This window comes from Paroedura picta, chromosome 4 (assembly GCF_049243985.1).
Source record: "Paroedura picta isolate Pp20150507F chromosome 4, Ppicta_v3.0, whole genome shotgun sequence".
Taxonomy (NCBI): domain Eukaryota; kingdom Metazoa; phylum Chordata; class Lepidosauria; order Squamata; family Gekkonidae; genus Paroedura; species Paroedura picta.
Genome location: NC_135372.1, coordinates 110,097,464 through 110,241,642, shown reverse-complemented (window position 1 = coordinate 110,241,642; position 144,179 = coordinate 110,097,464). Strand labels below are relative to the sequence as shown.

The following is a 144,179-nucleotide window of genomic DNA, read 5'->3' as shown; positions in this document are numbered from 1 at the left end:
AAATGAACAGAGTACTCCAAGTGAGGCCAAACCAGAGTAAAGCGGTACCATCACCTCTTGTGATCTGGACACGATACTCCGTTTGATACAGCCCAAATTCCCATTTGCATTTTTAACCACCGAGTCACACTGCTGACCCATGTTCAATGTATGGCCTATTAAGACTCCTAAATCCTTTTCACACATACTACTGCCATGATAAGTCTCCCCTATCCTATATTGGTGTATTTGGTTTTTCCTACCTAAATGCTGAACTTTACATTTATCCCTATTGAATTTCATTTTATTCAGTTTAGCCCACTTCTCGAGCCTATCAAAATCATCCTGTATTCTGATTTTGACTTCTGTTGTGTTTGCTGCAAATTTAATAAGTACCCCTTCTAATCCTGCATCCAAATCATTTATAATTATGTTGAACAACACAAGCCCCAGGACAGATCCCTGGGGCACTCCACTTGTCACGCTTCTCCAAGAGGATGCTGAACCATTAACAAGTACCCTTTGGGTACAATCTGCCAGCCAGTTATCCATCTACCTGACAGAATTAGGATCCATACCACATTTTACTAACTTGTCAACAAGAATATCATGTAGAATCTTATCAAAAGCTTTAGTGAAATCCAGGTAAATGTCCACAGCATTCCCCTGATCCAGCAAGGTAGTCACTTTCTTGAATAAAGAGATAAGGGTGGTCTGACATGACTTGTTCTTGCGAAACCTGTGCAGATGGCCTTGTCTGTCCTGTCACACACCCACTTGGCATTTGCACTACCATATTAAGTGAAATTCAAGACTGTAAATACAAGTATTCATGCTCACACCAGTGACTGAGAAAACCACAGAGGGAATCCTAAGCAGGTCTACTTACATGTTCAATGGCCTTCCTTGCAGGAAAGTGTTCCTAGGATTGTGACATATACTGTTGCAGTGCAATCCTAAACTCATATATTTTAGAAGAGTGTAGCTCTGTTTAGGATTGCACTCTTACTGTCTTATTAGGTCTTCCAACATGCAGCTTCTCTTTGGCACAGGAAGACGATTATATTAATCCCAGGCCACTGTATTAACATCTGCTGTGAATTTAAGAGAATGGTAGGTCAAAAGAGTGTAACAATGTACGTTACTGTCCTGGTCAAACAGTACAAGTACTTTTCCTTCTCAAACATTTCCTAGCCCCTATCCATATGGAAGTTTCCTTTTTATTGCGCTGCTGCTTTTAAGCTCAATGAGAAGCACAGGAAAGTATTTTCTGCTTATATAGCGAAAGCACTCCTGTGAAGACTGGCACAGTCTTTCTCCCCGTGCTTTAAGGTAACTACTCTGATCCCTTAAATTCTCTGATCTGTTGTGTGAATTTGCAGAAACCAATATCAGGATGGAGATTATTGCCATATGGATTGTGAGACGGGATATGCTAAACCAACACATATGATTCCTGACCAAAGAAAGCCACTTTCAAATGTGCCATTATAAGCTTCACATCCAAATTCCATCTTACAGGTCATGGAATGGCATGAAAGTGATGCATGCAATTAAAGGAACAAATGCAAAAGAAACTCAAAACATCTCAATGCATTTTGAAAATATTTGGAAAGAGGTTATGTGGATGATTTGGAAAGTACTCCACCTATTTGTAAGGGTACTTTCAAGTATCACAATGGTATCTATGCCAGTGAGAAAGACATTTCTGTAGCAAGGTTTGAATTTATGGCAATATGTAGAATTAATAAGCTGAGGTAGGTAGCTGATGTCAAAGAATTGATACAACAAATTGATTACACCACTGAACCAGGTATCTGTTTAGGCACTGAAAGAAGAATTCATAATCATAATTCCTTTGCTTGTGTAGATCCTATCCAAAAGGACAGAATAAGGATGAAGGATTTTTACCTCACTACAGTTGCTAGTTTTCTACCCTCCACCATATCCCCTCTGTTCTAATGAAAATGGTTACGATGTACATTCAATCTTTGCATGCTTCCTAAGCATTCTTTACAGCACCACTCCTTCCTTCTGACTAGGATAAAAGGACTCAGAACTCTGCTTCTACTATACCTTGTCTGAAGAAGGGAACTTTGGCTCGCAGAAGGCTATATTCTGAAACGCTTGTTGGACATTAAGGTGCTAATGGACTAAAATCTGTGACTGTTATTATTATTAAATTTATATCCCATCACTCCCACAAGTAGTTTGTGGTGGGTAACAATATAACCCATGTAAAACCCCATAAAATTATAGTAACAACCCCCTTCGGTGGCATAAAAACTATCACCCCCAACTCTGCTCTCTGTGTTCTTGCTCCAGAGGGGGTTGATGGTGAGGGAATTCCAATGTACTGACAACCCAGGGAGGGACCCTAAATTTTAAATGCACTGGCCTCAACCATAGACTCCTACTGCACAGCAACATGGCTACTCTCTGAAACAGATGTGATGAAGTGGAACAGGGGGGCTGTGAATTGGTGGAATACATCTCGTGAAAACACATATTGAAAACACATATACTGTGGTTGTTCATCCTGCTTTAACTGAATTTGCAGTTTTGTGCTCCCAGAGAGTCCACTAAGTAGAACAGCAACAAAAAATGTTAAAGTAATGGGAAATATCAGATTCTTGAGTGGTGTCCAGCTGGAACTGGACAAAAATAGACAGAAAGATTCTCACTGCAAATTTGCCACTGGAATGAAGGGCTTGTTTTTGCAATGTCTTCACTAAAGTCCTCTTCATAGGAAGGGGGATGTGGAAGAGTAACTACTGGGAAACAGAGATTTTCTTGTTCCCAGCCACAAGGTTAACGCTAAGTAGGGTGGTTGGTATAGAACAACATGCAGCAGCTCACATGTGATAAAGCCCCAGAAGAACACGGTCAATTTTTTTTACACATGGCAGACATCAAGGATTCTCTCCCCCTTCAATAATGTGATTGCTCCCAGACTTCAGTATTTTGAAAATAAGTATACAAGAATTTATCATGGGATCCTGTTTCTGAGAATAGACACATGAACACAGGAAGCAACCTGATACTGAATAAAACTATCAGAGTCAGTATTGTCTACCTGGTGCAGTGGTTAAGAGTGGCAACCCCACTCTTCCACATGCAATTAGCTGGTGACCTTGGGATAGTTACAGTTCTCTAAGTGCTGTACTCACAGAACACTTCTGTCAGAGCTTTCTCACAGGGTATCTGTTATGGGGAAGAGGAGGGGAAGGTGATTGTAAGCTGCTTTGAGACTCCTTCAGGTAGTGAAAAGCAGGGTATAAAAACCAATTCTTTTCTACTCAGACTGGCAGGAGCTCTCTAAGGTCTCTAGCAGAGATTTTTCATAACACCTGATACCAGATCCTTCTAACTATGGTGTAGTGGTTAAGAGCAGCGGCTTCTAATCTGGTGAGCCAGGTTTGATTCCCCACTCCTCCTCATGCAGCCAGCTGGGTGACCTTGTGCTTGTCATAGCCCTGATAGTGCTATTCTGATGAAGCAGTTCTGTCAGAACTCTCTCAGCCTCACTTAACTCACATGATGTCTGTTGTGCAAAGAGAAAGGGAAGGCGGTAGTAAGCCACTTTGAGTGGCTTTTGTCACTTTTCAGTGGCAATGAAAAGCGGGGTATAAAAACCAAATCTTCTTCTTCTAACTGTAGATGCCATGGTTTAAACCTGGGTGATGTTCTGCCACTGAGCCATGGCACCTTCCCAATCAGTACCCCATGATTCAGATACAATATACTATAAGGCACAAATATTGTTCTTTTTTATTTTGTTCTATTTCATTTATACCCTACTTTTCTCCTCAATGGGGACCTGAAGTTGTTTGCAGTATCTTACAGGTCCATTTTATCCTCACAATAACCTTGGGAGGTAGGTTAGGCTAGGGGCTTTTCTGCACATTGGGCATTATAATGTGAAGCCTGCTGTATGGCAAAGTGCTAGAATTAATTGTGACTCATAGAATCATAGAATAATAGAGTTGGAAGGGACCTCATGGGTCATCTAGTCCAACCCCCTGCACTATGCAGGACATTCACATCTCTATCACTCATCCATGTAACCTGCCACCCCCTTAAGCCTTCATAGAATCAGCCTCTCCATCAGATGGTTATCTGTGGGCAACCAATCCCCTTTCGGTACTTCCGGAGATTGCCGATTTTTCTTTAAATATACTTATTAGTTTAAATGCCTATTCACATATTCATAGAGGCACAGACAATCTTTTTTTGGGGGGGGGAGTTCCTGGGCACACAATGAGAATCTTGTGTTGGCAAGGCTGTGTTAAATTGTAACCTGTGTGAAATGGGAACCTGATTATAACGTGCTTCTGTGTATCTGCAGGCTCGCCGAGGCTCATGTCCACCTATTAGTTGCTCCAGGCAGTTTGCCTTAAAAAAAAGAAAGAAGAAATTCCTGTCCCCAAGAAGAAGGGAGAGGGAGGGACATTGGAGGCAAGATGTAGTGCTTCTTCACCTCCATACATTTCTCGTGCTGGTTGCCTGCTGGTTGTGGATTCCCTTTTGGGATTCACCAACTCATGCTTTAAGATGGCAAATGTAGCAAGCAGTTTGCTGCCCAGATGCAGGAGGTTGTCGACGTCATGCGGAGTGGACAGAATATAATGTCTTCACAGGGTAAGCATGACGCTACATTTATGGCATACCGAGAAGCCCTAAGAGTGTGTGACTCGCCCAAGGTCACCCAGCAAGCTTCCCTGGTAGCATGAGGGTTTGAACGCAAGTCTCTCAAATTCCACTCTGATACTCTAACCATAGTAGCCAGTTGGCTTTATTCAGCATTTAGGAATTTTACCCTCTGTGGATGTTTATCTTTGTTAGAAACACATGCTATTTTCTTTTATTAAAGGTAAAAGGTAAAGGTATCCCCAGTGCAAGCACCGAGTCATGTCTGACCCTTGGGGTGACGCCCTCCAGCGTTTTCATGGCAGACTCAATACGGGGTGGTTTGCCAGTGCCTTCCCCAGTCATTACTGTTTACCCCCCAGCAAGCTGGGTACTCATTTTACCGACCTCGGAAGGATGGAAGGCTGAGTCGACCTTGAGCCGGCTGCTGGGATTGAACTCCCAGCCTATGGGCAAAGCTTTCAGATGGCAACAATATTTTCATCCCTAGATTGAGAACTGAAATTGGCATGGGTGTGTGAGTGTTAAATCTGGTAATATTGGGGGGTTGGAAATACTGGTACATATCAGTTTTCACACAGACATGAATACCGGTCTGTTAAGATGAATCCCTCCTCTGTTCTGAAATAAATTCATCTAAAAAAGAAAACGCTTGGGACTCATGAGTGTACTGGAACTATGGTGCCAAGATAAGAAGCAAAGAACAGGATGTGCATATTGTTCTCCTGGGAGTTCTTACACAGTAGGTGTAGTATTCCTAGCCCTTCTGGACCATTTCTGCAACAGGAATTTGCCCCCACCTTACTGGGTCCAGTGGTGGGGCAAATTCCCAGTTCCACTTGATGTTGACACCAGGCTGGGGTCATCCCAGGTGTAGCCTGACTCAGGCCCTTCGTTGCCCCATGGCAAGGGAACATGGATATATCTGTGTTCCCTTTTTTGCTCTGGAGGGCAATGGGGCCTATGTCGGTGCAGGCCCGTGAGGTAGGGGAAGAGTTGGGTCACCCTGGCTTGGCTCCTCCTCCAAATATAGCATCCTAGAAGAGACAAAAAATGCCCCAGGTGACACTGTGGCATTTTTTAATTTTTAAGAATGCAGTATTGTGGTGGACCACAGTATCACGATCTTAAAATAATTATTAAAAACAGGCCAACACCATCCCAGCTCCCATGCAAGAGTACAAAGCCAGGGCAGATGAGGTGCTCCAGGCAAATTGCTCTCCCATGCAGGAGCAGGAAAAGGCAGGGCAACCTGCCCCAGCTCAATTAGCAGGCTGCAATCAGGAGCAACGGCGACCATGTGGTAAATGGTGGACCTTCTGACAGAACCTGGGGTTTGGTCACTGTGTGACATAGCGTTGTACTAGGGCCACTGGCCTGATCCAACGTGCCTTCTCTTATATTCTTCCATTCTTCTTTATAGTCCCACTCTATGCTATTTTAAGAATATCTTTAACATAGTTGAATTTGGTCCAGAATGAATAAAAAACTCAATCCGTTAACAGTTATGAATATCAAACTACTATTCAGTCCCACCTCTGCACTTTCTGCCTGTATGAGTTCTTGAAGATACTCTCATACACATGTGTCATGGTGGAACATACAGCCAAGGTCACAGCATGGGAGGTTGATAAGATCCAATGGAATCATTCATTTGGAGGTTTAAAGTAAGCTTATTAGTTTGAACAACACAAATGGCAAGGTTGAGCTGCTAACCTCCAAGTGGTGGGATTCCCCAGAATTACAACTGATTTCCAGACAACAAAGATCAGTTACCCTGGAAAAAATGGCTACTGAATACTGTGGTATTATGCCAGTGAAATCCCTCTCCTTTAAACCTGCATTCCACGGGCTTCACACCTCAAATCTTCAGTGATTTTCTAAGCAGGACTTGGCCACCCTCTGGCAATGAGGTGTCTTACCATGTGTGCTGTGTATGTGGGTAATACTCATTGTGGATAATGTGTGTAGTGAATGTCAGAATTCATGTATGAAGGCTAACAGTCCCCAAACAGTCCCCTATGAGTTTCCATTTTGCAGGGGGAGGGGTCATTCACAAATTAATTATGACCATCCCATTCAGGTGACTGTCAAAATTCACAGATATGTCTGTTTATGGAGAACCACAAAAGTTCTTTGAGATTACCAACACTCACATAAGCATATTAAAATTCACCAAATTTTGGGCATTCCCTTTGACAGACCAACACACTGATTTGTGAAACCCTAGAGCATTTTTAATAGTGTACCCCACACAGTTCTTTCTGCCGATGGGCATGTTTTGCGTTGATTCCAGACTTTATTGCATTCTATAAAATCTTCTGACGGCACCTTCTAGCATGGCAAAAACATTTCCATTGTGCAGATTCTCAAAGCAAAGTATGTGACTGTTCTACCATAGTGACATGCCTTGAAGATCTGATTAAATGTAGCACTTTATGAAGAGCAGAAAAGATATTCTATTTTTTCCCTCTGAGTTAAAGCAGTGATTTTTGGCTCTATATAAATACTATCTGCTCCTGGTTTACTTCAACATCACAGACTATGGAAAAATATGTTCCTGTTGTTATTAAAATAGATAATAGTAAACTCCTCAGAAATCTCAGCACATTTCAACTTCAGAACTTACTAGCACTGTGACAAATAACACGCATAGCTGATTGTACTCTAAAAAAAAAACACAAGACAACCGCTACTGCATTTATAACAAAATTAAAGCTCCTCCATGTCCTTTATAGGGAGAATTGAAGCCCGTTTAGTGGATAAACAATGTATAAATCTGAAATCTTCTCTTAATATAGCAACTATTATAATTCTCAGATTAATTTCCAGGCTGGATGACTACCCATTTGACAGTTTGAATATGAGGACCAGACTAAATTACAGAATCATAAATGCAATGAAAAAATCCTTATAAATTTCCGTGTGCATGCTGAGGAGGAGATGAACACAAAGGCGGTTTCTCTGCTTAGAGAGATGTGTGTAGGCACACACGTTTGTGCGTGCGAGAGAGAGAGAGAGGGAGAGAGAGAGAGAGAGGGAGAGAGAGAGAGATGCTGGCAAGTCACTTCTGACTTATGTCTACCCTATGAATTAATAACCTCTGAAACATCCTACAGTTCAGCCTTGCTCAGGTCCTGGCTTCCTTTATTGAGTCGACCCATCTCATGCTGGGTGGTCTTCTTTTCCTGCAGCCTTCAGCTTTTTCTAGGATTAAGAGGTAGACAATGGGCAAAAAGAGATCCATTGGAACAGGTAGAATTCAGGAGTAGAACAAATACTTTGCATGTGAAATGGCCTAGATTCAATTCCTACTATCTCCAATCACAGGATCTCAGTTAGCAGGTACTGCCAAAGGCATTTCTCTACCTGAGAACTTGGAAACCAGTCAGAACCACCTTCCGTGATCTTACCACAAGGCATTTCTATGTATTCATATAAGAAACCATCCAGCAGAAGATTGGAATTAGTACTGACTCAAGATTTCTTTGGTTAATAAACAGGATGTCAAACAACCACATCTGCCTTTCCCTCTCTATAGAGCTAGCTCCAAAGCAAATTAAGAATTTTGTTCCTTGTTGCTTTTTTAATTTCATTCTTTTTATGTTTTAGTTTTCCAAATTCACCTGTCTTTTGGATATAAAAGAGCCCAACAACTAACTCCTCTAATCTGGTTCTGACTGGTTCTGGTTCTGATGGGATTGAACTCCCAGCCTCATGGGCAGAGCTTTCAGACTGCATGTCTGCTGCCTTACCACTCTACACCACAAGAGGTTCTTGTGTACATGATTAGGCACCCACAATTTGGAGTTTATATATTTGCTAAACTAAAAAATATATGTGTTGCCTGTTTATTCAAAAATGCGCCTCTCAGGAGGGTTGTGGATAAAGTGCTTTCCAGGGTTGGCAGAGCCAGGTTGGACCTCCAAAATTCTAACCATGGAACAGGGCTATTGTGTGTGCAAAAACACTGTTACCTATATAAATTTCTATGGTAAAGATGTTGCTTCATTTTGTGAGCCAAAGTGATGTCTAAATACATGATTAAATACATGATTAAAGGACTGGAAGAGATCCCGCAGGTTATTCACTCCAAGCCAGAAGGATCTGATCGACCGAAAAGTGAACTAACTATATAGCACTCAAACTTTCAGTCTGCAAACAGTGCCATTTGGCTAGAAAATGCACAGTCTCATATTTTTGTAAGCACCATGCTTGGCTTCTTGCCACAACACCCAGAATGTATGTTGCTTCACAGCAAACCTGCACAGAATATTCTAGCCCCCTGGTGTTCTGATTCTATCTTATCAATGAATGACATAGAAGTTTAGATATTTAATTATTTTTCTTATACATTCCCCTAAGGCTTGGTCTGCTCTCTCTTGACTTAAAATGCCATAAAAGAGGTCACAGCATAAAAAAGGTCTCTACTTGGATTCATTTCCCAGCTATCTCCTTGCCAACTTAAACAAACTGTCTAGCTCAGTTTTTGATCTAAGCTAGCTCCATCTAGGGCTCTGCCCACATGGGAGCTTGCTGAGCAGCAATTCATTGCTAAATTGTAATTGTGGGAAACACTACCATAAATAGGAAGTACCAGGTTGCACAGAGTTGTGTGAGATATATCCATGAGAACTGTATTACCTGTGTGATCCTCCTAAATTGTCCTGCTCTATGAAGCCCAGACCCTGGGAGAGGAATGTTGTAGGTTTACAAATAACAGGTGTGCTGCATAATGCAATTCATCACTAATAAAATCATGTGCACATTCTACAGAGATACAAAAAGATTCTCCAAATAAAAGTTCAATTGCCTTTTGAGATGCAAACGCCTTTGGGAAAAGCAAACTATCCAAGTTGTTAACTGAAAACCAGAGTTGCTATGTGGAGGAAGGCAAAAGCAAACCACCTCTCCTCATCTGTTGCCTTGAAAGCCCCATAAAGTAGAACTTTGTGGGTTTCCATGAGTCAGTTATGACCCACGGCACACTTCACCTTTACTGAATTGGAGGGGGTACAGAATATCAGATACAAATAGGGATGTGATTCTATGACTTCTGAGTTGACTCAAATGTCCAGGATTCTTTTGTAATGCTTGTATGCTCAAAACAGAAGTCTAGAATCAGTTTCCGGATCACCTTATCAAAATTTGATAGTAAAATTGCCATCAGAATTGACATTTGTTCTTCAGAGAGTTGGCATTAAAAGTCTTTGTTCCCAACTAACTCTTCGTTCCCAACTAATACACCTTCAATTGTGATGAGATATTCCATTGATCTTTTTACCAGTGAAGATGTGAAAGCATGGAGGGGAGGTCCTTTCCTATCTAAGGGGAGGAGGTAAGTGCATCTCTGTGTAAGGTAGGCATGATTTAGAAAAGAAAGAGGAAAACAAACATTTCTGTGAGTTATGTTGTCTATTCATACAGCACACCTAAGGGAACCAATCCCATTCCTGGTTTTCAAAAAAGCCACACAAAAAGCAAAATATTTTTAAATATTGAACTGATGCTCTTGAAACAAGTTAACAGCTGAGATGAATCTGAGGTTTATCAAAAGGGGATAAGAACTACTTCATTTGTCACAGAAAGGGTGATCAAATAAACCTCTGCTATTTAGATGGAACCTTACATGAGCACCGGGCAATCTCTTTCCCACATGCATGTAATACAAGATGTTACACCAGATGTTAAACATTCATAAAAGTAACACAAGAAATCACCCAACTTTGGGGGAAACGTAAAAGAAGATAGACAGAAAGAATATGAATTTCTCAAATATCAGGGAGACTTTTAGAAAACAAATACTTGTTTATTAATATAAAAACACAATATAAAAGAGATTTCCTGCATGCAGCATCACGTGTCCTATGTAGACCACTGGCCCAGCAAGATCACAACAACCAAAGAAAGCACCTCTGTTGCAAACTAAGGTCCATTCCGCATGACTTTAATGTAGCAGAAGGCTTGCAAATTGTAAACGCTACTAATTTGCAGTTCCGCAAAACGTCACATACAATCTGCAACACTCCTGCAACAGTTCCGTGAAAAGCGATTCGTTGTAGCGCTTCAAGGGAAATCGGGAAAAGTGGATTCACCCTCCGAAAAGCACTACATTCTTGTGAACAATCTGCAACACTAGCGAAAAAAACTTGTGTGTTCCCATTGTTGTGGTTCCAACAAAGTCCCTCCCCCTGGCTCTCTCCTCCGAACTTCCAGTGAAGCGATCGCCATTTTTTTCCCTCGGAACGAGCGGAAAGCAATGAACCAGCGAGGCTTCATTCACTCAGCGAGGCTTCTCCGGCTACAGTCCCTCCACAGAAGTGCTTAAAGCTCCCCTAAGTCCCCAAGCACAACACAGTCCTGTTTACAAGTTCCCTTTATTTTCGGCCGAAAATCGAGCCCATGCGAGGGGGGGGATTTTTTTCACTCGGGGGAGCATGGCAACGATGACTCGCCAGCTCACATGCCAGCTAGATGGGTCTCTACGTTAGGAAGAATCAAGGCATATTTGTTGCAACGTGTGTTTTTCTTTTCTTTTTTTTAAACTGTGCTTAAAAGGAAAGGGGCTTTTCCGGAGCATGATAACAACCGCCCATTGGCTGTTCGTTTGATTGACAGCCAATGGCGGGACCAAGCACAGAAAAAATCGCTTCCTTTCTAGCGATTTTTGCTAGACCGGAAACCCGTGGGGAATGATTGAAACATTACTGGATTCCACTACAAATGCAGGTATGTGTAACGCCGAGATTGCACTTTTTAAAATAGTGTTTCCACTTTGTGGAACCAATTGGCAACATTGGTCCTTGTGCGGAAACACCTTAAATTTTGCTTCTTTTTAATGGGTTGGGCTCTCGGAGGAAAGGGCTGGAGCTAGAATGCACATACATAAATCATTTCAATGTAATTTAGACAATTTTTGAGTATTTTATGTGACACTCCTGTTTGAGTATTTTATGTGACACTCCTGAATATTTTCTGGTTTTATCATGCACCCGACGAAACATACCTAAAGCTCCGTCTTGCTGGGAGATCAGAATGACCAGGTGTAATGCTGAACTTTTTTTCAGAGCTAGTGGCAGCATACCCCAAAGCTGGGTAGCTGCTGAGGCGCAGGTTTACTGGTGGGACCCACTGTCCCTCTCACTTGCTCCCCCACCTTCTCCTATCCATTCACTTCCACAAGCCATGGAAGCAGCAGCCCCAATTGCCATGACTGTTGTGTACTACCCAGGCACCCTTCCCCCGGCAGCACTAGAAGCACTGCTAGAAGCAGCTAGGAGTGCACTGAAGCATGTGTGCTGGCAATGGGAGGGCTTGTGAGCAAATAGATTGGGGAGGGGTGTGTGGGTAGAGGGGGGAGCATAAATGCATGGGCAGGAAGACAGCACAGGTAGGGCATGGCAACTGGCAATGGCTACAGCACTTCCAGCTTTGGGGCCCTGAAACCAGCCCTGATTATTTTAATAACAGTTCCTACAATAATCAATTTTCAGAATGTTACACAATTCGTATATAGGATAATCTCAAGATGATCAGAAGATACAAATAATTTATTGTGACTTTTTCATTACTTTGCTCTTTCAGTTATTTTGGTTGTGATTGCAAAAGAGAGCGTATCAATTTTCATATGAAACAGGACAGGATCCATTGAGCCCTGTTAACTGGCCTAAACTACTTCTGCCCACACACTGGGCTTCTGACAGTTTTAAAATTTCTTCTACATCTGTGCGTTGGATGCAGGTTCAAAGATCTCTGAACCTTCACAAGAAGTTTGAGGAAGGAAAACACTGGTGCACCCATAGAAGGCCATGTGTAGCTTTGATCCCGTGATATTATCAGTGAGTGAGCTCAAGTATTTATGATATTGTCATAAATATTGACACCCTGTGAAGATTTCTATATTAAAATCCACTGCTCTTAATCACTACACTATGCTGACTCTTAAAGGTATAGGAGAAGCTGTGTCCTGGAAGTAGGTTTTTCAGGTCCCTCCTGGCAACTGGCAGAGGAGGGGCTTACAGGGAGCAGCAGGGAGGACCAGCCTTCATACAATGATGTATCCACGTGCCATCATTACTTCCAGGAGGTCAGGGTGTAACTCTTGTATTCAGACAAGATTCTATGGTAAACTTGGCTGGGTTAATCCTGGGTTAATATACATAAATTGTTGGAAGAAATGTGTTGTAAATTTCTGATGTGTCCTGATAATATGTTATTGAGTGTAATACTAGAAGGAATCACTGTGAAAGCAAAAGAATTTTTCCCATGCCAATACTGTTGTGAGACTTTTAATTGAACCAAGGCTGAAAAAACTGGAACGTATTGGTCATGTCTGACTGGATGGATAAAATTGGAGAACATGATCGCTGACAGGGGCAGAGTATCAGCAGCAGGCACTTGAGCTCCCATTGGTAGATAAGGGACTGCTAGCAGAAAAGGGGAGGAGACCAAAAACATGCCAACATTTATGAATCAAAAAAAGACCATCCTCAGTGCCATCATAAAGGAAAAGTCGCCATAAAACTAGTTACAGAAGCCTCACTAAAAAAAACATTGCCGGAACTGTGGGGAGTGTCTGCAATGCAAAAATGAAAATAATATGATGAGTTTCATGCAAAAGTGATGCCACGTGAGGAATTTAAAATTAAGATGTTGTTTTTGGCACTCTTATTGCGAGTTTTCCATACACCCAGATCACATTGATAATGATGCTGGATCTTTCTCTTTTTCTGGGTGCATTCCCCCCCACCCACCGGCAAGCTGACTGGTGGCAGGGAGGTGGTGTCAGGGAAAAGGGGACCCTCACCGTCACCAGGGAATCTGGCAACCCTACTTGGAAGTGACACTTGTGCTTTGACCTAGAAGTTATGTTATAGAAAGTGCCATCTTAACAACATATCCTTGCTAAGGATTGCCCCCAAATCTCCAAATATTTCCCAAGTCAGACAAGACAACCTGAGAAGGAAGATAGAAGTCTGCTCAAGGAGGGAATTATAGTTTGAGTAAAAACTAATGTTCTTAATTGGTTTTGCCTGTGTCCTTTATAAAGTTTATATCTCTGGTAACCAGCATTACATTTTATGGCACACACAGCCCAGCCCAGCCCAGCAAAGTAACAATTATGTCAAATCTGGACCTTGTAACAAATGAGTTTGACTAGGTCTTTTAACGTATGGTTTTTAACTTGAAATTATAAACTGCTTTGAGCCACAAGGTAACGGCAGGCTATGAATATTTTAATGAAACACACTTAATAGGTATTTGATAGAAATTGACAATGAAGAAAAGGAATGTCGTCGAACTGAAACCTCCAAATGATACTACCCTGTCATAAACATGTTCAGTCCTCAGCTGTCGGTACCAGGCTGCGGCTCCTCCCCCTCCCCGGCTGCTGCCTCAGGGGCTGCCGTGCCACTCTGCCACTAGCTCACCTTTGGTGCTGTCCGGCGGCTGCTATGGCTGGGGCTCCCCTTTGGCATGGCACTGCATAGCCGCTGCTGGCAGCGCCTCCCAGTGGGCGGCAGGAGCTCAGGGGCACCAGCAGGAAAGCAAGTGGAACAGGGGCTCAGGTGATGGCAGTGACATCCCTCGGCAAAAGACTTCCCCCCCCCCAGGCCTCAGTAAAATTGTCAAGCATTGACCGGTCCCCAGTGATAAAAAGGTTGGGGACCACAGCTTGAGCTATTTATCTATGAATAAGAGAGCAGAAATTGAACCCAGCTGCCTCAAGTTCCTTTTCCTGTATTCCAGGAAGAAAAGTACAAATCTGGGTTTTTACAAAGCAATGCTGTAATTAATTTGATTATCACTCTTTAAATTTGTAATCTTATGCTTTTTATTGGATGGTTTATGACCGTAAATAAATTGATTGATTTGATTATCATTCCTAACTGGATGATCACAATCACTTAAAAAATGACAACATAGCAACAAATAACAGAGAAAAACATTTTTTGTCCTAGACATAGCTTATACTTACCGTATTTGCCGGCATATAAGACGACTGGGTGTATAAGACGACCCCCCAACATTTTCACTCAAAATATAGAGTTTGTTATATACTTGATGTATAAGACTACCCCCTCTTCCGCACACCTTCCACACACCAAATAAAACATAAAAGAGCATCAGAAGGGGGGGGGGGAGGAGAGGGAGAGAAAGAGAGACAGCAATAAAAAACGAAAAGAAAGCAAGAAAGTATGCTTGGATTGGTGATTACCTCCCTTCCCGCAAAAAAGGCGAGAGGAGAAGGGTAATTCTCTCTCTCTCTCTCTCTCTCTCTCTCTCTCTCTCTCTCTCTCTCTCTCTCTCTCTCTCTCTCTCTCTCTCAAGTTGAGGCTGCTTTTGTGCACGGCGGCACCTCTGTATTGAACTGAAACAGCTTCCTCTGCTTATTTAACTGCAAACAAAGAGGGAGTGAGCAAGCGAGCACAGGGCAGAGCAAGGAGTCGCATTCCCTGAGCGCCAAGCTTTCAGGCCCCAGCACCAGGCTGGCCGCGTTTGGTCTCTTCCTGAATGGGGGTGTCTTCAAAACACCAGAAACCACGAAAGGGAGGGGAGCAGAGGCTGGCACCTCCCTCCCCCCCCCCCACAGCATCCTCCTCCTTCTCCACTCCTTCTCCACTTGCCTGGCCTGCCCTTCGGGAGCTCTCTCTCTCCCCCTCCCGCTTCAGAGTCTTATGTGGGGGGGAGGGCCCATTGCTGCCATGGCGAGGTGGGGCGTGCACGCAGGCACAAGTTTGGCGGGCCCAGCGAGTTCCGAGCCGGGAGGAGTTCACAAGACAGCAGCAGAGTTGGTGAGCCCAGTCGGGGGGGGGGGGGCGCTGCCACCTCCTCCATTTCAACATTCCTTAATTCTGGTCACACACTATGGGCACCAGGCAAGCATCGAGAGGACACTATGGGCAGCTATATCTATCCCAACTGAAGTGCACCCGGTGTATAAAACAACCCCCCCCCCACTTGGAGGCATGTTTTTCAGGGGGGGGAATCATCTTATGCGCTGGCAAATATGGTAGGCAAAATGATGTCCTCCATGTCTATGTTTCAAGGATGTTTGAGCTGGAGACGCCAAGGATTGAACCTGAGCCACAGCCTCTCCTCAAACCAAACTCAACATGGTGTACCTGTCCCAGGAATACTAATCATGTGGTGCTGATATTCAGGAGCCTTCAATCACACACCCATCATAGTTGCAACTGAACTGGAAAGGATAGTGATTCTACATAACCAGTGGGAGCAGTAAAGCAGTTGTGCAAAGGCACACCCACTCCAGTACACTCCTTGCCTCGTGAGTGCCATGTGTATGCCTTTCCTAGCCAATATCCTCCCCCCTCAGTGATGGCCAAGGACATTTGAATGGATATTTAAATAACACCTTCAAGCACATTAGTGGCAGAAAGGAGCTAGTCACCCATCACATTAGGAATTGCAGGTACTCTCCAGACTAAAGAGATTAATTCCCCTGGAGAAAATAGCTTCTTTGTAGGGTGAAGAAATTACAAAATTTCTGTGTGATATTATCAGTGTAGAACAATGAACCATGGAGATCAATAGGCTTTGAAAGGCAACTAGCTTTATAAGGTTCTAATAATGTGATCCTAAGAAGTACCTCTTGTGGCGCAGAGTGGTAAGGCAGCAGACATGGAGTCTGAAGCTCTGCCCATAAGGCTGGGAGTTCAACCCCAGCTGCCGGCTCAAGGTTGACTCAGCCTTCCATCCTTCCGAGGTCGGTAAAATGAGTACCCAGCTTGCTGGGGGGTAAACGGTAATGACTGGGGAAGGCACTGGCAAACCACCCTGTATTGAGTCTGCCATGAAAACACTAGAGAGCGTCACCCCAAGGGTCAGACATGACTCGGTGCTTGCACAGGGGATACCTTTACCTTTAAGTAGTACCTAGAAACCGTCCATTTACCAGAGACTTGTCTTGCACAGCTGAACTACAGATGGACATATTCTGGTGCTGATTTTGCATGCCAGAAGTACAGTCAGATTTTTCACGTGGAATTCATATGGATAGTAATAATTGGTTAAAATAGGGTGTACATACAAATGATTTGGGCAGTTTGTTTTCATGGTTTATTGTTCTGCATTGTTAATGTCATGCAGAAACTTTGCAATTTCTTCTCCTTTTCTTCATATTTTTGGGTGCTCCTTTTGTAATATTGTTTTGGAGGGTGGACTCCCTGCCCATTCCCAGCTCCACCCACAAAAGTCTCAAGATACTTCCCAACCCAGCGCTGGCAACCCTACATCACACATTCCCAGTGGGGTGCTGATTGTGTGGGGCAAACCCACTTGATCAGTCAGGCTCATTGTGCCATGCAGTTCTGGGCCTGCTGGGTAACTACACAGAAGAGGCCTCGCACAGCTGCAGATCTTTGCAGGGCAATAGTATGCTACATGTACTGAGGAAATGAGACGCAATCATAAACATTTAGATCTGTCTCCCTTGTTCTTAACATTCTTTGTACAACAATACTTTCCAAAAATTCTCCAAATGTCCAGGGCTCTTGCACACCAGCCAGGTTTTTTACACAGTTGTGCGAAGGAGAACACACAGTATGTTATAGCTAACAAAAGCACAGCAGACATGTGGGACTCCATCTTTAACTGTACCCACACCCTATGAAGTAATCAGTTTTGTAAATTCATTAACCTGAACTGTAGTGTGCCAGGGGCCTAGCTATCTGGACACAGCAGAGGTGTATATAGAATCCAATGCTACTGTTATTTACTGTTGCGTAGCTGCATTATGTAAAATGCCTGCTAGAAATACAAAAACTTATTTAAAGTTTTAACTAAGACAATGTGTTTCAAAAGAATTTGCTTTCTCTGGAACAGGAATGTCCCCATAAAAAGGCATGTACTCTGTTATGCAGAGCTGTCCAATGATCTTCAAACACTGTAATACGTGTCCTGGAGTAAACCCTGTTTTCCTCCAAACCAAATTGGTTTGGATACATCTGAAGCAAGCAGAGTAGATTTTGGCAACATTATTGTAGCTAGGTGTAATTAACCAGTGCTTTGATTCCCTCCCTCCCCCCCTTACAGAGCAATTCTGAGGGAGATGCAATCAGAACAGGGAGGTGACTGACCCCTACACTGGCGTAATGCAGATTTATGCTAGTGTAAGGAGCATTTAGTGAGCCTCTTGTGGTGCAGAGTGGTAAGGCAGCAGACATGCAGTCTGAAGCTCTGCCCATGGGGCTGGGAGTTCGATCCCAGCAGCCGGCTCAAAGTTGACTCAGCCTTCCATCCTTCCGAGGTCGGTAAAATGAGTACCCATCTTGCTGGGGGGTAAACAGTAATGACTGGGGAAGGCACTGGCAAACCACCCCGTATTGAGTCTGCCATGAAAACGCTAGAGGGCATCACCCCAAGGATCAGACATGACCCAATGCTTGCACAGGGGATACGTTTATCTTTTATATATATTTGCTAGGAGGAGCCACTAAATGAATCTAGTTTATGAAATCTTTTTCTATAACACTAACTGGTTTGTCTTCATGATGCTTGGAGTCCTGTTTATTTTTGTTGCAGAAGACTAACACAACTCCACCTGTACAATCAACAAAAAGCTTCCCTAAATGCTCCTTCCTTTTGTATTTACTAAGAGTTTAGATCATCTCATCAGCATTCCATTATGCAAGTCCCTGGCAGGCTAATCATGACAGCTGTTGTTCTGCTGCCTATTCTCTTTGCAGAACAATTTTGTTATCAAAAATGTTATTTTACTTAAAAGGGGAAATTCACAAGGACAAATGAAGACTCTTCTTCCAAGATGATCAAACAGACAGGTGAGCTCAACTCAGACATTGGATGATGAAGTGAGTTGACCTTTCATGTTGCATCAAGGATTTTTAATAATCAGGACTAAGACATATTTTTGGTTATGCTGTTCAAGTACCATAATCTACTCATTCCCATTCCCATATTTTTGATTATGACACTTCTTCATGACATAAAGCTATATAATTTATTTCTAAATTTCTTTTGAGCATCAAAAGAAAAAGCATTTGGTGTTATTCCCAAGTGCAAAAATTTTTTAAAAGTAGACATAAAAAGACAGTTGTACAGAGACTCCTCAAAATGTCAATATATTTTTATTTATTTATGTTATAGTCTACCTTTCTCATTTAGATTTAAGGTGGATTAAATAAGGTGGATTAAATTTAAGGAGCCTCCCTGAGCCTCCGGGGAGGGCGGTATAGAAGTATGATAAATAAATAAATTATATGGAGTGGGTTGGTATAATCAACAAGAAGGGGCATTCAGTATACAATGCAATAGGTTTTGGGTTTCAGAATCAACCAGAAATCTAAAAAACAGATCTGAAGTATAGTATAATTATTAACATTAACAGTGACCATAATGCTATTAAATTGAGCATTTATGTAAATGGGGAGTTGTCTAAAAATACCAACACAACCACATTTAACTTCAGATCAGGTAACTTCTCTCAAATGAGGAGAATTGTGGTGAAGAAACTGAAGGGTAAGGGGGGTCAAATCCTTTGGGGAAGTTTGGTGATTATTGTCCTGCAAACTATTGTCCTGCAAACTATTGTCCTGCAAACTCCTATACAGTATATTGCAGGTAAGGTATAAATGGTTATTTTAAAAGGCCTGCATGGTTAATGAACAAAGTAATGGAAACAGGAAAAGGTAAGAAGCATTCCCGGAAGTGGTGGAAGGCTCGTCTGAGGGAGGTAGATAAAAGGCAGCACAGTTTGGACAAATAAAATGCAAGTCAATGATCAGACAGGCAAAAAGGGACTATGAAGACCATATTGCAATAAGACCAACAAATAAAAAATTCAATGACCTTATAAGCAGAAAACCAGGCAGGGAGGCAGTGGGACCCTTGGATGATGAAGTGAAAACATTACCAAAGATGAATGGGAAACAATAGAGAGGCTGAATCCATGTTTTGTCTCTGTCTTCACTGTTGAATGGGAGGTGCTTGTCCAGAACATCTGATTTCAGGAGTGGTGTTGAAAGATGTGAGAACTGAGGTGATGAGAGAGGAGGCCCTACGACTGATGGACAAATGAAAAATTGATACATCACCAGGCCCAGATGATATACATCCAAGAGTTCTGAAAGAACTCAGATATGATGTACTGACAAAAAATATGCAATCTGTCACTAAAATCTGCCTTCCTTCCTGAGGACTGGAAGGTAGCTAATGTAACCCCCATCTTTATTAAAGGTTCCAGAGGAGATCCAGGAAATTACAGGCTGGGGCCTTAGGGTGGAAGACTGAGGGTCCCTTGGCATGGCATGCATTTTGGTGCAGTGGGAAGGGCTGGCTGAGTACAGTGCTGCACCCCAAGAGGGCTAGCAAAGCAGACTGAGCACAGGGGGAGGTGGGACTAACCAAACCCAGAGGTCTTCCTGTTGAATCGTCACCTGCAGGATAGCAAAACATGCCATGCTCAATCACGGATGTGTTGGCTTATCAGGCTTTGAAAATTCAGCTGTGGGGGGGGGAGAGAGAGACTGCAATGAACTTCCCATTGAAGCACATGATGGGACCATTGGAATTACAGTCACCTGTCCTGTGTTGAAGTGCTCAGGGACTGGTAATGATTCACCCACAGCAGTACCTGTAGCTGCTGCTCAAGGCTCTGATCCTGCACAGAAATGAGTCAAAGGGTCTCCTGGGAAGCTGTTCCACCACACAGAGTGGAGCAGCTGTCAGAACCTCCCAAACCACTGACAAGCCCTGTCCTTTGCTCAAAGGGGGGGAGCAGGCACAAGCCTGAACTTACACCCTAGTATAGGGCTGAAAACATCCCTCCTTCCAGCAGTTCTTCCACAAAATTGTCTTGGGTTGGAAGTGCATGGTGCAGTCCCACTTGTGCTCTGCATCAGTGTAAATGCCCCTTAAAGGTAAAGGTATCCCCTGTGTAAGCACTGGGTCATGTCTGAACATTGGGGTGACGCCCCCTAGTGTTTAGCAAATATATATACAGCAAATATATATACAGAAGTGGAAAACAAAGACTTGGGGGGGTCTCATTTCCCCTCTCCCACCCACTATGTCATTACTCCATTCCCTTAAAACCCCCATAGCCTCTCTTTTACCTGCTTCCCATCCACCAGCCAACTTATCTTGATCTGCCCCACCATTTTAACTCTTTTTTCTCCCTGGGAAAAACTCTAGCCAAGTTGTCCAGTGCCAGTTGCCAGGCTTGGCCCAACTGCATGGTGCCAACAAGGTTAGGCCTAATGGAGAAACTGGAAGGACTTGCATAAGGCGCTTCACTTTCCTTTGCATCCCCCTTCACATTTCTTCTTCCTCTCCTCATAGCAGCCTGCACATCCTTTCTACTTCCTTCATTCCTTCCCAACCACTAACAAACCTAACTTGTATCTGTCCTACTGCCTTGCGCTATATCTATTTACTTTATACTTCACCTTTCTCACAATGGGGATCCAAAGCAACTTACACCATTCCCCTGTCCTCTATTTTATCCTCACATCAACCCTATGATGTAGGTTAGGTTGACTGGGTGACAGTCCCAAAAACCATCTAATAAGCATCCATACAAGGCTATGGATTTGAACCTGGGTCTTTCAGATTCTAATTTAAAACTGCAAACATTATATTACAGTGGCTATTGTGGAGGGGCAGCTGCTAAAGAATAGAAAGCTGCAGTGTCTGGGTGAGTGATGCAAATTAAATGGTAGCAAGTTACCTGGTGGTTGCTGCAAACCTGGCCAGAAGCCACAACAGTCCTGGAAAGGGGCCCTATGCCCCCCCCCCCAAATGCCTTTTACTGACAGAAGCTTTGGCTTGATGAGTGGCAATAGGGGCCACAGGGGGCTTTAGCCTCCCCCTGACAGTTTTCCAGATATAAAACAACCCCACTGGGAAGCTGTGTATATATACCCATGGGCTACAGTGAGGAAAATGCTGGCCCTATAAATTTTGCAGGACACACACTAGATCTAATCTATTATACTGATGGGGAGGGTGATCTGGAGGTTGGGGAGTTAAAGTTTACCCCCATGTTATTGCCAGATTATTATGTGACTAGATTTCAAGCCCATTTTAAATTTAAATAAAATGGGCGCTAGATGGGCTGGGGGGGAGAGCCCGTCCCCCGCAGAAGCCGGAGGGAAAAGGGGGGCTGGGAAAGGAGGCTTCTGTCAGGGCGGAGATCTCCCTCGCGGGTGCGAGGGAGAGCTCAGCCCCGGCAGAAGCCGGAGGGAAAAGGGGGGCTGGGAAAGGGGGCTTCTGTCGGGGCGGAGATCTCCCTCGCGGGTGCGAGGGAGAGCTCAGCCCCGGCAGAAGCCGGAGGGAAAAGGGGGGCTGTGAAAGGGGGCTTCTGCCGGGGCGGAGATCTCCCTCGCACCCGCCGGGCGAGGCCGCAGCCGGGGCCGACAGAAGGCCGGCTCCCACCACCCCGACCCTCCCACAGCGGCGAACGGCGTTCTCTGGGCCTCCGGAGCACCCTCGCTACCGCGAGGGCGCTCCGGACGCCCAGAGAAGGCCGGCTCCCACCACCCCGACCCTCCCCCAGCGGCGAACGGCGTTCTCTGGGCCTCCGGAGCGCCCTCGCTACCGCGAGGGCGCTCCGGACGCCCAGAGAAGGCCGGCTCCCACCACCCCGACCCTCCCCCAGCGGCGAACGGCGTTCTCTGGGCCTCCGGAGCGCCCTCGCTACCGCGAGGGCGCTCCGGACGCCCAGAGAAGGCCGGCTCCCACCACCCCGACCCTCCCCCAGCGGCGAACGGCGTTCTCTCGGCCTCCGGAGCGCCCTCGCTACCGCGAGGGCGCTCCGGACGCCCAGAGAAGGCCGGCTACCACCACCCCGACCCTCCCCCAGCGGCGAACGGCGTTCTCTCGGCCTCCGGAGCGCCCTCGCTACCGCGAGGGCGCTCCAGACGCCGAGAGAAGGCCGGCTCCCACCACCCCGACCCTCCCCCAGCGGCGAGCGGCCCCCGAAGCGCTTACCTGTCGCTGTGCGGGTGAAGCAGGGAATGGGGAGCCGCGCTTCGCGCGGCTCCCCATTGCCTGCTTCGGGCGGGATGGACACTTGGAGGGGCCAATCAGGAGCCGCTTCGCGGCTCCTGATTGGCCCCTCCGAGTTTTTATCCCGGACCGGTCCCGCCCTAACTCCTCCCCACTACCCCTTACTCCTTTATACAGTCCGTGGCGCCCGTGGCGCCACGGGCTGTGTACAGATAGGGTTTATACTTACTGCTTCTTGGGCAGTGCAGGAGTAGTCAACCTGTGGTCCTCCAGAAGACCATGGACTACAATTCCCATGAGCCCAGTAGTGGACACACGATACCACCCCAGGTGCCTGATGAAGCCTGATGATTTCCTATAAGTGCTTGGACATTTTCCCCCCTCAGCTGCCGATGATTCTGTCAAAGGCCTGACCACACTCTGGAATAGGGAAATGGCCTGGCTATTGACACAATTGCCCCTAAGTGCCTTTTCCCCCTGTACAGAGCCAAGCAATCTCCCTAGTGTATCTGAGAACTGATGGTGATGAAACAGGAGGGATGATCACTAATGTGCTGCTAGCAGAAAAAGTTAGAGAGAATTTGATCAAACTTGGCACAGAGCCTATGTATCAAAGCCATTCCATGATGATGAAAAGGCAATATTTCTCTGCTACTATTGCATCTGCAAGTAATCATGAGATCTGGGGGCTTCTACATCATACCTTCATGCAATTGGATTTTGAACACACAGCAGGCCTCTGTGACCAATTTGCTACTAACTTTGCTGACAATATTCTACTCGGATTTAGTATGGATGCATGTTCAGAAGATGTACCTTTGGGCACATGCTTGACCAATTTATTTGAATACCTCCCAGCTTGTGGTGCTCAAAGATGTGGACAAGATCCTTGGAGAAGTGATACTTACCATTTGTTCTTGACCCTTGCTTTCCTGGGTGATCAAAACTGCCCAAAGAGGGCTGGCTGAATGGGTAAGGGGTGTGGAAAATGCTTCCCCCATTAGGGTGTGGGGGTTGTACCAGCTGTGCTCAAGGAGGCAGTGATAGACATATTTGTTTTAAAAACCTCCCCTAAACTCTACAATGTCCAGACAGTGTCCCATTCTTGGGCAAGGTGTTTGAGCAGGTAATTCTTCTCAGTTCCACGGGAGCCAGTTTGGTGTAGTGGATAGGAGTGCGGACTTCTAATCTGGCATGCCAGGTTCGATTCTGCGTTCCTCCACATGCAACCAGCTGGGTGACCTTGGGCTCGCCACGGCACTGATAAAACTGTTCTGACCAGGCAGTGATATCAGGGCTCTCTCAGCCTCACCCACCCCACAGGGTGTCTGTTGTGGGGAGAGGAATGGGAAGGCGACTGTAAGCCACTTTGAGCCTCCTTTGGGTAGGGTAAAGTGGCAGATAAGAACCAACTCTTCTTCTTCTCTTAGAAGCGACTGATTTTCTGGACCCATTTCAATCCAGCATTAGACCAGAGTTTGGAACAGAAAATGCCTTGGTCAATTTGATTGAGAACTAGACAGGGGGAATGTAACTCTGCTAGTTCTGCTGTTTTATTTCAGCAGCCCTTGATACTATGGACCATAGTATTTTACTGGGCTGCCTGTAGGCACTGGAACTGGGGGACATCATGTCATAATGGTCTGAATCCAACCTGGACCCAGGGGTAGTCTCAATGGGATTCCTGCTCTTCCCCAAAGCTAGGGGTCTCATGGTGTTTGATCTTATCCCATATGCTACCTAACATCTATATAAAGTAGCTGATTGAGGTCATCAGAGGTTTGGGCTGTAGAGTAACCAGTATAGGGAGGACACCCAGTTCTACATGTCTTTCCCATCTAATTCCAAAGAAGCTATTGATGTTTTGAACCAGTGGAGTCTGTAATGGGCTGGATGTGGGTAAATACTCTTGACAAGACAGGGCTTCTTTGGGTAGTATAGATATCTCCTTCTTGGACAGGGTTATACTCACCTTGATAAGCAGAGTTTCCAGCTTAGGAGTAATAGTCAACACCGCAGTCATCTTAGAAAACCAGGTGCTTTTGCCCAGATTTGACTGGTGAGTCAACTGCAGCCAGGAGGGAGGCACAAATATATTTAGTGTTATGCCATTTGGCTGGCATAACACTATTTTTATGGATGTGTGGAAATGCCCTGTGACTCACAGTCTAGGACCAGCCCAGGATGTGTTTGTTTCCTTTTGTTTAACTTGTGGGGGGAGGCAGTTTATAATGGTGCTAAATTGCATTTAAGTAGCTTTGGGTTGCTTTGAGAGAAAAGCAGCATATAGATATATACCATAAATAAATATATACCTACATATGCCAACATATTAGAGTTTCCGGCATTCTGCAGGGCCTGCAAAATGGAGCTCTTCCGCCAAGTCTATGGTTAAGGCTGGCACGCTAAGGAAGATCTATATGACCCCCCTTTCAGGATAGAGCTATTTGTGTGGCAGCGACAGGTTTCATCTGCTCCCTCTTCCCTCCTCCCTCTATGAGATTGTATCAGGGGGGAATGGGATTGAGTTAGTATGGAATTTGTTTTTTTCCCCCCACCATATCTTATTTCACTTATTTCATTTTTTTAAATTGTATTTTATGTCTGGGGTTTCAAGGTAAGTTTTATTGGGGGTTTTATACAGATTTTGAAACCCACCACGAGCCATTCGGGAGTGGCGGGTAAGAAACTGAATGAATGAATGAATGAATACGCTTTCATAAGTCAAAGCTCATAGAAAATGCTTATGCTAGAATAAATGTTGTTAGTCTTTAAGGTGCCACTGGACTCCTGTGCTAATTTCGTTGCTACAGACTAACAGTTCTCCCATTGCTCTTACAATAGCCCTCGTTTTGTTAAGTTGGTTGGTTACCTGTAAAGACTAAGGGCTGTGCTGTTATGTCCTTGTTAAGTTCTTGGAACATGGTATCAAATTTCTTGATGAATTATAATGCATTAGTTTCATGCTGGAACTTCCCTCTGAAGTTTTTGAGTCAGAGATTGGCAACATTTAGATTATCAGCAATGTGTTTTTGGAACCATAAATGTTCTCCTGCTGAATCTGAGGGCCATTCTGCATGACTTCAATGTAGCAGAAGGCTTGCAAATTGTAAATGCTACTAATTTGCAGTTCCGCAAAATGTCGCACACAATCTGCCACACTCCTGAAACAATCCCGCAAAAAGCGATTCGTTGTAGTGCTTAAAGGGAACTCGGGAAAAGTGGATTCACCCTCCGAAAGGCGCTACACTCTTGCAAACAATCTGCAACAGTAGTGAAAAAGACCTGTGCGTTCCCATTGTTGCAGTTCCAAAAAGTCCCTCCCCCTGGCTCTCTCCTCCGAACGTCCGGTGAAGCGATCGCCTTTTTTTTTTTCTCGGAGTGAGCAGAAAGCAACGAACCAGCGAGCCTTCATTTACTCAGCGAGGCTTCTCTGGCTACAGTCCCTCCACAGAAGTGCTTTAAAGCTCCCCTAAGTCCCCAAGCACAACACAGCCCCGTTTGAAAGTTACCTTTATTTTTGGCTGAAAATCGCACCCGTGCAGAGGGATTTTTCTTTTCACTCAGGGGGAGTGTGGTAACGATGAATTACCAGCTCACCCACCAGCTGCAAGCTAGATGGGTCTCTACATTAGGAAGAATCAAGGCATATTCGTTGCAATGTGTGTGTGTGTTTTAAACCTGTTCTTAAAGGGAAAGGGGCTTTCCTGGGGCATGATAACAACCACCCATTGGCTGTACGTTTGATTGAAGGCCAGGGGAGGGACAAAGCACAGAAAAAATCGCTTCCTGTCTAGCAATTTTTGCGAGACCGGAAACCTGTGGGAAACGAATGAAATGCTACTGAATTCCACTAAAAAAGCAGGTATGCGTAACGCCAAGATTGTACTTTTAAAAATAGCGTTTCCGCTTTGCGGGACCAATTGGCAACATTGGTCCTTGTGCGGAAAGGCCCTGAATATTGCCATTTTATAATACTAATATGTATCCTTGTATTCTTTTATCCTGTACAAATATTTAAATGGGCCAGGGCCAGTTTATACATGTAGCACATGTTACAAGACCCGTACTTCCAGGGGCTCAGCATGATGCTCCCTCCATTGATCAGGGCTGTAGCCTCTCCCCTTCCCCCTTTTACCTCTTTAAAAACTTTTGAAGTGATGCCCCCTTTCCATTGTGCTGGGCCCCTCTGCCTGGTCTGGCTGCTCTTGCTGAAATTGTACTCTGCTAGGGCCCCACAAATCCATCAACCACTCCTGAAATGGGCACAAACTAGCCATAGAAAATGACAAGATGTACAATTGTTGAAAGGATCTTTGGTTACTTGCTACAAAGGTGGTCACAGGCAGGGAATTTTAAATGTCCAGTTTTGGACTTAAACATTCTACAGACTGAAAGTTACTTTATATCAGAATACTTTTAACTGTCTCTGGGATGTAACACCATCACAGTGAAAGCATAAGGTCATCTGTCTATCTTTGCCAGCATCATGCTGCTTTGTTTCCAGTTTCACAGCATGGTTCATGTTTTGAAATAGATTGTGTACTCTGCTCTGGGCTGCTACTGCTAGCTAATAGCCAGCAGCTGAGTGATAAACTATTGTTACTGACAGGGACCTATAGAGCTCCAGGCTTTGTGTGTGTTTCAGAAGTACAATTATCATGCATCAGGTCAGCAAATACATTGCCTGTTAATTATTTTGAGACTGTTGCAATTAAGTACAGTAGCCCCCACTGCCAGCACAGTTCATCATGAATGCTATCAAGATCAGAGGTTGGCTTTTATGATACCAGTACTCTACAAATAATGTAACTTCTTGTAACTTCAGTTCCATTTGCCTTTACTGTGGGGGTTATGTTCTCTTATTCACAATAACTGTGCATATTTGTCATACTTTTTACTCCAAACGGAGTCCAAATGTGAGTGCCTGGTTAATCCATCCTAGGTATTTTTGAGCATCACTTCATCTGGGTATCACATGGTGGATCGATTTTTTGATTGTGCCCCAGTTCTACTGTGCACAAATTGATTTCGATGGAATTCATATGGCAGAAACAGTTAAGACAAGACAGTAGACTTTCTACAGCAATAGTATAATGAGCTGGCTTATAATGACCTATTTATTGGCAACCAGGGAATGAGTACTAGGATCTTTATTTATCCATTGCAACATTGTAACAGAGAGAACAAAAAAACCCTGACTACATAACTAAATTTTTTTTAGTTACTGTAGAGTATATAAAAAGTGATATAGTATGGAGTTGTTGCATAGATTCAAGCTATTAAAACGGAATGCAAGATATATCGTATCTTATTATGACAGTTGTCCTCTCTGCAGCAAAAAAGAACCCACGGTCCTCCCCTCTTACTAAAATAGGAATAACTAGCATTTGTAACAGTAATACTTATAGCTAACATTAAAAAGGAATTTGCAGCATACAGTGTGCTACAAAAATGTAAGCAATAATATGGCTTGGATTCAATCAAGTGATACCGGGGTGTAGTCTGCATGGGGCTTTTTACCCAGACCCAGGTTGATTCAGTCCCTGCTGTCTACACTAAATTCGATTTGCATTTAGATTTTGAGTGCTTTAAATTTTCCCTCCGCAACATGGATGATTGATTCATGGTGACCTTTCCCCCATGATATCCTGGAGTGGATATAAACCTTGATATGTCAAAAACTGCCATGAGTAAAAGTGCATCTCTCTGCTCTTTGTGAATTAATTTGCTGCCTTGTGCCTCCAGTGCTGTAGCAAAGCCCTGACTGGCCAGGACATCAGTTCAAAGTCTTCCTGGTTCCCAGTTGTAAGGCTTGTCTTCAAGTGACTGAACTCCAGGAGCCCAAAATTTTATCAACAGAGATTTGCCTCTTGGTTTCCCCCCCCCTCCTCTGCTGTCTCCAATCCTCCCCCCCCCCCATTCAAGAAAAGAAAGAGGTTCCTGCTGTGCTTGGCTCCCCCCCCCCATAAGGTTCTCTAATCAAGTTCAGAACACTTTCTGTTTCAATGGGGGGGAGGGGATAGAGGAAAACCCGAGTTCAAATTGATCTGAATTCAGCAGGATCCACAATGATATAAACAAAATTAGTGCAGAATCAGCCCAGGCATGGAAGGCACTTGTACTCGCCCAAGGAAGGGAAAGGTCTCCAACTGATATTGGATTTCCCCTCCGTGTTGCAGAGACCAGTGAAGAATCCCCATGTATTCCTGAGCAGGTTCTTAGGCAGTATGCAGGGCTGCATCAAAAAGTGAGAAGAAATCCCTCCTTCCATGAAAAGAACTCCCATCCATGAAAAGAACTCTGTTTACAGTTTGTTGGATCCAGGCCATGGTCTTGGATGATTAGTCAGAAATAGGCATAAGCACCTAATTCCTTTCTCAGTCAGGGTTTTAGGTCTTTGAACTGGCCAAAGTATGTAAAAAGGAAATCAATACGATATAAGAAGAAATCAGTCTAAATGGAAGAACTTTTCAGCAGTGCTTAGGAAATCAATGTTCATGTTTTTAGGAGAATAAGGACAAAACTCCTTCTTTTATCTTTGTGCAAGTCTGCACATTAATCTTGTGTGGTATTCACTGTTATTCCAGTGATTCACACTATAGGTATGAACAGTAGATAAATTATTTTGAGTTTTCCATAGCTTGGTAGAACCCAACAAAAATTATAACTGCTGTCTTTTAATATGAGTGTGCTGCCTGCATGCCCATTTTCTGAGTAGATTTTTCAGTAAGTCTCCAAATGAGAGTTTTATCACCCTCTTTTTTTGCAAATGTAACTCAGGTTTTATTATACTGAAGTTCAACTAGTAAAAATGTTCCACCTCTACATGGAACAATGTCCTGCATCACTGGAGAACTGGAGATAAATGGGGGAAACAATGAACTCTGATTCTCAAGTGACTGCTGAGAAACGCAGAAGCCCATTTGGAAATCTGCTGAAATCCTACAATAATTGTCTGTTGCTGTGATTATTTTCATCTCAGCACTGTGGGATAAAAGTCTTTAACATCATTTGGTCTTGTTTTACTAGTTAAATCTTGGCTCTGCTCTGTAGCTCATAGTTTTGGATCCTGATTTTTAAGGTTTTGGTTCTTTCAGTTTTGAATTTGAACTAGGACATGATGCTCCCTTTACCTGAAGGTATGCATTCGATGCGGTGAGAAAATCCATCATTCTACCACTTGTTTAGGGGTAACTAATACATGCCAAATATCAAATGTGTACCTTAAATTGATTTTTGGCACCAAGACCGTAATTAATTCTCTTCACTTCTTATTAGTTCTTTCCCTTATGGAAGTTCGTAATAATAAAAATTATGAGTCTATCTAGAACTGAGGGAAGAAATAGCTGATACCTATCATTTGTTTAAGGAATTGCTTTGTTATAAAAATAAGTCAGGCATATTCAAACACAGTAGAAGACAATTCACATCTAACTAACCCAGTAATAGTCACTGTAATTCATGTTTATTACAGTATAGTCCTATGCCAAACTCTACTAGACTCTAAACCAATTGAAATCAAGAATTTGGACTGGAGTAACACTATGTAGGGTTGCACTGTTAGACAACTACATTGACAAAAATACACTTTTATGAGGTAGGGTAACAAATTTCCGCAAATCCATATGATGCTGCTTTCACAAATAGCAGGAAGTTAATGCATTATTTTGATGTCATCTACCTTTCTATAAATGAGCATCTTGTGGTGCAGGGTGGTAAAGCAGCCGACATGCTGTCTGGAGCTCTGTCTGTGAGGCTGGGAGTTCAATCCCAGCAGCCGGCTCAAGGTTGACTCAGCCTTCCATCCTTCCAAGATTGGTAAAATTAGTATCCAGATTGCGGTGGGGTAAAACAGTAATGACTGGGAAAGGGAATGGCAAACCACCCTGTATTGAGTCTGCCAAGAAAACACTAGAGGGCTACACCCCAAGAGTCAGATATGACCCAGTGCTTGCACAAGGGAAACCTTTACCTATACCTTTACCTTTACCTTTCTATAAAGTTAGGAATTAGGGAAAGCTGATTCTTGACTTCTTGTGACTTTTGAGGACCAGCTGTCTCCACTGACCAATTATTTAATGCATAAGTTGATTACAGTTCTATGATACAAGAGAGAAAGTTGTGTTTCATTTGTTCCTTCAGCGCTAAGGCCATCTAATTTCGTATCATGTCATGTTACCCTAGAGGGTAACCTATAATGGAAGGGCGCCTCACACAGAGACACCGTCATGCACAGAAGCCCATGACTGGACTCTGAGCAGGTTGATACATGCAGAACTAGCCTGGCAGAGACTGACTATGGAGTCATTAGGGTCCCTCAACAAACCTAGGAAGCCAGGCCAGGTCTCCATCTTGTTTGGCTTCACTAGATTTCTTCCCTTGTCTAGAAAAGCCAGGCCAGATTTCTATCTAGTTTGAGCTGGACTAGAACCTTATTTTCCATTTCCTCCTTGCCCAACTGACTGAGCTAAATGTGCACATTATCTAAATCACCCCCCCCCCCCGCCAAAGACCATTAGACTATCTACAGGAAAGGAATATCCCTTCCAGGTACTAACTGCAACTTCTTTTGTCCAGTGCAATTTCTGCCTAGCAGCATCTCTTATCCCTAAATGTCTTCCCTCTGTCCTTCCTGATTAAACAAGATCGGGCCATTAGTGACACATTATACCTAGCCAAGGTATTGTTCCACTGATGAGATTACTCCATACCTCCCACTCTAGTGACCTCACAGTTCAAACTCACCTATCAGGTACTCATAATACCAGAGATCAGTCATCAGTCATGGACCTCCTAGTGGGTAGTCACTGGGGCTGGCCCGGGAATTTCAAACATTATACCAAGCCTTGCGCACACTCCAAGTGTGCGTGTGTGTTGCTGTTCCCTCCACACCCGGCATCCTGTCCACCCCTGATGTTGTCAACCCTGTGTCTTGGCTGCTTGGATCCAAGAAAGGTGCAGTATCTTGAACTTGTCCCCCCTGTAGAACTGAGTATACGTATGTTTTTGCTTCTATGTGTGTTTTGAGTGTACTCCAATATTTCCCCCAAATAAACCCCCTGAATGTAAGCTTAATTGTCTTCTTCATTTAAGAAGGGTTTCTTCCAGAGAACGGACCCCGTAAACACTGGTAGTAAAGATCCTGTGTTACCCAGTCACTCTAGCTATATTTATGATTCCCCAGCAATTTGGGTAACAGTCGCAGCAGGTATCTTGATGATATGGATAGGCCAACTATTTTCAGAATAATCACAAATCATGTGTCAAGGAAGCAGAGAACTGGTGCTGGTGCTGTGGCAGTGAATTGAAGCTGCAACTGAACCAACAGAATTACCCATCTGCTCTAATCAAGCTGATTGTAATATGCATTGTACCTTTTCACACTCACAACTTACCTGTTCCTCCAGTGGTGGCAGTTTTGAGGTAGAAGCCACCTGCCAACCAGAAGCCCCACTGGGTGAGGTCCTTGCTCACTTTCCTGAAACACAAGGCAGGTGCCACATTGGGGAATGGTATTCAGATCAGCCACACTCCTGAACCACTTAGAAGAAAAGCTGGTTTTTATACCCTGCTTTTCATGGCTGAAGGAGGCTCAAAGCTTCTTACAATTGCCTTCCCTTCATGTCCCCACACACACCCTGTGAGGTGGGTGAGGCTGAGAGAACCCTGATATTACTGCTCAGTCATAACAGCTTTATCAGCGCCATGGTGAGCCCAAGGTCACCCAGCTGGCTGCATGTGGAGGAGTGGGGGAAAAAACCTGGCTCGCCAGATTAGAAGTCACCGCTCTTAGTGGCACTGGTATACAATCTAAAAAGTCTCTTGTTTTTGTGGTCTTCATAAATCAACATGAACATATTCTTTATTCCTTAAAAGTATATTTAATCCAGGTTGGTGATACAGAATCCACACTATAAACAACACATTGTTCAGTGATGATATTGCAGCCCTCAATGTAATATTTAAACGAGAACAAGACAGAGCTTTGATATTACAATAACAAAATACCTGTTAATAACATCTGGTGTATGGTTATGAAACTATTTCTAGTCATATGACATTATTGCCTTATAAAGGCTGAAGCACAGAAATGCAGAAAGAGTCCATATTAGTGAGAGGCATACTTTTGTCTCCCACAATTCATTAGGAAAGAGATCAGACTTTACTTATTAAGAACCATACTACTTCTTTTAAATGAAAGTTAATTCACAATAGGATGTTTTCTCGGAGCTCCGATCTATTTAAATCACTCATTTGAATCTTGCTATAGTTAAGACAAGGTACGCATCTCCCAGCACTTCCCTCTGCTGGATGGAATTAGAAATGTTAGACTGTTTTAAATTTTATCTTGAGATCAAAGGCTTTAAGGGCTATCCATCCTAAATTAAGAAGAGCCAGTTCTCTTGCCCATTTCATCTTCTGAGATGTGTGGTTGTTGCCCATTTGCATTTTTTATTAGTGATTGCACAGTGCCTTTGACTTGCTGTGTAATTAGCATGGAAGAATTTTTGTGAGAGTGATCTGTGGAAGAAGAGTGACTATTAGTACACTAGAGACCATCACCCTACCATGTCAGCTCTATATGTGGATGGACTAAGAAGTATGATTTACTGTATAAAGGGTTTTTAAATACACACACACGTGTCTAGAAATATACAGAAAAAAACAGAAAATACTACTTATACACTACAATTACTGTTCATGGAACAACCCCCAAAATTTGATAGAACATAGATTTTAAAGTTCATATACTGGTTTTTGCATCCTGTAAAAGTTACAGAGCTAATATTATATTAACCCTTTGAAATCAGCGTTGATTCTGTTGTTCTATATAGTCTAGTACTGGTGTCCATTTTCTTCTCATTCTGATGTTGATTTATTGTGTATTAAATAGGTAAGTTTTGCCATTTTCCCGTATTCTGCCAATTTGTTTAGTCTGGTGATGAGTCTTTTCTCCATCTTGATGTATAAAGGATCCTAGCAGCTGTCACCGTATATCTTACAAGTTCTTCATACATCTTAACATTATCTGGTACCATATTTAATAACATACATTTTGGATCTAACACAAATTTAATTTCAATATCTTTTTCATATCATGAATCATCCTGCTCTAATTTATAAATTATTATTGCACTGTTTATGTATTCTGCAAGGAGGCTACCTTGGAGATAATTTTGTTTTAAAAATACTGAATATTCCATAGCATAGCTGCCATGGGAAAAATGTCATGCAGTTGTCATAAAATCTGTATTTGACTTCACAAATTGTTCAAAGAGAGTGCACCTAAAGATTAACCCACATTGAATCTTGGCTAGAAAGATGGACTATAAACAAAATAAACCAACCAATCTCCTGAGAGTTCTTATCATACTATAGAACTCATCCACAAGAAAGCCAAATCTAGACATTATTATAATGATACCAGGGATGATACAATGGCCAGCTGAGCTGAGTGGCCCATTCAACCAGCAGCTGCATGGGAGGTGGGAAGTGACGGTGAGCATCTTGTTGTTGCTTCAGCCACCTCTAGGTCTCACTCTGGGGCTCAGCTGAGTTTGCTTCTGGTTACTAACAGCCCACTGGAAACTTTGCCAGCAAGCTAAAGGGCCAGCCTTCCCTTCTTCATCCAGATAACAAGTGATTGTCAGTGGCAACCTAATGACTGCAGGAAAGTTTGGATTTTATCTCAAGAGACAATCTACCAGGTGCCATGAAAGTGAGAACAGGGTGCGCTTTTCCAAGCAGGGTCCAATCCACTGTCTGTCTTGCCCTCAGAGATATTTTAGTTGTTCACCTGAGACTTTGTGAATTAATTTGTGGTTAATTCATCAAGATTCTCAGTTTTCTTGTTAGGTTTTTCCTAGTGGTACCTGGTAAATCTGGAATTCCTATGTTGCCATTCAGCCTTCAAAGTTTCTAAAAGTGAGAATGCTTTCCTGGGAGTAAGCGCCATTGATTACACCAGACTGGAGGCGTTTCGGCTTGCTTTGTCAAACCAGCCTGGTCTCTTCATCCTTCATCATCCCTGCGGAGGCAACTCTCCAGAGGATCGCCCCTTCCCCGTGTGTTTCCACGCTCTCTCTCCCTCTCTCTCTCTCTCTCTGTGAGCGCGTGTGGAGTGGACTGTTGGGGAGGTTCTCCCCTCCGCTGTCTCCTATCAGAGGCCGGGGAAAGCCCCGTGACGGCTCTCCCTTTGGGCCACGGGAGCTGGCACGTGGCCGCGTCCGGAGTGCAGCCAGAGGGGCGGGAAAAGTTGCGGGCTGCCTAAAGGAGCGCTCCTCGCGCGCCTGCCTCAGAGTCGGTCGGCGCCCCTCCGGGGACGTCCCCTGAGCGTCGGTGGCCGCGCGGCGCGCTTTGTGGCACTAGGACCCAGGCGGCGCGCGAGTGCGCGCGAGCAGAGAGTCCCTCTCGTGAGTCAGTGCGCTCGGCCGGAGTTGAGGGAGCGCTGTGAATGAGGCTGCTGCGCGCGGGCGAAGTGAATGGCTCGCGGGCGTCGGGGAAGCGGCCACGGAGCAAGGCGCTGGGGGAGCCACCGCAGCCTGGGCGACGCCGCCGCTAGCAGCCGCCCCTAGGGGCTCTTTCCACCTGCCCGCGGCGCAGCGCTAAGGTGAGTGAGTGAGGCAGGCAGCTTGGGCCGGCCAAGGGATTTGGGGGCTGCAGGGGGCACGGGCTCTGCCTGCAGAGCCCCTGCTGGGGGGGGGGGGGAAAGCAGCACCCCACCACCCAAGAGACATCTGCACGGCGCACTGCTGGCCGCGCTGTGGCTTCGTCTGGAAAGCTGAGAGATGGAGCGGGTCAGGCGTCGCCTTCGCGTCCCGTGAGAACAGAGTGGCACGTCTGGCCAAGTATGTGCACGTGTGACATTCCCCCCTCATCCTAGCGCTAAACTTGTAAAGCCTCCTGGCACACCTGGAAGGCTGCCTGCCCCCCTCCTCCGCCCCCCTCCCAGCTGCAGAATCCCTGCGGGGCCAGGGTGCGGAGGGACGGGGCTCCGTGCTTTTCGGTTGGTGATTAAACGTAGGCGTGGGGGGGGGGTGTCTTTAGAAGGGAATCGCCAAACCGGAGGGGGGAAAAGTGATGAACACAGGTTGAGCTGCCTGCCTTCTTGTGACTTGTTGAAGTTGCACCAGCTTCAGTCTTTTTCAGCTTAACTTTAAACCTTTCTTTGGTCAGGAATTTTGGAAACCAGTAAATTCACCAATAGGAGTATGTGTGCTTGCTTATCAGGCTAGTTTTTCCAAGTTGTTACAGCTTTGGGTGATCCATGGGTGTTTACAGGCATTGCCATCCATTATTGTGATATGTTAGAATAGGATGTAGGTTTTCCTATGTCAATTAGTAAAAAAAAAAAACAAACAAACCTTGATTACCTTAACTTGGTTGATATGAATGAATTTGGGGGTCCTGCATCCTTCAGTTGGTAATGAGACACCTTCCCAAACTTCTCCATTAGATATTATTTCTGATTTCAAATCCATTCATTCCATTAAGGTGTATTTGAAAAGAGGGCAAAAAGCTACTTTTAAAGAATAAGTGTATTATGTGAGTTCTCCAAAGTTGTGTATATTGATATGGGATACTGTTGCAAAATGAGGAGTATTCCCTTATGGACATGCTGTGATCAGAAAAGAATGGATTACAGTACTTCTCTTTAAACCATAGGCCAAGTGACTTGAATTGGTCCAATGCCACAATAAGCCAAAAATGGTCAATAACTTAGTGTCAAGTGTCACTGCCTGAATCATCTCTTGACCGTCTTAACATCTGCAGACATTGTTCAGCAATATAATAGTCACTGTCAAAAGAGTCTGCAGAATTGGGATAATGATTATTCAACAACTTGAGAAATTCAGAGAACTCAGCCTAAAGGGACAGAATGTGTTTCACAATGTGGTAGCAGAGCAAGTCATGATGACTTTCTTCAAGTATTAGATGATCAGCACAAAGTGAAATCCCACCCCCACCCCCAGCATCCCTGTTTTTCTTAAGTGATATATTTTCAGTTTTACTTTTAAAATGTTCGGAGTGGACAGTGGTCTTTTCTTTGTCCAATAAAATGGGCAAAATGAATGGAACTTTACCAATACTTTTTCCCCTTAGTCATATGAGTTGTCAGTCAGAGCTTAGGGCTGCATTCAGGAAACAAGTTAACGGAAGACATCACTTTCTAAGTAGGAATTGACTCTTTTGGTTAACAGCATGCAAAGACAAATGGCCTCACTTGTGAATGTAGATTTTTGTTAGTCGTTGATCATATGCAGTTCAGTCCATTTCAGTTTAAGCAAAAAGGTTTGTTCAATATCTAATTGAATTTTGGTTATATGATGGTTATATAGCTTTTAAAGATACAAATAGATATTCTATTATCTTAAATATTATATACACCACATAAGATTAAACATCTTACTTATTTCCTTGCTAGAATTTTAACAGTCCTGGTCCATCCCTTGAAGTTATTCTGTAATAATGCCATTTAAAGCAATGGTGACCTCTGCTGGCAATTCCCTCAAACCAGTAAATGTGGAGTATGGCCATCTGATAAACTTGGTGTAGTTCTCGGTGTGTTTAATGAACTGAATTAAATGAGGTTAGCTAATGTAAGCCTGCAGTCCTAAACACACACACACAGAAGTAAATCCTATTGACATGATGAGGTATTTCTTCTGAGAAAGCAAACATAGGCTCAAGCTATAAAAAACCCTTGCACCCATCTCTCCACATGTGGTCTTTACTTTTATGTTGAGCTGTGAGCCAGATTACAGACAGTTCCCAGTTTTAAGCAACAAAAGACATTGTTTTACATTGTCTGCCAGAAAGCTTTGTGATTCTGTCATCAATCTGAGGTGGAGGAGCAATTTTAATAATAAAGCAAAATTTCTGGGGGAGAAATTGTTCCACATGAGTATCTCGCATTTCAGATGGAAATAGTTCACTCTGTTATAGGTTAAACATTAAACAGTTCATAGTCTGGAATTAATTCACCTATATAAACCTGGGGAAAGTGCTGGCTCTTGTGCTCTTTGCTAAGACTAAGGAGAAAAAAGTGAACTGTAGTTAAAGGCTCCTACCACTTTGCCCCCTGATTCGCATGCTAGGCATTCTTCTCTGCCTCCTTCTGTATCTCCCCCCCCCTCCAGATCTCAAGGCAAATCCCCCCCCCCCGACCCTGATCTTCGGCCTCACTTGAGTCGTTCTGCTTCTTCTTCAACAACTCATTCTCAAAGTGGCTGGTTCAACACATGGTTGAACAAGCAAAGTGCCATGCAGATATTTCTGCAGATGAACGGGCTGACCTTTGTGCTGTCTGCCCGATCTCCCAGACTGTAAGAGCAGATGAGGGTGTTACTGTTCAATATAATGCCCTTCCTTTCTCTTTCTCAATATGATGCCCTTCCTTTGTGCGAGATCTCCGCCGTGCAGTGGTGGATGCTGGCTTAGCCAGCTCTTATGTTAAGGACTTATTGAGGCACTGGCCACAGGCTACACTCTTCTCCCTGTAGATTGGCATCAAGTTCAATAGAATCATAGAATCATAGAGTTGGAAGGGTCCATACAGGTCATCTAGTCCAACCCCCTGCTCTACGCAGGATCAGCCCTAAGCATCCAAGAAAAGTGTGTATCCAACCTTTGCTTGAAGACTGCCAGTGATGCCAGTTGTGCGCCTTATCTTGACTCCTGCTCAATTTGTTATTTGGAACACTGAGTTCCATCAGCTTGCTATTTCTCAAGCCACCATTCTTGGCGGGGGCCAGGAAGTAGTGGATCAAATTTGTGGCGAAGGCCAATACATTGAAATCACTGAGCAAATTGGATCTGACCATTCCTGTCATTGCTGCAGCTTCCCTGTGTGCTCAACGTGCTTTTCAAAAGGTTCCAATCACTGGAGCTCCTGCTAAGAGCTTTGCATCCATTCGTCAGGGTGCTACTGAGCCTTACATTGATTTTGGTAATCGCCTCCAGGAGCCTGTTGAATGACAAATTGATATGCCACAGCTTCTGAGGAACGCTTGCTCCGCTTGGCAAAAGATAATGCCAATTCAGATTGCCAAAAAGCTATTCAACCTCTGGCTAATTCCACCTTGGCAGACATTCTCAAGGTGTGCCAGGGCATTGGCACTAAAACGCACAAAATGGGACTCTTAGCTGCTGCCCTGCAAAATGGCCAACACCCACACGATCGTTGTTTTAAGTGTGGTAAACAAGGGCACTTTCAAAAGGAGTGTCACCTTGGTACCCGTGACACCCGCTGCCCTTCCAAGAAATGTCCCAAGTGTGACAAAGGCTTTCATTGGGCTAATCAATGTCGTAGCCAACCATCTGGCCCTTCTTCTCAAACTGAAGCCCCTGATTTCCCTCCTCTGGTTGCCTCTGACCAGGGAAACTCCAGTCCAGGCTATCCTCCAGCCCAGGACCAAAAAGGGGGCTCCTCCTCTGGCTTACCAAGAACCTCCCCTGTAGCTCCTTCATCACAGCTGGTTATAGATCTTATTGTACAAGATTCATTTGAATTCATCCTTCCTGGGGAGGCTCATGATTTGCCCATACAATCACTCTTCCTTTCATTCTCTTCACACATTGCATTGATCCTTCCCCAAATAGCTGCAGCCTGGCGAGGCTTCTTTGTTGTCATTACTTCAATGTGTTACCTTAAAATAACTTTAAAGGCTCATTTCAAAGTAGCTTCTGCACTGCTGAAATGTTATAAGTGAACGTTGCATGTGAGAAAGTAAAGGGATGGTTGCTTCTCATGCACTATTCTATTTGGATTTGTGGCGGTTACCACAAGGGCCAGCATGTGCTCCCTGTCTCAGAAGTTGCTCTAAAAGATCAGAACTCCTGGTTGTAACTGTTATTTCTCTTCTTTGGTCAATTAGCATAACACTAAGTAGCGCTGAAGTTATTTTTAAAACCACTGTACAATTGTTATAGCAGCTGAGACAGAGACTACAGCCATCTTTTGACATTGGGAGCATTGTGTCTTTGGATGTTTATCTAGTCCCTTACAGGGACTGTAATATGATATATAAGGAGAAGAGAACACTCCAAATCAGTACAGATTGTATACATTTTAGTACTAGACAAAAGATAATGTAAACTTATTATCATCTAGAAATTCATCCCACCAGAAATGGCTGAGCTACAAAACAGCACTGAGAAAGCCTTACATGTCAGCTTTTAGAAAAACTATTAAAAGATGCAGAGTAGCCACTATATTACCTGATCTTGGCAACCCTAATCTTGGCACCCTAATCTTACCCAGATTTGTTCCCATAACAGTTTTACATTGTACCTATGGCTGGAAAATATTAATATTTCTTCTAGAAGAATCAGCAGTACTTTGAAGTATTTTAGGGGAATCAGTATTATAATCAGTATATTATACATTTCTTCTTGTCCTGTATTTACCAGTAATTGGTTGAGTAGAAATGCTTTATAGTGATATAAACATCTCTTTATTGTCAAATAAAAAGATCCTAATTCTTTTTGCCATGAGGAAAACCTGGAACCCCAATTAAATGACAATGTAAATAGTACAAAAGTGAAACATTTAAGACTTTTAAAAAGTTCTTATTATCTCTCTTTTAGCTAATTAAAGAATCACTGTCAGTTGTAATTAGAATTTTACTAAAGGCATTCACCAACAGACTGGATTGTAAAAGATCATCTGCCAGTACCACACCCAATGATCTGACTTGTTATAAGGCAGTTTCAGATGCATGTTCATATTCATTTCCCTCTCATTGACTCTGAAACCTCTTTCTTTACAGCTATCCTTCTCAATATATGCATGGTTGGCATCCTGGTGATATGTTTATGAGGACCTTGTGAGTCATAGGTGGCCCCAGCCCTCCATTTTGCAATCTTTCTCTAAATGGCCTGTTGTGTCATGAAACTCCATCTGTGAGTAAAGCAAAGCTCTCAGCTGCTACATAGATATAGCAGCATAGCCAGCATTGCATCTGCCCAGGCCACAGATCTGTATTCTACAGATCAGAACTCCTGGTTGTAAGGTAATCTAATATCAACAAGGTGCCCATCATTTGGAATGTCACATGGATATCATTTTATATATGGCGGCTACCACATTTAAATCAGGCACATGTCCCATTATTGTCAGTAGGATCTACTTCCAAGTATGTACTTGTTTAAAATATGTGTATACCACCTCACAATACCACCTCAAGAGTCCATGGCCTGGCTTGGAATCTATTATGAAATGCAATAAATCAAAAATGATACTATGATTTAAAATTAAAAACATTAATTACCAGTGGTAAATATCAATCAGCAAAAGTAATACAAGAGCAAGTTAATATGATTAAACAATAATTATCCATCACCCAAGGCCTGGTAAAATAAAAACATTATCCCATGAAGCCTGAAACTCAGAGTAGCCAGGAAATTCCACAACTGAAAAAGCTTTGTCTCTGCTATCCACACATCTCACCTCCAAAGATGAGGGACTCACAGGGTAGGACTAGTGATGAAGTTGGAGACAGGCTTCTGTGGGAGCAGGTGATCCTTGAGATATCCTCATCTTTGTCAGTGTAGGGTTTCAAAGATAAGAACCAGTGCTTTGAATTTTACCTGGAAATTAATTCACCAGCAGAATTAAAGGTCTAGCCATAGCTATAACTGTCCTCCTCCACAAGCAGAGTCTCTCTTGGAAGACTCAAAGAATATCTTTGTTCATATTGTTATATGTAAGTCTAGGAAGAAGTGCCTCCTGCCTCATTCAAATTGAGAAGGTTGCTGTTTTCTTCTTTGACTCTCTGAATGATCTGGAATAATCTGATTTATTTGAATCATCTTTACAAACACTTTCTACACTCCCTGCTTGTGGCGTTTGAGACCCAGGTTCCATAAAGATAATTTTCACAGAATCATAGAGTTGGAAGGGGCCATACAGGCCATCCAGTCCCCCTGCTCAATACAGGATCAGCCCTAAGCATCCAAGAAAAGTGTGTATCCAACCTTTGCTTGAAGACTGCCAGTGAGGGGGAGCTCACCACCTCCTTAGGCAGCCTATCCCACTGCTGAACTACTCTGACTGTGAATTTTTTTTCCTGATATCTAGCCTATATAGTTGTAGTTTAAACCCATTACTGCACATCCTTTCCTCTGCAGCCAATGGAAACAGCATCCTGCCCTCCTCCAAGTGACAACCTTTCAAATACTTAAAGAGAGCTATCATGTCCCTTCTCAACCTCCTTTTCTCCAAGCTGAACATTCCCAAGTCCCTCAACCTATCTTCATAGGCCTTGGTCCCTTGGCCCCAGATCATCCTCATCGCTCTCCTCTGTACCCTTTCAGTTTTATCTACGTCCTTCTTGAAGTGAGGCCTCCAGAACTGCACACAGTACTCCAGGTTTGGTCTGACCAGTGCTGTATACAATGGGACTATGACATCTTGTGATTTTGGTGTCTGGTCTTTGAAAAAAGTAAGACAGGATTATCTTTGTGCCCTTTCTGGTCTGTGAGTTGCTTTACACTAACAGATTTCTACGTATATTGTTATACCACTAAATTTTGTTCCATAGTGTTTTTAAACATATACTGTTAAGGAATATTGATTTATTTATTACATTATTTATCCACCTTTCCTACTGTAACTAAAGGTGAATTACATAGAAGGAATCAATACAATTAACAGATTGGGGCATTCAGTAAACAGTGAAATAAATTTTGGATTGTACAACCAACCAGTAATCTAAAAAAACTAAACTGAAGCAAAGCGTAAGTGGTACCATGAAACATTAAATGATGCAAGATTACATAGTAGCATCCAGCTTACAGCAAAGTATGCATAATAGCATAGACCACAACCCCTAATGATTTATCCAAGTAACTTTGTGAATAATTAATAGCAGTAAGATGTTTTATAAAAGTAATTCACTTGTTAAATTAATTGACTTATAGACTGTGTAACTCCAGTGATTTCGCTGAAAAATCTGCATTAGGTTTTTTAATTAACTGCTAAGATTAATTTCTTGTCCTCTGGACTGGAGAATGAAAGTTTAGGATAGATTTCAATGTGGTAGTATCCTTATAGGCTAAAATTTAAACAGATTAATTGTACAGAGACAGATTTTATTACTTCAGGAAACTATGAATGAAGAAAAGCCTTAAAAAGATCTAGAACTGCTTGGTTTGTATTAAGTAAAATCTAGATATAAGTGTGTGTAAAATGACAGAACGGTTCCTCACCAGCAATTGCTCCTGCAGCAGTATTTTGTTAGTGAAGCTAAAAAGTTATAATGGATTGCTTTGCAGTGGCATTGGGGAATATTTTATCTTTATAGTGTTGTGAAAGATGAAACTTGCAGAGCCTGATATGTGGTGCAGGCCTTGTATCCCTATGGTAAACATGTTTACACGGAAGTATATCCCACTGATTTCAGTGGGACACTTCCTGTTAAGAATGGATTGTAGCCTTGTGCCATCATCCAAACACACCTGCCAATAGAGTTCCATTGAAATAAACATGTTTGCAAAACAAATAAGCCCCTATGGCCTAGATATTTGTGGCTATTCATTTTATGGTAAATTACCATGCTAAGCAATTAATATAAATATTGGTGTTACAGTAATGATGATGTTCTTTTTTCTTGTCATTACTATTATTAGTTTAATACTTAACAGTATTGTGTGTGTTTAACATTAATATAGAAGTGAAATATGTATTGTGCAGGAGTTTATGGCTCTTATGTGTTTCTTAAAATGTAGATCAGTGATTTCACCCTAGTCTATGCACTATATGACTTCTGTGTGTGTGTTTTTTTAATCAGAATGAAAATGCAATGGAAACAGTAACTACAAGGAGTTTTATCCTGCATATTAAATTGTATATATTTAATTTATTATCTTTCTTGAGTAGTAATGTTTGGAGTTTATGATAAGTTTATCTCCAAAACTGAAACTTTAGAAATAATATTTTAAAACCTTTGCCTAATTTAAGCATAAGCCCCTTTGTTCCCAAGGCTATGAGCTTTTCTCCATGGAAGATCCCAACTTTCAGAGGAGTTGGGGAGTAACAGATATTTTCTTGAACTAAGAAAAGATGCAACACATCTGTTTCTGTAATAGGGCTTAGAGATTAATTTACAAGTTTTTGACCAAGAGAAAAGACATTTTGTTTATAATTTGTTTTTACAAGTCATGATATGAACAAAAATCCATGGAATCTGCAAGTTTAGGTTGTCCATTTGTAAAAGGGTACCTATTAAATATAGGTCGCCAACTCCAGGTTGGGAAATTCTTGGATATTTTGGGGGGAGAATGGGATTTGGGGAGGAGAGGGACTTTATCATCATCAGTGTAGTATAATATCAGAGTCTACCTTCCAAAGTGGCCATTTTCTTCAGAGGGACTATCTCTGTCACCTGGAGATCAGTTGTAATCCCAGGAGGTTGGCAATCTACATAGATCGCTTGTTTCCAGAATTTTAAAAGAAGTATATCATCCTGCACAGGCAACCTTTTACTGCAGAAACAGTGATTTGAAATGTTCAGTGTCTTGCTAGCATGAGAAGCAAAAGGGCTGGGCAATCCTACTTATTTTGCATGCAATCTTAAAATGCAAATAGGACATGCATAAAGGGCTCCTTTCTCTCAAAGTAATACAATGCCTAACCAATAACCTTACTAAGCACAAATCTTAATTATAATACCCAGAACTTTGATTTGTGACATTTTTTAAAAAATTGAAGGAATATTTAGTCATCAACAATACTTTTAAGTATGAACTTGAAGTTTGTTCAGATCACCATTAGTCTTGTTTTCATACATGCATCATTATTCCCTGTATAAAATTCTTTGAGGACCGAAATATGTGCTCCCTGGGGCACATTTTTTTTCAAGGCCTCTGAGTTATTAACATTATAGCTTCTTTAGGGAAAAAGAGGCAAGTAGCCATATCAGATTCTAGACAAATCAAGCTTTTCATTACTAGGAAGAATGATAACATATGGTTGCTCTTTCCAGTTATTCATAGATATTTGCCTCGGACAGTGGAAAAAAGAGGAAGTGTGGGGTTAAGGTGATCATAGTTAATGACTGCAAGTATTATTTTGATTACGTTGAATAGCATCATATTGTAATGCTGAATTATTGACTTTATCAAGGCAGTTCATTTTTGGAAACCTTTGCTTGGAAACCTTGCATTTTCCAAATCAGATCATTAAGTTTCTTACAGTGCAGTCTTAAGCAGAGTTATAGCTTTCCAAGTTTACATTGAAGTCAGTGAGCTTCAAATCTGCTTTAGATTGCATTGTTTAGAAAAGTTCTACCTTTGATAATATTTTGAACAGGGACTTTTAAAAAGATACATAGTGAAGGTTTCATCTTTCACAGTATATTTCCTTTTTACAGATATTGTCTGGAGGAAGTGGTGGGCATGAGGCTAGGAAGAGACCATGGCTCTGGGATAGATAGCATGCTTTGCTTAAGTCCTAGGTTGAGACTTTGATGTCTCCAATTACAAGGTATCAGACAGGAGATGCTAAATAATAACATAGGGACCAAGCCCTATGAAGATAAGTTGAGGGACTTGGGAATGTTCAGCCTGGAGAAAAGGAGGCTGAGAGGAGACATGATAGCCCTCTTTAAGTATTTGAAAGGTTGTCATTTGGAGGAGGGCAGGATGCTGTTCCCATTGGCTGCAGGGGAAAGGACACGCAGTAATGGGTTTAAACTACAACGATATAGGCTAGATATCAGGGGGGAAAATTTCACAGTCAGAGTAGTTCAGCAGTGGAATAGGCTGCCTAAGGAGGTGGTGAGCTCCCCCTCACTGGCAGTCTTCAAGCAAAGGTTGGATACACACTTTTCTTGGATGCTTTAGGATGCTTTAGGCTGATCCTGCATTGAGCAGGGGGTTGGACTAGATGGCCTGTATGGCCCCTTCCAACTCTATGATTCTCTATAACATTCTGTGCTCAAGACACTAAAATATAGATTCCCATTCAAGTTTTATTGTATTGAGTTTAGTAGACCTTTGGTTTGACCTTTTATAACAGTGGTCCCCAACCTTTTTATCACCGGGGACCGGTCAATGCTTGACAATTTTAATGAGGCTCAGGGAAGGGTAGTCTTTTGCCGAGGGACATTGCCGCTGCCTGAGCCCCTGTTCCACTTCCTTTCCCGCTGCCCACTGGGGTGCGCTGCCAGCAGCAACTGCGTAGTGCCATGCCGAGGGGGGAGCCCCAGCCATGACTGCCGCTGGAGAGCACCAAACCTGAGCCAGCGGCAGAGTGGCAGAGCAGCCCCCGAGGCAGTAGCCAGGAAGAAGGACAAGGAGGAGCTGTGGCCCGGTACCAACTGATCTACGGACTGGTACCAGTCTCCGGACCAGGGGTTGGGGACCACTGTTTTATAACACAATTTCATATACTTGTATATTAAAATAAATAATGCGTGTAATAATGTCTTCCTGAAAGGCAAAACAATGCAAAATTAACTAGGAGAATTAAAATAACACAAGTAAGTTCACCATGAACAGAAATCTTGGTGAATTGGAGAAATGAATGCTGAAGTTCTCAGAAGTTTCCTTGGCACAGTAGCTGTGTAAGGTGCAAAGTTTAATCTTTGGCATCTCCAGTTAAAAGGATCAGACCTTTTCTCAATGCTGGAGTTCCTCCTGAGTCTCTTGGGAGTTGATCCACAAGCATTGGAATTGGTTTGTTAGGTTCTTCAGCACATGTGCCCTTCTCTGTACATTTTTGAAATTGTGGAATCAATTAATTTTTTTCCAGACATGGCTTAAATTATGAGCATTATCTAAGGAGAGTGCTGTTGTCATTAGTGGCATTAATGGTGGCATTGGACCAGCCCTTTATTTTTTTAAAAAAACCTGAAATATCAATATAATGATATAATATAGTGTTATAATTAGTATATACTCAAGTATAAGCTGACTTTTTCAGCACATTTTTATGCTGAAAAAGCCCCCCTAATCGAGTGAGGGTCCCACTTACCTGTTATTGTTGATACCATATTTTTGTGGTAAAATTAGGTGCCTTGGCTAAAATTCGGGCCAGCTTATGCTTGAGTATATACGGGTATATCTTAAGCAGATTCTTTGAATTCCCAGCTTACTTATGAGGAAAAACACTAGATACTAAACATTTTAAAATGAAGACTGGAAATTCATAGCAGCACCTTAAGCTATTATAACACCATAGCATTATAGTGATATTTTAGGGCCACTTAAAGATAGAAAGAAAGCACACATCTTGAGGGAGGAAGAGGGAGTGATGACAATCCAATCATTGAAAAGTGAGCAGGAGGTGGGTGGGTCAAAAACTAGTCGAAACATTCTGCACTAGGAAAAAGCCAATTCATAATCAGCTTCCAGAAAAACATTGGGGTAAAAATATTATCAAAAGAGCTGGAAGGAAGGGGAGGAGGGAGAGACAAAAAAATCTGAAATGAAAACTAAAGACACAAAAATACATGTAGGAATCAGAGTAGTATGGGGGTCAGAATCTAATATGGTGGGGAGACCAGACCCTAATATGAACCTAAAGTTGGAAACTAAGTCAACATTGCAGACAGTTCAGTGAATTTTATTCTACTTCTGATGAACACACTGAGCTGTTCAAGTCTGGCCATTGTTTTGTTGATACATATTTAAGGCACACTCATTTTCAAATGAACAGGTTCAGGCACAGAGATAGGAATTCACCCAACAGCAGGTATTGTGATTTATTTGGCATGCTTTGGGGGATTTTCCTCTGCCTTGGTTAAATGTGACAAATGTCAAAAAATATAATCGTAGGTATTGCCTTTTAACACTGAGGTGCAATAAACATGACTGTAAACTGCACAGCCTGGCAGTTGGTCATTTATTTTATTTTTGAGACTGGGCTTGTAAAGCAGGAGGCATTTCTGAAAGCTGCTGTGCTTAAGGCTTGTTTTGTTTCCCTGTGAGGTGGTGATTGCTTGGGAAACTAATAAAAGATTAGTCTTCCTTGACAGCCTTGAGGAAATTAGCAAAATTCATATTCCAGTGGGAAGTAGGTTATACTTTTGCCAGTTTCATATTACTTGAAATATATCTGCTCTTTCTCCACAATACAAGGCCTAACTATGGTTTGGGTGCTCTAAACAGTACTGTGTCTGTCAGTTGTGAGGGTTTTGTCTTGTTTTTACAGCTCTCATTAATTTCACAGTTTTTCTTCTAAGTGTCTGGGCATGAAGTTATAGCTCAGGGTTAAGAGATTTTTAAAAAAAAAAGCAGACTTGAGTCTCATTTATATATATGCAGTGATATGCAGTGATGGAGACATATGGAATCCAGGTTAAAGAAAATTCAGAACAAGATTTAGTAGTACAGTATTGTTATCCCAGACTCTTAAGCCTAGCCTTTTCTGTAATAGCTCCAACACTGTGACATCCTGGGAAAATGAGAAGACCAATATTCAGTAGCCACAATGGAGACAGGTTCTCATTTATTCTTCCAGCCTGCTCTTCTGATAAGGAGGACTGGACATCACGCTATGCTTCCATCTGCTGATCCTGTACCTTGGTGTCCTGGAAAATCCTCCATTCTAACAATATAGCAACTATACAAACTTTAAAGCTGTGATAGTAGAACATCTAGTTGCATGGAGAAGTCCTCAGGTCTAATCCCTCAAATTTCTATTTTAAAGGATCAATTAATTGAAAAGACTTCTGCATCAATCCCTGGGGAGCTGCTGCCAGTGAGAGAAAACAATGTTGTCCTTGGTAGACCAGAGATCTGACTCAGAATGGCCCATTATGCCATGGAAGGTCTGCATTCGGGGTGGAATGGCGGCGGCTAAAATCACCAGTTATGCACGCTGCAGGCGGCAACTGGGTGCAGAGTCAACGTATGCCACCAAAAAAGCCGCATTAGCGAGATGCGGAAGAAAGTGGTTCAAGAGGTGGCAGGTTACAGTGGATGAGCGATAGGGTTGTGAGTGTCCTGCATAGTGCAGGGGGTTGGACTAGATGACCCAGGAGGTCCCTTCCAACTCTATGATTCTATGATTTAAAAAGTCAATAAAAAGCTGCTACCACTTCCATTTCTGCTATAACTCCTGTAATTTACTTCCCTACTACTTGGCAGATGAGTTTGCTTCTTACAGAGTTCCTCCAGATCCATGGACAAACAGAATCTCTAAACTATGCATGAATAAGGCTTTGGATGCCACCTTGAATTCCTTCATCTTGAGCTTTAAAAAGTCTATCTGACCAGTATTTCCAGATCATTTAGATCAGTGGTCCCCAATCTTTTTATCACCGGGGACCGGTCAACACTTAACAATTTTACTGAGGCCCGGCGGGGGGGGGTAGTCTTTTTGCTGAGGGATGTCGCCACTGCCTGAGTCCCTGCTCTACTTGCTTTCCCGCCGTCCGCTGGGGGGCTCTGCCAGCAGCAGCTGCGTAGTGCCATGCCAAGGGGGAGCCCCAGCCATGGCGGCCAACGGAGAGCACCAAAGGTAAGCCGGCAGCAGAGTGGCAGGGCAGCCCCCGAGACAGCAGCCAAGAAGGAGGACGAGGAGGAGTTGCGGACCGGTACCAACTGATCCGCGGACCGGCACCAGTCCCCGGACCGGGGGTTGGGGACCACTGATTTAGATGTCCTTCTCCCCAGCTAAGCTTTCTGAGCTTTCTGGGACCTTCCCAGTATCCACATTTAAGCTCTTTCCTGTTTATTACTTTTTGCTATCACACTATGCCATTTTCATGGCACACCAGTATTCAGATATCTTCCAGAATTCAGCAGTACTGAATTCATAAGAAGTCTTTGATATGTGATTGCAAAATTTGCTCTCTCTTCCAAGGAAAGGGAATATTCCTTATGTACGTGGGTCTCTGGAATGCATGTAGGAGTTTTGGTACCTATAGTTAGGATATAGGTATGTAGGGCACTAATTGTTTAAGACTGCAAACCTATGCACATTTGCTGAGGAGCAGGTTATATTGATCTCAGTACAATGTACTTCTGAATAAATTGACTATATGTCTTTTCATGTCATAACCAGCACCTAGAATACACCCCAAATAAGAGCAATAGAGATGACTTGCAAGCACAATCATCCAATGTAATATGTGCTGGTCCAAATCTATGTGTCTTTGTGCCTAAGGATTGTCTGCTTGGTACTAGACATCACTTAACAAGTCATTTTAATGCTTATGCCTTGTTTCAGCTTCTTTTTCAGATTTCCCCTCTTTTTCAGATTTCTGCAATCTAATCTCAATTACATATTTATTGGATATAATGTTCCTGTTGATTTAAATTGCTTTGCTTTATGTAATCCACATTGAGTGTTAGTGGGAAAGGCACACTACATATGATGTAAATACTGCTACACTGACTTCTTTGTTTCCATTCTAAAGAATCTAAATAGTTTTATTTATTATTTTTTCCCATTCTCCAAGGTGCTCATAGTAACCTCCCTTGTTTTATCCTCATAAAAATCTTAGAGAAACTGACTCAAAGTTACCTTGTGTTATTCATTGTCAAATATGAATTTGAAGTTGCATTTCCAGCAGTTATCACTGAAAACTCTAAATTATACAACACAGGCTCTCAAGTTTGCCTCCTCATATAATTTTAAATTAATATTTTTCACTCTTTTATTTTCCAGTGTTCTAATGTTCTTGGAATAAGAGAGAGAAGAATTACACACAGAATTCAAAATGTGTGTGTGCTATATTTTCTCCATATTTCCACAAAATGTCACTTAATGTGTGCTTGTGTAAGTTTGCTTTTTGCTGGCAAAAGTTGGAAACAGCTTAATTAGGTATAAGTTGCTTGGTTTTTGGTGCCCTTTCATTTAACTATTAAAACAACCCTAGTAATTGTCCCAAAATCATATATCTAAAAGGTAAAGCTATCCTCTGTGCAAGCAGTAAATCATGTCTGACCCTTGGGGTGACACCCTCTAGGATTTTCTTGGCAAACTCAATACAGGGTGGTTTTGCCATTTGCTTCCCAAGTCATTACCGTATTACTGCCAAGCAAGCAGGGTACTCACTTTACCGACCTTGGAAGGATGGAAGGCTGAGTCAACCTTGAGCTGACTGCTGGGATCGAACTCCCAGCCTCATGGTCAGAGCTTCAGACAGCATGTTGGCTGCTTTACCACCCTGTGCCACAAGAGGCTCTCGATAAATCAAATAAATAAATATATCTAAATTGAGGGTCAACTAGGAATTTGAAGTCAGGTCTCCTCAGCCAATACTCTAACCATATATGTGCTCTTGAATTATGAATGTGAATATCTGCCCTCTCGACGCACCTCTGCTAGTACCTGTGTGGATGGCTTTCTCACTTTCCATGGCCAGTCACACCAAGCTACCTCTGAAGCCAGACTATTACCAAATTCTTGAGCAGTTGGCTGCAGGAATTGTCTGTCTGAAGTAGCTTCGTTGAATTGTGGAGCCATTCTAGGTCTCAATAATGACCTCAGTGTTCAGACTAGCCAAAATGCCTGACATAATCTACCCTGAGCACCTTGGAGGAAAGATTGAATAAAAGCATGCTAAACAAAGTGGCAAAATGCCTTTTATATGAAACATGAGGTCACATGTCACGTTCAAAACTCCTCGCGCGGGAACAGGATCTGCCCCTAATGGCCAGATTAGCGCCCTTGTTGTTTGACTTCTCGCATGCGCTGATTCGTCTACACGCGAGAAGAGCAGTTTGTACATGCAGCGGGAGCCATTTTACTGAAATGTCCGCCATTACAAAAACGCATGCCGGTGTTCAACCGAGAGCAAGTGCAGCGGTACGCGACAGTTCCCCAATAATATTCACCAGCCAAAGCATAAATCAATGACATGTTACTGGCGAACGTTCGTTGGCACGCTCAGAGGAAAGTTTTTTAAAATGAACGGTGGACGGCGACTCCGCTATCCGGAGGTCTAGCCGCCGATGGAAGGGGTTGTCCGCACCCAAGCACAACCACGCACCCGGAACTACACAAAGACCCACTACACATAAACCGCCCCTCATGATATCACCTCGAATCATTTCTATTGAACCCCTCTAAGCTAAACAGGAGACTGCGAGCGGCGAACGTTCGTTGGCACGCTCAGAGGAAAGTTTTTTAAAATGAACGGTGGATGGCGACTCCGCTTGCCGGAGGTCTAGCCGCCGATGGAAGGGGTTGTCCGCACCCAAGCACAACCACGTACCCGGAACCACACAAAGACCCACTACACATAAACCGCCCCTCATGGTATCACCTCGAATCATATCTATTGAACCCCACTAATCTAAACAGGAGACTGCGAGCGGCGAACGTTCGTTGGCACGCTCAGAGGAAAGTTTTTTAAAATGCTCCCTGTACGTTGACTCCGCTAGTACTGGCCGAAGGTAGACGGGGTTTTAAGCTTTGGGCAAATGTTGGGAACGTGACGGTGTGTGCTACTGTGCTTTTGAAATACTCTTGTGGTGTCCGGGCAGAATTTCCGAAAGTGATCGTGCTAGAAAGCCAGTCGCTGTCTCGTTGCCTCGTTGATCCCCGCTCGCTCGGAGAAAAAAAAATGGCGAACAGTTCGCCGGAAGTTTGGAGGAAAGGCTCGGGAGGAGGGACTTTGAAGAACCCGCAACAATGGTAACGCACAAGTCTTTGGCGCTATTGTCGCAGATTGGTTGCAGGAGTGTATCGCTATCCGGAGGGTGAATCCACTTTTCTGGATTCCCCTAGAAGCGCTACAACGAAGCGCTTTTTGCGGGTCGGTTGCAGGACTGTTGCAGATTGTCTACGACGTCGTGGGTTATGGCAAATTAGTAGCGTTTCCAATTAGCAACCATTGTGCTACTTTGAAGCTGTGCGAAATGGCCCAGAGTTATAACTGTTTTTGCTGCTGTCAAATGGTAAATGTTAACACTTTCACCCAGTCAAACAGAGGGGAGGAAGTTCCACCATACATTGTACACTATTGATATGAGGCAAACAGTCATTACAACAACAGAATACTGTGGCACTATTTTTTCTGTTAATGAAAGAACAGTTCTGTTGCTGAAATGAGATAAGCTCTCTTTTTTAAATTTGAAAGGATATTAGGCTCTTTTTTAAATTTGAAAGAATACTAGGTAATGACTGTAATGCTTAAATCAATGAAGCTGTAATAGTATATACATACTTAAGTGCTGCCAATTTGAAAATGACTTGTGGGAACCCCAGCACACAGCTTTCAAGACAAATAAGGAGCAGAGATGGTTTGTCATTGCCTTCTGCTACAGAGTCTTCCTTGGTTGTCTCCTGCTTATCTTCCAAGATCAGGCTATACTACACTGATATCCATTCTGACTCCGACAAAGGGATTTGTAAATCGCCACCATTTTAATTTGTATCAGGGGTGAAGTTAATGCTGTATAGTCATCCACAATACTTTGCAGCGGAATCACACCCTTCTAAGTCCTTCTAAATAATATTCTGTAGATTTTGCTTCTTAAATATTTAATGCATACTTTAAATGTGAACAACTGACGATCCATCCAGCAATATAGTTTTCAAAATACCAAGCAGAAGTACATGTTGTTCAAACAACAGTTTACACAATTTAGAGGACTGAGACCACATGTATGGAAATGATTTAGCTGTTTTCCATTCCTTTCCATTCAAGCATCATGGGAAGTCCTTGCTATAAAATGCTAAATCTATTACCTTGGATTGAGACGTTCTGAAGTTTTTTATGTACATATGTATGTACGTATGTTTTTATTTTAAAAATTATATACTGCCGCTCCCTGACAGGTCTTGCGGCAGTTCACACGATAAAACATTAAAATACAATAAAATCCCATAATGTACCCTATTAAACAATAAAATGACAAGATAGCAGTGGTCTCATCCTCTATATTCAACCTAATCCACCTTGTTCAGCCAGGGCCACACCCTCTTCTAATGAGAGTCGGAGCTGGCCTAATGGACCTAAGGGAGCCAAGATGGAATCCCGGGACTCTGCCCTGGCCTCAACTGTTATATATATTGAAATAACCAAGGCACTCAGTTTCTGGTACCAGGTGTAAAGATAGATGTCTAATGTCAAGGAGATAATGTCATGGATTTGAATATTAAAACAATATTTTTGAGTACACTTTAAATTTTGTATTTTCAAGTATGATAAATCCATAATTTACAATTTATAAATTAAAATTACTAGATATGCACTCACAATTTGTATTGTTCACTTCCAACATGTTTGACAATGTTTAGATGCAGTGGAATAAGAGAAGTTTCCCAAGTAACTGCAAAATATTTTCTGTTCTGTGCTCATGTATGAAGCTTCCTTAAATTGTTTCTGACAGTTGTAACTTTTGTAATCCAAATATGTGCTGCATTATCTCTTGAAGAAGGAATCTCTCAGACTCTCTGAAGATTTTTTTTTGCACACATGCTATCCAGCCTTTCTACTTTAAAGTAATGTGCATTACCTTTTGATCACGCTGTCCAGTCCTTAAACTAGCATGTTGCTTTCCAAAGCTTGGGATCTTGCAACTGAGATTATAGATTCGTTTAACAGAGTTATTTTATCTTTTTGAGCCAATTGGTCCCTATGTACCAATACTCTCACTCTAATTTGGACCATATTACATAAAAGTATTCCACTGAAATAAATCACTTCCAAACACCAGGGCATCCAAAAGATCAAATAAAGCAGGAATATTTCAGGAACGTTCTATGAATATATAAAACATGGTTGCAATCCTATTTATTTGAATGGAACTAAATTGTTTAGCTCATATTTTTAATTTTCCTTCTTTGTCTGAATGCTATGCATTCATTATCTTTTTCTCTTAATCAACTAGTCTAGTGTTTGCCAACCACCGGGCCGTGGCCCGGTACTGGGCTGTGGAGGCCTCGGTACCGGGCTGTGGTGGGAGGGAGATGCAGGAGCTGGTACACCTCTGTTCCCCCTCCATGGCGCACAATCACTGCGCCGGGAGCAATCACTGACTCCCGGTGCAGCAAGTGCCACGCTGCGGGGGTGGGGGAAGCGTGGGCACCGGCAGGCGTTTGCAAACGTGCAGATATGGATCTGCCATGTCTGCCCATTTGTGCCCGCCGGCCCATTTGTGCCCGCACCACCTGGCCGATCGCTCCCGGCACAGCAAGCGCTGCACAGCAGGGGGGAGGGAGGAGCACCTGCTGGTTTGCAGGTGCCGGCGCAACTCCCTCCCTCCCCCCCCCCGGTTCCCAGCCTGAAAAAGGTTGGGGACCACTGACCTAGTCTACTGACTTCCAGATCTCTCTGTCAATATATTATTTCCTTTGAAAGTATTCCTTTAACTACTGCATTCTACCATTTCACTATTGTCAACAAACTGGGATATGGGACATTGGACACCTGAGCTAAAGGCCTGAGAGTTCACATATTTCAATGATGAGACAATATTTGCTTTATATTCCTATCACATGCATTGCTATTTAAAAGTAGCTGCACATAAGATTCATCATAAGGATCCCAACTGCTGATCTAAAGGGGGCAAACTTGAGTCTGGCTTCAGGTGGCAAGATCCATTAGTGTAGTGGACCCTTCCTGCTTCCTTCCTTCCACAGCTGCCTACTGATCTCCATGAAATGCTGCTGATGGAGGATAGAGGACTTTGAGGAATAACATGGGATGGTGTCTGAAGCAGCTAAGAGGAATCAGTGGGAATTAGTAATTTAGCCAAGAACTAATCCAGATCTTATGCAGCAGCCACCATCACTTTTAAGAAGGCTCTTTACATGGGTTAAAAAGGTAAAGGTAAAGGTATCCCCTGTGCAAGCACCGAGTCATGTCTGACCCTTGGGGTGACGCCCTCTAGCGTTTTCTTGGCAGACTCAATACGGGGTGGTTTGCCAGTGCCTTCCCCAGTCATCACCGTTTACCCCCCAGCAAGCTGGGTACTCATTTTACCGACCTCGGAAGGATGGAAGGCTGAGTCAACCTTGAGCCGGCTGCTGGGATTGAACTCCCAACCTCATGGGCAGACAGATTCAGACAGCATATCGCTGCCTTACCACTCTGCGCCACAAGAGGCTCTTTTTACATGGGTTACATGGGGACTATTAGAGCATGGGGCTTGGAGGGAGTATGGAGACAGAGTATGTATTTATTTATGTAATTTATACACTGCTTCTTCAGAATCCTGTTCAAGTGAGCTTACAACTAAAACAAATTATCAGTATAAAAACAACAAGTCATTAAAACAAATTCAAGGAGTTAACATCAACCTACTCATAAAACAGACCATAGTCTATAAGCAGACCACAAAATAATTGGACAGATAAAACTCCTAATTAAAAGCCTAGATAAAATATATATGTATTAGCCTGATACATATATATTTTACCTAGGCTTTTCATTAGGAGTTTTATCTATCCAGTTGTTTTGTGGTCTGCTTGTAGGCTATGGTCAGTAAAGTTGGCACACAGAACTGTAATTGGTAGAACTTGTCCTGGTATGGAGATCAGATACTGGAAAATGTGAAGTTCCAAAATTTCTTTGTGTCAAGCTTCTCTTTAAAGATAAAGGAATAAGAGCATTTAAAAGGTCAACTCTATTAGTGAGACATAAATCACAATTACATCTGTAAACCCGCCCGCGGCGCGCTTAATAATTGACTAAGGGCTGTGTGGGAGGAGTTAGGGCGGGCCCTGTCTGAGATAAAAACTCGGAGGGGCCAATCAGGAGCCGCGAAGTGGCTCCTGATTGGCCCCTCCGAGTGTCCATCCCGCCCGCGTGGCTCCCCGTTGGCTGCTTTGTCCGGCCACGGAATCACCACATCGACTGACTGGCAGCCGATGCGGTAAGTCCTGTGGTGGGCTGTGCTGCCTTCTCCCGGCCGCTGGAGCCTCCTCAGAGCTGCCGCTGGGGGGGGGCTGTGCTGGAGCAGCCGGGAGAAGCCTCTTCAAAGCTGCCGGGGGGGGCGCCTGCGCCACCTTCTCCCGGCCGCCCTAGTGCCCATTTTATCCTCTTTTAAAATGGGCTTGATTCCTAGTTTAATTTATAATACTGAAATTAACATTGGAACCAGAAAATGTGTTCTAAAATAGTTTGCTTATGTTTAGAAATCAATTTGACACAGTGTATGTCAAGGGAACCAAATAGCCCAAACCCCAAAATATTCCCATGGGGACTATTAAAACTAATTTAATCTTCTTTGTGAACTTTCCCCATGTCTGCATCCTATGATTATTGCAGCTATAGAACTGTTTTCTTACATTATGGAAATAGACATTCTTGCTCAACAATGGGGAAACCCCAGATAATTGTACTGGTTCCATATACAATTGCAAAAAATTAAAGTATGTCATGTATTATGGAAATTTGTAAGTGAAGTTATTCATTAGAGTTTTTTTTAATCCTCTTGTACCCCCCCCCCCCAATATATATATATTATGAAGTTGGAAGTTTTTGTCACAAATATTCTGAAAACTGTGGTTCTCTATCACCTGCATCTATCCACATAACTGCTTCCCCTGAGGAATCATCATGTTTTTTGCTAGTACTAGGGGCAGAGCCTGTTGTATCCAGGAATACAACAGGTGCTAGAGCTTGGCAGTGGGAAGAAGGGGAGGAGTGGTTTATTGTGTGTGTTGTGTGGGAGGTTGTGGTGGCATGGTGACAAATGAAGGCATGGGTGTCGAGAACCTGTGGTTTGGAATGTCCGTTGAGTGTGGGAGAGGACTGACCCTTGAGAATTGTGGCATAGTGGCTACAGATGAGCTTTCCAGAGCCATGTCTTCAGATATGTGAAGGGAGAATCAGACTGGAGACTTTTCTTAGGGGGAGATTACATGGCAACCAATTCCTCCCAGTTCTGCATCAAATGTCAGTCACAGTGCACAGGTGTCCACAATGCTCCTTCTGTCTCCATTTTTTGACTGTTGATAAAATTATATGTGCCCACATGGTTCTTTCATGGTTGCTCTTTAGAAGTAGAAGAACTGGATTTGTGTACCCTGTTGTTTACTACCCAAAGGAGTCTCAAAATGGTTTACAAACACCTTTTCCCTTCATCTCCCCACAATAGATGACCTGTGAGGGATGTGGAGTTGTGAGAGGTCTGAGAGAACTGGGAATGGGCTGCAGTGACCTAGCAGGCCTCAGGTGTCTCAAAGCAGTTTCCAATTGCCTTCCCTTCCTCTCCCCATAGCAGACTCCCTGTGAGGGATGTGGGGTAGAGTGCCTCACATGGAAGCTGGCAGTCCTAAGAGGAGGTCTCTCTGTGCACAGCAGTCTTGACCATAGTCAGGTTTTTTATACTGTTTTTTTTTTAATTTACCAGGCCAAGCTGGTAAAAGTCACTGCAGTTCCCATGTCTCTCCAGCCATTTACTTGTTCACTATTTACAGTTTCAGACTGTAAATATTCTTTATTTAGATCTTCCTGCACTTTCCAGACTCACAGGACTGATGCTGGTCTGTCTGTCTGCAGCCCAGAAAACAAACAGTTGCTGGTAAGGGCTAGCCATAGCCCAGGAGGGACACACCCGCACCATTCCCTCCCAACTGCAGTCTGCAAACCTCTACCATCATCTCTAGATTGCTGCTTATCTCTAGACTATAATGATCAGCTCTGCAGGCAAAAATGGCTCCTTTGGAGGCCGGACTCTTAGGCATTGTATGATTTTGAAGTCCCACCAACAAACCTCCAGGAATATTTCTAACCCAGGGGTGTCCAACCTCCAGGTGGGGCCTCAAGAGTTCCTAGAACAGCTCATCTGCAGAGTATAAAGATCAGCTTCCCAAGCAGGGTTGTTGTGGAGAAGAAACATTTAAGGCCTCCCACACAGGTTGTTGTTGAGTTGAAAGACTTGAGGCCTACTGCACAGGGTTGTTGTGCAGATGAAACAGGAGACTAAAGAACCTATGCAACAGTGCTTGGGCCCTGCCTCTGACAGGCCACGCCCAGTCTCCGCCCAACCACCCCTCAGGCTGTTATTTTAACAGCGGAGCACTATTAAAGATGGGATGATTTATGAATTTGCAACTACACATCACAGAGGCATACAGCAACTATTTTGAAAACAGGAGTAGGATAATTAACTAACCACAAATTGTTAAATAAGGCTAATTTATGAAGCTGAATTAATTAACACTTAGCTGTAGTGATATGAGTTCAGTTTCACAAAAACATAATCAGAGCCCTGCTGGATTAGATCAGTGGTCTAGTCCAGCATCATGTTTCACACAATGGCCAAACAGTTCCTCTGGACAACTGACAACAGAGCACAGAGCCACTTTCATTGGGCTATCTGCTATAACCCCAAGATATTTTCCCCTCTCAGTCTCATCAAGTTAAGACCATATTAACCTGTAACTGAAGTTGTTGTTGTTTTTTGTCTCAATGTGCATCAACATACACTTGCCTAACACTGAATTTCATTAGCCTACTCACCTAGTTTGTTGAGGTCCTCTTGGAGCTCTTCACAGTCAGTATTGGTTTTTACCATCCTGAATAGAATAATAGAGTTGAAAGAGCCTATAGAGGCATAGTCCGACCCCGATCTGACATCTGCAAATTTGGCCTCTATACTAATCACCCTAGTTCCTGATCACTGATGAATAAATTAAATAGTATCAACCCCAATACTGATCCTTGTGGGACCCCACGGCTTATTTCCCTCAATTGTGAGAAATGTCAATTTCTACTGTTTGCTTCCTGCCACATCAAGTCTCCCTCCCTTTTTCTCTTTTCTCAGCTCGATCTTTCCCCCCAATTGTAACCCCTCCTGCCTCCCTATTACCATAAAAATGGCTGAAGAATTTCCAGCAAGACAATGGTGATCTGAATAAAATAGTGTACTGGTGGATGGATGGGGCATTTTTAGAAATGATGATTTTAAAATTTTGTGGTATTTTTATATTTTACTGAGTGTTAGTTTTAATGTTAATATTTTTGTAAATCACCCCAAGTCCACTAGCAGGAAGGATATGGTCAGGAAATCAAATAAATAAATAAAATCAGTTTTTAATCCATAAAAGAACCTGTCTCCTTATCCCTTGACTGCTAAGTACTAAGGTACCTTGTTTGCATTATTGTTCTCTTTCTTAAAGAACTCCAAAGATTGGTAAGGCAGAACTTCCCTTTGCAGAAGCCATGCTGATTTTCCCTCATTAAGCTTTGTCCTTCTATATACATAACACTTTTATCTTTGATTACAGTTGCTACTAATTTGCCTGGGATAGATATTAAACTGACCTGTAATTTTCTATTTCCCCTCTGCATCACTTTCTAAAAAATGGTGACACATTTGCTACTCTCCAGTCTTCTGCTACAGCAGCTGAGTTTAGTGTTAGGTTATATATATAGATTAATAGATCACATCTGATTCCTCAAGAATTCTTGAGTGTATGCTATAGGACCTGGAGAATTACCAGTTTTTAATTTTACAGGTCTAGAATTTCATCTCTGGTCACCTCAATTTCACCCAGTCCTTCAGACTCCTTGAAAACTGGGGCTGTGGCAAGGGTACATACCCCACACTTCCCACAGTGTACATTGCCATCTCCCCATCTTCCTTTCACAATCCCTTGATTCCTTTGTCATCCAAAGGCCCCACTGTTTCTCTAGCTGGTCTCTTGCCCCTGATATATTTTTAAATGTTTATTGTTTGTCTTGATGCTCTTAGTAACCCCCTTCTCAAAATCTTTTTGCCTGCCTAATGACAGGCTTACATTGCTTTTGCCAGACCCTGTGGTCCTTCCTGTCCAATTCATTAGAGCAGATCTTCCACTTTAAAAGATCTTCCATTTTTTAAAGAAGTCTCTTAGTTTTCACACTTCCTTGATTTTCATTGTTAACTACATGGGCCTTCTTTTAAACTTGGCAGTGCCTCCCCTAACCTGTGGAATGCACTCTATTTGGACTTCAAATACTGTGGCTTTAAATAGCTTGCAAGCATCCTCTAGGAATTTGACTATCTTCCCCATCAGCTTCCTATTACTATTAACCTCATTTTGGTAAGGCTTCCTCTTCCTGATGAATCCTGTCTTTGGTCAAGAAGGGTACATTTACAGGACTGCTACCCCACCAATGCTTTACTGTAAAAACATCCTATTAGTCAATAAAGGGTCATGGAGAAAATACATAAAACTAATTTTATTCCTGGGAAATTACTTCCCCTCCAGTTGCAGTGTCTAGTAGCTGATCTATTTTCTTTAACAGAACATTGACCGCATAGTTTCCTGGAGTCCATCAAATTAAATATTTCCCTGAGTGCATTGTCACAAATTGGATGAAGAACAGAGGGATGGACTTGTACTATTATCTAGGGATGTACTATTATCTAGGGATGGACATGATTTTACTGATGAACTGAAGTTCATCACAAATTTTGGCCAGCTTGTGGTTCACAAAGCAATGTTTGTGAACTGAAGAACCACTATGAACTTCCACTGATTTTGATGGAACTTCCACTGATTTGGTGGACAGTTAATGAAGATCATAAACTAAGGATTTAAGCTTCATGCATCTCACAAACAGTTCCTCACTGCTCAGCTGTTTGGCTTGCTCCCTGCAAAAAGTTGTGGGGAACAAAAAACAGGAGTTTAAACTTTAAATTGCTCATAAACCAATATGAATTGGGTCAATTTGCAAAGTAACCTCCCCATTCATATGAGGTTCGGTTCATGGTTCAGTTCATATGGGTTTGGTTCATGGTTCAGCCACAAAGCATGAACCGAACCACAAAAATACAATTATTGTCCAAGATGAAGCTCTAATATTTTCCAGTAGTATATGCATTATTGATTTGATTTAGTAAGCTATACCTCTAGGTGAGAGTGACTGAACATGGCACTTCTAAGAAGAAAGGGGAATTGTCCTAAGAGTAGCAATTTGGAGACAGACAAGGAATGACACTTAACATGAGAGAAGATGCTGACCTCACTGTCCTATCTACCTGTCATCTTGCTGCCCCCTTCTTTTCTTCCTTGCATACCAAACATTGCCTTTTCCAACATTATCTAGTGTTTGGAAGGCATATTTAATGTTGGGAATGTTTCTGATGTTTAAGGCTGTATTACTACGCAGAGGCTTTGTATCTGAGTACATTATCTGAATACATTATTATATTTTATGGCTGTGGTCCTTATCTTCTTTTTATCTTCCATTAAATGATCAAATAGTGGTAATGTGAAAGACCTCTGCCTGAGATCCTGGAAAGCTGCAGCTAGTCAGAATAGACCATGCCGACCTTGCTAGGCCAATGGTCTGATTTGCTATAAAACAGCTTAGGGGGTTCTGAACATAATTCACTGACAGCTTAATGGAAGCTAGTGAAACCCCACTGAAATCAGTAGAAGGTAAACATACACAGTACAGCAGCCTCAATGTTGCTTCAGCTAACTATAGGGAGCTTCTGTTTCTACTAAGGCTAAATGTTGCAATCTAAGGAAGTGTGTACATGTCCGCATGCACTTAATATTTGATTTTTCAGGGGTTCAGTCCCGGAATTTCTAACTGTACATTAAATGAACACATGCACAGCCTGTACTGCTGCAGAATCAGCATCAAAAAACATATAGTGTTGCTTCATCTTTCTCCTTCCCAAACAAGCTTTGCTGATGTATCAGAGAGTCTGAGCAAATTTTAGCATAAGCAAACAATTGACTAAAGAGATGTTTCCTATTATCATTCATTAACATTTCTGTAGTGGCCAACAGGGAGATTCAAGCAAATATCACAACAACTAATATTCTTAATATGAAAATAAGATTACCTGGATGGAGAGGGCTAGAAGATGGCAACCATACCTTTGATGTATATAATTTAAGGAATAGATGTCAGTCTGCATATAGGTGAAAGTGGGAGCATTCCCATGGTTTTGTTTGATTTTTCCTCCTCTTGTTTGCCAGCTCTACCTGAAGTACTTTCCAAGTATAGTGCAGCGGTTTTCATTCCCATTTGTATTCAGGAAAGAATCCCTCCCCCCAGTGTTTCACGTCCCCGTGTTTTTTAAAGAACAAATGTAGTACAGTGGGTTAATGTTAAACTGGGATCTGGGAAACCCAGATTCAAAGCCTTTCTCTGCCACTGAAGCTTTCTGGGAGACCTTGGCCCAGTCATTGTCTTTCAACCTTAGCCTACTTCATATTGTTGTTTTGAAGCTAAAGTTCAGAAGGGAGAATCAGGTATGTCACAAATGAGGTGATCCCATCATTCCCTTGTCTCAGTGCCAATGTACCACATATCTCATCTGTTCTAAGAAAAGCATCCAGGTGCTGCCCAAATCCAAGTCACTCCACCCTGACAGATACTGGCACATATCCCACTATACAGCCATATGCTGCCTTTACTGTGGGACCTTCCTGTTTTTTTCTCCTGCTACTTAGCTCACTCCCACTCAAGACTAGTGAACCCTCAGGAGCAGTGTAGGGAAGAAAGTGGAAGTCTACACTGGAAAGGGAGAATCAACAGAAATGCTTTTGCACTGAAAGAACTATGTGGTTAGGTATATGTCACTGTCAATATTTTTCTTCCATTTTCTTCCTGGGTATTTACACTAAGTAGAATGCGACAGACTCATTGCGAGGGTCTACGTGGAACCCAAAAAATACAGGCAAGCATTTTGAAAACATATGAGCAGTAATCCATCCAAATAAGTTAAGAGGGATAAATGCAGTCACAGGCTGCCATCCCTGCTTCTCATCAGAGTTCCATCTCTCCTGAGATCTGAGCTTCTTCTGAAATAGTTGATTTATGGTAGGGGCTATTTGCACTACTTATTTTAGAGTTGTGAATTTTTTTCATCCCTATCTATATGCACACATGGGAGTGTATCTTCAAGCCGATATTGATGCGACCTGTCAGTTCCAGTATAATGTGCAAGCAGAAAGTTTATTCATTGGAAAGATGATGTTAGAGGAGTTCTATAAATAACTATGAAAATAGCCTGTTGCATCAAGGAATGCAACGGGTGCTAGTAGAGGGCCCCAATATAAGAGCGGGCTTCAGCTCTATATGGAGCTGTGGCTGGCAGCTGGGGTTAGACGGGTGGAGGCGGGTGGGCTGGAACACAGCGCTGGAGGTGGACAGCATGCTGGCAGCTGGGGCGAGGGCAAGGCAGGTGGGCATCGAGGTGTGTGGCAGCCGAAGCTGTAGCCCTGGTGGAAGGTGGGCCGATGTCTCCAGAGGCTGCCGGGCTGTGTGGGCGTGGTGGGCCAGCAGCCAAGGCAGGGAAGCGTAGGAACAGCATCCTCGGCAGCCAGGCACTGTCTGGCCGCAAGGCTGGCTCTGCAGCTCACGGCCGGCTCCTGGAGGTGGGTGCTCCAGGGGCTGGCCCAATCTGGTCGCACCCAGCTTTGCGGATGTGTCCCAGACAGCACTCTGCCCACAGGGACCTTTCCCAAATATTAGGGAGAACAATGGTAAGGATAAATGGGTTCTCAATCAAATCACACCTAAAATCTCCCTAGAAGCTAAAATGACCAAACTGAGGCTACTGTACTTCGATCACATAATGAGAAGACAAGAGTCATAGGACAAGACAACAGGAAAAACTGAAGGCAGCTAGAAAAGAGAATGACCCAGCATAAGATGGATTGACTTAGTCAAGGAAGCCACAGCCTTCAGTATGCAAGACCTGAGCATGGCTGTTAATGATAGGATATTTTAGTTGTCACTACTGGTCGCTATAAGATACAAGCACCTTGAGAGCACACACAAACACACACACAAAGTGCCACAACATTTACATGGTACATATTTGTTTGAACAGCTAATTCTTCCTGAAGAGGCAACTCGGAAAGAGATATAAATATTAAATAATTAATTGGCTCTCAGTCTTGAGGATTAATAAGCAGCACTTTCAGCTTTGGCAGTATAAAATGATCTCCTTAAGAAATGTATCAGGGAGACACTCTGCAGGATTTGCTTAAGAGTCTTATGCCACTGATTTGTAAGGAAAAGAAGGTATATGGTGGCCTCCAGTGTTCTAGCATGGTATCAAATGCCTCACATGGTCCTGGAAAAGAAAACATATTTTTTTTCAGGAAAAGGCACATTGATTTTTGGAACTGGTTGAGTTCATGTTTCTGTTAAGGATTTTAAAAGTTCTTTTGGGGTATATTCCTAATCAAATGTCAAAAATCAAATAGAAATCAGTTAAGTCTAACTTATGGTGATGCGCTTTGAAACGTCTCAGATGTGGGTAGGTCAGAAGGACTACCAGACATTTTTATCCTTTGCCTTCTAGATAAGTTGATGTTGCAAGAGTCATATAAGTAGTCCAGATCCCTCTCCCAATTTCCACTTTAATGAAAAATAACAGTAGATACCTTTCATGGCATGGTGTGATTCCTCCTGCCCCTCCCTCTGAGAATGAATTCTAAGGCTCCTTGTCCAGCAGATGGTCCAGGAGCCAGTATAGTCTAGGTGTAAACATCAGAGGGAGAACTAAATTCACTCTCACACTAAACTGGTGCACTTCAGCAAGTCATCCTGATCCAGTTGTGCAAAAAGAAGATATTAACTGATTATGACTTTTCATTTGTATATCCTGTCTGTCAGCTTCATATATTGCAAAAGAGTGTTGTTTTGATAAAACAAAGTTCAAATAGCTTGACATTTGCTTCCTGAGCTCCTTGCAGGGAGGGTGTGTAATGGATTGATATTGTGTTGAAAGCTAGATCTAAAGCTTTTGAATGCCAACATTGTTGCTTTCTAATGTTCCAGAGAACAGGAACCACTTTTTTCATTGTTTATCTGATTATCCAGTTTAGTATGCGGACATATCCATATAATATGGAACACTTTTTGCTAGGCAAGGTATTATGGCAATGTTTATTTAGTTGTACATTGTAAACAAATTCTGGATTAGTGAGGAAGATTTGGTTGTAATGTTCCACTGATATCAGAATAAAATTCAGTAAGGGGCCCATCATATATCCAGAAATGAGGAAAGTTGTGAATTTAGTTGTGAATTTCCTGCATTCTGCAGGGAGTTGGACCCTGCATTCTGCAGGGACTCTGGAGATCTCCTTCAAATTTATGATTCTATGAAAAGTCATTATGAACTTTTACCATTAATAACCATTGCAATATAGTCATGGTAAACTGTAACCATAGTGGTCTATTTTGTTTGTTTTAAATACCATCCAGCTGTTTCTGATTTATGGCAACTCTAGAAATTAATATCCTCTAAAATATCTTAACCGTCTTGTTTAAATCTTGAAAATCGAGGGCTGGGGCTTCTTTTATAGAGTCAATCCATCCCAAGGTTGGTCTTCCTCTTTTCCTGCTGCCTTCAACTTTTCCTAGTGTTCTTTTTCCAGTGAATCTTGTTTCTCATATACCTTGTTTGTACAACAATTAAAGGCTGGCCCAGCACCCATCTGGTAATTTCCGTTTCCACATGACATCATCACTGGTCCAGCCCTGACCTGAATCAGGCCCTCCATTGGCCCACAAGGGAACACAGATATTTCAGCAGTTCCTTTTTCACCCCAGGCACCAATAGGGCATATCGCAGGCCGGTGTGGAAAGGGAAGAGTCAGACCTTCCAGGCCCAGCTCCTTCCCTGCCTATGGTGTCCTGGAAGGGACAAAAAATGCCCCAGCGCAGAGCTGACTGGGGCATATTTTCAATTTTTGCATATATGATCATATATAGCCTATACTACTAATTAGTTAATGCTGGCTTGAGGTTGATTGGAATATGGATTTTCCATCAGACTTCATTTAATTCTCTGGAACTACAGGAACTACTTGATGTCTGTGATCATATACATCTGTGCTGTATTATTACCATAGTCCAAATGATCACAGTCCTACTCTTATACACTACATTTAGTAAGGGAAAAATGTGAAGACCAGGGAAAAATCAGGGTTAAAAAAACCTTTTTAAAGAATTCATGGGGCAACTAGGACATTTTGCAAGGACTGAAAGTAATTCCTGTGAAATATTTTAACTTTTTAATTAATTGAAATGGTTTTCCAGACAAGGTTTTACTCACTCAAAATGTTTAGTATGAATTTTTTTATACAGGGCAATCTGCATTATTAGCAAATAGTGTTAATATATGTTAATATATGTTAATAATATGTTAATAAATAGTGTTAATAATCATACTGTTAATATATGCAATATATTTAAAATTATTTCTTTATAGTTTAAATGTGAATAATCTGGGTGACGTGATATACTGTTTTAGGTAGTACGCATTCATTCAGTGTTTTCAACATGGCAGCATTAATATGCTGGTAGTCCTATTGTATATGTGTTGGCTAGTTTTGCATCAGACCCAACCTGGATAGAATGAAATTATCATTAGCTCACTCTGCCAGAAACATGGGTATTATTCTTGATTCCTCCCTTTCCACGGAGGCACAGGTCATGAGAATAGCACAGCAGGCCTTCTACCATTTGCAGCAGGCCAAGCTACTAGTGCCCTACTTGGCCCCATAACATCTAGCCACAGTGATCCATGCAGTGATCACCTCTAGACTGAACTTCTGTAACTGGCTCGACACAGGCCATTCCTTAGCCTTGACCCAGAAAATGCAACTGGTCTAGAATGCCACAGCCAGGATCCTTACAAACACACAGTGGAGGTCCCACATCCGGCCTGCCCTTCAACAACTTCACTGGCTCCCAGTTGAATTCTGGATCAGGCTTAAGGTTCTGGTAATCACCTTCAAGACCATATGCAGTCTGGGCCCAGTGTATCTGAGAGACCACCTCTCTGTCTATACCTCCCCAAAGAACATTACATTCTACCCATCACCAACTGGCTAATGATCCCTGGCCCCAAAGAAGCATGTCAGGCCTCAACCAAGGCCAGATCCTTCTCTGTCCTCACCCCCATACAGTGGAATGAGCTCCCTGAAGAGATTGGGGCTCTTCCTGAACTCCCGCAATTCTGCAGGGCCTGTAAATGGGAGTTCCTCCATCGGGCATTTGGCTGAGGCTGACAGATTTAACACCATCCTGGCCCCCCAGACATCACAGACATCCTTCCAAATCCAGAACCCAACTGACTCTCCTACAGGCTCTGTTTAAAAAGTTCTATCATTGTTATATTATTGTTATTCAATACTGGTTCTTACTGTATTGTTACTGTTATGTTATGATTATTGTTATTGTTACAATGTATACCTCTATGTTTTATGTAAACAATCCTGAGACTTATGGGAGGGTGGTATAGACATATAATAAACTTATTTTACTGCTTTGTTTGGAAAGTAAGTACTGAATATATTTCAGTCCCGCTGCCAATACCGCTTTCCTCAACAAAAATGAGGAATAAACCTTTCCCCCCATGACTTCAAAACTTCTGGAAGGCTTATATCCCTTGGGAGGAGCAGTGTCTTCAAGGGTTTACAGCAGGAATCAGGCAAGCAGAATTAGCTAAAACTAAACAAACACTCATCATTGCATGTTAAAGAAAACTATGTCTATATAAATCTATAATACATAGTTAAAAATTAAAACATTTAAACCACCTCATTTTCTACCTGTTGTACAGGTACATAAAACTAACATAATTACTTCATTGTTTCCAGTATTTGTTGTTCCATCATATAGTTGTTCATTTCCAGCTTCCCCGAGTTTCCTGGATTAACATCATTATGAAATATGTATATATTATTATTTGGTCCTGGCACAAGTTCCAGAATCTGTTTTCAGCTTGGAAACAGTGGCATGAACATCTTTGCAAGTGAAAGGATTTCTACCTGCAGAGAATGACTTTCTTACTTCTCCCTTCCTGTGCCAGTTCAAAATGCTACTGGGAGTATAGAGAGTTCTCTCCTTCCTCAGCAGCATTTCAGGGGTTATTTAGAACAGTAGGTGGAGGTGAGAAAGTTGTATTGCACAGGATTTATGACAACTCTATATAGTTTGCAAGGCAGGAGACAAACAGAGGGGGTTTGCCCTTGGAATTCCTTGCTAAGCTTCCATCCAACCACTAACTATGGCTGACCCTACAGAACTTCTGAGATCTAATGAGATCAGGAAAGCCTAGGCTGGCCAATTAAGGGTAAATGCCCCCTTATATCTACTTGAATATGTTAAACTGAATTTCTACAGGATAGATGCTGATATGGCTCTTAAATAGGTGAGTGATTAAAAATTAGGAGTTGGATGACCTCATGCACCCATGATGCTCACAGGGACAGTTTACGCACTGGGAACTTCACTGCCCCAGCTCCCATGCAGGAAAACAAATAGGGGATGGATAAGGTGCACCGGGCCAAATGCTCCCCCGTATGGGTGCAGGAAGAGGTGGGGCAACCTGCCATGACTAAAACTCCAGCCAGCAGCCCAACATGAAACCTCCAGTGCATAAACGGTCAGGGTGATTATTGGTCAGTCGCACTCCCTCAGCTCAACACAGGTCAAGGTAATATATGCACAGGATAGGGAGAACAATGTGTATCTTTTTCAGTTGCCTGGAATAAGACCAAGATGAAATTTATTAGATAAAGAGATATGTTTTTTTACATCATGTATTAACAACCTCTTCAGCATGCATTGTTGTTGATAACATCCTTTCCAGTTTGAATTTATTATTGACCAAATTTGAAGTCTAATCCTGAAGTCTAATGAAGAATTAAAATTTTGTCTCGTACTTATAAAAACTACCTGTAAATGAAACTCAAAAGAGGCATATGCCTTCTCATTCATCTTATTTGGATGTATCTAAATATTTCCATATATGAAGAGCACTAAGAGCTCTAGTGTTTATGCAAACGGTAGATCTGTGATTTCCTCTACTACATCCCATGTTGTTCCTGATACCAGACCAGGTTATGGGGAGATGGGGAAGATCTCTCTTGTAAGATCACAGTCTGCCCAGTTTTTGATTAATATTGGTTTATAGATCAGTAATAATTAAGTTTTCCTTCAAGGTTCTGAAACTTAGCTGATTTCCAGCATCCCAAATCTCTGCATTTATGCAGGGGGGGGTCTCTCTGTTTTTTTACTATGTGTAGACTATTGTTACATAACTCAATGGGTTGATTATTTGGGGTGGTGAAATGGCACGATAGGGAAAAGTTATAGTGCTCTTCCACCTTGCCCCATATGAGCTTTTTCCATTAAATTGCAGACCCAGCAGCCACATTTCTGTTTAAAAATGGCAACAACTAATTGCAACACTGAGCGTAATATTTAGCTCCAATTTCAGGTATTGCTCTCTCATTAAGCCCAGAAATGTCATTGTAGGATATTTCTGTTTATTTTTCATTTATCAGGAGGTAACAAGGAAGGCTCCAGCTTCCAAACAGCTGTCTGCAAAATTTCTAGCGAATGCTTTACAGACTTCAGTTTCTAAGCAACATCTTTTGAACTATGAAACAAATTTGCTTGAGGCACATGAAGAGTATTGACTGACAAGCTTAGCAGCACTGATTATCAGTTCAGATACCTAAATGCTTCATTTTTGCAAACTACTGTAGAGACTTGTAATAGAACTGTCATTTTAGAGATGCTGCTTCCTGTTGCCTGTAGGACTAAGTTGTGCTCCCAGGGAAATAGTTCTTCTCATAGGACCAAAGTACATGATACATCTTCCATGAACTGGGTCCAACCTAGCTTGTGACAAACTTGACATCACAGCTTAGGACGACTTGGAGATTTAACCAAATATGGTTTTAAATAAACCAGTCTCCCACTGCCTCTAAAGGCAAACTTGAGAAGGCCAGTCATGCTTCCCTGAGGAACTTGCTGCATAATCATAGAGTTGCTAGCTCTGGATTAGGAAATTCCTGAAGATTTTGGGGATAAAGGATTTCAGCAGGGTATAATGCTGTAGAGAAGGGGTAGTCAACCTGTGGTCCTCCAGATGTCCATAGACCACAATTCCCATGAGCCCCTGCCAGTGTTTGCTGGCAGGAGCTCATAGGAATTGTAGTCCATGAACATCTGGAGGACCACAGGTTGACTACCCCTGCTGTAGAGTCCATATTCCAAAGCAGCTGTATTCTCCCTGGGAACTGATCTCTGTTATCTGGAGATCAGTTGAAATCAGTAAGCTCTCAAGTCACCATAGGGCTGCCATTGCCACTCTTGTAATCATGAGGCTGCCACTGCAAAGACCCTGTTTTTCTACTCACTAAACAAGCTTCTTTTATTGATGGGACAATCATGAAGGCCTCTCCCTGTGAACTTAATTCTCAGGCAGGAACATATGGGAGAAGACTGTCCTTCAGATATCCTGGTTTTAAGCCATGTAGGGCTGACAACTTGAATTGAGTTTGGGAGTGGATTGGTAACTATTGTAATTATTGCAATATCAATGTTACATGTTCCTCATAAGGGACACCGCATACCCCTGTGGGCTCTGTGGAGCCACGGAGCTGGCAGGGGCGACCCCCTGGCCCCACCAGTATGTGTGCTTACCTCAGCCAGCAGTTATCTGGCCCTCCTGGCCCTGGCGTAAAGCGTGTGTGTATGCGCTACGCTGTAGTAACCCAGCATGCCCCGCTCCCGTGCGTATATGGGAAATGGCGGGCCATTGTGCCCTGCCGCAACGGCACGGCAACAGCACGGGGAAGCTGCCGCCGTGCATAAAAGGTCTAGGTGAAGCAAAAAGGTCTTCAGATGCTTGAGATGGCAACAGAAGGGTACAGGCAAAGCCTTTCGAAAGAGAGTTTTAGTGCCATGACTGAGAAGGCAGCCTCCTGGGTTCCCCCATACCTGACCTCAGAAGGCAGGGCCCCACAAATGAGAGCCTCTGAAGATGATATAGTGCTGGGTCAGGTTCATAAGGGGGTTGGAGCCCTTCATGTATAATAATAATAATAATAATAATAATAATAATAATAATAATAATAATAATAATAATAATAATAATAATAAATTGTATTTATAACCCATTCTTCCTTGAAGGCTCAGGGTGGGTAACAACAAATAATAAATAATAATTTAAACATTAAAATCATCAGTAGTTTACAGTTAATTTAAAATCAGACATGTAAACATAGAGAGGAGATGTAAGCTGGTTCAAAGCCCTTTAAGGCTTTAAGGGTCAGCACCAGTTCCATGAATTGTTCTAGGAAACAAATTGGGAGCCAGTGTAAACAGACCAAGATTAAAATAACATGGTACATGTACCCCACTCCAGACAACAGTACAGCCCTCTGAGCTATACTTTACTGCACCCTTTGAAATTTCCAAACACTTTTCAAGGGCAGCCCCATGTAGCAATCTAATCTAGATGGAAGCAGAACTTGCATCACAGTTGCCAGATCTTTTCTGCCCTAGAAAGACCACAGCTGGCTAATCAGCTGAAAATGATAAAAACAGTCCTGGCCACAGGTGCTGTCTGCCTGAGTCCAAGAGCATCCTGAAACTACAAACCTGTTTCTTCAATGGGAGTGCAATCACACCCAGAATGGGTGATACCTTAAATCCCAGATCAGACCATCTTATCATAATTAAGCCTCAGTTTATTACCCGTCATCTGTTCCAAAACTGCCTCCAGGCACTGGTTCAGACTTCCTATAGCATACCTATGATCAGCTGGAAGCACAGGATATTTTTATCAATATTGTTATGATTATTCATTCTTGCATCAGCTGTAAAGTGATGGCAGCATTTCCTAAATGTCCAAATGTGGTGAAACACCTCTAAATGACAAATTGTATATGTTATGAGAAATCATCAAGGCATGTCAAAATAAAATTACATGATTATTCTGGGGAAAGCTAAAAGGATTACTCAGTTACAGTTGGGATTGCAGTGTGGCTTCTATCATCCTAAATGCCTTCAATATCATAAGTGAATTATATGGATGCTTTTAGAAGATACTGTGCACAATGTGTGTGATAATCTGTAATCACATCTGTTGGGTATGTTCCTCTATAGCTGTTGAATATATACTTTTCAAGTGATATTATTTGGAGTTCCTTTGTTCTATTCAAGTCAGCATTCCCACTTAAAACGATCCACTTTCCTCCTAATGATAATGCCTCTGGCCTTTATTTTGATGTTCCCAAATGTTGATTCCCAAATTCATCTCGGCCCGGCTCTCATTACATTAGATTGGATCTAGTGCCCCCCCCCCCCCCAGAACAAGGAGGGATTACTAGAGATTATGGTCACCATTGTGATTGTTATTTTAATGGGGATTTTATTGGGGTTTTATTGTTTTAGAATTCTATGTGTAAACCACCGCGAGGCTATGGCAAGCGGCGGTAAAGAAATCGAATAATAAATAAATAAATAAATAAATAAATAAATAAATAAATAAATAAATAAATAAATAAATAAATAAATGTTACGGTAGGTGTACACTTCTGTCATCAGGTGCCATAGAGCAGGGGTAGTCAACCTGTGGTCCTCCAGATGCTCATGGACTACAATTCTCATGAGCCCCTGCCAGCAAACCCGGGCAGGAGCTCATGGGAATTGTAGCCCATGACCATCTGGAGGACCACAGGTTGACTACCCCTGGCATAGGGCATTAAACCTGGAATGCTCCCATTTCTGCAATTTTCCTAGCAGCCAAGGAGTATGGCAGAGTCACAGGGATACCGTGAATTTTCTATTCCTGTTTCTGTTTGTGAAGATATAGCTGCCTTCCTGGCATTCTGAGCCAGAATACAGAAAATCTTTCCTTAGTTTTTGTAGAGGCTTTTAACACAATAAGTGTATTAAATATTGCTTCTTTGAAAGATGTCAGAAATTAAGAACAAGCTTTCTTGAGCAACAGGATAAGAGTATGCTTATGGTAGTGAAATCAATGAGGATAAAAAGAAGGGATACAGGGTATACGGAACAGAAAAAATTGAGGCAAAACCACTGTGTATAAATATAAACCCCAGCAATAGTATTCAGTATAAACACCAACAATAGTATTCAGAAATGCATTGAGTATATTTAATATGTACAAAAACAAAGCAATTAAGTAACAAAATTCAGATATGCATAAAGCTGTTTAGAAACTGTTTAAAAAGAGCAGGAAACCACAACATGCATCCCAAAATCCTTAGTCAATGAATTACTATTTCATAAAATGAATGCATAAACTTATAATAGAAACAGTCATATGTATTGGGAAGAGAAGTAGCAACAAAAAGTAGAACAGCCTGAAAGATAGAAAGATCAGTAAAGCATCTCAAGAGTAAGTGTATTACATGTATCAGTTAGAGTCCTAAAAGCTAATCAAAAGCATTGCCAGCTAGCATTCTGAAAACTAAATAACACAGGAATGCAGAGTCCTAAATGCTAATAGCCATTATTTCCTCAGCAACAGGATATACTTATTTTTGAGTTACTGGTACCTGATTTTGGTGACTGTGTGACAAAGAGTAGTGGAGGGGTTGGGCCACTGGCCTGATCCAACATGGCTTCTCTTATCGCTTCTTTTTGTTTAATATAATTCTAATGTAAGGTGACCAGATTGTCCCACTTTTGGAGGGACATCTGGGGGTATCTGGCAAATTGTACTTACGTCGAAATTAAAAATATATATATATATGCGTTCTATGAAACTTTTTGTTGCTCCATATAGACCAAATTTTTAATCAAGAACCCACCCTCCCCCGGTCAGTAGCGTCCCACTTTACCAATATTAAAATCTTGTCTCCTTATTCTAATGTTGTATAAATGGAGTCACCATCTTCAGGGTGGGGCCTGGAGTTCTTCCAGAATTACAGTTCATCTCTGCAGAGATCAGTTTCTTTGGGGTAAATGGCAGCTTTGGAGAATATACTTTGTAGAATCACATTTCTGCTGATATCCTCCCCTCTGCCTTTCCTAGACAACACCTTTAGAGATCACCAGGAATTTCCCAAGGTGGATTGGAAGCCCTGTCAATCTGGTGCAGAGGAGCTTCAATGTACGAAAGCTCTTAGTGAACGACACATAATTGGTCTTTAAGGTGGAACTGGGCTGTGTTATATTTTGCAACTAAATGATATCACCATGAAGACTGACTACATAAACCCCTGCATGAGCTTCCCTGAATCAAAGCTCAACCTCTCAGAGGTTATAGGAGGCTATTCCAGGAGGCAATATGGATAAATCACAGCAGGGAGCAGAGAATGGTATGGTGTGAGGGGGTGGGTGGGATGGGAGAGGGCAGGGAGAAAACTTCATTCACTCACAGAGTTGTAGATCACTCCAGACTAGAAGTGTGCATTTGGATCTCCCAAATAAAAAATCTACCAGAATCTGCTCCTGCCACTTAGCTGTTTGTCAGACTTCTACTGCAGTCCCTTTAAAGTGACTGCGGATGATAGCCTGAGGTGAACTTTGCTGGTAGGGTCAAGTTCCTGGTGTAATCGGCTATCAGTGGTTACTATTAATCATGACAAGTATCTACTTCATCCAGTACCAGAGTTAGTATTTCTCTTTAAATCATTCATTGGGGAGTACAAGCAGGATGATGCTGTTGCAGCCTGGCTGTTTGTGAGTTTCCTAGAGGTAGTCACTGAGTGAACAGAACACTGGAATAGAATGGCCTTTGGTCCAATCCAGCATGGTTCCTAAATATACTTTCCTGGTATATAGCTGGGTGCAGCTACCTCAGGTTGTTTCCATATGCCTTGGCCGTAGGAGCCTGCATTGTTGACATGGTGCCTAGAGTGTGTGCAAGAAGAAAGTGGGTGCGGGTGCAGACTTCTGAGCTGAGTCTGCTGGATCCCTGCCCCTGTTCACCTGTCAGTGTGTAGTTGCTTCTCCAGTGTGCATCTCCAGAGAGAGGGCACCTGTAAAGGTTCTAAAATGAGACATGTTAATCACACTGGAAAGAGATTTGCTCCCCCTTCACTTGGGTGTAAGTGCTAAATGCCTTCTTTGTGCATTTCCTACCACCAGATGAATTTCTGTGCATTTTAAGCATGCAAGTCTAAGACAATGACAGCTTCCTGCCTTATTGTCTGAGATATGGGATGTCCTTGCTCAGTCTTTTTTAGTGTGTGTCCACTACTGCGGAATGCTGTGGTTTGGTTGTATCCATAGCTGGGGTTTGCTGGGGTTTGTTGATAGCACTGCATGGGGGAGGGGCATTTTGCCTTTCCTGTTGCATGGGTACATATGGGTTATACTGCAGTTTTGACAGCATAAATTTATACCAATTTCGGGGGGGAAGGGGGAGTGATCTCCAGCTGTAATGATTTGGAGTGCTAACTAGCTGTTGTTATGCTGCTGGCCATGCTCTTTCCCTTGCCAACACAGGATTGTCCTGGCATTCCTCTGGCAGTGATTCACAGCATAGCTGCATGGACAGCAAGTTGTAACACTGTGGTAGTGGAGGTACTACAAAACTATGTCACCAAGTTATGGCAGCACAGCAGCTGGTCAACTCCCTGAGCAATTCCCTCCCCCAACTGTAACTAGTGGAAAGAACAGTGTTTTGTTTTCAAGTGGATAGCCATGTTGGTCTGAAGTAGCACAACAAAGTTTGAGTCCAATGGCATATTTAAGACCAACAACAATTTATTCAAGGCATGAATAAATTTACTTTCTCCTTATATCAGTATTCTTATGGTCCCTGTTCCATTGTTTGAGGAAGTGTGCATGCACATGAAGGTTCATGTCTTGAATAAATCTTTGTTGGTCTTCAAGGTGCTACTGGATTCAAATGTTGTTGTTTGTTAATTTAGCTTATTTTTGGAAGCTCACCTTTTTTGGAAGCTCACCTTTATATACAAGGGCACCTTTTGACAATGTTGCAGAAACTCTGAACTGTTCCATTTTATTATTTGAAAATTCCTGTTGCTTTTCCAGTGGTATCTGTTCCACGTAATATTTCTGGTAAGACCTAGGAGGAGGAGGTGGTCTTATGGCTTAAGTGCCACTCAACACCCACTCAAGGCAGTTGTCCCTCCCCTGAGTGCCTCCTCCTCCAACCGGCTTGCCTGTGTCCAGTGGCCAGCCAATCGCCTTCCGTTCCCTACCCCTGTCCACCCCCTCCTCCTTCCCTCCGAGGCTCAGAGGCTGCAGATCCCTGCTGTGTGAGAGCTGTCCCTGCTGGTGAGTTCCCCTCCAGCCTGCAGACTTTCCAGGTCCTGGGCGGAGGGAGAGGCCATTTGCAGCGTTCTTCTACCCCACCCCAATCTAGCGATGTATTCCTGAATACAACAGGCTTTGTCCCTAGTAAGTGATAGAATGGATTTCAATCCCCTAGAAAGCTATGCAGGAGATGATGGGTGACACAGGTTGTGTCAGGGGCTCCAACCCACTGTTTTTGGGAGTTGAGCTCATGCTAACTGTATATTTGAAAGGCTGCTGTCAACAACAGTGTTCTTTCTGTATAAGTAAATAGGTAATTCCTTTCAGAGTTAATGGCATTTGACTGGAGGGTACATTCTTTGTGAAATATGTAGAGCTGCTCTGCAATCAGTGTAGAACTTGTGCTTACTGTCTTTAATTCTCCTAACTGATTATACCACAGATACAAAACAAATTATGACTAGTACTCTCTGACACTAAGCTCAATGTTTTATGAAAGCAAATAATGATGCCAAGTCTTTTTGTATCTCCTGCCAGTTATGTGGAACTTTACCCTTAGTGGGAAGGGTTCCAGGCTTCCCTTTAAATTATGAATGCCTTTATTTTTTACTTTTGGCCAGATCCTTATTCTTCTTTGGAAGCAGATGACTCTCATAAATAAAGTATATGGTAATGTCCGTGATCATCTGGCCAGACTGGCCACTGGATTTACAGAGTGCACATGTAAAACCAGAGTCTGTTCAGAACCTTGTAGCTGCCAATGAATCATAGAATTGGAAGGAGTCATACAGGCCGCCTAGTCCAACCCCCTGCTCAATATAGAATCATCCTAAAACAAGCATAATAAGTATCTAGCTGCTACTGATGGAGAGCTCAGCATCTCCTTAAGCAACCGATTCCTTCAGGTTATTGTGGATTTTAATATTGTTTTTATCTTTAAGCGGGGTTTCCCACCACAAGACGTTTTTTTGATAGCAGTGGGAAATAAATCTGAATAATTAATTAATTAAATTTTGTCAGTATACTAATATTTTAGGGCTCATCTTTCTGTGTGGAAAATTATATGTCCTGGTGACAGCAGATGTAAAGATATCAATTTTAAGTGTTCCTTTCCTCCATAAAATACCTTCTATATAGAAAGGACTACAGACCAAAGAAAGAATGCTTACAACTAGACTGGAAAAAATCCCCACCATGCAGGAAGATTTGGTTGTGATCTGTATAGTCCAGAGACCAAAATCCTTAACTAATTCTCCTGTCTCTCATTAAAATAGCCTGTATGTGTTTTAGAATGGAGGGAATTATCTGCACATAATAGTGAAAGTAAAGCTTAAGTCATCGAGAGAATCCAGCCCCTGAAGTCCCTCACTAACATACTGTGTGGGCAATAAAATGGTCTGCTTTGTGAGGTCTTTAACAGCTGTCTTCCCTCCAACACTGGTGAACGGAAAAGGAGAACCGCCCACTCATGTGTGTTCCTCAGCTTCACTCACAGGATCCAAAGAGTTTATGCCAAGACTTAGTTTCAGTTCAAGCTCTCCCTTCCGGGTAGTAGCGGGTGGCCTGTGAAGGAATTTACACCTTCAGATGGATTCTAGTGCAGAACAAAAGGTATTTCTGGCTTGACTGAAGTCCCTCCTGGTTTCTGATTAGATCCAAGTGAACACAGATGGAAGCATTTGTTCATTCACAAACTGTTGTAAAAACAAAGGCTCTCTCATGGACTACACAATCACCTCATAATATGTAAGTTACTGTGATTAATATAATGCCGCCTTTTTATGTGACCTTCCTTCTACTTTCCTGTGGATTGTTCTAGGAAGATTCAGTACTTTTGAATGTAGGTTAGAACAAATCTAACATTTGTCACAGATGTATCATAGAAAAGGCAGAAAGCTGTTGCAAACTAAACATCAAGGTATAATGGGGGGGGGATAAGGGGAGATTGAATTGTACTTCAGAAATTGCTTGGTGTGGTGGTTATGAGTGTGGACTTCTAATCTGGTGAGCCGGGTTCGATTCTGCACTCCCCCACATGCAGCCAGCTGATAAATCTGTTCTGACTGAGCAGGGATATCAGGGCTCTCTCAGCCTCACCCACCTCATAGGGTGTCTATTGTGGGGAGAGCAAAGGGAAGGCAACTGTAAGCCGACTCCTTCGGGTGGAGAAAAGTGGCGTATAAGAACCAACTCCTCCTCCTCCTCCTCCTCTTCTTCTTCTTCTTCCTCCTCTTCCTCTTCTTAAAATATATTTATTTCATTTGTCCCCTGGCTTTCTCTCCAATGGCGACCCAAAAGAGCTTTCATTTGTTCTCATCTCTATTTTATCCTTACAAAAATCCTGTGAGATAGGTGAGGCTGAGAATGAGTGATGGATCATGCAGGAAGCTTTCATAGCACAGTGGTGATTTGAATATGGGTCTCTCAGATCTTAGTCCAGCTCTCTAACCATTACACTATGCTGGATCTTGCTTGTCTGTACCAGTGCTGCTGTTTTGAAACTGCAGAAAATTTAAATATAGAAATTCAGTGCTAGACTTTCTCCTGTCCCAGGAAAGGTTTCAGTTATGGAAATCATAAATTCTAAGATACATCCAGAATATTCTCAACAACACATTCTTTATATATATTATTTGACAAAATTATCAAGTAGCAAGGTGAAATGTTATGAGCATTTTAGTGAATAAACACCTGCAAATGTGTTGAAATATTTAAATGGAGCACACATAATAGATGCAAGTTCAAAAGTAGTAGTTTTTGTATGGACAAATTTCAAGTTTTCTTAAAAGAAAATAAATACTTCAGAATCAGGTTTTTCAGTCTGAAGTGAAGTTTTGGAAACAGAGCTAATGCAAATATTTACCCCACTTAAAATTGTCTGGATGTTAATTTAATTTCAAGCAGTACTGCAAGTAAACACATATTACAGGTTAAATATGATGAAACAGCAATGACCAAATATTGCAGCCCTCCCCCCTTTGTTCATCTGTAGTCTCTTTAGAATTTAGACTTCACCCGACATAACCTCTGCACAAAAATGCTAGTATGATATGTCCCAAAAGCTATCAAGGTTCACTTTACGTGATTAGCAAATAGAAGAGGATTGCTTAGCCTATATTTGAAGCAGTAAATGTACAGCTTTACTTCAGGAGCTGTTTAGATCTGCTTCTCTAATACTTTATCAGACTGTCATATTCTCAGGTAAAATAACTATTCCTGGAAACAAAATCTAACACTGATATGCCATTATAATTATGTGACCTAAGAGGAAAGTTCATTGCACAGAATATATGCTTCTGAGATTTGGATTTTGTCAGTTGTTTGGTGTACAAATTACAGTAAATGTAAAATAACATGTAACTCAAGCTTTCATTAGACATTACCTTTTTCCCAACCTAGCTGTAATATGAGACACCAAAGAGAGAGGGCAAAGCAAGCCCCTAAGGCTCTCTCAGAAAGATGCATGAATCTCACTGAAGTAAACATAGACAAGAGAGTACCTACAGGTAGAGTACCTACAGGTTACTAGGCACTGTAGATCAATCATCAGAAAGGCCAAAGCTGAGAGTGAGCTAAGATTGGCCAGGGAAGCCCATTGTAACAAGAAAAGATTTTTCAGTTACGTGAGGAGCAAACGTAAAGTAAAGGAGGCAATAGGCCTGCTGTTGGGTGCGGATGGACAAACTCTAACGAAAGATGCAGAGAAAGCAGAAAGGCTTAGTGCCTATTTTACATCTGTTTTTTCCCACAGGTCAAAGTGTTTAGGCACATCTAGAGATGGCTGTAGCCAAAGGATAGTGTCTGGGTGGCAGGTTAACATGGATAGAGAGGTGGTCGAGAGGCATTTAGCTGCACTGGATGAGTTCAAATCCCCTGGTCCAGATGAAATGCACCTGAGAGTACTCAAAGAACTTTCCAGAGAACTTGCACAGCCCTTGTCCATCATCTTCGGAACCTCTTTAAGGACTGGAGATGTCCCGGAGGACTGGAAAAGAGCAAACGTTATTCCGATCTTCAAAAAAGGGAGGAAGGATGACCCGGGAAACTACAGACCAGTGAGTCTGACCTCTGTTGTGGGGAAGATAATGGAGCAGATATTAAAGGGAGCGATCTGCAAACATCTGGAGGACAATTTGGTGATCCAAGGAAGTCAGCATGGATTTGTCTCCAACAGGTCCTGCCAGACCAACCTAGTTTCCTTTTTTGACCAAGTAACAGGTTTGCTGGATCGGGGAAATTTGGTTGATGTCATTTACTTGGATTTTAGTAAAGCTTTTGACAAGGTTCCCCATGATGTTCTGATGGATAAGTTGAAGGACTGCAATCTGGATTTTCAGATCGTTAGGTGGATAGGGAATTGGTTAGAGAACCGCACTCAAAGAGTTGTTGTCAATGGTGTTTCATCAGACTGGAGAGAGGTGAGTAGCGGGGTACCTCAGGGTTCGGTGCTCGGCCCGGTACTTTTTAACATATTTATTAATGATCTAGATGAGGGGGTGGAGGGACTACTCATCAAGTTTGCAGATGACACCAAATTGGGAGGACTGGCAAATACTCCGGAAGATAGAGACAGAGTTCAACGAGATCTGAACACAATGGAAAAATGGGCAAATGAGAACAAGATGCAATTTAATAAAGATAAGTGTAAAGTTCTGCATCTGGGTCAGAAAAATGAAAAGCATGCCTACTGGATGGGGGATACGCTTCTAGGTAGCACTGTGTGTGAACGAGACCTTGGGGTACTTGTGGATTGTAAACTAAACATGAGCAGGCAGTGTGATGCAGCGGTAAAAAAGGCAAATGCCATTTTGGGCTGTATCAACAGAGCCATCACATCAAAATCACAAGATGTCATAGTCCCATTGTATACGGCACTGGTCAGACCACACCTGGAGTACTGTGTGCAGTTCTGGAGGCCTCACTTCAAGAAGGACATCGATAAAATTGAAAGGGTACAGAGGAGAGCAATGAAGATGATCTGGGGCCAAGGGACCAAGCCCTATGAAGATAGGTTGAGGGACTTGGGAATGTTCAGCCTGGAGAAAAGGAGGTTGAGAGGGGACATGATAGCCCTCTTTAAGTATTTGAAAGGTTGTCACTTGGAGGAGGGCAGGATGCTGTTTCTGCTGGCTGCAGAGGAAAGGACACGCAGTAATGGGTTTAAACTTCAAGTACAACGATATAGGATAGATATCAGGAAAAAGTTTTTCTCAGTCAGAGTAGTTCAGCAGTGGAATAGGCTGCCTAAGGAGGTGGTGAACTCCCCCTCACTGGCAGTCTTCAAGCAAAGGTTGGATACACACTTTTCTTGGATGCTTTAGGATGCTTAGGGCTAATCCTGCGTTGAGCAGGGGGTTGGACTAGATGGCCTGTATGGCCCCTTCCAACTCTATGATTCTATGATTCTATGATTCTAAGAGCACATGTAATACAAATGGGAGATGCTGTTTGTCATGAATTGGTGTTCTTGGGATCTACCTGTTGGCCCAACTAGACACATAACATTCAGGAAATATATGGAAGTCATGCCATCAAGATGAAATTAAGAAGTCAATTCTGGAAGGATTATTGAGCATTTTTAATGTGACCCATGGAAGTAATTCTAGATTTGAGTTTTTTGTCTTCTAAACAGAGACTTAGCAACAGTTTTGCACATGAAAGAGTCCAAAGATTTACCTATTTTTACTCCAGAATAAAAACCAGGGGAAAGTGCAAGGTGTCAGTGAAGTTGAGGTACCAAGTATTTTCTGAGAACTTCTCACTAGTTTTCTTGGCATGGTTTAAACCACCAAGTCAATTATACAATATAGCAGCATTCTAACTGAGTTTAAGAATCAGGAAATACTGTGTGGGTCTTTGCTGTGTTCTAATTTCATTTCAAGCTGTATTTGATTGTAGACGAACTGGAACATGTCCAGAGGAGGGCAACAAAGATGGTGAGGGGTTTGGAGACCAAGACATATGAAGAAAGGTTGGGGGTGCAGGGTCTGTTTAGCCTGGAGAGGAGACAACTGAGAGGGGATCTGATAACCATCTTCAAGTATTTAAAAGGGTGCCATATGGAGGATGGAGCAGAGTTGTTCTCTCTTGCCCTGGGGGGATGGACCAGAACCAATGGGATGAAATTAATTCAAAAGAAATTCCATCTAAACATCTGGTGAAGTTCCTGACAGAGCAGTGTCTCCATGGAACAGGCTTCCTTGGGAGGTGGTGGGTTCTCTATCTTTGGAGATTTTTAAACAGAGGCTGAATAGCCATTTGACGGCGAGGCTGATTCTGTGAAGATTCACTTCAAATAAGGCCAAATAGTCCTATTTAGCAAAAGAGACAGAGCGAGATGTGGATAACGGATTCTCCACCTATGTATACCAGGATTGTTCCCTTTTAAAAAATGCTTGAAATAAACTAGCCAGAAAGGTTTTTATTTAAAAGAAAATTGAAATTGACAAAAATGCATGCACACAGAGAGAGAGAGAGAGAGAGAGAGAGAGAGAGAGAGAGAGAGAGACATAACAAGAGTTCCCTAAGAGAGGCACAGGGAGGAAAGGGGAAAGCTTTTTAGGAAAGGGCAATAATTACCAGTCTTGAAGAGCACTGTAGAAGAAGAAGAAGAAGAGTTGGTTCTTATATGCCGCTTTTCCCTACCTGAAGGAGGCTCAAAGCGGCTTACAGTCACCTTCCCTTTCCTCTCCCCACAACAGACACCCTGAGCGCTGATATCACTGCCCGGTCAGAACAGCTCTATCAGTGCCATGGCAAGCCCAAGGTCACCCAGCTGGTTGCATGTGGGGGAGCACAGAATCGAACCTGGCATGCCAGATTAGAAGTCCGCACTCCTAACCACTACACCAAACTGGCTCTCAGAAGCAGGAAAGTGACCAGCATTTCAAGAAATGAAAGAAGAAAGCCCACAATGTGTGTGTTTGTGTGTGCGTGGGGGGGGGGGGTGTATGAAGAGGATGCAGGGCACACCCACACAATACTGGGGTAGCAAGATTGTCTAAATGTGCCCTCAGGTGGGGTTGAAATATATGCCAGAAAATAATGACCAAATGGCTTAACCAGAGGTAGACAAAACATTTTCTGAGAGGTTTGATGGCTCTACAGGCACTAGATGGGAAGGCCAATTGGGAAAGTGAAAAGATGTAGATGTTGGTTAATTGCTTCTTCATCTGGAGATAATGGGTGAGGAGAAGTGAGGCTAGGGTGATGGGATTTTGGTGAGTTTGCATCAGACAATATGAACTGCCTTCACTATGCTGCCGACAGTCAAGCAATTTGGTGTCTTTTCCCAATGTGCAAGATGTCCATGAAATACTGGCTGTTGGTCATTAATGAAGAGTTATAAATATGAAAAATATGGATTTGTTCACTTAATTGAGAAAGGATTTCTGCACTTTATTTTGTGTCCTGAAGTGTGTCCCAAATAGTACAGTAAGTTTTTAGAACTGAGTCTTACTTTAAAAAATTTGAGAACCACTGCTGTATCCATGCCATCCTAAGCATTCCACTCCTCTAAACACATTGACTTCAGTGGATTTAGAAGAACGCAATACTGCTTAGGGTGCAACCCAATTAAAATGTTATAGCCACCCTAATGTGAATGCAATCTGTAGTTTATTTTCATATCCTTTGGCTCAGAAATCCATGTATTATTATTTACTGTTTGATCTATGAAACTTTGCAAGTCCTTACATTGTCTGAAAGCCAGAGTCAGCGTTGTTTCTCTCTGATTTGCTTTGTGGTTTAATACTTCAAGTTTGTCTAACATGTTGCCTGGCTTTCTGCCCAGTTCTCTAGATATAGAGAACAACATCCCAACATTATTGTAGGTCCATAGCCTATCTTGGCTGAAGCATCATGCACAAGCCCTCGGTCCTTTAGTGAAGGAGGCTCTGGCCTTCTTCCCCTTTACTATTTTGGTGGGCCCCTTTGCATGATTGGAGTTAACAGTGCTAATTTTAGACCTGTTTGTGCTAGAGCTCATTTTTGTCTTGGGTATCTAATGTAGATTGCATTATCTTTACTGTCAGCATAACTCTGTAGTAGCTCTATCACCATGTTAGCACTTGGGATTGTTGTAGCAGCCACTTGGCCTCATGGCATACACTTAACAGAATGGTGGCATCCTGAAGGTCATGGATTGCTCCAAATAGCAGTCCCAGTTCATCATGTCGTTGCTAGGTTTCAGAACTGGATGTATTTTACATTTTGTGGATTGAGACAGATGCTGGCAAATTCAAAGACACTGTGATTGGAAAGGAAATCTTGCATTTGGTTATCCTGTGTAGAGGTTCACATAGCTGGCAGTGCCAGGATAATCAACATTCTCTGTTTACTGTCACCTTTCTGAGAAATATCCAGTTTCATGTATCACTCCCTCAGTATCCTCTACAAGGGTGTTTCCTTCGACAATATTTTCTCACCAAATAAAAGTTGGCTCTGGAGTGATTTTCAATCTAATCTGCATGCTGTCTGCCAATCAGGCCACCCGTTATCATTATTTAGTGTCTGGTGTGGTTGCAGAAAATGAAGAGGCGGGCAACTTTATAGCTTCATTATCCACACCCAACCTTGTGTAAAGCAGGAAAATGTTGTAGCCCTTCCTACCCTGTTCTTTAAAGACATCACACTTCATTGTCGCAGCACTGCCTTGGTAAAAGAGCAGCACACTGCATAGATAAACACAAATGCAGTGAAAGAGGAACTGCAAAATAGATGTATTTTTACATTTATGTGATATTTTGCTATTGCTTTATCAGCTTTAGAAAGAAGATAAAAGATTTCCTCCTTTTCCAACTCAGCCAGTTAGGTAAGATCAGCAACAATTAAGAATGAATCCATGTGATGAGTTTGTAAGCAGAATGGGATACAGCTGCCAGTTAAGTCACTTAAGCCTTTGAAGTGACATTTTACCCTGCAATTTACACACAGATGATAGGCTTTGATTTTTTTGCTTACATGTTTGTAACTGTCCTGCTACTGTGTGTACTGTGAGCTGAAACAGATGTTTTCCAGGTTCAGATTTTCCCTGAGATCAGTTGTGAGATCAGAGAATCTGAATACAAATCCCTTATACTCTTAATGTTTCTGTGAGTGCTACAACTCTTGACAGCCACTATTTTGCCCCTTTACTGCTATTTCAGCTTCGATCACCCTTGAGTGAACCCAGCAAATCAAGGATCTTTTACTGGATGTGAAAATGCTACAACAGTATATAGCTAGTCACTGTCGCTATGTGCAGTTGTTACTAAGAGCAACTGTAGTATGCTAGAGTATGGACAATGTTTCATATTCTTTTCTTGTGAGCAACCCTCTCTATTCTGATGCTCTTTTAAATTACCAAATGAAGATTTGTATTTCATATTACTTGTTTCCTTAAGGCTACAGATCTGTGATCTGCAAGGAATGCAGTTTATTAGCCTTACTTATGTAAAGGTATCTGGTTTGGAGCCCACCGTCTAAAATATGCATTTCCAGAGGCCACCACCCTCAGCTTTTGCTCAGCTCTCAATCGCCAGTGCATTCCCACGTCTATCAGAAAAAGAGTAGCTGGAGCAGCACCTGACAGATTTTTCTTTGCCATCCAGCAAGCCTTTTGATTTTGATTTTATACATGAGTGCATTCATCACAATAATTTGACCACTGAGGAAGATCCCTCAAGGTCGAAACACATTTGGTCCATTCTATGTTGGTCTACTCCATGTGCAAGTAGAAATGTGATGTTTTTAAAATTATGACGACTATGTTTTTAATATGTGCACTTTATGTAATAAAGATGTGAAAATTTTAAAAAATATATTTTTGCAGCTCGGCCTTTGGGTTCCCAACTTTTCTGGTTAGGTTGGGTTTTGGTTTCCCTTTTTGGTTTTGCATTATACAGGCATTTTACTATACATAAGAAGAATATGACTAGAATCTGCCACCAAAATGGCTGTTTCTTTTCCACCAGTGTTGTGATCAATCCCCCTATCCTTAAATTCGCCCTTCATCCTACATTACAATTCACCCATAATGTTTTTCAGCTTGAAAAATTCTTGACTGTCACAAGACAGCTGTTTTTCTAGTTTTCCAAATCTTTTCTGAGGATGGAAGGAGGGTCCCCTGCCTTTTTGTTTTTTGTGTGGTTTTTTTCGTGAACCGGAATGTTTTGGAAGATATTATTTGCCACATTTTGGAGTTGCATTTCCACTGGATACTGAACTGTAACATGCTTTTTCTCACTCACGCAGAATGCCTATCACCCTCCACAGCCTCTGTCAAGTTCTGGGTTACAAGTAGGTCCGTCTGTTAGGGGTCAATACCTTTCTTGCCTCTTCTGAAATCTATAGAGAGCCATGATCATTTCATATTTCAGGTCTGTCTTGTACTCACAGAGACATCAGCAGATAGGGTCTTCCAGCTCCTTTGATAATAATTCATCACTCAAATACTGCACAGTTATTGAGGGTCCATATACGTGCTGCTAAGGCCAATTTGATGGGCCTTAGGAAGTCTGAGCAACAATAAAGCTAGTGGAGGTGACAGCATTCCAGTTGAACTATTCAAAATCGTAAAAGACGATGCAGTAAAAGTGCTACACTCAATATACCAGCAAATTTGGAAAACTCAACAGTGGCCACAGGATTGGAAAAGGTCAGTTTATATTCCAATCCCAAAAAAGGGCAATGCCAAAGAATGTTCAAACTACCATTGCACCATTGCACTCATTTCTCATGCTAGCAAAGTTATGCTCAAAATCCTACAAGCTGGGCTCCAGCAATATGTGGACCGTGAACTTCCAGAAGTACAGGCAGGATTTCGAAGAGGCAGAGGAACTAGAGATCAAATTGCCAACATATGCTGGATCATGGAGAAAGCTAGGGAGTTCCAGAAAAACATCTAATTCTGCTTCATTGACTATGCTCAAGCTCAAGCATTGGATTGTGTGGAGCACAACAAATTGTGGCAAGTTTTTAAGAGATAGGAATACCAGAGCATCTTATCTGTTTCTTGAGAAACCTATATACAGGTCAAGAAGCAACAGTGAGAACCGGGCATGGGATCACTTATTGGTTCAAAATTGAGAAAGGAGTTTGGCAAGGCTGTATACTGTCGCCTTGCCTATTTAACTTGTATGCGGAGCACATCATGAGAAAGGTGGGGTTAGATGAGTCACAAATTGGGATCAAGATTGCAGGGAGAAATATAAATAACCTCAGATATGCAGATGATACCACTCTAATGGCAGAAAGCGAAGAGGAACTAAAGAGCCTGTTGATGCGGGTGAAGGAGGAGAGTGCAAAAGTTGGCTTGAAATTCAACATCAAGAAAACAAAGATCGTGGCATCCAGCCCTCTCAATTCCTGGCAAATAGATGGGGAAGAAATAGAGATAGTGACAGATTTTATTTTCCTGGGCTCCAAGATCACTGCAGATGGGGACTGCAGCAAAGAAATTAAAAGATGCTTGCTCCTGGGGAGGATAGCTATGGCAAATCTAGACAGCATCCTAAAAAGCAGAGACATCACCCTTCCAATAAAAGTGCATCTAGTCAAGGCTATGGTATTCCCAGTTGCAATGTATGGCTGTGAAAGTTGGACCATAAGGAAGGCTGAGCGTCAAAGAATTGAAGCTTTTGAACTCTGGTGCTGGAGAAGATTCTTGCGAGTCCCTTGGACTGCAAGGCAAACAAACCGGTCAGTCCTACAGGAGATCAGCCCTGACTGCTCCTTAGAAGGCCAGATCTAGAAGATGAAACTCAATACTTTGGCCACCTCATGAGAAGGAAGGACTCCCTGGAGAAGAGCCTAATGCTGGGAGCGATCAAGGGCAAAATAAGAAGGGGATGACAGAGAATGAGGTGGCTGGATGGAATCACTGAAGCAGTAGGTGCAAACTTAAACGGACTTCAAGGAATGGTAGAATACAGGAGGGCCTGGAGGATCATTGTCCATGGGGTTGTGATGGGTTGGACCCTACTTCGCACCTAATAACAATACATGCTACTATCATTTATTCATATTCATATACTTAAATATAGACAGAGATCTCAGTTGGGTCCTTTCCTTGAGACAAGAAGCTGACAGGGTTAAACAAAAAGTTAACTTTTGTTTATAGTTTGAAGGTAATACTGAAGAATACTGAAGTCTGGTAGACTTCTTTGCATCTGTTACCTAGGATTCTCCAACGGATAATAACTGTACAGATAAAGGAGTTTTATTAAGAGAAACAAGTTTGTAAATAAGAAAGGAGATAGTCCTAACAGTACAGACAGTGTTCTTCTGGAAGCAGTCAAGGAGGAAATGTGCTCAATGGAGCAGGAGGTCTCCAAATGAGCCAATCAGGACACAGGAAGAGATTTGAAAGAAATCAGGAAGTTCATGTCTCAATGTGATATCTACACATTTCCTCCCTTGCTCTTTGGGATATTCTTTATATGCTGTTCAATCATGCACACTACAGATCTTGCATATTTCAACACTTTCCAGTCTATAATAATGTGACTCTGTGTGCTTGATGATAAAATTTCTAAAAACTGTTCTTACCCAGGCAATAATTCTTAAAGCATTCATTGCAGAGCACTCAGTGCCATCCGAGGAACTCGCCCCTTAGTGTATGTATTCAGTCTTGTATTGATGGAGCTTTTCATGATGCTTCTATGATTCTCATGAGGTTTTTTTGCAAGCACTTGGAATACAGAGGAGAATTTTCCATGTTACATTCATGCCCGAAGCGGCCAGTGCCATGGCGCAGGGAGGAGGGGTGGCGCCAGCACCAGCGCACCAGTCAGCACATGCATGCGGGCCCAGAGCTCTGCACCCACGTGCGGGTGCCAAGTCACACACCGCCACCGGCAGCACCCCTCCCCCCACTCCACTGCGCTGGCCACTTCAGGCATGAACGGCTGCCTTGGTGGCCGAAGCACACAAGCCTAGACTCTATTCCTTTTTTTAAGGCCGTTATTATTTTTTCATTGAATAAGGAGGAAATGAATGATTTGTTTAGTAACATTATGAATGATCTGGCAATTAGGGGAAAATCACATGTTATGTGGAAGTTTGCGTTTGAATCTCCTTACATTTAGTTTCAACATTTAAAAATTGAGTGGACTAATCCTGGACCTTGGTGCTCTGAGACAGTAAGCATTGGTCTAATCTGAGCAAGCCTAGGCCTTTACCTTCCTAGGGAGAGATTTGTAAATGCCAAAGATGCCTGTGGAAAGGGAAAGGGACTGCTGTAAAATCCACCCAAGGAGAAGGAATCGAGGACTCCCCTCATTTTAGACTGCACTGAAGCATAATAGTGGCCAAATGCTGTGGTTTGTGTGCTGGAAACCCCGAAGGACAGAATACCAAAGAGAAGCATTAAGCACTCAGCTTATTTCGAACTCAGGGGACCAGACCCCATTCTGAGGGTCTCATCTTGGATAAATTAACTGCTCTTTGTATATTCATGACAAGAATATGAAGAGCAAAAGTGAAGGATCACTAACACACTGAAAAAGAAAGTCCCTCTTTCAATCGAGAATACCTTATTAGTACACCTGCTTTCATAACATGTATCAATCTCTGGTAATCATAAGCAAGAGAAAAATTTTGCTGCATTATGCAATGCAGGAAAATGGTATGTGGGAGCTTTTGGAAGAGTTTTTTCTCATTTGTTTCCAATAAGAATTCTCCAGATGCCCTTGTTGCTCCTTATGTCTGTTGGGGACTATGCCATCAATTGTATGACTGTTATAAGTATGTCCTTATATAAACTCAAGACCTTGGTTTTCTTTCTCATTTGAAGCAGCGCAAGACAACTGTATGGCTTTAACGACTGATTGCCCAACTCAGGTTTTAATATATTTTTAAAGTCTTCATTGTCTCATTACATGCTTTGGTAAAGCAGTGAAATGCCTTGTTTACTGAGCAGCAGAATTCAAGGAGTAAGACCTCAAAACGGGAAACTGAGCATTGCAGCCCTGAATGAAAATGTGTTTAGTGCAAATGCATTCCAGCCAGACACCATGAGAATTATGAGGTGTTAATAGCTAAAGCATATTTTGGTTCTGTCAAGTTATTAATGAGAATGTTTCAGGACTCATGTTTACACAGGAATTAGCAGTTTATCAGCATTCATATCACATAATTGGCTCTACCCTATTGGTTCACACCCATGTGCATCTAAATGGAAGTTTGCACATGGAATATTATCTATTAGAGCTACACAAAATTTCCATTGGATTTCTCCCTCCAAAACACCCAAATAAACCCTACATTTTACTTTTTATGTGCTGTTTCATGCCAGTTCAGAGCCATTGTTTTCCTGCTCTGCTGCTACATCAGTGCCATTTTTTTCATTAGGGGATTTCAGCCAGTTAAGGATCATGCAGTGAATGTGATAATATCACATAAAATATCACAGTTAGTTGAATTTATCGCTACATGCATTACTTACTCTGGAAGTTCCAGTTCAGCATTAGACATGTCACAGTGCACACTGAAATGTACATTTGAAGTGCATCTGATTCAGAGCAATCAGCATCTGATTCAGAGTAATATATTATAGATAAATGATATCCAAAGTCCGATGTTCATTTAAAAATGCATCCAAATTCAGTATCGTGACTGATTCAATCTGGTTTTGTATCAGTGTTCAACAGTGGTTTCATTGTTCCAATGTTTAACAATAAACAAATATTTACCATATTACAGAGATAATGTGGGATTTTATTGTTTTAAGGGATAATGCTTGGAATTCCTGGGTTTTATTGTTTAAATGGTTTCTTGGTATGTATTGCTTTAATGCAAAAGGAGTTTATTTATGTTTTCTGACCATTGACAGGAAAACTTTATATGGAAAACTGGAAATCATGATACTGAAATATTTGCTAATCTAACTCATGGAGAGAGGCAGGAATCTGGATTGAGCACTACAGCAGTATTCCAGGGATTATAAAATGATACCGAAAGCTAAACATTTAAGTGAAGAGTTCAGAGCTGAACTTCTTTCTGTGCAGCGTGGATGGTCTGGGAGTGTCAGTTTGTATTAAGAAATTAAGCTGATGCTTCTTTCCCAAAAACTTGGTCACCAAGTTTTAGGCATTAGTTGTAATTGAAACAAGACAGCCAGTACAGAGAGAGACAGACTGCCATTTCTGCCGGGAATTGTTTGATTCGTGGTTTTTTTAAGACTTAAATATCCAAATTGCATGGAGTTAGTGGTGAGGAGAGAGAGAGTGCCTGTTTTCCTTCATTCTATAGGTGTGGGGAAAAAAGAAATCTGCTCTTAATCTCGAGGATTCTTTTACTCAAATAACCGAAGTCTCTTGAGGCTCATGGGTTCTATGGAGTTCTTGTTAACCCCACAGCCAATTTCCTAGATGGAAAGTTGCCCTTTGTTCATGATGCCATGGTCAAATGGAACCAGAAACACGAAACATTAGAAGATTGCGACCCTTTTCTCTCTCTCTTTTTTGAAATGCAATTATATATGTATCAAGTAAATTTAAGATAGCAGGTTTTCATCTCCCCTGACCTCTGCTACTGAGTTAATGAAAGGCTAGATGAATCCACTCTAAATATAAGCTTCAGCATACCTTTGATATTCTGCCTTCATGAGAGCTAACCATTCTGTTGACATTTCATCAGATACCAAACAGGTGTGTGTAATTTATTTAGGTCACTTGAATCCTGCCTCCCCAGGTCCTAAGATAACTTCCAGAAAATAAACCATAAAACATTACCAATAAAAAAGCACTATTGCCAAATAGCCATCTAATGAAAAGTAATTGCTAAAAACAGTGCAGGCTGTAGCATTCTAAAAAGATAAGGAGGGGAATACCTTTTGAACAGTGATTTATTGATAGTGACCTGTTGAATGAGAATGATTTTGCATCTTCTCCACACTTCAGCAGTAGCTTCAGAACTTCTTGAACAGGCTAATCCATATCTTCTTGGAGAAACTAATGCTAAAGATCCTTCTCCTCACCACTGATACCTTAATCACAGTCAGAGCCTCTTCAAACAGCAATTATTTTGTGATAAAAACTGGCCCTTCACAGCTATCAGAAATGTACAGAATAAATAATTATTGGGGTTTTGAAAAGCATATGTAAGAAAGAAAATTTAGATTGGTAGCCAGCATGGCTATTGTCCTCAGCATAGCATTTGGAACCAAATATCTCCCCAGGTTATGACTACACTATGTGGGTGACCTTGAGGTAGAAGCATTAATGGAGGCAATTGTACACTTGAAATTACACATATGAAGCTGCCTTATACTGAATCAGACTATCAAGGGTCAGTATTGTCTACTCAGACTAGCACTCAAGTCTTTCACATTACCTATTCCCTGGTCATTTTTAACTGTATATTCCAGGGATTGAACCTAGGACCCTCTGCATGCAAAGCAGAGGCTCTTCCACTGAGCCACTAAAGCAGGAAATGTAGTAATGGATGAGCTGCTGTTTTCCTTGTTTAGACTTCTACTTTTTTGCCATTTGTGGATTCTTTGCTATTTAGCCATGTTGGCATTCTCTTAGTTTTAGTAATCTTTCCCCTAAGCTATAGTATACATTCTATCTGGACTTCAATTCCAAGCATTCTGAAGATATAACATATTTTTTGTGCTTACCTTCCACTTTCTTTAGACTAGTCTCTTTTTTAAAAAGCTTCTTCTGCTGAAATAAAATATGGTCATATTGGGCTCTTGGGGCAACATAAATGCTAAACATAGTAGCATTGTGATCACTGTAGTTAAATATAAAGTGGCATATACTGAGCCCCCCCCCCCAAAAAAAAAATCCTAACAATGCTGAGCTTTAAACAGATAGTGGCTGATCAGGAAATAAATCCCAAGTTGTGGTGTATAGCTCAATAAAAATATTGATTCATTGTGCAGCAGTGGTGAAACAGGCGAATTGTCCACTAGGGATTATTACAAAAAGGACTGAAATTAAATGTCTGTATTATAATGGTTTCAAAAACATTGGGGCTTATCCATTTAAACTTTATTGCCGTTATTATAAATATACTGAACAATCTAGAATTCTACTTAGCCATTTAGCACAAGTATACATATCAGAAATCACATTGATATATGTTCATAAACTTAAAGCAGGAAATGTAGTAATGGATTTTAATGTAGTAATGGATAAACTATTCATGATTGTTCTCAACCAACCCATGGATTTTCATAGCAGCTAGGAAATACCTAGCAATTGGATTGGTAATGTAAGGATTCCAGTCAGATAAAAGGTAAAAAAGCAACCACACATCTGGGTAATTGTGACATTTGTGTTAAAGGGAGCTAATTATGGAATTCTTCAATTCAGTATAAAAACTGATAAAACAAGATGTGAAGTAAAAATTCAGGAACTCTGTCCCTACACAGACAGTATCTCCACTGATGCGAAACTGTATGTTCTTAGAACAGTGGTTGTCATGGACTATGTTGAACACAGTTTCCAGTAATAGTAACATGCCAAATTTCAAAGATAGCAAATTGTTTTATGTGTAGCCAAGATGTACAATCCCATTCCAAGACACCCAAAGCAACATTCAGTTGTACAAATAAGATAGAGTTGTTGAACCCTGGGGTTCATGAAGATTTGGTGGTGGAACTGTAAGAGACTTGAGAAGATATCTACAGAATCCACCCTCCAAAGCGATCATTTTCTCCAGGGGAACTGATCTCTGTCGCTTGAAAAAGTTGTAATTCTAGATCTCCGGACTCCACCAGTAGGTTGGCAACCCTAGTTGTACCGGAATGTAGTTTTGCAAAACTTCAGCATCTCACTTCCTACCTTTGTGTGAATCTTCAACAAGTGGTGAAGCTGCTTTTTCCCATTCAAATTTATTCATCATGTCTCTGGACATAGCTGTTAAAACACGAAAGAAAGTAGTTCTCAAACTATATTTCAGGGAGTTATGAAGTTCTTTGGGAACTTCTGAAGGTTCCTCAGGCAGGGTATGAATAATAGCAGAAACAGCTCTTGGCTACTCTTGATCTTCTCTTACAATGTACAGATGTAAGATTGTATGTTCTCCAGTGGAGTCAATGATCCCTTGTCCCAATGATCCCTTGTCCAAAATGGCTAGCTTCTAGATGTGCAGTGACATGAATAATGGTGCTGATTGTTTTTAAATTATAATCAAGAAAAAAAAATGCTAACATCCATCTAGGAAAGTCTGGTCACTTGTGCCGTGAATGGTGGACCAGTCTTTTAACTAGCAGAGAAATTTTCTGATGGGCTGTTTCCCTAGAATGCAACTAGGGACAAGGAGAAAGCAGAGCCAAGCACCACCTACTCTACCAGCACCACAGGGGCCTTGTCTCAGACTCTTCCATTGCAATAGAAATTGGCATCAACTCACCAGGAAGAAACAGTGGAGGAAGCAAAGGGTGTGCTAATGCTCAATGTTGGTACCACTGAACTTAGTGCCCCTGCAACTCAGGCTTTTATGGTGTTGCAACATGGCTCTCAGTTTGGCTTGTCCTGGGGCATTTACAGTTTCTCAGTTCAACCTGTGTGCAGTGTGTAATTCAATACTAACAGTTGATGTGTTCTTGTAGGTTTTCTTCCAACTTTGTAAACCTTTTCTAGGAAACCATTTAGTTCTCTAGTGCAGGGGTAGTCAACCTGTGGTCCTCCAGATGTCCATGGACTACAATTCCATGGACATCTGGAGGACCACAGGTTGACTACCCCTGCTCTAGTGCACAAAGCCTTTACTGGGGGGTGAAAATACAGGGTTGGATCCAGCAAAAATATCAGCTTGTGCTAGAGCACTTGTGCCAGCAGAAATGCAATAAAAAGACTGAGGGAGCCACTTGTGCTAAGTCAAGCTTGTTGTATCCCCACTTCTGTTTCTGAGCATCTGAACATTTTAATATGTAGGGAGGGAAGAGTTTCACAAGTTATCGTGAAAGCAGAACTGTGCTATGTCTGTGTTTTCTGTTTGTGCACCACTGGATCCAATTCATAAATTCTTACCATTAAACTGAATAGATTTCAACTGTTTCTATTTCAGATAGCAATGGTGGCGAGGAAAGAATTTATTTATGGATTGACAACTTGTGAATAAAGCTTTCATTTTACTGAGTGAAGTTAATATCTGAGAACCGGGCCGACAATGAAATCAGATGCCGTCTTTTGCATCATTTGCTTGACATTTCTCCGTTTACTGGATTTTGATGGCAAATCCAGAAAATAGAGGCAAAAAGAACATTGAAAAATTGCTGAAATTGGAACGTTTTCATGTGGTTAAAATGAGCCGCCAGTTGAAATACAGACTCTATTTTCTTAGGGTGGTAGTGCTTGGAAACCTGTTGAATTGTTTTTGGCATAAACCTGTAATAGTAGCTCTATGATTAACAGTGCTTAAAGTGGTGGCCTTTGTGGCGAAAAGTTTTAATAGGATAGCCCTAAAAGAAGAAAACAGCAATCACATGTCTTATACTATGAAGTTTTTGTATGTTGTGGGAAAACAGATAACTGGGTAGGGATTGGCTACCAGTATGATCTTTAAACAATTATGTTAACCGGGACAACTCCACAAAACCAGATACAATATATCCATTTAAATGATGCTGGGGAAGATTCATCACATCTGAGTATTTGTATGTAATATTTTTTATAAGATTACATAACACAAATGAGTCCTTAAAATGCTATAAGACTCCTTTGTCCAGGGGAAGTGGCCTCCACAAGCCAGTGCCTCCTTTGGAAGATCAGGCCCCCTTTCCTCTCCCTTCTCAGGGCTATATTGCAGTGTTCCCTGGTCTCCTTCCTGGGAGTGCCGCCGCTATCATGCACTGGGTTAGATGATGCTTTGTTGTAGGATGCTTAGGAATTTTATGGGTTTTTTATGTGCTGTTACCCCGCCACAAGCCTGAAGGGAGTGACGGGCTATAAATCGAAATTATTATTATTATTATTATTGCAAACAGACATGTCCAGTCAAAACTGCCATTAGCTGGCCACTTCCTCCATACCTAACCAGCACATATAAGTGAGGTCCCCTCTGTTTAGTAAGCACATGTCCTATTAACCTGCATCTGGGTCAGAAAAATGAAAAACATGCCTACTGGATGGGGGATACGCTTCTAGGTAACACTGTGTGTGAGTGAGACCTTGGGGTACTTGTGGATTGTAAACTAAACATGAGCAGGCAGTGTGATGCAGCGGTAAAAAAGGCAACTGCCATTTTGGGCTGTATCAACAGGGGCATTACCTCAAAATCACAAGATGTCATAGTCCCATTGTATACGGCACTGGTCAGACCACACCTGGAGTACTGTGTGCAGTTCTGGAGGCCTCACTTCAAGAAGGACGTAGATAAAGTTGAAAGGGTACAGAGGAGAGCGATGATGATGATCTGGGACCAAGCCCTATGAAGATAGGTTGAGGGACTTGGGAATGTTCAGCCTGGAGAAAAGGAGGTTGAGAGGGGACATGATAGCCCTCTTTAAGTATTTGAAAGGTTGTCACTTGGAGGAGGGCAGGATGCTGTTTCTGCTGGCTGCAGAGGAGAGGACACGCAGTAATGGGTTTAAACTTCAAGTACAACGATATAGGCTAGATATCAGGAAAAAGTTTTTCACAGTCAGAGTAGTTCAGCAGTGGAATAGGCTGCCTAAGGAGGTGGTGAGCTCCCCCTCACTGGCAGTCTTCAAGCACAGGTTGGATACACACTTTTCTTGGATGCTTAGGGCTGATCCTGTGTTGAGCCTGTATGGCCCCTTCCAACTCTATGATTCTAACCTGTGTTATTTCCAGGCTAAACCTGTGCTTTCTGTATCTGAGAAAGATAATTCAAGGAAAAGAAAGAACTTGGGCACCAGGTTCATGAACTTTATGGGATTTTATTAGTACATAAGCTCTAACAAGGATTTTCTCTCTTAGAATCATAGAATCATAGAGTTGGAAGGGGCCATACAGGCCATCTAGTCCAACCCCCTGGCTCAACGCAGGATCAGTCCTGATCACTCTTAATTGAAGTCAGAATTTCCAGACCATACCACAGCACAAAAAGATACATTTAGAGTAGCGATCCCCAACCTGTGGGCAGCGGACCACATGTGTTCCATTGACTAATTGGAGGTGGGCCGCGAAGGACGCCTTCTCCTCCCCCCCCGGCCCTTTACTTCATCCCCCCCCCGGCCCTTTACAACACACTTCGGGTGTCATTGTCTCCCATCTCGTTGCAGAGAAACAAGCTCAGGGTTCCCATTGATTTGTCATTGTCATGAGTTACAATTTCCATGAAAATAAAATGTTCCTTATGTTCATTGTTGTGGCGTGTCTGTATCTTATTTTGAAGGGATGTTTAAACATTACCATAGCGATCAGAGAGTGTTAGGGCAGTGGTTGAGAGTAGAGGAGTAAACTACCCCCCCCCCCACCAGGCCTCAGTAAAATTGCCAAGCGTTGAGTGGTCCCTGGTGATAAAAAGGTTGGGGACCACTGATTTAGAGCATTAGCTTTGTTTAACCTAAAATATCCTATCCCATATTATAGAATCATAGAACCGTAGAGCTGGAAGGGGCCATACAATTAATCTAGTCCAACCCCCTGCTCCATCCAGGATCAGCCTAAAGCATCCATGATAAGTATCTGTCCAGCTGCTTCTTAATGATTGAAGCTTTAATTTTACTTAAAACAGCATAAAATATAAGCAGCATGGAACATGAAAAGCAACATAAGAACATAGCAAGCGGCACATGAATCTCACCAATCGGAAAGTGTCTAGCTAAGCATACTCAGAGTTGCCCCAAATGTAGTTGGTAGGGAAAGGCCTTATTTCCATGAGTTTTTTCTTTAGATAAATACTTGAAAAACTGGAAGTAAAGGAAAGAGGATTTGGATCCTCTCTGTCTGACTCCTATTGGATATTCCCAGATTCTTATATTCTTTTGGGCTTGTTTGTCCACCTTTCTAACCCATTCAGATTCTTACATCTGATTTTGGATTTTTACCAATGGCAAAAGTATATGGTCTTCAAAAACAAATGTGTCCTGTGTTGGAACTGTTCTTAAATCCGCTTCTACTTTGGCCTAGCACCGTTAGTGTGGCCTGTCTTCTGATAGCATTCATTTTAGAATAAAAAACTATCCCTTCAGGAGTTCCTCATTACTAGCAGCAATGCATACTATAGTGTGCATAAGTGTGTAGTATATGTGTATGTGTATTAGATGTATAGAGTTATTCTGCACAGCACAGCATAGCTTCATGATTCATGGTTGCATATAAGTAGCATTCAAAATACATCACCAAGTAATTGCAAACAAAGAAGGTGGAGAAAGAGATCTGTGTGCCATTGTGCTTTGGTTAAACTTCTCCCACTCTGCTGTTCAAGCATCGTCATCAACTGGGTATAAAAGCCTGGGCATGAAGGCTTTTATGGAGATTTAAATTCCTTCCACCTGAAAAGGAAACTTTTTACAAATTTTCTCATTCTGTGGGAAATGGCAGATTTTCCATTACAGCTATTTTTTAAATGTTGAAAGCTTTCTTAAGATGGCAAAGTTTTCTCTCTCTGGTCCAGTTCCTGATGCCTAGGCAAGTTGGCATTACAAATCTTGCTAACCATTATCCTATTCTTGCTTCCCAAAGAGCCTGTCTGATTCCTGTTAGAACTAAGCTGTAATTAAACTATTATGATGACTTAAGTGATGTTCTATTTCCTCCTACGTTTTTCTCCGTCCATCCCTTCAAGGTGCTCGTTGAAATCATTATGATGTGTTAGAAGTGTATGTATATTAAAACTATCATTCCCATTAATCCTGTTCTCAAAAACAAACTCGCACTTCCTTGTTAGGATCTTTTGGCAGTTATACCTGTTGTTTACTTATTTCATAGCGGTTTGTTTACAAGAGTTCTAGACTTCAATCTTTGCTGGTTGTCTTGATCTTGGGTCCTGGCCAACACCCAAATTGGGTTTGGCTGGATGGAGCAATGGAAAAGTTCACTCAGTTTCTCTTCTGAAAATGGCTTTTTATCAAAGAAAATGGCTTTACATCTGTCTTGTTGGTTTTTGGCCTTCCATACTACTCAGTGTTTCTTTAGGATTGCCAACACCTGACCCAAGGGACTCTTAGGATTCATGTTTTGTTTGAAGGATTGACCTTCCATGGTATCAGTTTAAAAATCCCCTTCAACAGAATTCCTACACTTTCCTTCCAAGCATACTGTACCCCACCAGCCATTTTTGGTGCCTTCCTTCCAGAACAGAATCTGTCAGTTCACTAAATTCAGAGCTCTTTTTTTTCACAAAACAATACATCTTCCTTCATATAAATGCTCTCTCTTTCTCTCTGGACTTTTCAAGCGTAAACGCTGTTTTGAACATCCTCATCTGAGTCTTTAACCTCTGATGACTCGAGCTGTAAAGAATGGGTGGGATAAAAATTAAAAACACACAAACAAACAAATAAATTGAAGAGATCTCCCCTTGACCCTGTAGACCAACAGATGCCCCAATTTGCATTGCATGGTTCAGACCCTAGGTTATCATTCACATTCCAGTTGCCTACGTCACATTTCAGGCTGGATCTATCTACTTAGCAGACTGCTGTTTGTACACTACACTTGTGTCTTTAACCTCTCTTGACAAGAGTCTCCCTCATAAAGCGGTCAGCTGTTCTCCTGGCAACTGAAAATTGTCCCTAAGGATTTTGCCATTCAATCCACCTTATTCCCTGAGGCAATAACAAAACTCAGACACAAACGTGCAATCACACAATCACTTTGCAACCCAATTTGTAAATAGTTTTCTGTAGACTGTCTATTCTCTCAGCCTTGCAAATATGCCACTAAGTTGAGGAGGCTGTAGAAAAACTTTCAGGAGTTTGAAGCGAGAGAGGACAGGATACAAATGAGGGACAAAACTGACCTCAGCCAGCAGTGAGTCTTGTGTACTCCATCCAGGTTCTGCTTTCATCTTCAAATTTCAAAATTGATCTGTTTGTCAGATATATTAATTTCGCTATTATTGCATAGTTGACCAGCTTGTTATACCATTCTTCTAAACTTGGACAGACATCAGATTTCCATTTTGCTGCATAGATAATTCTAGCTATTGTCACCATATATTCAAATATCTCTTCCAAAACGTTTTGGTAATTTGTCAGGCAATATTCCTTACAACATGTTCTTACCTTTCATAGGAAACTTAATTTTGCATTTTCTCATATATTTCTGCATTTTCCATGTATTTCCTTCCAGTATCTTTTAGCTTTTTTACTGATCCAGCACATATGATAAAAGGTTCCATCAATTCCTTGATATTTCCAACGTTTTCTGTTATAATTTTTATCTATTTTCTCAGTGCTGCTTAGGGTATTATCACATCTGAGGAACATCTGGCTAGCTGTGAACTTAATTTCTTAATCCCATAACTGTTCCCATTGGTACATAAGGATGTAGAAGGTGTAATAAATCTGTTCTACCTTGTATCTTTTTAATATATTTATTTATATTTGAATTTATTGACCACCACTCCTGGTCATGACGACTCAAGGCAGTTTACAGATAAAACCCCAGAAAACAGTATAAAATAATACAGTATTGGCAGCGCAGTCCCATTTGTTTCCTTCCCAACCCACAGTCCAGTCCCTGTTCAAACCACCTACTAGCCTTGGGTGAGGTCATCTGCCCAGATGGACGGGCATCTGGGGGAACCAGATCTTCCTTAGCCCAACTTCAACCAAATGCCTGGTGGAAGAGCTCCATCTACAGGCCCTGTAGAATTGTGGTAGCTCCATCAGGGCATGCTTCCCAGGGAACACCAGCTGATTCAATCCTACAGAGCAGAGTGTCCTGCAAGGGGCAAAAGGAGACAAGCGGTCCCACAGATGTGCAAGGCTCAGGCCACGAATGGCCTTAAAGGTAAGTACCTAAAACTTGAACTTGATCCTGTACACCAGTGGTCCCCAACCCCCGGTCCGGGGACCGGTACCGGTCTGTCGATCAGTCAGTATTGGGCCGTGGCTCTTCCTCATCCTCCTCCCTGGCTGCTGCCTCAGGGGTTGCCCTGCCATTCTGCCGCCGGCCCACCTTTGATGCTCTCCAGTGGCCACCATGGGGCTGGGGCTCCCCCTCAGCAGCGCCCCCCAGTGGGCAGCAGGAAGTCAGAGGTGCTGGTAGGAAAGCAAGTGGAGCAGGGGCTCAGGTGGCGCCAATGTCCCTCGGCTACCCCCCCCCCCCGGCTTCAGTAAAATTGTCAAGCGTTGACCGGTCCCCGGTGACAAAAAGGTTGGGGATCACTGCTGTACACAATTGTCAACCAATGCAATTGCTTCAGAGCAGGCTGGATATGGGTCATCCAAGATGATCTCATGAGGACCCTAGCAGCCACATCTTCTACCAACTGTAATTCCCAGGTCAAAGACAAGGGAAGACCCGTGTAGAGCGAATTACAGAAATCTAGTCTGGAAGTGACCATTGTGTGGATCACTGTGGCCGAATGCTACAGGGACAGGTAGGATGCTAGTAGCCTGGCCTGGTGCAGATGAAAAAACGTGACGTGGGCTACTCTAGTGACATGTGCCTCCATAGATAGGGAGGTATCAAAGATCATGCCAAAATTCCTGGCAGTGGGCACAGCAACAAGCTGCACCTGATCCAGGCAGGGGAGGCACGCTTCCTGGTCCTGTCTTGTCTGCCCAGCCAAAAGAGGGGTTGAGTTCCAGGCGACTCCACTTGAGCCATCCAGACACTGCTTCCAAACATCTCGCAAATGTTTCCAGGGGGGAGTCTGGCCGACCGTCCATCAGGAGATGGAGCTAGGTGTCATTGGTGAGAACCCAGCCCCAAATTCTGGACCAGCTGTGCCAGAGGGTGCATGTAGATGTTAAAAAGCGTGGGGGAGAGGAAGCACGAAGGAGTGAGACAACTCTTTTCCCATAGCCAATTTGGTATGTGGCTTCGGAGAAAGGATATCAGCCACTTAAGACTGACCCCCAAATCCCCATCTCAGTGGTGGGCTAACAACTTATGATTGACTACATCAAAAAAAAATTATCTTACTTCTATTTCAGCATGGATAACCGGGTTGCAAGTTGAAGGGAGTTGTCTAATATTGTGCTTGATACAAATTCCAGTCATTTTAATTGTCTATTTGAGATGTACCAGGTAATTAGCATCACTGTATGATAAAATAGGTTATTAAGCCTGTGCTACTGGGAAGGGAACCCACTTGTGGTTTTCTAAAACAGCTCTATCAGGATGCGGTTACTTTTAATAACTTGACTGGGATCATCTTCACTTTAGCTGTGTGTAAAATGCTTCTTTAACACAAATTGAATCCTGCTCCATATGTATTAATTTGGAATTATTTCTGTTCCCTGTCCATTTTTCTTAATCACTTCCACAGTACAAAATACTCACTTTGACCTCTACTGTGTGTTACAGACACTTATAACTTCTTTGTCCACCCTTGTTGTAAATGGAACAGGATTATTAAATTAAAGCCAAGTATGTATAGATCATCAAAGTTATTTTAGAACTTTTGATTCCTCAGCGAATTGTTAAAGTAGGTAAAGTGGATTCATTGAAACTATGTATTCTGCCCTTGAACTTTAGAAAAGAGCATATAAATAAATAATGAAGAAAAAGTATTTTCTGTAGCACCCTTTAAGGACTTTGAGGAAGTAGAACTTATTTTGATATGGAAAAGATGGACAGATATTGATATTTCTTAGTTGTGAAAAAGCATGATTGATTCTAGGAGGAGACTCCAAATTAAGTTCCTCTCAGATGTGGTGGGGGGGCGGGGGAGTTGCCTGTTTGTTGTTCGGCCTCAGATTGCAAAATGTCTTGGACAGACCTAATAATTTGGAGAGTTTGCTAACTGTTATGACAGCAGAGGCTGATGCAGCTGGTATTCCCATCTGTCAGAGCATATTTTCTTCCTATTAACACAGCAGAGACATTTTAAATATTAAAACTATTGAGAACATCCTTCTTGGCAAAATTTGAAGGAGATATGCTTGCACTTCATGCCAGTTCCTTTCACATTGTTACTTTTCCAACAACAGTGTGTGAAAATTTGTAAATTATTGAGGGGCTAGGGTGGTGCCAGGGTGGTGCCAGGTCTCTGAACAGAAGAACAAAAATAAGGTCCTGTGGTCAGATCACTGTGTTTAAACCTGAGGAACCCAGAATAGCTGTACAGTACTGTCAGGGTTCGAGGGGTCCGCTCCTCTTCTTTGCTCCGCCACGGTGTCGGCAGACGGGAAGGCAGGTCGGAATAGCACTTGAGGCAGATAGTCGACATCTCAGAATGGAGTCCACCGGGAAACCCGGGCTGAAACTCCCGGGCTCGTGATAGTTTCTTGCACTATCCCAAACCCCACCTCCTCACTGACACCGACCTCTCCCATTAAGTAGCTTTCCTCCCTCGCATCCCCCGCCCACCGAACCCTTAAAGGAGAAGCTCCGGCGTCTTGCATCCGTCGTTTCAATCTTGGGCGGCTCCTTACCCGGCCAAGACCGCTCCTCACTCCTCTCCGGTCCCCCAAGTGTAAACACTGCTCCTCTTGGGGATTCCCCCCGCCGGGGACTATCCTAGACACTATCCTATCCTAGGCAGGGTTGGATAAAGGTCCAGGTGATACGCCTCTCGTTGGTGAGTCCCCGGGTAGGAGCGGCGAAGTCGGAGAAACCCCGACAAGTACAGAGTCTGTGTGACTCCATCCACAAACAACAGCACCTGACTCGTTCTCTTTGCTTTTTAAATTCTTCCTTCTTCATTTCCTACTGATCTAATATAGACTGAATGATCCAGTTTAATTTTTTTAAATGCTTGGAAGCTGAAAGCAAAGATAACTCTGGTGTTAGTTAACTAAACAATAGAAAATCCTAAGGAAAGGAAGGGAAATCTTGTTGCTGTGTTTCAAAGCAGCGTTTTCTGCTCTGCACACATCCCAAAAACATTATTATCATCCTACACTTGCTTATCCTGTCAGAATGGAGTTATAAACAAAGGGTGAAGGATGTCTACTCCAAAAGTAGAGACTACTATGAGATGGGGTGTGCATAAATTGTGTCAATATTGCTGTGCAACCCATGTCTTTTCATAACTCTGTTGAAACTGGGAAACTTAATGAACTGACCTGAAACATCTGACTTTAATTTTTGTTGTGTCAAGGAAGGAAGGAAGGGCTGACAGATTCCTGCAGTGTGTGGCAGTTGTGCTATTCTTTGCCCTTACACAAATGGTGGCAGCAGCTTTGCTCCTGCACATCATCGGAGACTAAGAGGCCTAGGCCTTACTATGCCTCTGATTTGGGAGTGCCATTACTACCTCTGAATTCAGTATTTGTCTCTCTGTTCAACCTTCTGTGGTGAAATTGCTGTGGTAAGGATTCTAAGGTTGCTCACTTAACACTGCAGGCATAACTACTTGGATGGAGGAATAGGGAACTAAAATCCCAGAGGCCCATGGATCCATGATTCCTTTTCATATTATGGCTGTATTGGGACTGGTTGCTGTTGGAGGAAGGCAGAGGGAATCTTTACCTGGAGATCCATGGTGATTCTTGACAGCCCTGATCTCAGGAACCTTCTGCTTCATAACTTGGCCTTTAAAAAGTATGTTACGAATGTTATGTAAAATATTTTCACATAAAACCCCAAAAGATTAAATGACCTTGGATTAATGCCACAGTGAATGGGTGTAAGGAAGGAGTATCTGTTAGTTTTTACTGAATCACCTTTGCTGAAGGATGTCAAAACATTAGAACTGGAACACCCCATATAAAAGCTGGAGTTTCCATCCACTCAATATACTCAGTGAAAGCCAAACACAGGGTGGGGGGGAATCATTCTTGGCAACAGGTTGCATCATACAATTGACAGCACTGTGTGCTTCTAGTGTAAGGAGACTTCCTTCTGCCTTATGTCTAAAAAAGGTGCCTTGTACAGAATGGAGACACTTCAATTAACTAAGAATAATAATAAGGATATAAGTGCCAGGTGGGAGTGCCAGGTGTCACTGGCTTGATATCACTCCTGGGGAAACTCAGAAGTGATAAAAGTAGAAAAACCATAAAGTTTTGGCCAATTCCTGCAGAGTTGTAACATTAGCCAATGACCATTTTTAAATTTTCTTTTCTATCACTGCTCTGATCAGGGTTGGGAAATGTCCACTGTGAGATGGCAACCCTAGGTATAATTTAATATTAGCTCAGTTTATACCCTGGCCACAATGAAGTGTGCTGAAACTCACTACAATCAATGAATTTAAATTGACTTAACTCTGTATTGGATTGTAATTCCTCTCTTTATTGTATCGGTATTTTATTAGAGATACCAGAAATTTTACAGTTAATGGTGCAGTATGCTAGTTTTCTACTAGTTTCTACTTATTGTTTTGGGATGCTTTTTAGAAGTTGATTATGCTACCCCTATTCATCCAAATGCCTGCACATGTATTGGAGAGATACCAGTGCTGGCCTTTCTGCTGTTCTTTAATCACATTTATGAAGTTGTGCCTTGTGACAGATTGGAAGAAGATAAAACATAAATACCCTTCTTTTAATTTTTACAGTGGCTCTTGTCAAGGAGGGTCCAGCATAACTTCCATCAACATCTGGTCTCTACTTTAATAGCCCCAAACAAATGCATCATAGATAATCTTTTAATAACAAAACAAATACCACAGGAATTAATGACAATCCTGTTATTTCCCAGTATCCCTACATTATTAAGTATATTAGTATCACTACGACTCAAACAAAGTTTTCTGAAATAAAAAAGAAATCCACATCTGGCATCCACATGCATGGCCTTATAAAGAACATGAAATATCATATTGTACTTTTTCACTAGCACTGCTGTATCAGCACATACCCACCAGGCTAGGAATGGGCCCTTTTTAATGTCATCTTCACTTGTAGTAATGTTCCTGGTTTGTTTGTTTGTTTCCTAGGTGCATAGCGTAATGTCCATGCTGTGCTACACTCTGATTATAGCGTTTCTGATCGGCATATGGGCAGCACCAAAATCTGAGGATAATGCACCACTGGGGTCTCCTGCAACATCTGACATTTCAGAAGGAAGCCGGACTAAAGCATACCATGCTGTGAAAACAGTGCAACACAGAGACCACAGCCAGCCTGTTATTAGGAAAGTAGAAGACAGAAAAGTTGGGCAAGCTGCAAACATTAAAGTGGATCCAAAGCTTTTTCAGAAGAGACGATTCCAGTCCCCTCGGGTTTTGTTCAGCACTCAGCCACCTCCTTTGTCAAGAGATGGTCAGGGTGTGGAGTTCCTGGACAGCACAGACTCTCTCAACAGGAATATCCGAGCTAAGCGGTCAACACATCCCGTGCACAACCGTGGGGAATATTCTGTGTGTGACAGTGTTAGTGTGTGGGTGGCCAACAAAACCACAGCAACAGACATCAAAGGCAAACAGGTGACTGTGATGGTGGATGTGAACATTAACAACAGTGCTTACAAGCAGTACTTTTTTGAGACCAAGTGCAGAGACCCTAAGCCAGTGTCCAGTGGGTGCAGGGGCATTGACGCCAGGCATTGGAATTCATATTGCACCACTACACACACCTTTGTTAAGGCACTGACCATGGAGGGCAAGCAGGCAGCCTGGCGCTTCATTCGGATTGACACCGCTTGTGTGTGTGTAATCAGTAGGAAAACAGATAACCTCTGAAATAGACCAACTATCCTCCTCTCTTCCCCACTTATTCCAGTCCCCTACCTCAGCCTGTAAATTATTTTAAGTTATGAGGACTCTATGGTATATTTATAGTTTATATAGTAAAGAAATGAATCCTCATTATTTATTAAACTCTTTTGGAAACTGTCCTTGTTTTTGTCTACCTTATTTTAATGGCATATCTCTTCTTTAAACAAATTCTTGCAAATACGTTATCCATACAGTCCCTTGGAAATATCAATGTAAATGTTTTCCACACACAAAAAAGCACCAGTATATTGCAAAGCCATCTTGATTTTTCTGTGAAAGCATACCTACCTTTACATGCAATAATTTGTCTTGAAGTAGACAAATAGCACAAGTGATTATGTTAGTCTATCAGAAAGTTTCCAGATAGAGACAGTAGCATGCTGTTCCCTGACTCAGAAGTGATTGTCTCTTCATCCAGGCACAGATAAAAGCCAAATAAACCAAGCAAGGGATACTTGCTTTCATTGAAACCATATTCCCCAAATCCATAATAAAATGTATAACATTGTAATTTTTACATTTAAGTCTTTGCTTGGATTTCTTCCTGTTTATACATTCTTACAGATATGGAACTGATCTCTTACAAAACGTGTTTTAATTGAATCAGTCTTCCCCATCTTAAATATTACATACTTTCTAACTTATCCTGGCCAGCACCTCTCTTGTTAAGGAAGCCTTTGAGCCAGTGTTTTTAGAGAGTAATGATTAATAGTGGTGGCCTCCAGTCTGATGAGCTGGGATTGATTCCCTGCTCTTCCACGTGCATCCAGCTGGGTAACCTTGGACCAATCACAGTCCATTTAGAGCTGTTCTCACAGAGCATATTTGTCAGAGCTCTCTCAGTCCCACCTACCTCACATAGTGTCTGTTGTGGGGAGTGGAAGGGAAGGTGATTGTAAGCAGCTTTGAGACTCCTTTGGTTAATGAAAAGTGGAATATAAAAACCAACTCTTCTTTTTTCAAACTTGTAGTAAAGGCAACAGTCCTAAAAATATTCTATTTTTAATTTGAAAAGATTTACAAACTTAGATACTACAAAGAATTAAAAGTTCATTTATAAAAATGGTTTCTAATTATAGTGTCTGTTCAGGTATTCAAAAAAAAAGGAGTATAACAAAAGTTGTCAAAAGAGAGTCCAAAGTTTTACATTTTCATTTCCTTTTGAATTATTCCTTTGTGCTTCCACATTAACTTGTAGGTCTTTGTCTTGCCTACGAGCCTTGAAAAGTGCCAGACCCAGTACCGAGCCCTTTGGCACTCTGCTGTTCACCTCCCTCCAATCTGATGAAATACCACTGACAGCTACTCTCTGGGTGTGGTTTTCTAGCCAGTTCCCTGTCCATCTCACCATCCAAAAATCCAGCCTGAAGTCCTCCAGTTTACCCATCACAACATCATGGGGAACCTTGTGAAACCTTGTGAAACCTTGCTTGAATGGATGAAAGTAATATCAATAGTTTATCATCCAAAGATTTTATTGTTGGCATACTGGAAAACAAAAACTTCCTGTAATCATGGCTTATGTGTGGATACATTATATACGTTATATCCCACCAAAACAATGAAAAAGTTACCATACTGGTGTCTTTGATGTTCACAGTTGTTGTCAATGAGCTTTTCATCAATTATTTGAGAACTTTTTCAGAGCATGTAGAATTTGAAACAAATTCTGGAAATAAAAACATAAACCTGGATTTGCAGGAAAATTCTGAGTTAGTTAATATAATTAATAATCAATGTTAGAATGCTGGGCCTACAAATATTTTTCTTCCAACTGCAGTTGTAAAAATTTAAGAAGATCTCCTTTTGCCAAGAGCAATGGGAGAGGGAGGTGCCTGTGTTTATATAGCATTAAAAAGACCATGTTGGCCATTCTTGAGGAAAAATCATCCAAACTGTTTCTGGTTCTTCTGCTCCTATGCTAGAATGAGAGTTTTCTGCTCAAAGACCTCCATGATGTAGCCTATGGGCTGATGGCTGGATTATATGTTCCAGCCCATTCTGCTTATTTTTTTTTTCTGGTTTCATTGTTTTCCTTGAAAAAGCTTCTGCTGTTGAGACAAAAAAGCAGTTCAAGATAATACCCCATAAATGAGGATTTTCAGAAGTTGAGTTCTGGTTTTAGCTCTTCTTAGAAACTGTATATTTCTAGGCTTCTTTTTAGCCTCTTGTTCATCCCTTCATGCCCATATCAAGGAGTTTTGAGTTTCATTTGCTTTCTTGTTAATGATACATTTCAGTGAAAAAATGGGTCTGTTTTTACAAGCAAATCATTGTCTTATTCTCAGCTCTCTGTGTGTTCTACAAGAAACTGCCAAACCAAACCCAAAAGCATGGTTTAGGTTTCCACTTGTTGGAGTGCTCAGCTTGCAGAAGGCTTAGGGCCAAACCAGACAAGATGCTAGACATTATGTGATCAGAGCTCCCAGCTTTTTTAAAAATGCAAGTATTAGGCAGATGAGGCTCAATTCTAATCAGGTACATAGTGTACCAAGCAGGGGGGGGATTACATTTTCTCCCTTGACCATTTATCTAACTTGAAATGGCCCCAGCATGTTCTATTTGACCTGTTAGAGAAACCTAAGGGCAGATCTGTCTGTTCCTCTAAATTTGTTTCACTGGGTCAAATAGATTCCTAAGGTTTGGAAATGAGACATAAATTTATTTTACCATATTTCTTTACAATACATAAAAACATTTATATCCTGACTTAATTTTTGGCTCAAGGCAACTTGCACCAAGTAAAATAAAAGTTAAAACACGTACCAAATAAAACAAAAAGTAGCCTCCTCTCCAGCCTAATAGCATTCTCCCTGTGCATTACAGTCTGAAGGAGAGAAAGCTGATCATGGCACTTGAAGCATCAAGCCTGGCTTGGCCCTTAGTTTTCTAGAAAGACATGAAAGAGGAAAGGGAGCTAAGTGGCTCCAGTTCTACCCCCAAAATGGACTTTGGGAAATTAGTTGAAATGATAAAGCACTGTCTCATTTATTATTTATTTAAGGCATTTATAGGCTAACCTTCTCTCTTGTGGAACTCAAAGTGGCTTACAATATAAATAAAACATTATAAAAACACAAGAATAATTATAAAAACCCATGAGGATTTGTTTGAGCCTGTTCTTTTGCATTTTACCACCTCAGTTCCTACCATCTTATACAAGGTATTTAATGGTTCCACATTATGCTAGGGCAGCCTTTCTCAATTTTTTTACCACTGAAAACCCCCTGAAAAAATTTTCAGGCTCCAAGGAAACCTCAGAAGTGGAGCAATTGTACAGAATATGGCTGGGAAGCATAGCTGTGCAGATGCCCACCCAAAGCCCATCATTGACCATTTCGGGTGAGGGGAGGTTGATATGACCATATATAGTTATATTACTGATAAATGTTTAACGAATTGAAAAAATATTTTAACAAATAACTTCCACCCATTCAGGAAACCTTCCAGGGCCATCAAGAACCCCCAGGTTGATAAAGCCTGTTATAGGACATTTGCCCAAGATCACCTTAATGCTAGTCCTTCTGAAGTACTGTGTGGGAAATTTTGTAATCCATATTCAGATGATTTTGTCCTTGTGGCCTGGGTAAAATTGATAGAATTCTGGAATGTTCCTGTTATACAGTTTTTTGCAATCAATTGATTCCTTTTATACATTTATCATTCAGTAATTCTCAAAGGGATGTTTTTCCCTATCCTATGCTAGACAGTGATCTGACTACAAGCTACATCACAGGGTGTTTGTTGTGGGAAGAGGAAAGAAAGGTTATTGTAAGCCGCTTTGGGCAGTGAAAAGCAGGGAATAAAAATCAGCTGTTATCATTATTGGTTGCTAAATTCGTCTCTATCGTATTTTCCTTCAGAAATTTACTCCTTTGGTCATTTCTCAACATCTACTGATCAGAGGAGCCCTGAAAAGGAAAGGAAAAACCTACAAAATCACTGTTTAAAAGCTCCAATTAGGACTGCCAGTAATAAAAGCTAAATCCATCAAAATGCAGTCCTAAATAAAATTGCCTCTTGAAGATCAACCATGAGTAAACCAGGCATATCTCACTGGCAAGGTTGATCCCAGCTGCCACAGAAAAGGCGCTCTCATGTGTACCCACCAAACAAATAATCTTCAATTTGTGGGACTGTTAGCATATATAGAGGGAAGAGTCATATTCTAGAATGGGCTGTGCCCCCAAGTTCAATCATTGGTACCTCTAGATCAAGGATTGGAATAGCTGATGTTATGAAAAACCACTGTTTGCATGTAGAAGAAGAAGAAGAGTTGGTTCTTATATGCCGCTTTTCCCTACCCAAAGGAGGCTCAAAGCGGCTTACAGTCACCTTCCCATTCCTCTCCCCACAACAGACACCCTGTGGGGTGGGTGAGGCTGAGAGAACGCTGATATCACTGCCCGGTCAGAACAGTTTTATCAGTGCCGTGGCGAGCCCAAGGTCACCCAGCTGGTTACATCTGGGGGAGTGCAGAATCGAACCTGGCATACCAGATTAGAAGTCCGCACTCCTAACCACTACACCAAACTTTCCAACTCTGGAAAGTTGATCTTAGAGTAGAGAGTATTCAACTGATGAACCAGTAGTTTATTTCATGAACACCATCATGTTCATAATGCTACAATTTTTAATGTTTTCATCTAGCACCACTGCTTGCAGTTTTGGTTGAGGGGCTTCCAGATGCTGGTTTTTACAAGTGCACATAGAGCAACAAATGATAACCACAGACTTACCATAGGCCATTTTGCCACACTGGGCACCAGGAAGGAAAGGAGCCATGTGTTCTTTGCTGCTTTATTTCCCAGGGCTGTGGGGCAGAGTTCAGGCTGCCTTCCCTGTGGCTGACTAGTGGTTGCCAGCTGGGAATAGTGTCTTGATGGAGTGGGACTTGGGGGCATGAGTGGGGGCCTCAAAATAGTTTGGGGTCCCAGTACTTGGGAAAGGAGGTTATCATTTTCTCCCAGTGCCCTTTCTGTAAAAGAAATCATCCCCTAAAGCTGGTATTATTTGTGATGGGAATCCATAAATAAGGGTAATCATAATGTATCTCTCTTTTTTTCTTACCATGATTAATAGCAGCTTTATAAAGAAACAGCATTGAGGGACTATATATCTTATGCAACGTGCAGTTTCTCCTTTCACTGTTGAAGAAAAAAGTAAATTCAGTAAACAGTAAGCTTCCCAAGTTCCTCTGTCCTCAGCAGGCCCTTCCCACCATTGCCAAGCTGGGCAGTGGGAGAAAATCAGAGGAAACGAAGAGGGAGGAGTTGACAGCCCACATCTCAATATGTTGATATCACTTTCCCTGCAACCAAATGTGAGATCAGCACATTGCCAGGGAAACCCTAGCATTTGGGCAGAACTCTGTGGTTAAAAATGTGTGACCCAGTTAGCAATAGTTTAAGACCTTAGATTATGAGGGACCTCTAAATATATTTTTTTTACTAAATTACTTTTTAGTAATGCTGTGAGACTTCTCATGATATAGTTTAGGGCCTCAGCATGTCTTAATCAGTCTCTGACAGCAGCCTGGATGCTCCCTCTGCCAGTGATCTGTTTCAGTTCTGAATTGGTCATGGTCAGTTTCTAGTTTTTGGATTGAAATCATAAACAGATATGCTTAACTGCAAAGAGATCTACTTGAGAATAAGCGCCTGAGCAGTGGTGCTGTCAGGGCTGGGCTTTGGAATGAAAATCACAGGGAGGGGGAGCAGCAGAAGGACTGGCATAGCCACTGAAACGAGCAAAACCCTGGAAGCCCCATAAAGACTAGCAAAATTTGTTGCATGGTATGAGCTTGTCTTTTCAGAAAGATATTTAAATGAATGCGAGAAGTCTCATTGAAGATGCTAGTCTCTTGTTGTAAAACCCTGAAGGAGAACACTAATCAGCCACATGGCTCCAGAATCAGGGAATATGTTTGAAACCCCTCTTAATGTGTAAACAATACTCTGGGGTAGTCAACCTGTGGTCGTCCAGCATTTGATGGCAGGGGCTCATGGGAATTGTAGTCCATGGACATCTGGAGGACCACAGGTTGACTACCCCTGCTCTACACCAATGTCAACTGCTGTCATAGTTGTTAAGGCAGTCACAGTCTGGCATGTCCAGTAAGTGTTTTTCAAATGTTGCATTCACTACATGGAGTACAACCATATAGTAATGTTTTTCAGCAGCCTTCACGCATGGATTGTTGTAACATGTTAATATTAAATGAAAAGTTTGGGAATGAGTTTATGGCGCATGACTAGTGAGGGGAGATGGCTGATTTTCAGGGCCCTCTACGGGTAAACAGAGCAACAACAACTCAACAACTAAATCAAATGACATGTTACACATTGTAATGTTGTGAAAAGGATTGATGCTGTTTGTTGAATCATCTAATAGTTCCTTTTCCAGAGATGAAAGTTTTTTGATGTTACTCTTAAGAATAATGTGCCGGGGGACATTAGAAACAGATTCCGTGGCAACTGATGGTAGAAATGCAGAGAATCTGTAGAGGAAGCCAATGTTCTGCAAAATAATTGCAGTTTATATGACCTGTTCAGGTTCTAAGCCCTTCGGAACCACATTGTGGTAACAGTAAACAAAGTGTGACACTAGACCTGAGTTTTCTTTGTTCATTGAGCTTCAGTGTTACCACTGCTATAACAGAATGGCAGATCCAGTGATGTCTCCGGATTGCATTAATCGGAAACAAGTGTAGGAACTGGCAGCTCTTCAAAGAGCATAAGATGTCTGACATAGGCTCACTCTCCAGATTGCTATAGCAGTTAAGGAGCTGACATACATACCTCAGCTGCTTCCAGTGACACCTCAACTGCAGATTTTTGCCAGGGAGAAGATCCGTTTTGTTTGCAGAAGACTTTATAGCTTGATAAAATCACTTGACAGCCTTTGTTGTCCATTTGACTTCTGACCAAGTATTTTCAGCATTAAGAAAGTCTACTCTGTTTTAAAGTTGGAGATATTTGTACTGTAGAATCTGTACTCATGGCAGTATGATGAAGATATTTGCTACAGTACATCTGTATTCAATTATATTATCAAAAGTTCAGACGAAAAAGAAAATGTAAAGCAGTTGTATCTCCTCAGGATCCTAGAAATAAAGAATGGAATTCTGAATCCCAAACTTACCAGATTTGTATGAACCTTGTCCTCATGCTGCTCTTGCCAAATGAAGGAGACAAAATAATAGACGTAATAATAGTAATTCCTTTGATTTAAGAAAGCTCTTTTGATGATGCAAAAGTCTGTTTAAATTAATTATTTGTTGAGGTTCTAAAAAGAAGTAATCAGTACTTCTAAACATCATGTACCTGTTCAAGTAAAAAGTGTTAATCATAATAGCAATGTTTATTTATGATAGTTAGAAATTATCCAGACTTATAACCCTGGAAACCAAAAGTAATATTTGACTTAATGTTCTCTGCATTTTAAAAAGTCATAATTTTTTATTCCCAGACAGGTGTATTGGTACTGGTAGGTAAAGCCCCAGGATCATAGTTAGCAAGAACAAGAATAAGCATTTATATAGTTCTGCATTAAACCTTTGTCTCTTCAGCTACAAGAAACCCTGCAAAGGACTCCTGTGGCAATTGATTGCAGGAAAATCTATGATTGTCGTGTGAAAGTAGCCTGGTTCTCCTTTTCACGCCAGAAGAGGAAAAAAATGGGAAATTCAAGGGCAACTTTGGAGATCATGTATCTCAGAGCCCATGCGTTCTTTTTCTTGGACATCTGGCACAATTTCATGTCTAAGATTTACTTACAAGGGACCTACTTCATGGATGTTGCACAGTGAGATCTAAAATGTATTCTCTGATCTTTACAAAGGACCAGTCTAAAGATTTACAGTCTGAGACAAAAGGAAAGAAAAGTCTGGCTAAGATAAAGAAGTGTTCGTTCTTATATGCCGCTTTTATCTACCAGAAGGAGTCTTCAAGCAACTTACAATTGCCTTCCCTTTGCTCTCCCCACCACAGATACCCTGAGAGGTAGGTAAGGATGAGAGAGCCCTGATGTTACTGCTAGGTCAGAACAGCTTTATCAGTGCTGTGGCAAGCCCAAGGTCACCCAGCGGGCTGCATGTGGAGAAGGAGCGAGGATTCAAACCCGGCCTGCCAGATTAGAAGTTGGTGCTCCTAACCACTACACCAAACTGGCTCTTCATGTAGTTGGAGGAGAGAAGGTACTAAAAGGGATGGGGATAAAACAGGAGTCTAAAACATGAATGAGAAAACATCGCCTCTGATAAGAGAAACGTATTTACAAAAAAACCTCTTCATCTAGTTAAATATCTGTTTTTACAATAAGCCATGGGTCATGGAGTGGGTTCTGGCTCAATGGGCAGAGCATCCGTTTTGCATGCAGAAGTTCCCAGGTTCAGTAACCAGCATCTCCAGTTCAAAGGATCAAGTGCTAGGTAACATGAAAACCCTCTACCTGAGGCCCTGGAGAGCCAGTGGCAGTCGGCACAAAATATTGACCTTGACAGATCATCTGTATCACAGTATGGCAGTTTAATGTGTAAATTTTTATTTTTATTTATTACATTTTGTTTAACTATAAAGAGAAATCAAATACTTATAGGCCTGGAAGAGCTGGCCTGTATCTGTTTGAAGCATGACTGAGAGATGCTTCACACATGCTTCTGTACCAAATGCATGAAAGTAGAATTGCCTTCATCCGGCTATTTCCACTTAAAAGTATTTGTGTATCACTTGGACCCATTATGCATGGGCCAGAATGCCCACACTGGTGGTGGCAGGGCATCGGGGGAAATCTCCAATTATGCACACTCACCCCGCCGCCAGCACAGGCATGGCCCAGCCCAGGGCCACGGAAGGCCCACGTTATTGGAACGCGGGGACTTCTGTGGTCCCAGGATACTGCGGGCACTGGCAGGGGCTGGGGTAGGCTGGCGCCATGCATAATCGCCAGCGCCGGGCCTTTCGGCCCGCCCCGTCCCAACCTACAGTGCCCCTGTAGGGACACCACACACCCCTGCGAGCTCTGCGTGAAAGACGCTTAGATACTGGGGCATCATGCTTGCATATCCCACCAAGATTTGAGAAACAAAGACAATGAATACAAGGACTACTAAGGCCCCATGAATCCTTAAATTGGCTCTGGGACTATAGACCCCCTCAAATCCTTAAATCGGGCCTGGGAAGAACTAGATATTGTCTTGGAAAATCCCTGTTTCCACATTTCCCAAGATGAAGTAATTTTTGGACCATTTCCGCACTAGAGACTCTGCACTGAGCTGCAGGCTGCAGTTAGAGCTGGCATTTTGCCATGCCTCTCCCTGCTCCCACACGGGTGAGCATTTGGCCCGGTGTACCTCATCCGCCCAAATTTGTGGTCCCACATATTAGCTGGAGCAGCAACGTTCCCGGTGTTGAAATGATCATATGGGAAGATCTGTTAATGGAACCAATTCTCCCCCTGCAAATGGTCCATTTCAGCCCTACTTCAGCATTATGAAAAAAATACAGGCATAGCAATCCTACATTTTCCTCTAAGATCTTGGAGGAATTAAATACATTTTCCTCTAATATACATTTCCCTCTAAACTTAGCAACTTTGGAAGGTATTATTTTGGACAAAGCAGGGCATTCTTATTTGTGTACTGGAGTGTCAGTTTGCTGAGGTCTCCTTTTCAAACTGGTCTAGGTAGTTTCCAGGCAGGGAACAGAATCTTGGGAATATGTCTGCAGGCTCCATAAGATTGATCCGGAGTGTCCATTTCCCTTGTTGGAGGTATTTAATGCTGGACCTGTCCAGAGACATGAGCCGAAGACTTCTTTACCTTTGGCTCTGAACCTGTGGCCATGAATGAGCTGGGCCAGTGGATCTAGGACTAGCACAAGAAATGGTATAGTATACTTCGGGGTTTGTCTTGTTGTTTGTTTAAATTGTATTTCTGTATTTTGTCAACTGCTTTGGGTCTCCGCACACTAAACCTCCATTAAAGGGACATGTTTTTCCGTTTGCTGGCAATCCTATATTTTCAGGGGAAATTGTCAATCATAGTACATCCTCAGGATTCCTGTTTGATTTAATTTTTGCACTTCTCCAACTGCATGTGCATATAAGATAAGTATGTGTTATAAATGTTCAGATCTCAGAACCTTGTGTAGACTTGTGAGACCTTCAGCCCCATAAGTAAATAATTAATGAAGAGGCACGATTATATTTTAATCATTAGTGGATTAAACCTTTTTCCTCAATGCCAGATGAAGTGAGCTGTTCCAGATGACTTGAAACTTCTACACAGAAACAGGGAACATGAAGAAGATGTTTGAATGCACAATAGCTATGATCCAAGCACTTTCTCACACCAGATTTAGCTCCAAGCGATGGCTCATCTCATGGAAGATACTGAACTTGCTTTATTCTGCTAAGTCCCTTTACATATTTATCCTTGCTTCCTTTGTTGTTGTACAGTTACTTCTGTTTCTTGGCTTGATTTGTTTTTTTCCTTTTCTCTAGTAGTAATCGCAACATTCCTGAATCAGTTCTATGTGCTTTGGGATGGGGGAGGGAGAGACTTAATTGATGTTGGGTAATTTTTCTTTTCTTTTCATGTTCATAATTTCATAGTCATGCAATTGCTTAAAAAAATTAATGCTCAAGCACTTGGCTGCAGAAGGAAAGTCAGTAGTTAAAATAGTAGGTAGTTACAGCTCCCTCTCCTCTCCCCTAGAGCAAGAACTGATTTGTTCAGGAATGCCTGTTGTTCAGGAAAGAACAAATATGAAATTCCAGCTTGGAATCATTATTGTATATGTGGACAAAATGAAAGCCTCTAATTTTGGTTGCTATAATTTTTGTTTATTCTTGCAGACAGAAGATAAATCTGCTCTATCCTTTCTGTGTTGATGTTCATATTAAAAACATAAAAAGTATCCTACTGGATCAGACCAGTAGCCTTGCTATTCTGATACTGTTTCATGCAGCAGTCAACCAGTTGCCCTTGAAGGCCATCAAAAGGCCATAGTGGCCAAGGCCCTACCTGGGGTGCTGCTTTCTAGCATTGGTATTCAGAGGTTCGCTGCCTCTGTGAATTGAGGTTCCTTTTACTAAGTATATCTAGCAGCAACTGATGAATCTATTCTCCATGAATCTATCTAATGACTTTTAAAGCCAAATACACTTGTGGCCATCACTACATCTACTGTCTGTGATTTCCACAATTTAATTATTCATTAAGCAATTAAGTGTTTCCTTTTGTCTGTCCTGAACCCATTTCGCATCAACTTCATTGGGTTCCCCCATATTCTAGGATTTGGGAGAGGGAGAAATACCTCTTCTGCCTTCTCTCATAGAAAAGGTTCTCTAGCCCCTTAGCCACCCCCACCCCCAAATATCTTGAGTCATTTTCTCTTTCCACTTAGAGGTTAAAAGCAACAGCTAATAGTTCAAAAGCCCCTGACTCATTGCTGCCAAAGACAAGTACTTACAACTCAGCTAGAAATTCCAGCTGCCTAAAGGAAGAGACATGTTTGCTTTTGTGTAAGGAATCCAAGGGCCAGAAGAAGCATGGAAAGATAAAGCAAAGAACGGTTCATTGACTAGATGCTCCCAAAGAAAAGCCAACTCAAGATTCAGTGCACTGTTCAAACGCTTCTCAACCAAATCTGAATATACATGACTATTACACCTATAGCCTTGGATTCAATTAAATTTTTATGCCTGTAAAGCATGAATTTCTTCCTTCCCTGCCATAGTCCACAATGTTCCATAAAATGTTGTTCCCGGGAACAGTATTGGGGAGAGATTGAGGGTTGCAGCAGGAGGGGTGGGTGGGAAAGTCATACTCTGTGGGCAGAAATCATTTCGCCTGTTAAATTGCTCCATTGGATTCCAGCCACATACCTTACTATACCTTTTTTCCCATCCATTGTTGCCTCTGAGTATAATGTGGATGCAGGAAGACTCTTTTCCTTTGGGGAGGGGGAGAATGTGCCTACAGAAGGGCAGCAGAATACCCCCTAGAAGTTGAACCAGGACTTTATCATGATCTCCATTACAATATCTGACTACAGGAAGAGCCATGTATCAAAGAGTATTGAAGATACAAGTGGTATAATGATTGGTATAGTGTTGACTTGGATCTAGGAAAGCAGGTTCAAATCACTAAGCTGCTGTGAACTTCTTAGGGTAAACCTTGGTCCAATTACATTCACTCAAGGTAACTTGCTCCAAAGGTACAAGCAAGAAAGGAGAAACACATTAGAGGGCTATTTAATTTATTTTTATTTATATTATTTATAGTCCATCTTTTTCACTTGGACTCAACACAATCAACAAGACTAAATCAAAAATATTTTGCTTTAATGACAATACTTTGATCATTGCTTGTGGGTGTCAGTAATTGGGTTGACTGGATCATTTGATTGATTAATTTATTTACTGAACAATTTATAAACATACAAAAAAATTGAGCATGCTCTAATGTACTACTAATGTCACCGGAGGAACCTGGGTAGCAAGCCAGACAAAATTATCAGAGAATGTGGCAATGATGGAAGGTGTGATAGTGTTGATAATGGGGATAGAAGAAGGACCAGGAGAAGGCCTGCCAAGCCCTGAAGTAGAACTAAACCCCCAGTGGAGTCTATGGGCTAGGTATGGCTAGGAACAAGAGCACTAGAGCAAGGGTGGTTGGCCATTACAACTGCCATCAGGGGCAACTGCCTTCCTTTTGGCTTATACCAGGCATGAAGATGCTGGAGTGGAGGTGGGCCCTGAGATTGGGACCAGATACTCAGGTGGGCTTTTAAAGAGGTAGTCTTGAGGATCATGTGGTGGGTGGGTGCAGTGAGGAGTAGGATACTGGCCAAGGAAGGAGTGAAGCAACTTCCCAGCAAGAAAAAGTTTCATGAAACTCTTTACTCAGTTAAATGAGTATTCTAATATCAGAGCAAGAAGGAAAAAATCAATAAGAGATAAGGGGGGAAGAAAAATTCAGTGAAGTAATTTAATGCCAAATCTTATACAAGTCTAAACAATTTTTGACCATCTTTCAATTGTTGTGAAATTTGCAGAGAAACACAGAAAGACGGAGTCTAAACAGTAAAAACTGATTGGAATCAAACAAATCTTGTCAAGGGGTAACTTTCCCCCCTCAAATTAAGTGTTTCATATGCAATTTATTTGTTCTGACTGAAAATTGCTTATGGTTTTCATTAGTGACCTTTTACATTGGAAAAAGAATGACTAAAAATATGAGAATATCAAAGAGCGCATAAAAATGAGGACAGAAAGGATTTAAGTACTATTATTTTGTGTTCCTAGTTCTCCACTTAATTAGGAATTTTCTAAGTGCCCATTTTGCAAACATGTAAGAACAATAGCTCAAAACCATGAAAACAGCTTTGAAAATGTTCCAGGAATTATATGTCCAGAATCAAGTAATCTGACTGTGGGATTTTATAGAGCATAAAAACTGAGGAAACACCATTTCATACAGATGATAAGCAAGGTGACCATTGCTTAAATCAACATGCTCTGATGTTAAAATCAATTTAATACTTAACATTTGAAAGATCCTGTGAGGCAAAGTGCCCTGATTCCCTTAAAGCAGTGATTCTCAACCTTCCTAATGTCGTGACCCTTTAATACAGTTCCTCATGTTGTGGTGACCCCAACCATAAAATTATGCAAGTGTTCTTTCACAGAAATTAAACCGAAGCTGCCCAACAGCATGAAGATCCATTGTTCATGATTGTATATAAATTGTTTTTTCCCCAGGGTTTCTCAGTTCAGTTTTGCCTCTTGTCCCACCTTGCTGATCTCTGTTTTCCGCTGCTCCAGACAGACAAACCCTCTATCTTGATCTACCCCGCAAGGATGTTGTGTGGATAGAACCCCCATGCTTTCCATGCCATGACCCCTGTGAAAGGATCATTTGACCCCCAAAGATGTCCCAATCCCCAGGCTGAGAACCACTGCCTTAAAGAGTTATCGTGATTATTAGCAGGCCTGCTCTTGCTTGCAGGTGTTGGTAATTGGGCCTTTCTGTTGATACTGTCCTTTTCTCTTTCAAGGTCAGATTCAAGAATGTGTTGGTTGATTGTGAGAACCTGTGTTTAGTTCTGTAGCTAGATGAAAAGGGGGACTCAGGAGTGGATGTTAACATCTTCTGGAGATCTTCATTGAAGGAGCTCCCTGATTGGATTTGAGATGCCACCTGGTGCTAGGGGGCAAAAGACTATAATATGGCCATAGACCAGAGGTGAGCCATGTTAACGTCATGATTTTACCTTTTTAGTACTCTTGCTCTGTCATGCTACATCATGAGGGACAGTTGCACAGAGAATGCTTAAGACTCCAACTTGGACTCATATTCTAAGAAGATATGCTGTCCAATGCCAGGTATTACATGTATTAAATGAAAAGTTAGCATTTTATTTTATTGCTGCTAAGCTGCGGAAACTGTGCTGCATAGTAATATTCTGTTTTAAATCTATTCAGTAAATGCTTATACAGTTTTATAAGGGTCTACTTTATTTCTGTGCATTTTGCCTTGCAAACTTACAGGTTGGGTGCTGCTCATATGCAAAGGAGCAGTGACCTGGGTTCCTGACAGACCCTTTTCTTTTTTTAATCATTGCATTCTTGGACTTCAAGATCACAACTCACACAATACCTAGAAGATTAAATGCTACTTTGTATTTTTAAATTGTAAGTTTGTAGGCAAGATTTGTTCTTTTAAACATTTATTGGACATCATGTTTGAGACCAAGAATTATTGTTATCATTATTTTAGCTCTGAGGAAGCATGATTGAAAAGGACAAATGTTTTAAAATGCCGTAAAATATATTAACGATTTGATCCAAATGCAGTGATCCTTGTACCGGCCTTTGAATGCTAAAAAGGCCTTTGATACGGTAGACAGAGACAACTCCTAGGTATAGTCTTATATAACATTTGTTTTGCCGATGTTTAAAATGTAGATCCTGTAATGATACAACTGCCATGAAGATCCTTGGTTGGATGGAAAGGTGGCATAGAAATGTTTACATGAATAAAAATTAATAACTTTCCCAAAGCTATATTAAATACATATATTTTATTTAAATGGGAAGCTTACTAATGTTGAACTGAAAAGAAAACCTGGCAAGCTATGATTACTAAGAATCATCACAGTTTTCAAGTCCTGTCAGACTAATCTTTTATCTCTCTTTTTGAGAAACTTACTACCTTGCTGGATCAGGGGGAATGTGGTGGACATAGTTTATCTCAATTTCAGTAAAGCTTTTGATAAGGTTCCACATTATATTCTTGTTGGCAAAGTGGTCTGGATCCTATGACTGTTAGGTGGATCAATAAGTGCTGACAGGTTGCATTCAAAACGTGTTTGCTAATGGTTTGTCATTCTCTTGGAGAGTAGTGAAAAGTGGAGTGCCTCAGGGATCTGTCCTGGGCCCTGTGTTGTTCAACTTATTTATACATGATTTGCAGGAAGGAATAGAGGGGATGCTTATTAAATTTGCAGATGATACTAAACAGGGAGCAAACACAGCAGAAGACAGAATCAGGATACAGGATGACAGGCTAGAAAACTGGGCTAAATAAATAAAATGAATTTCAGTAGTGATAAATGCAAAATTCTGCATTTAGGTAGGAAAAATCAAATGCATCATTATAGGACGGGGGAGACTTGTCTTGACAAAAAGAATCTAGGGGGTCTTAGCAGGTCATACACTAAACATGAGTCAGCAATATGCCTCAGTGGCTTAAAAGGCTAATGGGATTTGGGGCTGTATCTAAAGAAGTATAGTGTCCAGATTGCATGAGATGATCATACTGTTTTACTCTGTTCTGGTTAGACTTCACTTAGAGTACTGTTCAGATTGGCCAGGGATTCTGGTTTACTTGGGGGACATCATCTGGGCACAAAATTGGAGTCACTGTGGGTGGGCAGGTAGTTGTGATTTTCCTGCATTGTTCAGGGGGTTGGATTAGATGACCCTGGTAGTACCTTCCAACTCCATGATTTTCTATTATTCTGAATTGTTCACTATTACACACCTTTTCTGCAATATTTATAGACAGCTTGCAAATGCCCCAAGGAAAGAGCATGAAGTAAAGAATGATAAGATGGGTCATGAAGAGTTCATTTCTGTTGATTTAATCATGCATCAATTTTCTGGTCCAGCAGAAGGGCTGTGTCTGAGTGGTAGAACATCTTTTGCATATATAAGATTCCCAGTTGAATCCCTGACATCTTCTACTTACAGCATCTGGTTGTATGTGATGTGAAACACAATACTGCCCTTGACAGAGCAATGGTCTGATTGAGTATGAGACAACTTCATGCGTCCAACAAAGTTCAACAAATGTTATGATTATTGTTAGGATTTTGGACTGGGCTGGGTTCTGAGTCCCTCCAGAAAATTAGTACAGCAGAGTAACAGTGCTTCGAAAATATGCAGTTATTATTTACCTTTGTGGATGAAGCACAGATCCAGATTCACAGCACTTTGAGGTTTAAAAGAGAGTATCTATACTTCATAGAAGATATTCTAGATATCAATAACTCAACCAATACCCTTGAGGCATGGTGTCTGGGAGGAGGGGGTTCACTGGGGGTGGGTGATTCTTTGGGGGATACTGCTGCAGTTATATTGGGTGATTGTAGTTATTAGAAATGTTTTTACTGTATTGTGGCGCAGAGTGGTAAGCAGCAGAAATGCCGTCTGAAGCTCTCTGCCCATGAGGCTGGGAGTTCGATCCCAGCAGCCGGCTCAAGGTTAACTCAAGCCTTCCATCCTTCCAATATCGGTAAAATGAGTACCCAGCTTGCTGCTGGGGAGTAAAACGGTAATGACTGGGGAAGACACTGGCAAGGCCACCCTGTATTGAGTCTGCCATGAAAACGCTAGAGGGCATCACCCCAAGGGTCAGACATGACTCAGTGCTTGCACAGGGGATACCTTTACCTTTGCCTTTTATTGTTTTCTTATTGTAAACCACCATGAGCCAGCTAGTCCAGGAATGACAGTAAAGCAAATAAATAAATAAATGGCTATTTACAAAAAATCTATCATATTCATCTGCTTCAGTCTCCTTACTGTAGCAGAATACAAAGGCTTAAATTAAAGTTACAAAGAAAAAAACATTGCAAGTCCCTATGGCTGGCTTTACAAGCAGGACTACATCTCATTCATAAGCAAATGGAGAGAGCTGAGAACCTAATCAAGGACTTTACTCCTTGCTTCAACTTAGCACACACACACTCTGATCTTCTTCTTCTTCCTGAAGATAGAGGAAGTAGACTGGTTATGGGACTGAAATGTCCTTGGTTGCCTGGGGGATGATATGCTCAAGAGATGGACCAGCAGAAGGGCACTGTGGCCCTGTTAAATCTTTGTGGATTTAAGGACTGTAAATCATGGTAACTATGCTGCCCTAGCTGGCCACACCCAGTGGCAGGAGGTACCTGGGCTGCAGAGCCTAACCCGGAGTCCACACCAGAACAAAGTCAAAGTTCAGTCCAAGTTGTTAGGAATCAAAGCAAGCAGAGTTTAGGGTGAGGCAAAGAGTAGTTGAGGGAAAGCCAAGGTCAGAGTCTGGATAAGCATATATTCAACAAAGCCAGTCCAATTACCAGATGCATAGTCAAAAGCCATTTTCCAGGAGTCAGGGAAGCCGATGGGAGTCAGAAGTTTACAGACCAAAGACTCCAAGCCAGACAAGAGGGTTTCTTCATAGATTACACCCACACCAAAGAGCTACTGCTGTCTCTCCTAAAAGCAGCCCAGCTAATTGGCTGCACCTGGGGGAGGACTCACTCATCCTCCCCAGGAGCTTTTCCAGCTGGGTCCCATCTACTTTGACAGCATGCCTGCAGTCTCTATCTCCTTCAGCGTTCATCAGGCATCACTCTTCAGCTTCACCTACGTTGCTCAGGTGAGCTGTCAAGGATGGAATGCCTCTGCGGATGCACCAAAGATGCCTCTTGGGAAGAGCCTGGCTGACGTGTGCTGCTTTCCCCTGCTGCACATTCAGAGGTCCCTCTCTCTTCTGCCAGAGCTGGCTCAGATACAGGCCCTGGTTGCTGTGGCAACTCCTGGGAGACAGGAGGTGGCATGTGGGCATGATAGTAACCTTCTGGATCACCTTTGGGGACTGGCACTGGGAGGCGCTGTTCTGTCATATTGAGGGTGGGTTTCAAGTTCTGCTGCTCTGCTCCTTGGCCTCTAGGGTTCCCAAGGTTCCATTTTGTCTCCCACACTTTCAAACATCTCTGCAAAGCCACTAGGCAAGGTTATACAGAGACTGGGCTGAGTTGTTATCAATATGCAGATGAGATTCCACTCTATCTTGCACTGCCAGAAGTTTCGAAGGAAGTTTTGGAATGGATGAGGGCTAATGAGATCTGAAACTGAAATCTGACAAAATGGAGGTGTATGGTAGGTAGAAGGCCTGACCTGGGAAATGGCTTAAGTCCCTGTTCTAGATGGGATTGCACTCCCCTAAAGAAGCACATTTATGCCTTTGCCAATAAATGTCTTTGATTGATTGGAACACATTTATTAAATTATTTTATAATTTAAAATATTTTAATGTTAAAATATTATAATGTTTTTATACATGCTGTCTTGGGGCCTCAAATTGGGTAGAAAGGTGGCTTGAAAATGTTTTAAATAAAGAATAAATAAATTATTAAAACAAAATATAGCAATTGTACATGTTTTAATAGACTTCTTTCAGTGTAAGATCTAGTATCTACAGCTACATCCTCCCCAGCAAGCAAAGGGTAACTAGCAGTTTTGCTGATAGCCCTGGTACCATAGACAAGAATGCAACAATTACATCATTTCTGTCTCCTTTATAACAATTACAAAACAATAGGAGAAAAAAGCAACTCTGTTCTGACTTTCGGGAATGCTACTTGAAAGTGCAAGAATTGTGCCCGTAATACCTGAATATGTAGTAAGTAGGACTTGGGTTCATTCACAGTCCTTTGCTAGAGTTGAATTGGGCTTTGGACTGAAGATATATGTACTTAACTATCTCCCTGTAAAAACTGAGCTTCTACTTGCTGAGCTGTAACATCTGTGGTCTCAATGACTTACAAATAATTTACAAAATATCTTAAAAACTGTCACATGAGAAGCTGCATACATTAAATCATGCAACTTCAGTACAGTTTATCATTGCATCCTTGGCCCTACCATGTGTATGTATTTTGTAACTCTACTAAATTTCAGAATGCCAGTGCTTATGATATATTTTCACTTCCCTAGCCCATTATGACTGAATGAAGACTGCTTCTGAAAGGGCTCCCTGGGCTCTATTCTTCTTTCCCCGTTGCCTACTCTTTCCAATTCAAATTTAGAAATGATAATGGAGAAGCCTTGCTGAAGGGCCTTCATAAGCCCTTAGGATGGTCCTCTAGCACTGAGCTCACTGAGCGACTGAGGTGCCTTACTTGGAATTTATGCTAGCACAGCAATATCCCCTGTGTCAGGAACCCTGAGGAATATATTTCCAAGGGGGACTGCATTTCCCTGGGTCACCTCCAGAGCAATACAGTGGACCTCTAGTCAAAAAGCTGCTTCTTCACAAACTCCCTTCTTACTCCCCGCTACCAAAGAAGTTTAGGGAAAGAGGAGGTGGTACTCAAGCTCATGGGGGAATCATGAAGAATGGAAGTCTGGTTTCATTACATTCCCAGTTATATCACTGGCAATAAGATAAGACTCAGTTTTGAGAGGAACCAGGGAAGAAAATTATCTACTTTTTAACTTTCATTTTTAAAGAAAATAATTCATTTTAGCAAAGTCCATTCTCCATTGAGATAGTATGATCGGTAATGATATTGAATATGTTAAATATGTTAAATATTGTTGAATATGTTAAAAACTAGCAAAAGCAGATAATCTCTGCCTTACCTTTTCCCCAGCAACCCCTCTGACCCTCAAACAGTTGATGCTGAGGGTCAGAGGCTCTCGGGCAAAATGGCATGCACCGATGAGGCAACAGAGAGGAGAAATCAGGCCATCGCTGTCTGCTAGCACAAGAGGGAGTGATGATTTTGTCCGGCTCCTTCTCCTCAGTACAGTCCCTTGTGTTGCATAGTGTTATAGATGCAAGAATCCTGACCTTCAGCACTGTTTTCTTGGGACCACAAGGGTCTGCTGGGGGAACTAATCACACACTTGCAGCCAGTATATTAGTTTAACTACTACATTTTTAGCAGAGGGCCTTGTGACCCTCACTTCTGAAGTAGTTGGTTTGCATGACTGCCAGTGACTGCCAAGGTGGTATATCAATTCAAATCCAGATTAAAATTCTGACTTCTTTCCCACAACATAAGAAATGCTTAAGAGTCTCAGATCCTAAGCCACAGGCAGTTCTACCTAGGGAAGCAGAATGAGAAGCAGGAACAAATCCAACAAATAAATCCAGCCACAGGCAAGCATCAGAGCAACACTTGTATATACAGAACTAGGTGCAGCAGCCAGGCAGGTAAGTCATGAATTTCTTTTGCCAAGCGTTGTCCTAGATTAAACTGACCAGCAGAAAGTAATGGTTGTAGAGAGGTCCGGTTTAAGGATTTTCAGGGCCCGTAGCACCAGAGTCAGAGCAGGGCCCTTGTTAGTTGCTGTTGTTATGAACAATGGCCCTCCATACAGCTCTGTCTCCAGTCTGCAGTCAATCCACTTATATCTTTAAGAGAAACAACCCTACCCACACCAACTTGGCAGTAGGCACCACTGAACTTACAGGCAAACATGCTTAACATCACACTGTATCCTTCAACACATGTGGCAAAACACATAATCCAGTAGCACCTTTAAGACAAACAAAATTTTATTCAAGGTAGAAGTTTTTGTGTGCTTGCATACTTTGTCAGAAGAGCCTCTTGTGGCGCAGAGTGGTAATGCAGCAGACATGCAGTCTGAAGCTCTACCCATGAGGCTGGGAGTTCAATCCCAGCAGCTGGCTCAAGGTTGACTCAGCCTTCCATCCTTCCGAGGTCAGTAAAATGAGTACCCAGCTTGCTGGGGGGTAAACGGTAATGACTGGGGAAGGCACTGGCAAACCACCCCGTATTGAGTCTGCCATGAAAACGCTAGAGGGCGTCACCCCAAGGGTCAGATATGACCCGGTGCTTGCAGAGGGGATACCTTTACCTTTTTATACTTTGTCAGATACAGGAGGGGAAAGATTCACTTTGTAATTTGCCATGAAATTTGCTATGGATTAAGCTAAACCCTTCCATGCTTTTGCTGCTTCAGAGGGATGCAATAGACAAAACTACCCTTTAAGGTCATCCTTCAACACACACAGTGATCCTTTAAACAAATGCATCGGAGGGCATTTGCCACCCAATCCCCAACACTTGAGCATACCACTTTTGTTCAGTCTCTATTCCTAGATGCAATTTAACCATTATTTACTGATGGAATAGAGAGCAGAGCACTGAGGGAAGCAAGGTGAGACAGCAGCACCTGAAAGAAGAACCCTGCTCATGAGAAGACCTCCGGACTGCTTGCTTCCCACGCCATAACAGAGGCTTCTAACAGCAAAGAAGGTATCTGGCATGTGGGTGGCCAACTTGAGACCCATGTTATAGCTCACCAGGACACCACAAATCATAATGTGTATGTGTGTGCACATGTGTGTGTGTGTGCATGCTACGCTATCTCCAAGGAGTCAGGAGCTGGGGAGGCAAAGGGTGTGTGTCAGATGAACTAAAATCTCTCATATACAGCAATAAGGAAGCTGAGAATCCCCACCCTCTCCCCCAGCTAGCATATCCAAACAGAAGCTGAAGATAGTAAGACAGGGCAGGCTGTCTTTTTGTATTGTCCTCTATCAGCCACTGTAGAAATTAGTTTAGAGAGGGCTTCTTTTATCTTCCTCCTCTCAGCATTGGGAAGAAAATGGCCCAGGGGGTGGCACCACATGGGGCCTATGAAAACACAGGACCCATAGAACATGCTATCAACATTCAGAGAGGTTTCTGACCTGCAAACCTGGGTGGTTCACAGATCCGAAGTTCTCAATTTCTAAATCTAGTGGCTCTTGACATTAAGGACATGGTCACGTTGAAAGCACTGCTGAAAAAAAGGAAAATATACTTAATCCCCCTCCCCAGTTTGATTGCATCACCAGGTTAACTCCCTCAGCTGCAGCAAGTGTTTGTTTTTGATTAAGGCCAAAATGAAACAGTTTCCAAGGGAAACTGCTGTTCTATTTCAAAACAATTTAATTAGTGATCTGATTTCCTCGGCTGAGGATTGAATCTTTTAAACTTCATTGTGGTTGGTATAGCTTAGAGGCATAAAGTGCTACAGAACGTTTAACAAGTTCTTCCTTTGCAAATTCAGCTTCCATTCCTGCCTATCAACGATGTGCTGTTTATGTATAAATCATTCCTCCTTGTAGGTTCTTTTCAGATGATTTTCAGCGGCAGAAATGCAAGTAAACACAGGCCTGCACTTCATTAATCACGTACAACTTTCCTTGAGGTACAGCACAAGGGCTGAGCCTTATGCCCAAGGACTGTATATCCACGAAAGAGAGAGCCATTGGCTTTCTTCTGACAGTATCATTTATTAGATATAGTTGCACAAAACTAAAGTAATTCAAGATCTTAGCAAGGCCTTTGCCATCTCAGTATGGAATGGTAATAGAGTGAGATAAAGGGTGCAGAGTTCTATGCTGTGATCCTAGCAATGGATTTTAGGCAGTGCAAATTAGCCTCCTTGAAATACTTAAATTTATGACCATTTCCACACACAGGGGCAGAAAGTGAGTGGCTTCCTGCCTGCAAGCGCAGGATGGTAAATCTCACATTTGCAGCCCTCCTTACGGGGAGATCACCTCCTGCGTTTTCCCTCTGCCCCATTGCAGCTTTTTGCCTCCTGATGAGGCTGCAAGGGAAAGCAAAACAAACTTCCCTCTGCTCTTTGGCTTATCAATCACAGCAAGTCACCAATCATAGCACAGCAGTTCTTTCGTGAAACTCCCCCCCCCAGCCCCCAAATTAAATTTTTTTTCAAAGGCACTTCCACATTGCCAATTCTGGCAATTCCTAAAATCGCAAGTTAAAAATGGCCGAACCTCAACCCAGCTACAAGACAGCCTTGGGATGCAGGCAACATGTGGAGGGGGTCTAAAACCTACTAGCATTCGAAGGCTGTCCAGGAACATATTTCTCGTGCAGAAATGGTCTTTATTTTCAGAAGATTCTCTCTCACTCACACACACATGCTCTCTCTCACTCGCTGTTTCTCACACACACAGGAAAAGAGATTATACAAATTATCTTGACAATAGCAATTTTATTTCATTGTGTAACTGTTCTTATATTTAGGAAATTTCTCTTAGCAATCAGATTAACTGAAAACTACCTCAGTGCAATTCTGGCTTACCACAGTCTCAAAGGAGAACAAATTGTTCATTGTAATTTATTTATAGACATTTATAATGTCAGATAGGAAAATGCAACAGCTGGAGCAAAAAAAACACAAATCTGGATTGGAAATAAATTACTTAAAAACAAAATGAAAGGGGAATGAGTACTGCTGAAAAGGTTTTCTTAAAACTGTTTATGAACCCTCCTCAACTATTGCACATAAGTGGCTCTGCAACTTATTATTTTCAGGACATTGCCACCTGCATATTGATATCGCATGTCCCAAATACAGTCACTACTACTTTCAGGTTTTTTTGTGTATGTAAAAGGACTTGGAATATAAAACAAACCCCGAAAACAATCAGTGTTTTTTTCAGCAGAAGTATGCGTATGTTGTGTTTTATTTCAGCTAGTGTAACATATAAGCAATACTGGGGTAAAAAGATATCCCATAAATTCCTGAAAACACTAATCCAAAGAAGTATAGTTAAGTACTCTAGAACAGGCTTTCTCAACAAGGGTTTCATGAAACCCTGGGATTTCTTGATGGCCCCAGAAAGGTTTCCCTGATTGGGTTGGAGTTAATTTGCGTGTGTGTGTGTGTGTCTGTCTGTCTGCATGCATGTATATTTATCGGGTAATATGACTATAGATGCTTATGTTGACCCCCCCTCTCAAAATGGCCAATGATGGGTCTGGAGGGGGTGGAAAGTAGACAGGTCCAATCATAAGAATCTTTGCTGGTCCAATCATAAGAATCCTCATTGCACATGGTAGTGACTACAGTCCAGAGAGGTAAATACCCTCAATTTAATTTAAATGCACTGGGGGGTCACAGGGCAACAGAGTTTCCAGTCCATTGGAGGAGGCTGCTGAGTGGTTTCTGGCATGGGGGGGGGGTGAAAGCAAGGGAGTGTGATGTCATATCTGATGGAAGTGTCTGTGTGATGTCACTTCTGGTGACATGTGATTTCTGGGGGCATGGCAAGAAGGTGTAGCTTGCTGACATCACTTCCAGGGTTTCTCAGTGGTTAAAAGGTTGAGAAAAGCTCCACAGAGTGTCTCCCTATTTTCACAGAGAAATGACCGATAACATACCATCTAATTGTGTGAGTTATAAAATATGCAAAAAATGAGGGATGGAATCAGGAAGCAGAGTCAAGAAGAATACTATGGACATTTCTACACATAGTTAAAAATAGCGTTATGCAAGCTGAATGGTGTAGTGCTAAACTTTATCACGCCTCCCGGCCACTCCGCACCTTCTTGCCATCTTGCTCTTGTCTGCCGCCTTTTGCCTGCTTGAAATGGCAGAAGAGAGCAATGCAATTTATAGATGACTTTCTTCTGCCTGTCACTCAAACCAGGCAGCCAATCCCCTTTCTGCATGTTTTAAAGGAACCATGATGCCCTTCTGCAGGGGGGCTTTCCCCCAAGGGACTGGAGCAGGAGAGAAAAGGCAGGTTTCTTTTTCTCTCTGTATCTCTCTCTCACCCCCCCCCCCTTTAGCCAGTAATGGAAGAATGTTTGCATGGGAAAGGGAGTGAGTGGGCAAGTGGGCAGGTGAAAGGGGGAGCGAGTGCCCTCCCAGAATGAGGCGGGTGCGAGGGTGGGACATGAGGGGCGGAGATGGTGCTTCTCCTCCTCCGCACATTTTTTGGTTGGCGGCCTGCTGGTTGCTCTCCTCTAGTTGGCGCTTATCAGGTTGGGGAATCCACTTAATGCAATTCCCCAACTCACGCTGCTGGAAGTAGGCGACATCATGCGGAGTGCCTGGAATAAGGTAAGGATTTCACTCCATGTAGCGGGTGCGGAAAGGCCATATGATTCCCCATTCAGTAAATGTGATTTTTCCCAATATTTTTAATGCTATGATTTGTAGCAAAACAGTAATGCCCCTGTTTTCAATTTAGAACTAGCTTTTATCCTTAACTTATTATGTGAATGCTGCCAAAATCAGCATAACATAGGGTGACAAGCTGTTGGTTCAGGGAATCCCCTGTCCTGAACTCCTGTTCTTCACAGCCATGTGTAGCGGCAGGGCAGGGGGATCAGCCAAAAGCTCACCATCATTAACCAGTTCTAGGGAATACCTGGAAGAAATGGTGATAGTTCTAGGACTCCCCGTCATTTCTGAGTATTCCCCAGAAGGTATGTGATTGCATTGAAGACACCCCACACCATTTCTGTGCTCACTCCCTCCCACTACTGTAGTAGAAAGTGAACACTTTGGCCCCTTTCACATTGTCATTCTGAAAGCTGGCAATATAGCACTGAATTGCTGTATTGGTCTAGCACTATAACACAAAAGTTAGAACATTTTTTAAAAGATGGTAAAGAACACACACAAAAATTGGGGAAGTGGCACTTTCCGAAGTATTGCAGACACTTCAAACAACACAGTACAGTGATTCAGAAGCACAAAGAAGACCTGAAAATGGAAGAAAGGAGTTTTTCCCCCCAAAAAAAAAAAGACCAAAAAAGACCAATTCAGTCCTGCTTTGTGAACAGGACACAAGTGTCTTTGTATGAAAAGGTAAAAAAAAAAATCCATTAGCAACAGGAAGCCAAAATGGGTGTGTTTGAAACAACACAAAAATTCCTGAATAACTGCCTGCTAAAACAAATTATAAAAGCTGTTTCAAAGGAACCTGCATTGCTTCACATCCAATAGTAGGCCTTCTCAGAAGTTCAGAGAGGCCCAACTCACTTCTAGCTTTTGAAGCCACTAGTTGCAATAAAATTTTGAAAATATGATGCATGAAGATGATAAAACAAATTGTGAGACACCAGTTGCCAAAAAAAAACAGGTGTCTATACCTGTGCTCTCCTTTGAGATTGAGGCCCAATGCACTTCTGATTGACCCTGACCATGAGCACCTCCAATACCATGGGTAAAACGTAAAACTCTTTGGAGAGCAGTAGAGTTGACTGGGAGGCATGTAAGTCATTCCCATGTAGGAGGACGTAGGTGGGGATTGTTATCAGTGCTTTCCATCGTCAAACAGGGGACTCACCTGTTCATTACAGCTATTCGTAATGGGTTTCAGGAGCATTTGCAACATGAAACAGTGAAGTTTTAATGGGTGGGTTGTAATTAGAGACCTGATGACATCCCCCAGAAAGTGTTTTCCAACATTTCCAGCACCTGGGTAAAGGATTACTAGCTTTGACCAGTGTACTAATGTCTATTCCAATCTAAAAGAAGCTAGAGTCAGCACTAGGGCCAGTTATTTATTTATTATATTTATTATATAAAGTTACAATGCAGGAGGTCTGCTTTTCACCCTGCAGAAACCTACTTGCAAGGAAACACCCTGCACACATCTCATAACCTGCCCAATAGCTTCCTGAAGTCACATCAGAAATTAGGGCACTTGTAATTTGCATTTCTTCCCTGCCAAAGGACTTTCCCCATTCAGGCTGTCAATTAATGAAGGTGGTTAATTAGAGATGTAGGAAGATAATGTGTCAGAGTTTGGTTACAGAGTTTGAGCTACCTCCTTATCAACTGGAAATGCATGCATCATAAGAGCATTTGGATGTACAGAGAAAATCATCACATATTTAAAAACTGGATTTGTAGTATGGTAAAACATGTCTAAAACCATTCTGAGTATGAGTTACACTTCCAGTACTGTAGCAAGTAACTTCATTGTGCTTCAGGCCAAACACCTGTAGACAAGGAACAATGATGATCTGCTAAAATGCTTTTGGGGGGGGGGGGCTTTAAATAAAAAAATACTCAATAGATTTAAATGGAAACAACTTTTATGGAAACCAGAATGATCTTAAACACTTGTGGAAGTCACTTATCTCAAAATCCTAAGCACACTTACTAGGGCATCAGTCCCATTGAATTCCACGGGATTCCCACATCAACACACTTAGGATTGCAGTTTTTCAGTAGTGTTGCCTTCACGTGGACTCACTTGCTCTTTCAGTACTCAAACCCATTACAAACACAGCTTTATTGCATTTAAATTAATCAAGAGTCACCTGGGATTTCAGGAGAAGAAGCTGTCTGGTTTGACTTTTTTCTCAACAAAAACTATTTTTGCATCCAAAAGGCAAACAAGGTCTGTTTAGGTCCTAAGTGGAATTCCAAGAAACCTAAACAGATTTAAAAGAACCAAGCCAAACCAAGCAGCAAAAAGGCCTATGGCCTACCCCCCCCCCCCCCACACACACACAGAGCCACCAGGCCCAAAGAAGTGAATCCAAATTTTAAAAAACCACAAAACCAGATAAGAGACTCAAAAGCAAAAACAAGTAACCAAAGCCAAGCCATCCAAAAAGAGGCCTCTGTGGCCCTCCCCACACACAAGCCACAGGCCCAACCAAACAGTAAAATTCATAACAGGGAACCACAACAGAACCACAGAAATTGAGGGGGGGGACCAAAGAAGCACCCCCCACTACCTACTCACACCACTCAGTTCCCACCAAGCTCTTTAAACCTCCCTATCTCCAGCAGCAACATGGATTCCAGAAAACCTAATCAAGCCAAATTACAAAGCTGACTCGATTTGGCTTTAGAGATTTGGTACCATGATTGAACCGGAGAATCCAGGCACAGTTTTAAAATGCTGAATAAAACCTGATAAAGCATTTATTTTAGGGGGGAGGGGTTCAGCTCAGCTAAACCAACTGCACACCCCTTGTTAGAACTCCAGCCACTGATCAGTCTAAATTGTTCCCTGCTTGCTGCTCTGCACATTAAAGAAAGTTTTTAAAGACATTCTGCCCATTGCGTCTTTCTGGCCTTAGGGCAGATAGTTTACCCTCCTACACTTTACATAAGAGACAAACGCCACATAGATAACCACAGTGACTTTAGCAAACTTGATTACTGTTAAACATTTAGCATTCCCGATTGCTTGATTAATAATAGTTTTGTTTGGTTTTTGTTGTCATTTTCAGTGGTAGCAAACATCCAGGACTGTTTAATGCAATCAATGGTGTTCTGAATTATTTTCCTTTTCATGGCCTATATAAAGAGGGGCCACAAACATGATTTAATTCTGTCAGGATTAGGCCTGAGAAAAATTATTGGTCCCTATTTGGTAAATTATCCTGGGCATTAGAAGCAACCACTCAGAATGCTTTTTTCCATCATCTGGACAATTTTTTTTTGTTAATATTGAAGTTTTTCCACAGCTTTTAGGGGAGGGGAGCATTTAGCCCCAGAGGTAGTTTCACTACAGGAATTTAAGAAATGTCACATTTGCCCTATATCAAAGTACTCCATGTTTTCCAGTTATTTCATCCATTTCTATGTGGTTATGTTCAGAAATGCTTTTAATCTGCTGTAATAAGATGGTTCACCCACACAGACGTTTCTGCCTGTCCCGGAGTATCTCAGCAGATGCTGTTTCAAGATGTGCAACCTTCAAGAATGGATGAGATGATGCTACACATCTTGCCAGGTCAAGGCTCCTTTGGGGGACTAATAAGGATAATTTGTTTTTCTTCTTGGTGAACACCAGCATAGGTGGAGTCCCAAAGAGAACCTGGTCACAACCAAATGGTGTTAATGCTAGTCAGATATAAGACTTACCCCATAGAAAGAGCTGTAGAATGAAAACCTCATGCTTGAATTGGAAAGATGGACTTTCAGCATATAAAAAACACTGAACTAAATGGTGTTATTATTATTGCTTTAAGCACAAACAGCTTTTTGCTTCCCAAATGTTACTTCTAACAGCCTGTTTAGATTTCCAAAACATCTGTGTCTTTAACTCTTGGAAAGCATTCCTTCCAGGTCCTGGCTACTTCAACTGGCTTGCAGAACGCTGGCAGACTCAAGAGAAGGGAAAAGATTCTTGTCATTGGTGTTCCGGTTCTACAGAATTACACAGAGTCAGGCTGGATTATTTTGTACTCAGTTGTTCTCACTATTTTACCAGGTACCTAGTGCTTCTGATTTGAGACATTCAACTTGTCCACTATCCTCAGAGCTGTATCACACACTTTTTAAAAGCTACATAGAGGCCCCAAAGTGTCCATGGTGACATACTCAGGGACCTTTTGCTTTGAGAAACTGGATTTTGAAAGAATGCCATTCTGGAGACTTCAGACTGCTTAGTGGAGAGGCAGCTAATGAGGATCAAATTAAAATGACAGAATTCAAATTGTCTGTGACCCCCAAGCTCCTCCAGGGTTTGTGCTGCACACTTTGCAGAGAGCCCTAAGCCAGAGAATGTGTCATAGGCCTCAGCATTTCCCCCCCAGTGCATGTTGGAAGCAATCGACACATGGAGTTTTTAATGGGGATGCTAAAGATCCAAGTGTCAAAAAAGGGAATAATTTGCAAGATCCCTTTACCAAACAAAGAGAAGGCTAGTAATCTAGAATGAATGATACTCTCTGACTTCTGTGCATGTCCAAAGAGCACTGAATACTGTTAACAGACTGTATAGAGTGGGATTCACAGGTATGACAGGTTTGTTAGTGAAAATAATGCAGCAATGAAGTCTCACACACTGCACCTCCTGCACAATCCCTCCCCAGAAAAGGTGTTAGTTCTGTGAAAGGACACACAGTGAAAAGGAGCTCTTTCTCGCCTACAACTTCACAAGTAACTCCTGCACTGCCATTCCATTCTCAGCAATGTACTGCAGATCTGCTCTCTTTCTTCTGGCCTACACTGCAGCAGTAATATCACTCCCTAAGCCTAGGAACTCTGGAAATTAGCCTAACAACAGCATACAGGCTTCCTCCATAGGGTATAATTGACCTATTCCCTCCCCTTCCTCATTTGAATCACACTGCAGGTACTCTAATGTAACTAGACGTTGCTGTACAAGTGCCAGGATGCGTTCCCATGGATCCTTTCAAGTCTTTTGCCTTCTCATGTGCTCAGCATTTCTGGCTGTGAGTATAACTGAGGCCTTTGCCCCCCATTGTGAATCTTGCTGTCTCTGTGCCCCTAGTACCCATCAGAACTTTATGCCATTGTCTGTGGGAAAGAAGCAGAGGGAACGTGGGACTTGTGCACTCAGAAGGCTGGTTCTCTGGGCACTTCATTGGGGACCACACTCAGTCATCTGTGGTACTAATTACATGACATTTAGCCAAGCATTGGAACACAGATCAAGGTATCCCGCAGAGAGCTAGAGGCTGATATTTCATTAAAATTCCTCTCAATGTCCCTCAGGCCTGTTTGTTCCATGCAGCTCATGAAATGTAATTAGGAGAGCAGGAGGCCTCTTCAATGGTTCTATAGATCCCAGTCATCCCCTTTTACTCTGTGCAGACAATCCCTTCTTGTACTCATCTGGAAATGCTTGGTTACATAGAGCTCTTGGCCACTGATCCCTGCACTCATTTACCAATGAGTAGGGGTGGGCATGAACTAGGAAAATGCAGTTCAGCTCAGTTTGTGAAATGCTCAGTTTGCAAACTATGAGCCATTATGAACTTTTAGGGGCTAAACAAACTAGTTTGGTGTGTAAGGTCTGTGACATATTAAAACAGTCCTCCAGCTCACTAGAGTCACCAAACTTGCAAGGGATCTCTGACTGACTCGCCTCTACCTGCCCTCCATGTTTGATGAGGATGGATGGGATCTGAGCCCCCAAAGTAGGTGCCCCAACAAAAAAGCAAGGACAATAGAAGCCCATTGGACCAGGATCAAAGTCCACCAGAATCCCTGCAGTAGAAGCTGAAGGTGAAAGAGGCTTTTTTACAAGCCTAGCAGAAGCCGTGCAAGGTACTTGTGCCCAGCAATACCTGTACAGTCATAGAGTGCCAAGCAGAACTCGGTGATTGTCTGAGAGAGGGCTTCAATAAGGGTGGGACTTTGAAGAATAAATATTTTAATAGGGGGGCTCTAAGAGAGAGATATCTGGACACATTTTATAAGTGTGGGAGCCTCTTTATATTTTTACCACCTTATAGTCCCCATTATTATATCACATGAGCATGTTTAAATATTAGATCACAAGAAGACCCTACGATGGGTTGAAACGCTTTTGTTTTTTTGTCATTCATACATGTGTTAACATGCTTTGGATTTGTGCAATAGTGCATGACTATTGTTAATGTTTGAAAATGTTATATGTTCATATGAATTAAAATAAATATTTGTACTTTAATATTTAATATATTCTGGACCCAGATAAACTGCTCTGGGACTGAAATAAGAAGTTCTAGAGTGGAATAGAATTAATGCTCTGAGACCAGGATAACAGCCTCTCAAGTGGAATGACACTCCCAGAACACTTCTGCTACAACCTACGTGCCATGAATATACTCTGAGGGCTGTCATTCCAACTCAGGAACATTTCTGCTGCTTCCATGGGTTGAAATTCCACTCTGCAACCTGCCATTCCAATCCCAGTAAACTTCTACTATCAGGGGGACCCATTCCATTCTGGGGACCTTCATTCTAAGTTACAGCATAGCTTTTGTAAACTTTCTGTTTCATAGGCTGAACAGAGCCAGTACCATCATGGCAGCTGGGGATCCAACTGGGATCATTAGTTTTGTAGGATAACCCATTCCAATTGGCTCACTTCCATAAGGGTTTTGAGTGGCAATTGATTTTCCCATTATCAAATAATGGCAAAACTTTAATGGAATCACAGCTGTACTTGAGTGCATATCATTGGGGTGGCTCTGCCTCCATGACAACAGGAAAGACCTGAGCTGGACCAAATAAATAGGCATATTAAATAGGCATATAGGTTGTGGCAGGAGAGCCATAGCAATCATATTGCATTTATTATATTATCCTCAGATTTCAGATATGTGAATGTTGTGGAGTTGCCAGTGAATGTGCGCAGCTGCCGTGATTGTGTACACACTTCTCTCATTTCCTATACTATGGCATTAGAACTGGAAGGGCCTCTTTAGGTGAGAACTGAGTTATTGTATACATCTCAGGGCCTGAGAATATAAGGAAATGGGAAGTTCTACTTGCAAATTCATATGGTTTGATTCTAGTTTGTTAAAGGCTTCCTTTAACCCCCACCCCACCCCAGTCTGCTTCCACCCTCCACCATGGGTCAAAATTAAAAACCCAACTCGTTTCTGAACATAGATTCAGGTAGGTAGCTGTCTTGGCCTGAAGCAGCAGAACAAAGTGGCACCTTTAAGATCAACATTAATTTATTGAAGATGTAAGCCTTTATGTACATGCACACTTTCTCAGATTCAATGAAATGGGAATTGCCAGTCTACACATGTAGGCAGAGAGTGAGCAATAAATTAGTACACTGCATGAAGTAGATGTTTAACAGATTCAAGGACAATGAAGGAATACCAAGCTAAGTTTATAAGGTTATCATTTGTTTCTGAAAAGTATGTCACAGAGAGGCTCAAAAAAGCTAGAAAAAGTTATGGCTTCCACAGTTTTTGTTTTTAGTTTTAAATGTTTTACTGTTGTGGCATTTCCCCATAGCAACACAAAAGTGTTATATATTAATTTTGGGACTTGGGTGGGGGAAGGAAGTTGGAGCCCCCAAAATAACCGATGTGAAGGTATTGGTGGCTTTCATTGATTGACAACCTGAGGAGCTGGGGGAAAATGTCACGTCCATCTGCTTCCTGCTTCTCCACCACGGGATTGAGAGGCAAAAGGCTGTGATGAGACACACATCTCATGCAGGAGGGTTGTGCGCACAAGTTTAATGCAAGGTTGTGGGCACAAGGATAATGCAGGAGGGTTGTGGGCACAAGGTTTATTATTGCACGTTTGCAAGCAGGAGGCGGCATGTATTTTACACTTGTGTGCGGAATCGGTCTCTATGAAATAAGTGGCCCAAGAAGAAAATATCTTGTCCAGAATCATTGCTTTTATAAAACTAACACTTTATAGATAGACGAAACAGTTTGGCAACTACAGCCTTCTTTAAAAGGTAATGTTGACTGATGTTAAACTATCAATATGTGGGGAAGGTAGTAGAGCCTTTTTTGAACAGGGATGTTTATTGACTCTGTGGTGTGAAGCCTTGGTTCTTTGAGCTGATGGAGGCTGAAGTTGACCTCAGCTCACTCAAAGCTAAAAGGCTGGATCCAAACACAACAAACCCCAGAGAGATTACTCTATTTCTTTCAAGGTAGCACTGGAACAGTCAACTGTGCTTTGATGTCTGATTGCTCCAGCTGACAAAGTAAAAACGTGTAAGGAAACAAGATCAGATTCACTTCCAAATTTATAAATAAAATCCCCAGCTTAGAAATGCTTGCAGGTATAGATAACTTTGGAAGAACATCTTGTATTGACTGAATTGTTGAATAAGCACAGCCAAGTTGGTCTCTCTCCATCAAATAGACGGTTTCTGTATCCCAAATCCAAAGACCTGCCTGATTTTTCAAACATCACAAGTAGATTGATCATGACATAAACAAAGTGGCAGGTGTTGTTATTACAGATCACAACATGGGGGATATAAAAGGCTGCATATTTTTTAAAAATCTTTCATCCTTACAAAGTTATGAACTTTATCCAGATTTCCAGCTGATTTCCAACCGAGGCTGAAAGAAAATGATTTACCACCCACTACATTACATTAAGAGCTGTATTGGCATTTAATAATAGTATACCTCTCTGGCCTTGTATCTTAAAGAAGGACGTGGTCTTACATCCATTTTGCACCCAAGAGCTTTATAAAAATACCCTCAAGCCTACTTTAAGGGCCATTAGCCTGAATATAGCACATAGTTGCTCATTATTTCTATGCCATTTTTCTTCTTATCAGAAGTTTCAGTACATGTGGTTCTGTGATTTCAACGGGTCTCCATTCCAAATGAAATCAGTAAACTTTACAAAATACTAATTACAGTCTGACCAGTGTGGTATAGAGTGGGACTATGACACCTTTCAGTTTTGAGGACATGCCTCTGTTAATACAGCCCAGGACTGTATTTACCTTTTTTACTGCCGCATCACACTGTCTGCTCATATTTAGCTTACAGCCCACAAGTAACTCAAAATCTCATTCACACACACTGCCACCCAGCAGTGTATCTCCCATCCAGTTTACATGCTTCTCATTTTTGTGACATTTATCAAATGGTAGATGAACCCACAAGAGGTTCAGCCATACTGGACTTAATACTGACCAACAGGCAAGAGTTGGTGGATGAGGTGAAGGAGGTGGGGACCCTAGGGGGAAGTGACCATGTCCTCATAGAATTCCTTTTGAGATGGGGAGCCAAGGAAGCTTGTAGCCAGACACGGATGTTGGATTTTCGTAGGGCAAACTTTAATAAACTCAGAGACATGATGAGTGTCATACCATGGACGAGAATGCTGGAAGGGAAGGAAGCATGTGAAGGGTGGGCGCTACTCAAACAGGAGCTATTGCATGCTCAATCAATGACTATCCCAGAAAGACGAAAACACTGCAGGAGCAATAAGAAGCATATTTGGATGAACAGAGAACTTCAAGAGGAACTAAGAAAGAAAAGGAAAATGTTCAGGAAATGGAGGGAAGGACGGAGCTCTAAAGAAGAGTACCTACAGGTTACTAGGCATTGTAGATCAATCATAAGAAAGGCCAAAGCTGAGAGTGAGCTAAGATTGGCCAGGGAAGCCCATTGTAACAAGAAAAGATTTTTCAGTTATGTGAGGAGCAAACGTAAAGTAAAGGAGGCAATAGGCCCACTGTTGGGTGCGGATGGACAAACTCTAACGGAAGATGCAGAGAAAGCAGAAAGGCTTACTGCCTTTTTTACATCTGTTTTTTCCCACAGGTCAAAGTGTTTAGGCACATCTAGAGATGGCCATAGCCAAAGGACAGTGTCTGGGTGGCAGGTTAACATGGATAGAGAGGTTGTCGAGAGGCATTTAGCTGCACTGGATGAGTTCAAATCCCCTGGTCCGGATGAAATGCACCCGAGAGTACTCAAAGAACTTTCCAGAGAACTTGCACAGCCCTTGTCCATCATCTTTGGAACCTCTTTAAGGACTGGAGATGTCCCGGAGGACTGGAAGAGAGCAAATGTTATTCCGATCTTCAAAAAAGGGAGGAAGGATGACCCGGGAAACTACAGACCAGTGAGTCTGACCTCTGTTGTGGGGAAGATAATGGAGCAGATATTAAAGGGAGCGATCTGCAAACATCTGGAGGACAATTTGGTGATCCAAGGAAGTCAGCATGGATTTGTCTCCAACAGGTCCTGCCAGACCAACCTGGTTTCCTTTTTTGACCAAGTAACAGGTTTGCTGGATCGGGGAAATTCGGTTGATGTCATTTACTTGGATTTTAGTAAAGCTTTTGACAAGGTTCCCCATGATGTTCTGATGGATAAGTTGAAGGACTGCAATCTGGATTTTCAGATAGTTAGGTGAATAGGGAATTGGTTAGAGAACCGCACTCAAAGAGTTGTTGTCAATGGTATTTCATCAGATTGGAGAGAGGTGAGTAGCGGGGTACCTCAGGGCTCGGTGCTCGGCCCGGTACTTTTTAACATATTTATTAATGATCTAGATGAGGGGGTGGAGGGACTACTCATCAAGTTTGCAGATGACACCAAATTGGGAGGACTGGAAAATACTCCGGAAGATAGAGACAGAGTTCAACGAGATCTGAACACAATGGAAAAATGGGCAAATGAGAACAAGATGCAATTTAATAAAGATAAGTGTAAAGTTCTGCATCTGGGTCAGAAAAATGAAAAGCATGCCTACTGGATGGGGGATACGCTTCTAGGTAGCACTGTGTGTGAACGAGACCTTGGGGTACTTGTGGACTGTAAACTAAACATGAGCAGGCAGTGTGATGCAGCAGTAAAAAAGGCAAATGCCATTTTGGGCTGTATCAACAGGGGCATCACATCAAAATCACAAGATGTCATAGTCCCATTGTATACGGCACTGGTCAGACCACACCTGGAGTACTGTGTGCAGTTCTGGAGGCCTCACTTCAAGAAGGACATCGATAAAATTGAAAGGGTACAGAGGAGAGCGACGAAGATGATCTGGGGCCAAGGGACCAAGCCCTATGAAGATAGGTTGAGGGACTTGGGAATGTTCAGCCTGGAGAAAAGGAGGTTGAGAGGGGACATGATAGCCCTCTTTAAGTATTTGAAAGGTTGTCACTTGGAGGAGGGCAGGATGCTGTTTCTGCTGGCTGCAGAGGAAAGGACACGCAGTAATGGGTTTAAACTTCAAGTACAACGATATAGGCTAGATATCAGGAAAAAGTTTTTCACAGTCAGAGTAGTTCAGCAGTGGAATAGGCTGCCTAAGGAGGTGGTGAGCTCCCCCTCACTGGAAGTCTTCAAGCAAAGGTTGGATACGCACTTTTCTTGGATGCTTTAGGATGCTTAGGGCTAGTCCTGCGTTGAGCAGGGGGTTGGACTAGATGGCCTGTATGGCCCCTTCCAACTCTATGATTCTATGATTCTATGATTCTATGACCCAAATGCAGAACTCTGCACTTATCCATATGGAATTGCATCTCATGCTCAATATATCCACATTCCTTACAGTCCCCTATTTTTTATGTTATTGGGGATAATATGACTGCAATGTGATGTAAGTAGTATGTAGTATAATTCAGAATCTAACTCTCTAGTCTCAGGATAAGATAAACTTAGCATGGCTTGTCACTTTTGGGGATGCTTCTATGCTTGGGTAGAGACTGAT

General features: G+C 42.1%; 1 protein-coding gene across 1 annotated transcript; it reads left to right on the top strand.

Moving 5' to 3' along the window:
* Nucleotides 1-34,881: 34,881 nt before the first annotated feature.
* NGF (nerve growth factor) lies at nucleotides 34,882-107,634 on the top strand. The gene is made up of 2 exons (XM_077335007.1): nucleotides 34,882-35,230; nucleotides 106,404-107,634. Exon 2 carries the CDS (start codon nucleotides 106,416-106,418, stop codon nucleotides 107,145-107,147), a length of 732 nt encoding a protein of 243 aa, XP_077191122.1. The 5' UTR covers nucleotides 34,882-35,230; nucleotides 106,404-106,415; the 3' UTR covers nucleotides 107,148-107,634.
* Nucleotides 107,635-144,179: the final 36,545 nt, after the last annotated feature.

Excerpts from the sequence above, each read along its gene's own strand:
- NGF (XM_077335007.1), top strand. The coding sequence starts at position 106,416 with ATGTCCATGCTGTGCTACACTCTGATTATAGCGTTTCTGATCGGCATA.